Source organism: Balaenoptera musculus, chromosome 13 (assembly GCF_009873245.2).
Source record: "Balaenoptera musculus isolate JJ_BM4_2016_0621 chromosome 13, mBalMus1.pri.v3, whole genome shotgun sequence".
Classification (NCBI taxonomy): domain Eukaryota; kingdom Metazoa; phylum Chordata; class Mammalia; order Artiodactyla; family Balaenopteridae; genus Balaenoptera; species Balaenoptera musculus.
Window position 1 is genome coordinate 59,630,160 of NC_045797.1, and position 144,179 is coordinate 59,774,338.

Sequence of the window (144,179 nt, forward strand, 5' to 3'; positions counted from 1 at the left end):
AACCAATGCTTATTTACTCAGTTGCTCAAAAACTAACTTCCTTACGGAACTGAGTACCCCATCATGAAGTGTAAAATCATTTCCAGAGAACCTCTCAAAAGCTACTGAATGGAGAATTTTACAAAAGTCATTTTCTTATCAGATAAGATATTTTAATGTTGGTTTCAACCTTTCAATAAGTCAGACTCTTAAGATGTCCCTTTATTTTTCTTTAACATTTAACCAGTTATTCCAAAGTCAGCTATGAAGCACAGGCCGTAGGCCTCCCTTATTCAAAACCAATTTACCTGCAGAAGGTTAGCATACTATTTCTTTAGGGTCCTCAGAATCCTCAATTCTGTAAAACAAAACAAAACAAAAACCCCCAAAAACTATTTAAAAAAAATCTGCCCAGCTGATTTTTTTTTTTTAAGGCGGGTAGGAAAGAAGGCATTTGTGCCTTTTATCTGAGGATTTCCTTCCGCGTAAACTTGTATGATCGATCTGGAGTGCGACTTCGTGGGTTCAAATTCTGGCTCCACTTCTCACCAGTTAGCAGGAGGGAGCGTGGGAGGGTAGAAAACCGCCCCACTTTGCCCATGCAAGCATTTCAATCATTTACTTGGAAAGAGAAATCATTTAAGATTATATCGTTTGATTGTAAATGTATTACTATAGTGCGTGTGATCTTGGGTAAGTCATATAATCTCTCTGAACCCGTTTCCTCAGCTGTAAACCGGGAAACAATAGAGATTCGCAGCGCCGGTAAAGCTCAAAAAGCACAGGGCTGTCACGTGGTAAACGCCCAACTTCTTTACTTACACTTGATAACCCCGGAGGATCGGAAGTACACTTCCTACTTGGGTAACTACTATACATCCCACCCTTTCTCCGGGCTCGTCCTTTCCCCAACCTTGGGGAAAAGACCATTTCTCTCCAGGGTCTTTAAAATACTTTGTACTAGCCGACTGAAAAGGGCGCCGCGGCCGGGGAAGCTACCGCGGCCCAAGCGCCTTGGGCTTCCCCTTTGACAAGAGAGTCCCTACTCCGAGAGCAACGCGAGCCCAGATCTGGCCTTCGGGTGGCGGCCCGGGCGGGCGCGGCTGTGCGTGCGCCGCGGAGGGTGGTGGCGGTCCGCGCCCCGCCCTCGGCCACCGCCCCCGCCGCTGCCTAGGCGTGTGAGGTGCCGTGAGAAGCGCCGAGGGATATGAGTGGAACCGACTTTCCAGAAGCGGCGCACGCAAGGCACAGCTCCGCACGCAAGGGGGAGGCGACAGCAGAAGAGATTTTTCAACCCAATAAAGTTCGCAGGCGCGCGGAGATTGGCCTCCTCTTCTACCACCACCCCCCTCGCCTCCTCCCTCCAGGAATCTTCAGAGCGCCCTCCCTCCCCTCCTCTCTCCAGTGTTCGTCCCAGCTTGGCTCCCGGGCCGGGCGCCAGGGCCTCCGACGCGGCCAGCGTTGCCCCGCGCTCTCCAGTGGGCGGCGCCACCTGGAGGAGTTTCTACGCGGGAAACCTCGGGGCCAGCTGCGGTGCGCCAGCTCTGGCTGGCCTTTGTGTGCCAAGGACACTCTGGGCCCCGGGGCGGGGGAGCGGCGTCCTTCAGGGATTCTCGATCTCGCCGCGCAAGGTGGAAGGAGAACTTTGCTCGCCAAAGGGCCTGACATGACCGGCCGATTTGCTTGCGAGAACGTTAAAATAAAAATAAAACAATTCGGGATGCAGTAAGGCAAACCGCTACCACAACCGAACTTTCTCTTCCAAAGTGACAGGTTTCCTTTCCCGGTTCTGGCGCCCAAGGATCTCGAGCGGTTTTCTCTCGGGGAAGGACGCTCAAGCCACCGAGAGGGAAGGGAGGTCGTACGCTCGGGGCGTGGAGGCGCTCCCACTGAGAGCGCAGGGAGGTACTCAGGTTGTGTCCCGGGGAAACTGTGCGGCCTCGATCGGGGGTGACTGCGAGGAAGAGTGGTTTTTGGGCAAACGAAAAGTTCACACCGCTGCTTCCAGGAAAACCGCCAGCTACTGCGCCAAGGCCGTCGGGGCGCTCCGGGGCCGCCTCGCGTGACCACCCGCGCTCGGCGACCCAAGCTGGAGTCCGACAGGCTTGGACTGTCCCGGCGCGCCCCGCCCCCGCAAGCCCCGCCCCCGTCAGGTCCCGCTGCCTCCTCCCCCACACAGACCTTAAAAAAGAGAAGCGGGATGGCGCGTTTTGACTCTCCCGAGTGACTGTGCAAACGGGCCACGCCTGTGCGACGCCAGCTGTCAGAGCCGTGCGGGGGGCGTGGGGGCTGGGAATTGACTCTATTCATCGACCCGCAGTCGCAATCCCCACGCACTGAGAAAACCCTGACTTTGCCGAGGCCCAGGTGCAGCGAGGCTCTGCAAAGAAGGCACCTTTCTCCGCCCCCATCCCAATCCAAGCGCCTCTGGCTCTGACGACGCCTAGAGACTCCAGAGTGGGCGCTAAAGTTCCCAGACCTGGCAACAGGTGTCCAGGGCGGGCCTCCGACTTCCTGGAGACACTTAGGTTGCGGTCTTGAATCCCACAAAGGCCCCAATCCGTCCTCGGAGCCGGCCGTCTGGCGCTGCTGGAAACCGCGCCGCCTTGCAGGTCAGTCTGTCGGCGGAGCCGCCTTCCTGCGGCCTCTTGTGATGGGTTCTCGCAGATCAGGGGTGACGGGGGGCGCAGGGGCCGGGGTGGTAAGCACTTAGAGGGAACTGAGCGCCACAGCCTTGATGCCCGCCGTGTTGCCCTTGAATTGCAGGAACCGTCACGCGGCTGGGGCGGGGTCGGGGGGAGTCTGGGTCACAGAGAGGTAGAAACACGACCCTTCCCTTCGCTTTTGGGGAATGGGTTTGGGATGGCAAGAGGCGTCTTCAGCGGCTTCTCCAGTGAGCTAGCCCTGACCTGACCTACGCACGACCGCCTCCCTACCCAACAGTGCACGGTAGCCCGAGGCCGGGGGTAGGAGCGTAGGGCGCCCGCTCCTTTCTCTGCCTACCTGAGTGTCACGCCTTCGCCCTTCTCTCCCCAGCATGGCCACCAGCCTCAGCCCGGACGAGCATCTGCCGCCTATCCCTCTGTCGGCCCAGCAGACCACGCTCCTGTTGCTGCTCTCGGTGCTGGCCGCGGTGCACGTGGGCCAGTGGCTGTTGAGGCAGCGGCGGCGGCAGCCGGGGTCCGCGCCCCCGGGTCCCTTCGCTTGGCCGCTGATCGGAAATGCGGCGTCGATGGGCCCGGCGCCTCACGTCTCGTTCGCACGCCTGGCGCGGCGCTACGGCGACGTCTTCCAGATCCGCCTGGGCAACTGCCGGGTGGTGGTGCTGAACGGCGAGCGCGCCATCCGCCAGGCCCTGGTGCAGCAGGGCGCCGCGTTCGCCGACCGGCCGCCCTTCGCCTCTTTCCGCGTGGTGTCTGGTGGCCGCAGCCTGGCTTTCGGCCAGTATTCGGAGAGCTGGAAGGCGCAGCGGCGCGCGGCGCACAGCACGATGCGAACCTTCTCCACGCGCCAGCCGCGCGGCCGCCGGGTGCTCGAGGGCCACGTGCTGGGCGAGGCGCGGGAGTTGGTGGAGCTGCTGGTGCGCGGCAGCGCGGGCGGCGCCTTTCTCGACCCGCGGCCGCTGACCGTGGTGGCCGTGGCCAACGTCATGAGCGCCGTCTGCTTCGGCTGCCGCTACAGCCACGACGACGCCGAGTTCCGAGAGCTGCTCAGCCACAACGAGGAGTTCGGGCGCACGGTGGGCGCGGGCAGCCTGGTGGACGTGCTGCCCTGGCTGCAGCGCTTCCCCAACCCCGTGCGCACTGCCTTCCGTGAATTTGAGACGCTCAATCGCAACTTCAGCAACTTCGTCCTAGACAAGTTCCTGAGGCACCGTGAAAGCCTTCGGCCCGGGGCCGCCCCCCGCGACATGATGGACGCCTTCATCCTCTCGGCGGCAAAGGAAGCTGCCCCGGGCTCTGGCGACGGCGGCGCGCGGCTGGACGAAGAGTACGTGCCGGCCACCGTCACAGACATCTTCGGCGCCAGCCAGGATACTCTTTCCACCGCGCTGCAGTGGCTGCTCGTCCTCTTCACCAGGTAAAGCCTCCAGGAGGCTTGGGATGGCCTTCCTCCCCTCCTCTGTAAAAGGCAGAGTGGAATTAGAATATGCTGAGGTCGCGCGACTAGCGCGCAGGGAGGGTTTGGGGTTTCGCTCAAGGTCCCAACCTCCCAAATCTGAGACCGCGTCCGGAAAGCGCGACTCAGGAAGGCACGGTGCTGGCCGAGATGGGCGCGCACGCACGCCCCACCCAGCGGCGCCCGGATGGCTCCGCATCCCTGATCTTGTCGCTGCCCGCTCCGAGTGGGGACAAATTTGTGTGAAACCCCTTGGAAAAGCAAGATTTTTTTTTAAGTGCCCGCTGATCATCCCCGATCTCCCGCGATGGCACAGGAGAAGCAAATTTGGAACGGTTCCGAAGGAAAGGGCAGCGCAGTAAAAAAAAAAAAATATGTTAAATAAACACAGCAGCCTAATCGGCTCGGCCAGTCTTCAGCGCGGATCGGAAGCCGCCCGGCCCTGGAGCCAAAAGCCAACCGCTCGTCAGGGCTTTGTACCCCGGCAAAGGTAGCGATTGGCGGTCGGGCCTCACGGACCGCTAATCCGAAATTTTAGGAAAGCGGCCAGAAACCAGCGGATTGTGCTAGGTTTCTAAAACCGCCGCGCTAGAAGTGTCAGTGTAAAGAATGGGAGAAGCAGTAACTTTACCGAACGCAGAGCGGCATCTAGAAAGGCAAACTGGGTATGCGGGAGGCACCTGCAGCCCTCTAGGATCCTTGGGCTCGGCTCGGTTACTTGGACCCCAGTCGCGGACCTCTGCTAAATTTGTACATGCACGAATTAAACAGGTCCCCGGTATCCCCAAGATTGAGCAAATAAAAAATAAATTTTACATAGAACATAGTTATATTAAAAGATTCGCTGTTGTTTATCTGAAATTCACGTCTAACTGGGCAGCCTGTATTTTATCTGGCAACCTTACCCCAGGGGCAAATGTCTCATTCAAGGCAACTCTTGATTGCCTTGAGAGACCAGAAATCCTGGTTGTGCAATTTCTTGGCGCACAGGTAGGCGATAGGAGAAGCTGAATTTGCTGGCCCCCTAGAAACGGGAAGGTTAAAAACAACTTCTTTTGTTGTTAGAATCCACTGCATTAGAATCCTATATTTCCTTATGGAATGTACAACTGCTTTTCACAAATCCTTTTTCTTTCTTTTTAATTTTTGTTATGTTTAAAATCACTCTTCAGTATTAATATCATGGAAACACATATGGGGGAGGGGCAGAAATCGAATAAAGAGAAGTCAATAATAACAGGTCAGGAAGAAGACAATTCCAGAATGGGATCAATAAGTCCTTTGCATCCCCAGAAAAACATGTTATCTTTTGAAACAGGCTTTCTTTTTTTCTTTTCTTGTTTTCACTAGAAACCGAATTGTAAATCGTTCTCCAGGTACTCCAATTGGGCAGCAAAAAGAAGTAAAACAATTTTGGGATCACTTTCAATTCGGTGTAGCTGATGAGTCCTTTTTTCTTCTTTTTAGTGAAAAAAATACGACAGGGGTTGACAAAGTACATTACCTGTTTTTGTATGTAAGTCTTATGGAAATACAGCTATGCCCATTCATTCATGTATGGTCTATGGCCACTTTCACACTACAGCACAAGGCAGAGTTGGATAATTGGGAGGCAGTGGGTTTGATCCACAAATCCTAAAATATATACTATCTGGCCCTTTATGAAAAAGTTTGCAGACCCCTGAAGTATGAAGCTAAAGAAGCAATTTTTAAAATCACCCATAATTTCACCACATGTGTGCTTAATTATTTTTTCAGATTCACAAGAATTATTTACAAATTTTTTGACTTCTGACATTTCTACTTACTGTAGTGGACATTTCCCTGTCTTTTAAACTTTATTTTAGTAATTTTTTATGGCTACATAACATTTTGCCATAGTAATGGGTTGTTATATACAATCATTTCTTGTGTTTTAATGTTGATTGCATTTTTAATATTTCAGCTATTGTAGTTATGTTTTTGTACCTGCTAAGTTATTTCCTGAAAATACATTTCTAGATCACTGGGTTTTAAAAGGGTGGGGAGGAGTTACCCTTATTGATCTTGCTTTGTTTTCCAAAAGGATTGTACTAGTTTTATCGGCAACAGTGAATAAGTATTACAATCTGTACGGTAATCTCATGAACATTGGGGATTTGCTTTTAAATTTAGAAGATGTGCAGCTTTATCTCTCAGGATACCAATTATCTTTGTATAAAATGAGAACAGTGTGTCTGCTGGAACTGTCTAGGGAGATGAGGAGAAAAGAAGAACTCACTTTGAGGGTTACATTTTAATTTTTGTGGCCCCCGGTGCTTTTGCCTTTGTAGACATCTTACTCAATAAAAATTTTTTAAGTTAAATTTTATGACTACATTGGTATAAAGCTTAATATATTAAAATTATATATTGAAACATTTTCATTGACCTAAAAGTTTATTTTCTTCTGATTTTAAAAGAAATGAATTTTCATGAGTCCCTCAAAAGTACTGTGGGTCCTAGGCACTGTCCCTGCTGTGCCCAATGGAGAAGTCGACCTTATCCATTGTTGTGCTTTTTCAGGCTGAGAAAACTTAGACCTTTTTTTGACTTATGATGGGAAAAAGAGCTTGAGCCATAGGAGACTTATTACAGGAAATATAACTGTTAAACTCCATCTTGTAATGCAGTGATAAATTAGGAAACCATTTTAGATTTTTTTTTTTTTTTTTTTGCTGGAAATCTTAATTCAGTTTCTGATTCAGATAGCCAGTTTAAAGAACAGTGGTATTAAAATAAATTGTAATGGGCTTTCTAGATGAAAGAAGAATTAGTGTTCCTGACTTATTTTCTCTCTCTGCATTAAAAACCAAACAGGTATCCGGAAGTGCAGGCACGGGTACAGGCAGAACTGGATCAAGTGGTGGGTAGGGACCGGCTGCCCTGCCTGGACGACCAACCCCACCTGCCCTACGTCATGGCCTTTCTTTATGAAGCCATGCGCTTCTCCAGCTTTGTGCCCGTCACCATTCCTCACGCCACCACGGCCAACGCTTCTGTCTTGGGCTACCACATCCCCAAGGACACGGTGGTTTTTGTTAACCAGTGGTCCGTGAATCATGACCCAGTGAAATGGTCTAACCCAGAAGACTTTGATCCAGCCCGATTCTTGGACAAGGATGGCTTCATCAACAAGGACCTAGCCAGCAGTGTGATGATTTTTTCAGTGGGCAAACGGCGGTGCATCGGGGAAGAGATTTCCAAGATGCAGCTGTTTCTCTTCATCTCCATCCTGGCTCATGAGTGCAATTTCAGGGCCAATCCAGACGAGCCTTCGAAAATGGATTTTAATTACGGCCTGACCATTAAACCCAAGTCATTTAAAATCAATGTCACTCTCAGAGAGTCCATGGAGCTCCTTGATAGTGCTGTCCAAAAGTTACAAGCTGAGGAAGACTGCCAGTGAGAAGCCAGAGGCAAGCAGAAATTTTATAAGTACACAAGTCTTGGGGGATGGAGAGTAAAATTAAGGTTTTGTTTTTTTTTCCTAGCTCCTCCATGCCACTTTCTCAATTAGCCTCTAAAGTGAGCATAAACCAACTGACCCGCAGATGATGTGCTTTGCACACATGTCCTCAGAGCAGTGGGCTGTGTAGGCGCTCCAGTAGATATTTTGAGTCAAAGAATTAAAGGACCCAAAGAATTTTTATACATATATTGAATGTTGGTAATAATAATTTCTTGAGGGAGCATTCTTTGGAGTTAAAACACACATGTGCATATATACAGAACTACCTAATAAAGAAGCATTTTAGTAACCATGCCTTGTCGGGTGGGATCCAAGATTGATGTTCTGTGTGCTGAAGTCTGCTCCATAGAAAACCGTATTAAGCAAAGTTTCAGGAAATATTGTTGAATATGCAAAGGCAAATTCAGTGTAAGACATGTGATTTGGGGTGATAAGGGAAAAAGTAAAGACCAGAAATTCCCTTCTCACCTTTTCAATAAAATAGCTTAGTTAGGCTCTAATATCTGTGGATGGATTTATCTTTTTGCCAACTGATGTGCTTCCTGTTACTTTTCTGGATGAGTCATAAAGTTATTTGCTTGGAAAGAAATTAATAGCAGTTGATTTAGTGGGTTTCAGTGATTTCATGAATTTTAAAGTGTAAATTGTTAAATTGTAAAAAATTCCAAGCTGAAGTCATACCGCTCTTGGTTGCTGAAGTACGGAATTTCAATCATGAGAAAAAAAAATTTACCAGCTTAGCTAAGCTTTAAGTTGTGTGATTGTAATGTACTGACTTCAGTAAATCTCATAGGTTAAAAAGTCACCAAGTAGTGTTCAATATGGGTACATATATTACATAATTATTCAGAAGCAATATGTATTAGTTATTTTATTATTAAACAGTTAGTATTAATTATTTTGGTCAAGAAAGGGTTGAAAAGTGTCTTTTATAACGTCATAGCAAATAGAAAAGTACAACTAATTTAACCAATTTTGGTTCAAATACATGGTATGACCTTGATTAAATCAACTGTTTTTGACATCATGGAAACCAAGTTGAAGCAAAGTCTCTTCTCTCATCCAAAATTTGAATGAAAAATCTCAAAATTAGATCTGCAAGATGTGTTCCTCATCACTTTACAACATGCTTATTAAAATTATATTCACAATACAGAATCTTTTTTTGAAATTGATCTAGTTAATATGTTTTAATTCCAAACTCTTGACATGCTTAAATTTTAATTTAATTTTATTTTTTTTTTATTTTTTATTTTTTATTCACACACACACACACTGTATTTTATTTTTACAAGACATAAATAGACTGACACCAAGCATTGTACATGGATGACCACAACAAAAGCAACAATGATTGCAATTACCAAACATGATTAATTTTATTTTAAAGCCATTCTGATTACTGAGTTCTAGGAAGTTAGTGGAAATCTGACCATTAGCCTGTGGAAGGCAGAGAGATCGAAGCTGTGTCTGCCTGGGGAATAATGAAAAAATGCAATGAATTATCTGGATGTTCTTTATTAAATAACAAGGGGGAAAATTCCCATTATAGTGGACCTAGTTTCTCTTTTAAATGATTTTTTTCAAAAAATAGCATTGGTGTTTGTGTTTTGGAAAGTCAGAATCAGTCTTGGGAAGTTGTTTGGAGGATTGCATTGCATTTCAGTGGAGCCAGTCAGATCAGTTGTGCTATTTAAGATGGCCAACCCAGCGAGCAGTCACTTTGGTAACTGTGAAAACATAAAGCTTGAACAAAATATATATGTTCAGTTTATGTAAATAACCTGAAAACGTTTTTAAAAAGTGATGGAAGATTGACAATGTACAAAGTGAAGTTTGGAGTTTTAAGTTTTTTGCTCACAGACGTCCAAAAGAAGTTGTGCAGTGTCCTAAAAGCTTACTGCTTGTTACATTTCATTAAGCTTTTAGGAAACTTTTTATCAAAATTATAAAGGGAGGAGTGTATGATGGTTGTGGGGTCTGGTAAGAGAAAGGAGTGGAAAAAAAAAGAAAAGGAAGAAAGATGGTTAGACATTCTCCTACTCCTTCAAAATTAATTAGTTTGAAGTATGAATATTTAGAAGAAAGATGTTCCATGTGCCAGTGTTGAATCCCAAATAGATTTTTAAAAATCTACAACATAGCAACTCTATTTTATAATTTGGAATTTTTATTAATAAAAATTTTATATAATTTTAATTAATAAAATCTCACAGCTGTACCTCTTGAATATGAAAACACTGTGCCAGTATTTTTAAAGGCACTAAAGTCAACTGTAGAAATCAGGCTTACCCAATGCATTTCAATTTGGGGGGGTACTGGCCATTCCAAAACATTGTTACCCACCCTTCCCTGCACCCCACCCCCTGCAGGGCTGAGACAGTAATTTGGGGCTGCCCTAGCCTGCTTACTCTGAGAGATGTGTGGCAGCAAAAGCGATCATGTACCAATCTGGATGCCTGCTTAAGTCAACCGGGTCCAGATGTGCTGTAGCCGGTTTTTATGTCCGTAGGCTCGGTTCATCTGGCACTTTCGACAGTGGGCTGAGGTAGAAGAAAGTAAGGTGGGAGATTTCCTGGTTTATTTAATATGTTTGTAACCCAGTTAAAGGAAGGAAAGCAAAACCAAAAACAAACAAATAAAAATAACCAAATTTGGGGGCTACCGTAATCAGGTTACTAGCTTGATCAGAAAATCTAATTTTATTTCTGCCAGAGAAAGAATGTATTTGCTGGTCACCATTTTAGTCAGAACATCTACTCCAGGTTATTACAATAGTTAAAGTATATTGTTTATTAAATGCTTCATTTATATGTTAAAGCCTTGACTTTGTAAGGAAACTGCTTTTTTTCCAAAACAAGAGGAAGATGTCTCAGGTTTGTTTTGTGGATTATCTAAAAGCTTTCATGTCTCAGAACTTAGCCTTTACCTGTGAAATGCTATTATGGCCTTAATATTTTCATATCACATCTATATTAGATCAAATAGTTGCACAACATTATGTATTAATTTGTATGGTTTTTAGCTATGACACAACTGTGTAATACAAAGGTATACTTTAGTAGATGTTTATAATTCAAGGATAACTTCTTATTTAACCTTTTCTTGTTTTTGTATTTTATCATGTATGCTTTCCATCTGTACATAGCAACTGTAATACATAGTTGTAACCGAAATAGATTTGGGGGACACAGCATTAATATGTGGCTTTTACTGTTTGATATACCAAATTTAAAAAATTCTATACTTGTAATTACCTGTAATAGGACACCATTACCAAAATAATAAAAATCACTTTCATAATCTTGTTAGGAAGTTTTACTTTATGTTATAGCAAATACAGTCTAATGTACTTATTTATTTCAACTACTATTTATAAGTGCTTGACTTAAAATGTTGCATTGTAAATATTTTCTTTGGCCATTCTACATTTTAGGCAGCTTGCCTTTTTCTTTTAAATAGGCTTTCAACATCCAGTCTCCTACCAAATTCTTGATCTCTCCTTATTTTTTTAAATTGAAATACAGTTGACTTACAATATTAAATTAGTTTTAGGTGTACAGCATAGTACATAGATTCAATATTTTTATAGATTATGCTCCATTTAAAGTTACTACAAAATAATAGCTATATTCCCTGTGTTGTACAATATATCCTGTACCTTATTTATTTTATACATAGTAGTTTGTATCTCTTAATCCCCAACCCCTATGTTGCCCTTCACCCCCTTCCTTCTCCCCACTGGTAACCACTAGTTTGTTCTCTATGTCTGTGAGTCTGTTTCTGTTTTGTTATATACATTCACTTGTTTTATTTTTTAGATTCCACATATAAGTGGTAACATTTTTGAATTTATAAGAACCAACTCAGAAGTTAAATTTCAATGGCAAACACCTGGCAAAGTGGCAATTAATTTCTAATTTTGAGACATTGAATAGATTGAGATGTTAAGATTCTGACCTTATATTTCTGCTTCATCTAAAAAATGCAGGACATATTTTTCCCCCTCAGCAGCACACCAGTCCTTTTCCTTGAGTATTTCATTCATTCGTTTATTTTTTCTTTTGACAGGAAAGCTTTTGTTTTTAATTTGGTTGGTAAACATTCATTCATTCATTTTGTAAGGGACATGTGCCTTAATTAATAAGTGCCATTAATGTCCAATAAAATAGAATGGATGAGAGTATTCTTTAATATACTGTGTGGAAATATTTTTCTGCTGACTTTTTTAACCTGGTAAAAGACTTGACTTCCCAGAGCCCCTGCTGGCACTCCCAAGCTTTCACTGCCCCACGCTCACAGATGGCAGGGCCGTGCAGTAATTTGGGGCTGCCCCTTATTTCTTCCAGAGTTTAGCTCCCATTATTGTGAAATCAGGAAAAGTAATTGTAAAGTATAATTGCACACAATGTCATTGATCCTTTGACTTGAGAACATCATTTTGGAAGCCGAAAGGTAAAGTTAGGAATTGGTTTAAGAGAATACTCACTTGTTTTCCAGATGTACTAACTTAGGATCTTGGAAATGGTCATAAAGGTTCAGAATGAGTGAAATAAATATTTTCGTAGGAAAAATATTTTTTAACAAAATTGTAATTGGGGTCAGGTGTTTGCAAAAATGTCAAGCAGAGTTGAATTCCACCCAATCAATCTGGTAGAATATAAGACTAGAATGCAGCGGGGGGAATGAAAGCAGCTTTGGACATAAAACAGGCGTGAGTGTTGCAAACTCAGAGAGATTGTTTCTATAACCTCAAAATCAGTCAGTTTTCCTGCACAAGTGCTACAGAGGTTTTGGCTGTTAACTTGCCCTTATTTTGGTTTAGTGACACATACTGTCTGCTCTCGTTTTGATCTATTAGTTATAATTCTCGGAGAAGGGAGGAGAAAGAAAAGAAATTAATATATTCAAATATATTTGGAAGCAATTATTTTTAATGGGAAAGATTGGAGGAAAATAATCTAGTTTAAAAAGGTAGGAGCGGGGCTTCCCTGGTGGTGCAGTGGTTGAGAATCTGCCTGCCAATGCAGGGGACACGGGTTCGAGCCCTGGTCTGGGAAGATCCCACATGCCGCGGAGCAACTAGGCCCGTGAGCCACAACTACTGAGCCTGCGCGTCTGGAGCCTGTGCTCCGCAACAAGAGAGGCCGCAATAGTGAGAGGCCCGCGCACCGCGATGAAGAGTGGCCCCCGCTCGCCGCAACTAGAGAAAGCCCTCGCACAGAAACGAAGACCCAACACAGCCAAAAATAAATAAATTAATTTAAAAAAAAAAAAAAAAAGGTAGGAGCAAGCTATGGGTAAACAACAGATTTGTTTGTAACTCCTTTATTCACTCACACACAGGCTATGTGGTCTTCAGTAACACTTTTCAACAGGGGCCAAGTATGAGGGGAAGAAATGAAACTCAGATATGTTTTAAACTAATACTATGTTTCATCACCCTGCTAAGCACGTGAATGCATCATCACACAACAGTCCTGTGAGGGAGGCAGTAATGTCACGGGCCAAAATTCTACGTTGAAAAGTGTCAGTGTCTGGATGTCCCCTGGAGATGAACTGACTGCAAAGCCTGCTGTCTTTGGACTAGAGAGCTTGTCACTTACCAACCTGCCCATGTTTGGGTATACAGGCTAGTCCATCTGTTTTTCAGTCCCTGTGATCCCTGGAGTTTCCCCAGCAGTGCCCCTGCTTTGTCTCGGCCACATGCCACAATGACAGTGTGAAGTGCCAGGAAGACTCACAATACCCCTTCCTTCTGAGAGAAGCATCCTCAAGCAAGAAAAAAAGAAGGGGGTGTGTGTCATGCTTTGTTTTATAATATTAAAACTTCTCTCCCATAATCTGTGCACCAGGAATTTTTGCCTGAAGGCCATCCATAGCTTGGACCAGATGCCGGATTGGAGAACTCTCTCTGTTGGGAGTGGAGGAGTGCACCACACTGGATATTGGCTCATGTGACTAATCAGAGCCTTTCCTGCTCTCAGAGACCTTGAATAGGATTAAATAGGATACTCTCTGGCCAGAGAGAGAGAGTGCGCAAAACCAAGGCGTGAATGAGACAGGTGTGTTGACGGGAAGCCTACCTTTGAAAACAGTGTGACTGGAGCTGCTGGAACTGGTTTCGGACCGCTTGAGATCCCTTTAGGTGATAGAAAGGCTACATAAGCTAACTAACTAAATATATTGTGTTAGATAAACAACACACTATTACACAAATTATGCAACATTCCAGCACACACCTAACAGCCCCTGAGAGCCCTGCAGGTCAGAGGATCGGAGTCGCTCCACCAGCCTGAAAAATCTTCCAGCTTCTTTAAAAGATTTTTAATTCTGCTTTTATTACTATTTGCCTACTTTTGTTTCTTTCCCTCTCCATCTCAATACTGCCTAATGTGTACTTTTATCTGTATGCGTTCCAACGAAATGTGTATGATTGTTTTGTATACACTTTTTTAAAATTTTATTTATTTTTGGCTGCGTTGGGTCTTTGCTGCTGCGCACGGTGCTTTCTCTCGTTGTGGCGAGCGGGCGCTACCCTTTGTTGTGGTCTCCCCGCCCCCCGTTCACATTTCACTGCTGCTCGCCTTCAGTAGGCACCTTGGGTCTTCCACTGCCCTTCCCAGCAATCACCCTTTCAATTTAAGCCTCTGCAGTTCCCACAGCCCCCAAGCAGATCCAGTTGGCACTTCGCTTTCCTAGCACTTGGCATGGACATTGAGGGAGAAAGCGGGGAAACACAGGCTGGAAAAAGAGGTGAGAGAATAAGGCTGAATTTTCACTGTCGTGTTTTCCAATATGGTTTCCAGAAACTTATTGCAGTAAAAAGCAGGGTGAGCCTGTCTGCCACTTAGTTTTAATTCCTAACTTCAAGAGATGGTTCTGGAAACTGCTATGGAAGCTTGGTTAATATAAACCAACAACAAAAAAAACCGTTCTCCTTCCTCATTGCCCCACCAGGCTCATTTTCTTTGTGACAGCGTGTCAGGCAGTTCAGTTCATGATATAGACTTGCCGTTTGGCTCTGCAGAGTTTAGTACCTTTTTCACTTTCTTTGCCCAAACTTCCATCCACCTCCCTGTAGTCAGAGCTCAGGTTTCATCTTAATAAAGACTGTCTGGAACTCTCTGTTTAATACTCAGCCTGGCCCCTTCCCCAGGCACTCTCAACTCCCTTACGTTGCTCTACTTCTTCTGTTTTTCTTTTTCATAGGACTTATCTCCTGTTAATATAACATAAAATTAATCTTTTAATTTCATTCATGGTTCATGGTTTATTGTCTCTCTTCACGAGATCCCACTTCCCAGGGTGTCAAGTGGCAGGGGTGGGCATCTTTATGTTGCTTGGCAAGTGGAATATCCAATCATCCTGCTGCATTTCCTACCCAATAGCCCCAACAAATGATTTGCACTATATTTTAAATTCAGATGGTGTGATCACTGCCTAAATAATCCACTCAGAAAAAGAAATTACTTATTGTCCTATAGACCTGTGCTACCCAATAAGGTAGCCATTAGTCACGTGTGGCAATTTAAATTTAAATTAAATAAGATTAAATAAAATTGAAAGTTCAGTTCCTCACTTACACCAGCCGTATTTCTGGAGCTCAGTAGCCACATGTGGCTAGTGGCTACTGTTGTGGACAGTGCAGATGAAAAACACTTTCATCAGAGCAGAAAGTTCTATTGGACAGCACTGCTATAGGTGAATCAATTTGTCAACTTAATGGATCTTTTACTTTTACTCAATATTTAGTATCTATGCTGAGTAAGGCACCGTGATAGCTGTGCAGGGAAGATTCAGAAACCTTGCTTCCTTCAGCAAGTGTGTCTGAAGATAAATATAATATGAAGATACATATCAAGAGCCTTGAGAAGAGATGGATAAAGTGCTGCAGAAATTCAAAGGAGGGAGAGATTTGTATTTTCCAGTTCAAGGGAGAAAATCAAGGAAAGCTTCTTGGAGGAGGTGAGTCTGAAACAGGAAAGTGCCTATAACCTCAGTCTGAAGCACAACACACTCAACACCTCAAGATGGCTATAGGAGAGAACCTGTACCAAGTAATATTCTGGTGGAAAAGTTAACTCCAGACAAGGAGATTAACGGCTATGGTTCCATGGCTTTGGAGTTCTGCTTTTACTTCTCACTCACCTTCACTTTGGGACAACTAGTCCCCACATCTGCAGAAATACAGACTTCTGGTCCTGACATCCTCTGCTTGTGCAGAGCTGAGAAAAGCTGGTGGGGCTACCAAAATTTGGATGGTTGCTTCTCTAATCCTTCCCTTCTGTCTGGAAATTCCAATCCAAAGAGAATCTTCTCCTAAAGCTGCTTATCCTTGTAGGACAAAGCTTGACATCTTCACCTAAAGAGTTATACTAAGGGATGATGAATGATTGAATGTGAATTTCAGACACCTGAGATTCTCCACCTGGGCTCATGTATCCCTTCCCCTGAGCCCACAGGGGCCGACTCATATTAACCTGACCTTCACCCATAGCTGGAGAACCCAGTACTCTCAGTGCAAAATAAACTCAGGTCGAAGAAACAACGCACGTGAGGAGCACAGTTATTTTCATAGAAAGACATTAAATTGCTGAGAGCTAGTGTGGCTTTCCAATGCCACCATTACAAGTTCAGTATCTCTTAAGTGTTTGTTCTGATGCTGTTCAGATAGTCTCAGTGGGCTCTGTTGGCCACTGGTCATCTTGGTAGATGACTCTTCCATGGTTCACAGCAGAGATCAGCGAACTATGGCCCATGGGCCAATCTGCCCACTGCCTGTTTTTGCGCAGCTATGTGAGCTATGAATGGTTTCTACATTTTTTTAATGGTTGGCAAAAATCAGAAGACTGATATTTTGTGATACGTGAACATTTTATGATATTCAGATTTCAGTATCCAAGAAATAAAGTTATGTAGGAGCACAACCACATTTATTTATTTACTTAATGTCTATGGGGCTTCTGTTACAATGGCAGAGCTGAGCAGTTGTGACAGAGACCACATGGCCTTGCAAAAATGGAAAATATGTACTCTCTGGCCCTTTACAAGAAAGGTTTGCTAACCCTGGTCCTATACCCTCAGCTTCTCAAGGCACTGACTAATAATGACAATAACCTTCTCATGCTTCTCAAGCACTCGTGGTTGACAAAGCCCTTCCCCATGTCCCTTCCACCTCTGCCTTGAGTCCTCCTGGGCTGTGCCAGGGCCCTGGCAGGGCTGACGCTGCCTCACAGAGGGACGCGAACCCACAAAACCAAAACCCTAAGTGAGGTCATTAGGAAGCAGAAACAGGTCAGAGGCATTTTCACAAAGGCATTATTCCGATTGTTTGAAAAATGGAGTCGTTTTCTCATAGACTGGAGAACACAGCAGTTAAATTCAGGCAAAATTCAGACCCAACACAGTGTAATAACATCACTAAAACAAAATTGAAAAACAGATTGTGGCTTCAGAAGCTGAGTCTTTGCTGAATTATTTTCTCCTTCCTGAACCATTGGGTCTCTGTAATTTTATATTGTTGAGGGTTGTGCCATACTTTCACAATTCTTATACATAGCCTAAGAAAATGCAACAATCAAATAAACAAATTCATCCTCTTATATAGTCACAGGAATATTCTGAATGTGTTTTTGAAGAGTTCTTATATGTTCTTAAATGCAGAGCACAGTAAATCAAGTATAATTTCATCACGTACATTCAGGTCAGCCAAAATCATTTATTCAGCAACTGATTTTGTTTCTTAACATTGTTAAGCACCGTTAGACTGTTAAAAATAAAACTGTTATAAAAACAAACACATTTCCTGATTCAGAGGCATTCATTTTCTCTTTGAGGAGAAACACTCAACTCTCCTAACACAGCATGTTGGATGCTGTAACAGACATACGTGTCAAGCACCATGGGAGTAAAGATTAGGACATACCTGATTCTTCTAGAGAACGTGGGGAGATGAGGATCACGAAAGGCTCCACAGAAGAGCTGCCATGTGACCTGGGCCTAGGCGGGTGCTTAGGGGTTGACCAGAGAGACACAGAACTGGGGAGAAGGGATGAGAAGATCCTCGACAAGGCACTGAGGTACAGAAGGGCGTGGCCATCTGCCTTGTTCCTGCTGGAACCCCGTGCACAGTCCAGCGCTGGCATCTCATAGCTGCTCAGTAGCTATCAGTTGAATGAATGAATATGATGTGCTTGGGGGTGGCGATAATCCAGGAAAAGCAGGGGAATATGTGTATGGACACTCAATACATGCTACTGGGGTACCATTTTAGGGACTAGACGAGATTGACTTTTAGTTTAATATTTCCAGTGTCTGTGGGTATATAAACGGCATTTCTTGGAGTCCTTGGAAATAGCTTGTACTCTTTCTTTAGCAGCATTGCTGAAGCTCTCTCCCGCTCTGATAGACAACGTGCACGTTTGACATTCCGTGAAACCTCCAAACTTCCCAGGACATTTAAGCTAACTGTACTGAAATACCCACGGTTTAATGATACGTCATAGTGGCCACTTGTCGTTGAATGTTTGGTCTTAGGTAAGACAGGCTGTGGGTCTTTGGCAATTGTATTTGGAAGGCACGATTTTTCTCTCACTAAAAAAAGCATATCTCAATTCATTGGATAACCTTAAATCAATCACTCTCCTTATTTTTAAGGGGCATTATTTGTAATTGGTGGCTCTTTATTTTTGGTAACAAAGACTTGCAGTCTCACAATTAATTAAGATCCAAGAACTGGGATTAAGAAGCACTGCTTTGAGCTACAACGGTGCCTTGACATTTGCAGATTTGGCAAGCATGGAGTTAGTGACTTGGGATCCATCCGATTTTACTGAGGCACAAATTCGAATCCCGTGGATAACAAAGCCAGAGTATGGGCATGAATTCAAAGTAGCATTAATGTTTTCTACTTGACTTCAGAGACCCTGTAATTCTTAAGGACTGATTTTTTTTTTTTTAAAGTCTGTAGAAAATGGATCCAGAAAAACCAGCAACTTTTGGCTATGGCAGTAAAAAGAGAAAGAAGTAGTTTGACAAAGACGGATCTTTAGGCAGGTTTGTAATGCCTATGGAGAATCATTAAGAATACGAAGCTCACTGAAAATTTTCATATCCACTTGACTGCCTTGTAAGGAGGGAATTCAAAGTCCCACCACCATTCACAAACGCCCCCGGACATATCCCTGTTGTATATGAAGGGTTGACTATATCTTGAGCACTCCCCCTGCAAATTTGATTTTGCATGAAAGGACTGGCAAATCAAAGATAAACATCAAACCAGACTCAGTCTAATGGCATAAATTCCGGGTTAATGAAGCCTGAGCTAATGAGGTTTCATGCCCTCAAGTAAGTCTTAATCCTTGTCACCGGTGTTGGTGATGTCTTTCCTGAAGAGGCTGGTTCCCGGGGCCAAGCCAGCCTCACAAGGTCACGTTACAATGTGTTCTCCCCTCTCCACAACTCCGATTCTGGCATTTAGAAATCATGTGCCGTTCACAATACTTTCCAGGTAATTTTTCCAGGTGGAAGGTTCTCAAAAGCAAAGGATTACCCAAGAGCCTTCTTTGTATGCTGCTTCGCTCTCTCATTTCCTTCTGATTCTCAGGCATCAACCACAGGGGGTGGCACAACTTGAGTTCCAAAGTTCAGTGAATCTCTCTTGTAGCCAGGAAGCTAGGCGCAGGTTAAGAATTACTATTCGGGCTTCCCTGGTTGCGCAGTGGTTGAGAATCTGCCTGCCAATGCAGGGGACACGGGTTCGAGCCCTGGTCTGGGAAGATCCCACATGCCGTGGAGCAACTGGGCCCGTGAGCCACAATTACTGAGCCTGCGCGTCTGGAGCCTGTGCTCCGCAACAGGAGAGGCTGCGATAGTGAGAGGCCCGCGCACCGTGATGAAGAGTGGCCCCCGCTTGCCGCAACTGGAGAAAGCCCACGCACAGAAACGAAGACCCAACACAGCAAAAATAAATAAATTTATAAAAAAAAAAAAAAAAGAGTTACTATTCAATTTTGAATTGTGATGTTTCTGTTAGAGCACATCAGGAGGAAACCATAAGTAAAAACCATAGGAAAAATCACCCCACATTATGTAAGAACTCATTTCAATTTCTTAAGCTCATGTCTTGTAAGTAATACCTTGCCTTCACAGAGTGCTCTCAACTTTTTAAGGTCTTTTTATTTTTATTGCCTGATTTTCGATTTATATAGATCCTACAGATAATAACATAAATCATCATAATTCAATAAAATGGAATGTAATTACGCCAATTCAGTCGATGAGGAGGTTAAAGTAATCCGTCAGAGCCATACTCTGAAATGGTCCTTTGTTCTTACATTAAGAAATATATGTGGAGTTCATGCAAAATCATGTTTTCTCTCAATTCCAAGTTCTTAATGACATGACCAGGAGCGCTGTTAGAAATTGAGCCATGATAGGATATCCAGGCCAGCTCTTCTGCCCAACTAAAGACTAGATTGCATCCCAGGCAGGCAGGGCATAAGTACAATGGACTTTTTAAGGCTCCACAAAAACATCTGAGATCTGAAAATAATGTGCTGGGCTGGTTATGTTGCTGGCTTTTTCAGGAATATTCGAGGAGAATCAGAAAGGTTGAGGTTATATGAGGGGTTGCATGTTAGGAGGTATATGGTAGAGGGAGGTATTTTTTCAAAGTAGGCGATACTTAGGCATGTGTGTTTGCTGGACATGATGGTCCAACAGGGAGCGAGGAAAGGGTGAGGCGGGGCAGAAAGGAGCTGACCGTCGGGGTCACTCCCTGACAAGGCACCGGGGGTGGGATGCACGGCCATGTATTAAAATCAATTGTTGTCTTTTGATTTTTGCCAACCATTGAGCGACCTCAGGCTGCCAACTCATAGCTTTGTACTTCCCCCTGAATCTTAAGTTGCAATGGGTTTGGTGCTAATAAAGCCCCCTTTCCCTATCACCTATGTGGGTTGGCCAGGGCGTAGTCTAGATGTTTCTACTACTTGCTTTGTATGAAGATCAGCCCCAGAGGTAGCAACTTTTACTTGGAAGGATTTATAGCTACCCAGCCGTTCTATCATTTGTTAGAGATTTTTCCCATATGTGTAGACTCCAAACTTGAGTCATCAGTTTTGTTTTCACAGCTGGAGCTCAGTTTCAGGCTTTTATAAATCAGTTCTGAGCCTTCTCAGTACTTCATTCCTTCTTAGTGCTGAATAGTATTCCATTGTATGGATATACCACATTTTGTTTATTCATTCACCAGTTGATGGACATCTGGATTGTTTCCACTGTTAACCTCTTATAGATACTGCTGCTATGAACATTCCCATAGAAGTTGATGTTTGGACACCTTTATATAAACCTATTTTTAAATAGGCATTTGCTTTTCTAGAGCACTTTATTTATTCATGTGGACTTAAGTTACCATCTGATGTCATTTCCTTTCAGTCTGAAGGACTTCTTTTAATATTTCTTGCAAGAAAGATCAGATAGCAATAAATTCTCTCTGTCTTTGTTTAACTGGGAATGTATTTCACCTTCATTTCTGAAGAATAGTTTTCTGGATATAGAATTGTTGGTTAACAGTTTTTCCATCTAGGACTTTGTCTATGTCATCCCACTTCCTTCTGGCCTGTATTCTTTCATATGAGGAATCTGATATTCATCGTTGTTACCCTGTATGTAATGAGTCTTTTTCTTCATGCTGCTTTCAAGATTTTTCTCTTTGTTTTTGGTTTTTAATGGTTCGACCAGGATGTGCTTAGGTGTGGATTTCTTTGTGTTTACCTTGAGCTTTTTAAAAAAATATTTATTTATTTATTTATTTTTGGCTGCTTTGGGTCTTCGTTGCTGCATGCAGGCTTTCTCTAGTTGTGGCGAGCAGGGGCTACTCTTTGTTGCCGTGTGCAGGCTTCTCATTGCCATGGCTTCTCTTGTTGCAGAGCATGGGCTCTAGGCATGCGGGCTTCAGTAGTTGTGGCTCGCAGGTTCTAGAGCACAGGCTCAGTAGTTGTGGCGCACGGGCTTAGTTGCTCCACAGCATGTGGGATCTTCCCAGACCAGGGCTTGAACCCGTGTCCCCTGCATTGGCTTGTGGATTCTTAACCACTGCGCCACCAGGGAAGTCCCTATCTTGAGCTTTTTAGATGTGTAGATTAATGTTTTTCATCAAATTGTGAACATTTCTGGCCATTATTTCTTCAAATAATTTCCCCTTTTTTCTGTTGCTGATATTTCTGCTTAATTAAAAAAATATATTATTCTTATTCTTATTTTTATGCTTAAGCTTGGCTTCCTTGGGGTTTTCCCTGTGACAACATAACGTAGTGGTAAGACAATGATGCGTTAGATGTTGTGCTCAAATACTTTGGGTCAGACTATCTTATATTCTTTGCTGGTAGGAATGCAAAATGGTGCAGCCACTTGAGAAGACAGTTCATCAGTTTCTTATCAAACTGTCTTCTTAATCACGTGATCAGCAACCACACGCCTAGCTGTTTATCCAAATGAGTTGAAAACTTTTTATTAATAAATTTATTTATTTATATTTTATTTTTGGCTGCATTGGGTCTTCGTTGCTGTGCGAGGGCTTTCTCTAGTTGTGGTGAGCAGGGGCTACTCTTCGTTGCAGTGCTTGGGCTTCTCATTGTTGTGGCTTCTCGTTGTGGCTCGCGGGCTCTAGGTGCTTGGGCTTCAGTAGTTGTGGCGCACGGGCTTAGTTGCTCTGCGGCATGTGGCATATTTCTGGACCATGGCTTGAACCTGTGTCTCCTGCATTGGCAGGCGGATTCTTAACCACTGAGCTACCAGGGAAGTCCAAAAACTTATGTCTACATAAAAACGTGCACTCGAGTATTGATAGCAGCTTTACTCATAATTGCCAAAGTGAGAAAATGCATGCGGCTTACTGCCATTTGGCTTACTGCCATTTGGCTTACTGCAAGGCCAACTACACAAGGCATATAAATAATGGACGCTATTATTATTCTATTGTTATTATTCTCTGGTATTATAATCTGTTCCATTTTCCACCTTAAGTCTTCTGCTCATTTGATATGACATCTTGGACAAATTACTTAATATCTCTAAACCTCTATATTTTTTAACAAGTAAAATGGGACTATTAACATTTTCTTGCATTTTTGTGAAAATTAAGTAATGTAGTAATGTAGGAAGAAATTAAGTAATGTACATAAAAGATGCTCATTATGAAGCTTGGGACATAGTATGTAATCATAGTGGTCACACTAGCTGTGTGACTTCAACCAGTCTGTTCATTAGCACAGAATAATAATACCTCTCTCACTACAGTAAAGCATAAGATCATACAGACCTAGTGAGTTTAATGACTGGTTCAAGGTCACATGGATGGTTATTAATGGGCCAGAACTCAAGCCTAGACCTAGATTATAGGTGTTCAAAAATGATGACTATTAATTATAGCTATTATTTCTCTCCCTCTCTTTTCCCACCCACCCCCACCTGAATCTCTCACACACACACAAACACACACACACAGTCATCCATATGCAGTGAAAAAACTAGATCCTGAATCTTCCTACCAGGTTGCCTTCCCATCCCTGGGCTTTAGGCCTGGCATTCTCCGTCTTCCCAGCCCACATAGCCTTTCCCCCAAATTGAAACTGTTTCTTGGGAATTCGCTGGTGGTCCAGTGGTTAGGACTTGGCACTTTCACTGCGGTGGCCTGGGTTCAATCCCTGGTTGGGGAACTAAAATCCTGCAAGCTGCACGGCGTGGCCAAAAAAAAAAAAAAAAAAGAAAGAAAAAAATAAAAAGAGAGAAACAGGAAAAAGAAAGAAAAAAAGCCTGCTTCTTTCTGTTTGTCCACTGTGTGCCAGAGCCCAGGGGTCTTCCTCCTGCTTGGAACATTATTCTGCATTGAAGAGAGGGGAGCCTGCCCTGGAGGATGGTAGGATGGTCCAGCAGAGAGACAGAGATGCTAGAAGTGGGAGGAGGGGGCAAGTAGGGATTGCAGTGTGTGCGATCAGACACTGTGCTGGGCACCCTCGTGTCCCTTGTTCCATTTAGTCCTCACCGCGAGGCCTGATCTTTAGCATCCTGGGGCAGATGGTGACACTGGAGATGTTAAGCCCATGGGAAGGCAGGACCAGCCCAGCATCCTTTCTTGCTGTTCTTCCTGAACCCTCAGGGAACCCATGGTTGAGATGCAGACACAGGATGATTTTCTGGTAAGGAAGGAAGAAGAATCTTCCCTCATCTGGCCTCAAACCTAATTCCTCCCTGAGTGGAGGCCGGACCTTCTAGTTAACGATAGGAGTGAAAGGGAGGGTGAATGTTTCCATCAAAATGGAAATAATATATCAGAGGAGCAGGGTGTGTAGATAGGAGGGACTGTGCCTCTTAGTAAAGGAAGTCGGGGCTTCCAACAAAGAAGTAAGAAAATGCAGTGCCCCCAGGGGTGCTCAGGAAAAACTTGAAAGACGCATGTCAGCCTCCATCCATGGCCAATCAATGGACTTTGAAAGCAGACAGGCCTGAGTTAAAATCAAAGTTCTGTGATTCTCTAGCTGTGTGAGCTTAGGCCAGTTAATTAGCCTCTCTGGGCAATAGTTTTCCCATTTGTAAAATAAGAACAATCCCAATGACTAAAATCCTAAAACGCAGCTCTAAAGTGAAGATTGTCCTTTGCAAGATTAAAATGATATATATGAAGTATTGAATAGCATCTGGCTTTTAACAGTTGCTTAAAAAGTATAATTATTTTCATCATCACGAAACTCAAGTCAAAGCTGAGCACAAAGGAACTCCACGCCCTGTTTGGCATCCAGGGGGCTTACCTTAATGGGAAACATGGGCCTGGCGCTCCTAGTGCTGAGGAGGGGCAGAACCTCTCAGGGCAGGGCTGGTATGAGAGATGCCAAGAAATGTCCTTGGGTGTGGACTCCAGATCAGGGGACACCAAGGTGTCTCTCCTCCTACCTGTCCATGATGTACCCGTTGGTCCCAACCCCATGAGCTTCTGAGAAGCACCCAGTGTAATCAACTCACCTTCCATACTGATTCCAGAAGACTTTTACTGGGTGCCTGCTATGTGGCAGGTTTTATTCTATCGATAGATGCTGTGCATACAAAGATGTGTGGCTTCTTCTTGGCTGTACCACAGCTCAGGAAGATGAAGGAAGGACACATACCCTGCCCCCAAACGCTGAGGCTCTTACACTAAAGGCTCAGATGGCCCCGCGGCCCAGACAGTGGTAACCAGCCCTGCACCATGCAGGAGACGGTCCCGAATTTCCCAGAAAACAGTGTATACAACACGGGTTTCAGTTTTCTCCTTGGCTCTTTCCCCCATGTACCAAGACCACTGAACTGGTAACATGGAACTCAGCTTATTTGATTGTTGGGAGAAACAGAAAACACCCCAAGGGAGAGGAGGGCAGAGAGCCTTGTGCAAAGAAAGACTAGAATTAGCAGCCTTGCCTCACCCGATGCTCCTGGCGCTGCGGACGGGTGCCCGCCACTAACACGAGACCCTCCAGCTGGAAGTCCCCAAGGTCCTCCCCTGGGCTTGGGAGGGTCCAACTGGGGGAAGAAATGGAAGAAGGAGAAGAAGGGGTCGAGCGAGAGTAGAGATGGGAAGAGGGAAGGGAGGCAGGGAGAGTCCTGGACCGTCAGGCTTGCAAGAAAGTCAACTGCCAGGTTCCAGAGGCTTCTGAAGCTTACAAACACCTGAAAGTATTGCATTTTTATATTTTCTTAAAATTCTCATTCTCTCACCATCTCCTGAAAGTGCTGGACATGACCCTCAGCTGGGGCGGTCACTAGCCCTGTCACACTGTGTGAGATATTTAACCTCAGGGCACTTGTGTCTCATCACCTGTAAAATGGGCATAATGACCCTGCGGGAGGATTAAAAGAGCCAAGGGGTGCAAAGAATTTCACACAGTATCTTCTGTGAGCAGTTTGTGGGATTTCCTCCTTGAGTTTCTGCCAAGCTCTCCAGACCCAATGGGAAACAGAAAATACCACCAGATAAAAAAATGTGAATTCAGGACAGTCTCACCCGGGTTGGGAACTATGTCGTAAGACCCAGTGAAGCCAAGAAAACTGGCACGTGTTCACCATTCAGTGTGTGTGCAGCACAACATCGGGGCAATAAAACATGTGCAGGAATGAAAGCTCCTCTCCCAGGACTTACGAGAAGTTCCTTGGATGCTGCCACGCACTTCTGGGATTCTGGGCAGGGAGCTCATGGTGGGGCCTGCTCTGGAGACAGTCACTAAACAACCAGAATCGTCAGCCAGCACTTATCAAATTCTTATATGTGAGCAGTATCAGTGGCGTTGCAGGGATGTGGGGAGAGAAAGCAATGTGGAAACGTCTAGGCAAGCTATAAAGAGCCAGAAGATTCTCTGTCCCTCCAGGAGGGAAGCTGAGAAATATTCTCCATTTCTACAGGCTCGTTATTTTAAGCACATTTATTTAATCTTCATAACAAAATCCTGCAGAGTAGGAATTTTTATCACCATTTTACAACAAAGAAACTAGGGCTCGGAGGGCTTAAGTCACTTGCCCAAGTTCAGGCACGTAGTAAGGTCTGGATTTGAATCTGAGTCTGAATCCAGGATTTTTTTCTCTCTCCTGCCACCTTTCCCAAAAGCCTACATTTCTGGGAAATAAATGAACTCTAGTGATAAAGCAGTGCCTTTTCCATGTGCTGTGTGCTTGACCCCTTCCTACTCTTTCTTTAGAAATAGATAATAAAGCCACCAGGATCCCTGAGGCAGCCCTGGTTATCCTTGCACTGCGGTCAGCACAGTGGATATTTGGCCTAGTTGCTTTCCCTTCAGACTTTTGCAGAAAGAGCACCGCATGTGTCAGCTCAGTACAGCACATCTTTCTGGCTCTGTTTTCTCCCCACAGGAACCTGAGAGTCTGTCTGTGTGTGTGTGTTATCAGACCGCTAAAGAGTTACATATGTCAGCACAGAAGAGCGCTTTGATGTGCGCTCCGCATCCAGGAAAGCCCTCGCTCCTGCCCTGTTCTGGCTTGAGCTCCGTGTCTTTCATTAAGTTCCATGGGACGCCTTGCTGCCTGCCAAGATCAAGGCAAATGAAGCAGGGGGCTCTCAGGGTAAACACTCCTTCCCAGGACCTGCATTTGGACAGCAGCAAGATGATGCTGATTATTCCATGGCTCTTAACCTTCACTTCCTTTGGGGGAGGGTATCTGGATTCTTGCTGGGTCCACATAGTCTGTGGCTCCTTTGGAAATAAGAGGTGACAGCAGCGAGGTGAGTGCACGTTACAAGTAAGACTCAACTCAAAGTGAACAATTACCTCTGATCAAAGTTTGCAAAGTATACCCACATTTGTCATTTTACGTCCTTCTTATATGAACCCTATGAGCTGGGCACAGCAGGGAGACTTGTCTTGATCAAGATCACACACAGGAGCCACACCGGGCTCCTGGCGTGGATGTCTTGCAGGTGATGGATGGTCCAGGGTGACACATCAGATCTCTCCGTGATGAGATCTCCATGGTTGTCTAGCATAGGCACCTCTTTATCGTCAAGTTGGTTCCATCGACAAGGGTCCCCTGGGTGTGTGCCCAGCTAGGCTATTCTCTCCCTCCCTTTTCCTCTCTTTTTCTACCTATCCTTTTAAATTCTGAGCCTGGGTTTCCTTCCTGGTTGGTATACCTTTCCCTGCTGTGGTATTCAGAGTGTATGGACCTTTCATGAGGAGTTACTGTGTGTAGCTCCAGACACAGCTGTGCACACTTGGACCGTAACCCTCCATGTAACAGGGTTGGTGCCCTGAAGTGGGTCTGAGCACCATGGTGCCGTGTGAGGACAGATCTCAAGATGCTGCTGCCCCCTGCTGGTTAAACTAGATCTAAAACAGCCGCTCAATTTTACAGTCTAGCTTCCCACCCTTCTTTTTCTTCCAGGGGCTCATTGTTTTTTTTTAATTGAGGTAACATTGATTTATAACATAATATTTCTATTGATACCCCTATCATGTGCTCACCACCAAAAATTTATTTCCCATCCATCACCATACAGTTGATCCTTTTCACCCATTTTGCCCTTCCCTCCCGCTGTCTCTTCTCCTCTGGTAACCACTACTCTGTTCTCTGTATCTACATGTTTGTTTTTTGTTTGGTTTTATTTTGTTTTTGTTTGTTTATAAGTTTTTTAATATTCAACATATGAGTGAAATAATATGGTATTTGTCTTTCTCTGTCTGACTTACTTCACTTAGCATAATACCCTCAAGGTCCATCCATGCTGCCACAGATGGCAAGATTTCATCTTCTTTTTTTTTTTTATGGCTGAGTAGTATTGTGTTATATATATCTCATGTCTTCTTTATCCATTCATCTGTTGATGGCCAGGGGCTCATGTTTGAATGATCCATTTTACACACCACTTGTATCACATATTAAATTTGCATGTGTATTTGGATGTATTTATGATATTTATATTCTGTTTCACTGATTTGTTCATCTATTTATTCACAATACCACTTTAATTATTATAGATTTAGAGTACATTTTTTTCATATCTGGGTGGTACAGTTGCCCTTCCTCACTTGACTTTTTCAGAATTTCCACAAGGATGCATGCTGTTTTTCCATTTGGATCTTAGAACACAATAAAGAATCTTTTTAGTACTTTAATTGGAATTACACTAACTTTATAGATTAACTGAGGAACTTTTGCTAACTTTTAGTATGCTGTCTTCTTAGTCAAAATACACTATGTCTTTCTATTTGTTCAAACCCTCGGAATTCTTAGATTTCTGCTTATCTATCAGGCATGAAACTTAGGTTTACTGCTAGATTTTTTATTTTGTTTTGTGATTATGGTAAAGGAGGTATTACTTTCTATTACATATTCTAACTGGCTGTTATTTGTGTTTGTAATGGTTATTGATTTCTACACATTAATTTTTTACTGCACTATCTCAGTAAATTCTCTTATTGTTGAAAATAGTTTTGAAGTTAATTCTCTCAGGTTTTTTCATGCATGCAAGTTTATATACCTACATAAATAATGATATTTATTAGCCCTGTTAATATATTAGTTTCAAATGTTCCATTGTAGTTGAAGTGTCTTTTCTAATTAGAGCTAGTACTTCCAAAACAATATTAAGTAATAATAGTGAAGTCATCCTTATTTGGTCGTGACTTCAGTGCAAATCATTCTAAATTCTGTGTTAAAAGCATAATGTGCTCAGATAAATATATTTTATCCTTTTAAGAAAGTACCCCTTTGGGCTTCCCTGGTGGCGCAGTGGTTGAGAATCTGCCTGCCAATGCAGGGGACACGGGTTCGAGCCCTGGTCTGGGAAGATCCCACATGCCGCGGAGCAACTAAGCCCGTGTGCCACAACTACTGAGCCTGCGCGTCTGGAGCCTGTGCTCCACAACAAGAAAGGCCGCGATAGTTGAGAGGCCCGCGCACCGCGATGAAGAGTGGCCCCCATTTGCCGCAGCTAGAGAAAGCCCTCGCACAGAAACGAAGACCCAACACAGCCAAAAATAAATAAATAAATAAATAAGTAAATAAAGGAGTTCCTTTAACAAAAAAAAGTACCCCTTTATTTATACTTTGCTAAGAATTTCTTTTTTAATCAAGAAAGGAGGTAATCTCACCCTTTAAAATGTTCTACATGTTGTGTGCTTTATCATGAACATTTTAGTAGAATATATATGTGTGTGTATATATATATGTGTGTGTATATATATGTGTGTGTGTATATATATATATAATTTATACATAAATAAATGTAAATATATTGGGAGATGCCAATTTTTAAAAGCTAATTCAAGCATGCAAAGAGTTTGGAGACCAATGGGTTTAGAAGATTATAATAAAATAATTTATATTAAAATATTAACATTTACCACATATGATGAACTCTTTCCTTTTTAATGCAGAAGGCACTTCTGGATCTTGAAGGCTTTAAGGATCATCATTATGAATACTGATTATCTTATCGGTTGATAGAAGACTGGTTAACTGAGGCTCAGTCATTAGAAGGCTTTAGTTCTCCTCCGAAAAAGTTTGATCTTTGTGGCCCTCTGAATGTCCTCCACTGTGTAAGACAGTTGTAGTGAAGCAGCTATATGCTGGGTTCCCCCAGGCCCCCAACTCCCCATCATGTAGGCACCACAGTATGACAGAGGCAGGAATGGAGCGTGAGTCAGTGTGGCCTGGGTCCAGCCTCTCCAGATCACACCTGGCACAGGTAGAGTGGTCCGACTGAAAGATCCTCTTTCTGGCAGAGGCAGGGTGGGAGTTGACACACCTATGGGCAGACCAGTCAAAGGGCGGGAAGGAACCAGTCCTCATAAAGACCCACTGCTTCAGCGCAGTGGGACTTCCTGTCAGGGCCGCTGCCAGAAGTCTTCCTGAGTAGATAATTCTGAAAAGTAAAGAAACACCAGTGTTCTCTGTAGTCATAAAAAGGGAAAAGATAGCTGGAGGGATAAACATCCCAAGCAACAAATTCTTTTTATGGGATGTCTGGCTTTCTGCAAATTTTTACTGAACCAAGACATGTGTTCTTTTAAAATTAATACATGCAGGGCAAAAACTCAAAACAATATGCTGATTTATTTCGTAAAGATAATTCCCAGGCTAACTGTGGTTTGTTTTACATTGTCAACAAGAGTAGGGAGTGGGTGGGGAGGAATCTTGTAAAGTCTTAGAGATGAAAAGTTTGGGTTCACATGAAATGACTACTCTGAAATCGACTAAATTCAATCTCTGTCTCTGTCTCTCCCCCTCTTGCAAATTTAATTTACCTTTAAAAGGATTTATTGAGCACCATGGAAACACAGACGCAAGATAAGATGAGGTGTCTTTTAATGTATTTAGAGAATGAATACATGTGCATATGGAGTAGTTAAAAATTCAAAGAAATATCAAAATGAATGACAATATAAGTAGCATAGACTGTGTTGTGAGAGGTCAGAGAACTCAGGACTGGTCATTGGGATTGTATCAAGAGGGGCTCCTATAAGTGGAGAATAGCAAGGGAGGAAGAGGGAAGGACACGTGGTTTACAGCTCCCTTTTCCCAGCAATGTTCCAATGCCATAGGCTCAAATCTACCTGCTCAACTTTGAATGCTGGGGATGTCTGAAGATCTGTTTGGATGATCTCACCATGGGACAGGGGGGAAATCAGAGCTTCTGTCAGATTTTTTTTAATGTACTGCCCATGTTAAGGCAAGAAAGAAAAAGTAACAACTTGCCAGCAACTGACAAGGACGCTTTTGGCTGTGGGATTATTGAATTTAGTGTCATGGAACTAGTTAGAGCAATTGAATCACGGAAGGAAGACACCCAATGAGCACATGAAATGATGCTCAAATCATTAGTCATAATTAAAACCACAATGAGATGCCACTACACATCCATCAGAATGGCTAAAATTAAAGACTGAGACGGACCATGACAAGTGTTGGTGAGGATGTGGAGAAGTGGATCTCTCAGACATTTCTGATGGGAATGCAAAATGGTGCAACTGTCCTAAAAACAGCACGGCACTTCCCTGTAAAGCTAACATACACTTACCAAGTGACACAACAATTCCTCTTCTAGGTTTTTACCCCACCCTCCAAATAAAAACATGTCCTTAGAAGGACTTGTACCTGAATAGCCATATCAGCTTCATTCATAATAACCCCAAACTGCAAACAACCCCAAACAGGTGAATTGATAAACAATTTGTTGCACATTCCAGCTATGCAATATTACAGCAACAAAGTGGAATGAACCATTGATATACCCAATAAAAATAGATGAATCTCCAAACTGTGCTCAGTGAAAGAATGAGCTCATTTATTCATTAAGTGTTAAAAACAAGTAACCTATAGTGACAGAAAGCAGATCTGTGGTTGCCTGACCCTGGGGTGCAGGTGGGAGATTGAGTGGGAAGGGACACGAGGGAACTTTCTGGAGTGATGCACACATTTTATACCTTGATTGTGGTAGGGGTGACACTGGCATAAACCTTGGTCTAAACTCATCGAACTGTACACTTGAAATGGTTGCATTTGGTTGTGTGTAATTTATACCTCAATAAAGGACTGAGGCTGACGCATAGGCTGGCAGATGTGGTGCACAGTCTGCTTGCTTGGATGATTCTTTTGAGACCTGACTCAATTCACTGGCTCCTCTCTTGATCAAGAACTTCAGTTGGGGTCTAGCTAACTGTGTTCAGGAGAGCATTCCTCCCGGGGCCCATGTGTCCCAAGGAGGGTCCCTGCTCTGAGAGCATGTCCAGCCCGAGACGGGGGAGACAGCTCAGGAGGGGATGTGCAGCTCTCGCTTCCACAGCCCCAGCAAGCTGTCTCCTTTGTAAAGAAGCCCAGTGTTGACCGTACCTAGCTGAGTAAGGGAAAATCCAAATAAACTTTCCCCTCACACTGCAATTTTTTGGCCAACTCGGTGAGCCAAATAAAGCAGTCCATGTTTTGGGGGGATTTGCAACTGTGAGATAGATCATAATCTCCATTAAGTATGTTATGAAACAAATTATAGTTATGGAACAGTGGAAATTCACATAATTAAAACAAAATTAAAAGGGAAACAAAGTATGACTATGAGCAACATCTTTTGGAGAAATTACCACAACCAGATGTAAGTAAATTGTACCCTAAAGGCACCTTTCCAGGACATTCCCATGAATTTGTCTTGTACAGATCCTAAACTCCCTATCCAAAGCCCATCTTATTTATTTATTTATTTATTTATTTATTTATTTATTTATTTATTTATTGGGTCTTCGTTGCTGCGCGCGGGCTTTCTCTAGTTGCGGTGAGTGGGCTTCTCATTGCGGTGGATTCTCTGGTTGCGGAGCACAGTCTCTAGGTGCACAGGCTTCAGTAGTTGTGGCACATGGGCTTCAGTAGTTGTGGTTCACGGGCTCTGGAGCGCAGGCTCAGTAGTTGTGGCACACGGGCTTAGTTGCTCCGCGGCATGTGGGATCTTCCTGGACCAGGGCTCGAACCTGTGTCCCCTGCATTGGCAGGCGGATTCTTAACCACTGCGCCACCAGGGAAGCCCTCCAAAGCCCATCTTAAACACTGTTTTCCCATCCAATGAACCATTTCCCCCACTGTGGGAGACACATGTATAATGTTGGCTAAGTTAACGATTATACAAATTTCAAGAAGTCTATCTTTGCTGGTAGAAGTCTAGCTTTTTAGCTGCCTTAAGCACTTTTTAGGTAAATGAAAACGAAAGAAAAGGAAACAAAGAGTTAGTTCCTGAAGGACATTAAATCTACTGGTTTAAGATTGATGTATGGCTCCGAATATGATTTCTTTCTTCATTGCACAGGTCGCGGGCTGGGAGTCAGGACACGGGGGTCTGGTCCCTGCTCTCTCATGAGCTAGGTATGTGACCTCCAGCAAATCTACCTTTGTTCCAGTCCCCTCGATGGTCAGAGAAGGATGGCAGGCACTTTCTCAACCCGTCTCAGCAAGTAAAAAGCGTTCATTTGAAATATTAGGCATGGTAACACTTAGAAAAATTAAAAGTTAATATGAATATAAAGCGGGCTTATTTGGCATTTAAAAGAAAACTTTTAAAATGTTATAAACATGATATATGTGCTGTCACTATACGTATACGTTGTAGGACCAGGTCTCTAAAGCAATAAGAATCCTCGGTTATCTTTTATTTTCCATCTGTTAACAATGAGCGCAAGGGCTAAGTATCCCCCAAAAGCAATACTCACCACTACCAGGTTGTCAGGGATGGGCCTTTAAATCATTTTAAGCTTCCCACTAGAGTATTGCAGGAGTTACTTTATTGCTAAAACAATAGACTGAAAACTAAAGTCTAGAAATGGAATCAAATTAAAATTTCAAAATAAAAAAAGTAATTGAGTCATAGAAATGTCACAATGACTAACCCTAGTATGTGGTCTGTATTTCATTGAAGGAAGGCTTTGTCAACAAGATAATTAAAATTAAAAAAAGACGTCTGTATTGCTTTTAGGCGAGTAAGAGAGCATCTTGAATTGGCAGTGGAAGGGCTGGTCTTCGCATTGCCTCAGGCTTGCTGTCTGTGGTCTGGCCCCTGACCTGCCGGGCTTCTCCAGCTCCTGCTCTGCCTCTCCCTTCCCTTTGCTCACTTCTCCTCTCTCTCCTTCTCTGCTCTCTCCCTGTCACATCACATCTGAGGATAGAAATGACTCTCCGTTTTCTCTTTTGGGAACCTTGGGAATATGAGAAGTGTTTTTCTCTTTCTTGAGGTGTTTGATTTAGCTGAACACTTGTTACGCGAGTCCCTACAGCTAGACAGGCAACGCGAAGGTGAGTGATGGACGGTCCTTGCCTCGCCTGGCTGAAGATCTGATGGTTGGGCTAAGAAAGAACCCCCAAAGTGCCCTGCTATTTTGAGGAGGGAGAGAGCACATCTAGTCATGTGGCTCAGGAAGGTTTGGTGGCAGAACTTCCATCACTTGAGCCAGGCCTGGAGTGGCGGGGGGAGATTTCCACAAGTGGCCACGGGGGAGGGAAGGTGGCCCTAGAGGATGGAAAATCCCAAGCCAGAGGGCAGAAGAGCACCAGGCAGGTCTGAGCAACAATCAGTCCAGTCTGGCTGGAACACAGTGCATGTATGCGGTGAGGGGTGAGGGAGGCCTGCTGGAAAGACAGACTAGGTGGGAGCAGGGGGGCAACAGGGCCTTCTTGAAGGCCTGGCTGAAGACTCTGGCTTTTATGCTGTAGGCAGTTGGAAGAACATGGCGAGATACTGGCATTAGTCTGCTCTTACGCAGGGCACTCACTTGCCTGGCTTTATGCCCACCCCCTCCTGCTCCTTGTCCTTCCCAGCCCGCTAAGAGCAGCCCAGCCCCTGCGCAGGGAGGCGTGAAGAGCCGCTCAGCCTGTAGTGGATGTGGTGGGCAGGATGGTCAGTGGCAGCTTCCAGCCTCCACATCAGTGGCCCCAGTGACAGCTCGCTCCTGGGGCCTGCACTGAGCTTTAGACCCTGACTTGGACTCCGAAGAGAAGGACGTGAACAAGGTGCTGCTTGGTCCCCTGCTCAGGGCCCACCACGACCCGGGCCTCCAGGCTTTCTGGGACCTCCTCACGGCTGGGGTGTGACGTGGCTGGGAACTGGAGGCGACGAGGCGGGGCAGAGCTGGACCAGCCGCTGCAGCAGGGCTGCCCGGCCTGGCTCACCGTGCTCCGGGGGCTGGGGTTCTCCCAAGGCTCACTCGCCCTGGGGAAGCGGCGCAGCCGAGGAAGCCACCGCCCACCATCAGGAACAGCAAACGAGGCTGAGAGGAGCTTTTCTAAACCATTCGAAATGAAAACTAATGTCAGTCCATCATGCTAGGGGAAAGACCAATGTATCTATCCTATATCCTCTCTATAGAAAATGACGTTAAAAAAATTAACGTCTTAAGATGAAGTAAACAAAGAGTATGTGAGAAAACATAGGAAAAAAGTATCCTAGAGGTGTGCCTCAGAGTTAATAAGTAATAATGATATGTTATTTTTCTCGATTTTGTAATATTTGTGGCATTTGTCAGCTTTTAAAACTTTATAATTGGTTGTGATGTCTCTCATTCTAAATAAAGTTACTTTCATACCTAATTTTGTATTCTTTTTCTTAACCAATACTCCAAATTGTATAAGCTTGAGGCTCACAAACTTGGATCCGTCCTTGGATGACTCCATATTAGCTCAATATACATGTGATTAATTATGACTGCTGGGTACCCTGAGCTCCTAGGACTGAAGAACATTAAGGAAATAAAATGCATTTCAAGCAAAGAGACAAAATAAATAACTGAATTGGTAGCTTGGCTGGAAAATCACTATCTTCATGACTGGAACCTTTTAAAAATTAGGACAGACAGTGTTAGGCGCCAGACGATTTCCACACTACACCACAGTCTGCCAGATTGGAAGGGGCTGTGCAATGAGGGCTCTGCCAGAGGCACAGTATGTAATGCCATTTCTACCTGTAAGTTTCAGCAGACTATTTTCCCAATCAGGTTTCCCAATTTAAATTAGTTAGGATATGGCAATACAAAGTATTTAAGAAGGAGGAGAGATATACTTTAATTCTCCATATGCAAACTTTATTGGCCAAAATTTAAGAATGCTATATAAAAACAAACAAAAAAATTATCTCAGAGTTCTAACCAAAGTCCAGTTAAGTAGTTAATTTCATAGTGCAACTGCTCAACTTGCTTTATTTTATAGAATGGATATATTTGAATATTACAGAAACTTGTTTAAAAAACTAAACTCAATATGTTAGAGTTTGCTACATGCAAAATCATGGTTTATGGGACTGGAAAGTGCCGCAGTTACAACTCTCCAAATTACAATTTCTGTCTTTCAAAATCCAAACCATGGACAGTGTATACGAATCAATTGTTTTCAAGATATTGGTCAGCAGGAAAGAAAGGACAGTGATCCCTGAGAGACAGGTAATGAACAAAGTTAAGCCCTACAATTGCCCCAGGTCACTGTCTGGAGAGAGCTTCCAGGCAACGGTGCACAGCAGGGAAGCCATAAAGGAGTCCCACCATCTCCTTGAGTTGAGGAGACAAATTAATCAACACAATGTCAATCAAAATCCCATCTAGATTTTTTATGTTAGAAATTTAAAAACTGATTCTAAAATTCATATGCAAATGCAAAGAACTTAGAATAGCCAAGAGGAGTTAGCAAAGGAACACGCCTGGAGGAATATCTGATTTCAAGACAGTAGGAAACTAAAGTAACCAACAGAGTGTGGTATTGGCATTATTACTGATAATAGATCAATGGAAGAAAATAGAAAGTACATAAATAGACCCACATATATATGGAAAACTGATTTGACAAAGGTGCAAAGGCAAGTCAGTGGAGAAACGATACCCTTTTCAGCAGATGGTGCTGGGACAACTGTATATCCATACACACAACAAATGAACTTCAATCCATAACTCAGACCATATACAAAAATTAACCTAGAATGGGCCACAGATTTAAATGTAAAACCAAAAATTATAACACTTTTAGAAGAAAATATAGGAGAAAATCTTTATGACCTTGGATTAGGCAAAATATTTAGATACAGCACCAAGAACAAGATACGTGAACGTATGATTTGTTTTATCAAAATGAAAAACATTTGTCCTGTGGAAGACACTGTTAGGGAAGACAAGCCACATGGAAAGAAAACATTGGCAAATTACACATCTGATAAAAGACTTCTATCCAGAATATATAAAGAACTCTCAAAATTCAACAAAAAAGAAAACAAGTATCTCAATTAAAATAACGGGCAAAAAAATTGAATAGAGACTTCACCAAAGAAGATATATGAATGTCAAATAAGCACATGAAAAAATGCTCAACGTAATTTGTCATTAGGGAAATGCAAATTAAAATCCCAAGTAGATATCACTACACACATAGACTAGCAGCTAAAATGAAAAAGACTGACTTTATTGTATAACAGAGAACTACATTCAATATCTTGTAATAACCTATAAGGAAAAATATGTAACTGAATCACTTTGCTGTACATCTGAAACTAATACAATGTTGTAAATCAACTATACTTAAATTAAAAAAAAAAAAAGACTGACCGTAACAAGTGTTGTTAAGAAGGTGGAGAAAGGGGAACTCTCATACACCGCTGATGAGAATGTAAAATCATACTTTGGAAAAACAGGTTTTGACAGTTTTTAAAAATACTAGACATAAATCAACTATATAATTCAGCCATTCTACTCCTAAGTATCTATCCAAGAGAAATGAAAGCGGTATGTCAATTTGAATAATTTATATGAATACTCATATATTTATTTGTAATGATCAAATACTGAAACCGCCCAAATGTTCATTAACAGGTGAATGGAGAAAAAAAAACTGTGGCGTATGTAATAAAACACCCCTCAGCAATAAAAAGGAATGAACTATTATTACACACTATGACATGAATGAATCTCAAAATAATTATGTTGAGTGAAAGAAATCAGACAAAAAAGAGAGTGCATAATGTACAATCCAATTATATAAAAGTCTAGAAAATGCAATTGCTAGTAACAGAAAACAGACCTGTGGTTGGAGATGGGAGGTGCAGGGAGAGTCAGGAAGAAGGGGTTGCAAAGGGGCAAATTTTGCTGTTTATTTGTGGTGATAGTTTCATGGAGATATATACATATATCTCAAAACATATCAAATTGTACACTTTAACTGTACATTTTTTGTATGTCAATTATACCTCAATAAAGCTATTTTTAAAACGTATGATTTGACTTTAGGCATCTAGAGCAAAATATAGGTTTGGGAGCTGCAAAAATCATAGAACATCAAGATATTAACTATATTTGGTTCTAAATGTTGACCTTGTCTTTTACTTGTGCAGTGAAATATTCTTGTTAATTGCCCAATCAGGTAGGTCATATAGTCCATAATGAGGCTCTCCCTACACACACAGATCAAGTGGAACAAGTCATTTACAACAGGTTTCACCATCCCCCCTTTTTTCTCTTTCCTTATCTTGGGGGGAGAAGGTGGAAATATAAAAGCAGATTTAATACAAGGCAAGATACACAACAGGCTGTTGGGAATTTATGATGTGAAACCAGAAAATGGGTATCAATATCCAAAAACACAAGGAAAGATTTTTCTTTGCTCTCTACTTTTCTTTTCCTTCTTTCCTTACTATCCCTCTCTACGCCCCCCCCCCCCATTTTTATACAATTTCTGCCTTTACCTTCTTCTTTTTTTTCCCTGTTCTCCTTCCACCTTCTGTCTTTTACTCCCCACATCCCCCCCATCTGTTGGCAGGATTGCATGGTGGTTCAGACCACAGCTCGGACTCTGGAGCCGACTGCCCAAGTTCAGATCTCATGCTGTGTTAGGCATGGTATTTAATATCCCGTGCTTTAGCTCCCCTATCTGTAAATGGGATAATAACAGAAGTTCCCTCCTCACAGGGTTGCTGTGAGGATTAAATGGGCTAACATAGGCAAAACACTTAGAACAGGTAGAACCATGCAAGTGTTACCATTCTCAGACTTCTTTCCCTCCCTCCCATCCCCCTCCATCTATGCCAAACACATTGGACTCCACTCAGTTAAATGGAAAGTGCCCTGGGTTCAAAGATGGGTTCCAAAGGCATGAGATTCCAAGACCTGGTACCTCGTCCTGGCTCAGCCACTCACCAGTTCTCTTAGATATCAGAGATTAAACTGTTTACCGGTAAAACAAGAAGGCTGGTCTAGACGATTGTCTCTACGGTCTCATCCACCTGTTTATACGGCTTTTTATAATTCAGAAGTATGCAAAAATTATCAGATGAAAAGCTTTTTGACAACTTTTAGGCACAACAGAGATTTTCATGTTACAATGAAGGATATTCAGTACTTAGAAAGATAACTAACATTGCAAATTACATGACATGACAATTGGTTAAAATTTTAGTGGAACACTGCCTCACTTCTTTAATGTTTTATGAGAAATTTTAACATGCACCTTATTATCTTCTGAAATCAAACACATTCAAGAAGTTCTGGATCGGAACTCCCCCTTCCCAAAGCCGTGCGTGAACTCTCTTGAAAGTTTAGGAGTTTGTGTACTTTGTCTGTGGTGCAGGCTGTACCACTGGCTTGGCCTTGGTGACCCACCAGGAGAAATCGTTTCAGAAACACTCGGCAGCTATTCTGTCTTCTCCCAGGTCAGCAGAATGAGTGGTGAGTGAAGCAACTACGGAAGGAGTTCCCAGTGGTTCACTTTGTGTGAAATTCACTGAAGTGAAATAATTTACATATAATGCTGCCATCCGAAAACACTACTCAGCTTTTAAAAGGGCGGGAGGTGGATTTAATGTGGAAACCGCCTTTAGCTGGCTTCATCACACACAGATGCTTTGATTTTATGACTTGATGAAGACCAGCTATGACCAGGCGTGACCCTGGAACGGAGCACAGAACGGCGCTTTGATGTTAATTTGAAGGGGATATGGTATTACCAAGGTGAGGAGGGAGATTTCCTCCATTAACCTCCTACTGAAAAATCTGTCCAATGTGTCAGAAATTAACAAGATTTTAAAGATTCAAGTTAACTTTTAGAAATGTTACATTCTTATTGGGTCAAGTCCTTATTCAGAAACTGATCACTCAATCAAGGGGCATCAGCTTGTCCACTGAAGACACATTGACTACAGGGACCAAATGGGAATTCTGTTAAAACAAGATTGATTAGGTCTTGTTATGTTTCAATTATGATCCCAAGTCCCACCATCACCAAAGAGCGTTCCCGCTGTTTCTCATAATTCTTAGCAGAAGTCTTTGTACCACTCTCTGCTGGAATGAGCTGCTCCTACAAAGCCTACAACGTGGTTGATTCTACATTATTTTCTGCTGCTAGAATCACCTGTCTCGACTTGCACATTCACCTAGCTGTTTAGAGATAGCCAGAGGTAGCCAAGGCCTTGTGGATACTGTGTATCAATGAGGGTACCTGTAAAACTCCTGTCCCTTCCAGCTAGTAGTTTCAGTGTTAGACCAATTGTCAGAGTTTGGGGCAAGAATCAGTTGGATTGATTTAGGTATCTCGATGGGCCATTATAAAAGACAAGAGGGAGAAACTAGCTCAGTTTGATTAACTGGTATCACTAAGTCAAGGCTTGAAATTGAGTGCGTAAGTGTGTGTGTGTGTCCATGCATTTGGGATAGCAAACAGTAAATTAAGCTTTGACCTGATTTCCAGGATAAGGCTGGTTAAAGGGTAGTGGGGGATCTATAAATCCCTGCTAGGTAAGTTCAATTTAAAAATCCTTTTAATTATTAAAAATTGGGAAATATTAGAAATCAAACACAACTCCACAGAAATATGAACAACTACCAGTTTAGTGTATTTCTAATAGATGATTTTCTACGCACATTTTCATATAGTTGAGATCATGTGCGTATAGTAATTTGTGTTCTACTTGAACTTAAGATTGTCTGTGCATTTCCCTATGTCATTTTTGAAATAATTTTTAACGTCAAAATAATATTCTATTACAGTTTTATTCAAATATGGTTAACTGCTTTCTTACTGCTGGACACAGTGTTTTGTTGTAAAAAATAATGTTGTTATGAACATTTATGCATAAGTGTACTTTCTCTCTTTAAGATTATTTCTATAAAATGAAATTACAAGATTAAAGTTTATATATTTTTAAGGTTCTAGATACATTTTTTTTTTAAATTAATTAATTAATTAATTTATGGCTGTGTTGGGGTCTTCGTTTCTGTGCGAGGGCTTTCTCTAGTTGTGGCAAGTGGGGGCCACTCTTCATCGCGTTGCGCAGGCCTCTCATTATCGCGGCCTCATCTTGTTGCGGAGCACAGGCTCCAGACGCGCAGGCTCAGTAATTGTGGCTCACGGGCCTAGTTGCTCCGCGGCATGTGGGATCTTCCCAGACCAGGGCTCGAACCCGTGTCCCCTGCATTGGCAGGCAGATTCTCAACCACTGCGCCACCAGGGAAGGCCCTCTAGATACATTTTACCAAATGTTTGCGTCAAAATGCCCTCCCAGCAGCAGTGTATGAGAATGGTCCACCTCATGGCATCATTGCCAGCATTGAACGTTTCTTTAAAGAAAAAAAGAAATCCTTGCTAATTTGATGGTAAACAGTATCTTATTGTAATTTTCTTCACATTTTTAAAATTACTAGTTATATTTCCCCTTTTGTTTTTCCTCTCCTATCAACAACTTGCTCATGTCCTTTGCCTTTTTTTCCATTTTCATTCACATTAATGAATTATTCTGTTTTGTAAAGTCACCATTGAAGCAGCACTAAAACACTCACTTGAGTTCATTTTTATTGAATTGACTTAAATATTTTATTTAAAGAAATATTCTGAAGACTATAGTTTAATAGGAAAAATATAAACCGTACATGTTTAAAGATCATTTTGTAGTGACATTATAGGAATAGATTCCTCCAAATAACATGATTAGTTTTGTAGTGCTACTAGTGGAATGCATTCTGTAGAAACGTGGTTTTGCCTTGATATATGAGCACATTACCCTTACGTCAAAAAAGAAAGAAGGATAATAAAAAAACACAACTTTGATTAGTTTAAATTTTAGTAGGCCACATCTGATTTGTTGAAGAGCAAGTTCTTTTATTTACCTCTTCAAGGAAGTGTTTATTTTTTTCACTTCTTTCTGTGCATCTTTATCCTATAAAGAAAATACAAATACACAAAAAGATTTCACACATTCAACCTCATACTCTAGGTACTTTGAAGTAGACTTTTGTTGAATGAGGGAATACTTTTTTGAAGACCATTACAAAGAAACTGTGCATTTCTTAGGACCAGGCATGATTCAGATCTCTGAAAACGTAAGTGATGTGGAGAGTGATTTCCAGGCTCTTCCTCCAGCTGGTCTGGAGTGGTGGATACAGGAAGGGGAGCCCCTTCTATAGAAGCTGACACACTGGATCCACCAGCATGTTAATGATAACACTGTTTTCTTCTTCAACTATAACATGGGGAAGAGGTCCTGGCCCTAGCAGCAGAATTTGAAGAAATCTGAGATTCCTCTGTAAGATCCAGACAAGATTCCACTGCAAGATCCAAACTACCTACCTTATCAGGTAGTTTATATTTAAGATTAAAAATCATGTAATATGTTTTATAGGACTCCACATGTGTTATTTCCTTAAAACAAGTGTGGAAGTTAGGAAGAGTGGAAACAAATTCAGATGGTAAGGTACTCCTATGCGCTTTTGTGTTTAACAGACACTTACTGAGCACCTAACAGAAAGGATTTAAGGAATGTAACACATTTAAAATAAACAGATGAGGAAAACTGGACAAGGTAGATTTTGGAAGTAGTTGTTGGCCAGATTTTTTTAAAACTGTAAGTTCTTCAATAGTTTTAATCATAAACATTAACACACTGATTCTACTGTAGTGTCTGATCAACTAGAAGTATACCTTCTATCAAATCAATATTTTTGAAGGTTGTAAGAAAATATGGTTAATGAATCTATGATAGCGATGCATTATTTAAAAGAACTTATAAAAAGCCATAATTCATGTTTATCTTTGTAATCCTAGGGCCAGCTCAGTGCCTGGCACCTAGAAGACTCTAAATAAATGCCTGTTAAACAAGTGGTTAGACACCGGAGCTCAGTAACAATTTCCCAAATCTAGGAACCAATTTCTTATAGACGATGTAGATGTTAGATGAGAGACTTATTTCAACTAGATGCCTAAAGAAATGAATATGCTCAAACTACAATAAAAGATTTAAAATTAAGATCATGGCTTAGCAATATTTGCCCTCAGGCACCACACAGAATTCCTTCAACTCCCACCCAATCCAACTGCCAACACACACACACACACCCCTCCCATTTTACCTCCTTCCCAGGGCTTCCACCTAAGTCTTTAATTAATTTACTTTTTTAATGGATAGAGGACACTGGCAGTGCCTTTTAGCTTAAAAAAAAACCCCGCCAACTAAAACCAGCACCTCCAGTCATGCTTTCCTCCGCCACTGCCCAAAATGTACCCCCTTCAGACCATGAATCCTCTTCGGTGCTCACCCCAAAACCACTCTTCTCTAGTCTCTCTTCCCTGACTCAACCTCACACTCCTCCCCTTTTTCCAGAGAGAGCTCCCTGGAACCCCTGTTAGAAGACTTGTTTTGAAGTCATTTCTGCATAACCAGCAATGTATTTGCTAAAAGAATATTTCTGAGGGCCTCAGGAAGAGGATGAGGGAGTGGTTAGAGCCAATGGTAGAGGATAATTGCTCTCGACCATTTCTTATAGCTGTTAACAAACTCTTGGTCACTCTCCTTTTACTTTTATTTTTTATGACTTTGGTGCCTTGGTCTCCACACCGAGTTCTGCCACCACTGTTGGAGACTTCACTGTTCCCATGGCCCGTGTATCCCAGCCTTTTAGAAGGGTGTCTCCTCATCTTCCCCACCACCCCCGTGAGTGCACCCTGGGCTGTGTCAGACCTAAAACTGCTCCACCTCTGAAATAGGCATCCTGTTCTCTGAACACTGCCTATCTTTTGGGGTCATTTATCCAATTACGCTCAATACATCAATTTTTCAACCTTCAATAGGTTCATGGAGCAATTTTTTCCTTCTTGTTCTCTTTCAGCTTTCTCCTGCTTTGACTTATTTTCTACTCACCTTAGGTTCCACATCTGCCTACTCTCACTCAAAGACTAAAACCCTTTCTCCCCTGGGGCACTTACCCTGGTTCACTACAAATCTACAAACCCACAAACCCATCGATTCCTCTATCTAGCCTGTGACAAAAGGACAGGACCTTAATGTGCTTTGGATCCCACCGTCTCCGGCTTCCTGGTGACCTAATTCTATCAGTTATCTTCCCCCTCTCTAGTCTTTCTTGAACCCTTCCTTCTTTGCTGGCTCTTTCTCATTACTATTTAAATATGCTCCTAGATTTTCCATCCAAAACAAAACTATTTCTCAATTCAAGCACTGCTTTAACTTCTACCTTATATCTCTCCTCTCTTTCCCATCAAATTATTGGAGCAGTGTCTGCACGTACTGACTGGATTTTCTCACCTCTAGTGCTCTGCACTCTGTTGCCTCCTATACTGTTCCACTGAAACAGTCTGGGTTAAGATCAACAATGACATAGGCATCATTAACTTCATCTGCTCATTACAGTCTTGACTTCCCTAGAGTGTCTGACAGAGTTGACCACTTCCACCGTCCCTTGGATTCTGGAGTCCTGTCATCTTTGGCCACTTCTTTCAATCTCATTTGTAGGTTTCTTTTCCTCCCATTACACTGGAGTTTCTCAGGGTTGATCCTTTACCCTCTGCTTTTCACACACTACATAACCTCTCAGGATGATCTCTGCCATACTTGTGGTTTCAGACATTTATATGCCAAATATTCAATCACTTAATGGATCTGAAAATCTCACAAACACAAACTCCAAATGTCCAAAACTGAACTCTCCTTGTCTACCAAATCTGGCTCTACTATACTCCCTGTGTCCGTAAAGGGTACTGCCACCTGCCCTGGTCAGGTTCCCATGCCAGAAACCGAGATGTCATTCTTGAGTCCTCCATCTCCGATATCCAAGTCCTGTAGACAATACTACCTACAAATCTGTTGAATCAGTCCTCATCTCTTCACTCCTCGCTGCCATCATCTTGGTCCAGGTCATCACCTCATGTTTGTGTCATTGCAGAAGTTACCTAAATGGTATTCCAACTTCCAATTTTGCTCCCTTCCCATCCAAGTCAATCTCCACATGGTAGCTATTGTGTCCTTCTAAGAATCTCATTGTGTTACTTGCTGCTTAAGACCCTCTAATGGTTTTTTCTTGCTTTTAAGAAAAAGGTATACCAGGCTCTCATCTCTTCTCTCTCTCAAGAACTCAACATTTCAGCAATACTGTACCCTTGATACAGTGCTTTTTCACATATTTCTCAACTCCAAGCCTTTCTATTTATCTTTCTATTTCTATTTAATAAAATATGGTGTGTATACCACCCGCATCAGTATCACCTGGGATATTTGAATCACTTATAAACTGTGCTTATTTGTCCATGTTTCCATTCACCCTTGCCATGTGGGTACATATTTAAACACAAATAGAATAATTAGAACACATGTTTTGTATTCTACGTTTTTCCCGTTACATTAAAAGGTATTTTCTGATTAAATAAAGTCCTTTTAAATACGTTTAGAGCTGCGTACAAAATTGAAACTGATCAGCTGATCAACAGCGATGCAGTAAAGGAAAATGCCTCAATTACTCACCATAATGTTTCATGATTTTTTTAAAGACAAATACTCATGTATTAGATTTTTCATCAACAACTCTTATTAATCTACTGAGGGGTTATCACATTGTTTATTACATCTCACCAAAATCTGCATTCAACTTTTCTAAGAATGCATCACAGTTCTACATCTTTACATGGCATTATTTTCAGTAATATGTCATTTGGCAGAAGTCTAATTATATGTTGAATTGTGTACTAAAGGGTTCTTCTTGATAGTATTTTTTTCCCCAGAGTACGAATTTTCTTATATAAAATCCAGATGAAGGCATTTCTACATTGACTTGAGGCCTAAGGAACTCCCAAGTGTGAGAACTTTAAGGCTGACTAAGGTGAGATCATTTCATTCATGACACTGAGAGTGTCTGATACAGTAAAAGTCCTCACATGCCCTGGAGTGCTGCTCTATGAGTAATGGGTTTCCCATGTTTATTTCATTGAATTGCTTCTCCAGCATGAATTGTCTGGTATTTCCCAAATGGCTTCCTCCTCCTGGTAAAGACTTGCTGTGTCCCTTCCTGTTTGACTCTGAGTTTTCTGTGCAGACCAAGGCTTGAGAGATGGCTGAAGGCTGCAGCGTCTCTCCCCTGCGTGAACTCTCTGGTGTCTATAAAGGTTAGAGCTGGGACTGAAGTTTCCTCCAAATTCATTATGTCTCTAGGGTTCCTCTCCAGTGTATGCTGTTTCATGGCTAAGGTTAGAGCATCAACTAAAGGCTTTACCACATAGATGATATTCTTATGGCTTCTCTGCAGTGTGATTCACTTGTGTCATTTGAAGGATGAATTATTACTGGAGGCATTTCCGTAATGATCACAAAGGGTTTGTCTCTGGTGTGAACAAAAGGTAGCTCTCTGGCTGAAGTGTTTCCCACATTTGTTACATTTACGGGGTTCCTCTCCAGTGTGAGTTAACACTTGTTGAGTCAATGTGGAGCTGTGAGTGAATATTTCCCCATTCTCATTATATTCAGAGAACTCCTCTCCAGTGAGAAATCTCTGCTACTGAGGAGATGAGAGGTTGTTAAAGGTTTGTCCACATCCATTCATCTATTCATTCTTCTACATATGAATTTTATGCTCATTCATTCAGTGATAACCTCTAGTTAAAGTCTTTGCCACACTGGTTACTTTCACAGTGTGTGTGGCTCTCCTGCAGGTACAGAAGTTTTCTCCTTTGCAGCATGTCCACTGTATAGTTATCTGAGTAATTTTGAGGCCTTCATTATGTTTCAAGCACTTGATGTTTGACCATATTTATGCAAACGTCCTCTTATAAGAACCCAGACTATGGTTGTGAGCTCAGGTTACTCCTTTCTTCCCCAAATTCAAACTATCCAAACCTTTCTGCTGAGACAGCATACTTTCACCTCAAACTGAAGTCATGAGATTGTTCTGCATTCCTCACTTACCCCACTCGCGGATCAGTTCTAATGTAGAGAAACAGACCTCACCCTCACGAACTTATCGTGACGTTAGATGGCTCCTTCCAGCAGATATACTGCAGGGAAGTTATCTCCTAGTTTTTAAGACTTTCCAGCCTAGACTCTGGCCTTGGGGAAATCTTCTCCCTCCCCCACCTCAGCTCTTCCCCTTGAACCAACTGGGAAGTCACATCTGATTTTCAGAGCTCATACCCAAGGGAGACCCAATGACTGATGTTTTCTAGCATCATGTCTCTGTATGGCTTCCCCCGAGATGCATCCAGCAGGCCCATTCTTTCTGAGTAAAGTCCACAGCCATGTCCTCAAAGGTCATCATTTCCTGTGGTTGCAATGCCAAGAACCCAGCTACCACCTGCCTTCCTCTGTTTTCTTACCCAGGGACAGTCTGAGCACTAAGCTGGCAGAGCAGAACTCAACGGACAGAAATCTGAGTGAGTCACATTGATAGTGAGGTTGCTGTCATCACACTCTGCAGCTCAGAGCTTCTTTCTCTCTAGAAAAAGGACAGGAATCCATATTTTTAACAAGCCCCCCATACCCAAGAAGGTCTTAAAGATTTAAACCATTGGGTTTAAATTCTAATTTCCTTAGAATCTCAGGTTACCTATCAAAACCTCAGGAAGGCCTTTCTTAGCCCCCGGTCCAGGTTGCAGTTCCAGTTTTATTTTCTCATAAATCTCTGTGCTTTTATTCCCATTACACTCCTCACACTTTACTGCTATTACTTGTTCAGTGCCTGCCTTCTCCACTAGACTACAGAACTCATGGTGGCAAGGACAGGATCTGTTTTTTTTCTCACTGTATCCCAAGCCTCTGGCAGAGCATCACCATATTTGCAAGATAAACGAATAAAGGTAATTTTTTTCACTCACTCAAACACACATTCAAAAGCATAGATTTATTTGATCTGAAAGAGTCAGAAAATATTATATTTTGATTAAATACATCAATGCTCTCTGCTAGAGAGATAAATAAGAGAGAGACTCATTTATATTAAATCATTATGCTCTGAGCATTTGGCTAATGATTTATCAAACATCAACTTTACTAGACTGCATACTGGTTAAAAATAACTGATCCCAAACTGATGCTACATCATCAGTTATTTTAAGAAAATTAATTACAAGGAAGGCTAAGAAATTTCTTTAAGGTATTTTTAAGATCAACTTAAAGAATACAGCTAAGGCCATTATATACTGAGAAAGCTTAAGAAATAATATATTTCAAATGCAGATGAATAGAAGGTAGGAGACAAAAGAGTAGAAATAGGAGGGTGTAAACAGAGTAACATTGCCTGCCTATAATTCACGAAATGTTTGTTCAGACAGTGGGAAAGTCCACCCTGTCCACTCTGAAATGGCTTTATTAATTTTTTTTAATGTATAGGAAGAATTAATTCTCCGGGCATGGATAGCACAGATGAGTTAATGCATAAGATATATATTTGAACCAGAAAGAAACAGGCAAATATGAATTTCTAACACATGAGACCCTGGACAACATTGCTGGATTTTGGGAAGTGATCCAGCCACCCCTCTGAGTTGTGGCATCCCTAGAACAGGAAGACAGGTGAAGAGTTGTGGACTAACTATACTTTCTAAACTTACCTGAAAAACCGATGTCTTCATTAAGATAAGCAAATATGAGGTCTTAATTAAGATAGAACATTTAAAGTAGAATTAGGATTTTAGGGAATTCCCTGGTGGTCTAGTGGTCAGGACTTGGCATTCTCACTGCCGGGGCCCTGGGTTCGATCCCTGGTTGGGGAACTAAGAACCCACAAGCTGCGTGGTGAAGCCAAAAAAAAAAAAAAAAAAAAATTAGGATTTTATTATTAAGAGTGGTTACTGCTCTGAGTCAATAACTTGCACTCTTCCTCCAGGCAAACAATTTTCAGGCTGCCAGGGTTGTCGTTATTTCACTCAGTGATCATTCTCACACTGCCTTAGACACAGGAATCCCTTTTATTTTAAAAGAAGGAATGTTTCTCAGGAGCTGACATTACCTATCTAGGGTCAAGAAAAGTCCACATGAATAATAAAATACTGTAATTTCAGATTCTGGAACTGTAAAGCGACTTATGTGCATGAATCTGGGCTCTAGAGGCCCAAGGGCTGACATTCCCGATATTAAGTGCAGTATGATGAGCTCCAAGCTCCTTGAAAAGGACAGAAGTCACGTTCACAAATGACTGCGATGCCAGGAAGAGGGTACGAGTGCCACAGAAAGCAGCACAAATGTTATGCAAGTTCACAGGAGGGAGAGAAAACCGATGGCTGGGCTGCCTTCGCTGTGATGACTGCCAATGCTAGATATTTTGGAAATAAATAAGTGGGTCAGCAAAATCACTAATGGGATATACTTCAACCTGGAAAACCTTTACAGAGAGAGTGGGTACTATAGATAACTTGCCTCATTCTATTTTCTAACTGAAAAAGAAATTGAGATATTCCTGACAGTACATTAACCACTTGAAAAAAAACTGCTAGGAATACAAATCACTGGAAAAAATAAGTAATGTGGGAAATATCTGCTAAAGCTGTTTTGCTTATTACATAAATAGTTCCACACTGCTCAGCTTTCTTAGTTACATTTATTACCAGTTCTATTTATTATTACTATTAGCACTATTATTGAGTCTTCCTACCAGTACTTACTGAGTCCTTGTTATATGCCAGGCAATACATTTGGCACTAGGAAGAGAGTGGTGAATGAAACACACCTGGTTGCTACTTTCATGGACCAACCACACAAATAACTATATAATCACAACTGTGCTAAATGACATGAAGGAAAAGTATGAGGTACTTTCTTGCCTGGGAGTGTCAAGGAAATCTTTCCTGAAGAAATGACACTTATGCTGAGGCTTGAAGGATGAGTAGGAATAAAGCTGGTGAAGGGAATGGAGGGTTTGTAGGGGAATGTTTCCAAAAGAGGGAACACTGTGCCCCAAGGGCACAAGGCGGGAAAGAACACAGTGTAGAGGAGGGGAGAGAGGGGAACATATGAAGCTTTAGAGATTGGTAGCAGCTACATCAGAGCCCTGAAAGGCATGCTAAAAATTTTGAACTTCATCCTAAAAGCAAAGGGTTTTCAAGCACGGAAGTGACATGTGAAGTTTATGTTTAATCTGTGGCTTTGGCTGATAATGGGAGCCAAGAATGACTGGGCAAGGGGCAAGAAGCTGTGAGACCCGTTGGGAGGCTCTCATGGTGAAAGAGGGTGGTGCCCTGCTGGAGTGGTGGGTGGAGAGAGAGAGAGAGAGAGCATTTGGATGACTCAAGGCATGTCTTAGAAGAACTCCGAGAACTTGGTGACTGGGTAGACATCTGGGTTTGGGGGCTGAGGGATAAGGATGTGTCAAGGATCATTCCCAGCTTTTCTAATTGGGTGGGTGGAGGTGCTATTTACTAAGAGGGGCAGATGAAGGAAGAGCAGGTGCAAAGGCCTGATGACTAGTTGAGTGTGAGATGTCTATGAGTCATCCAAGCAGAGATGTCAAGCAGGACGTTGGATAATCAGGTCCAGACTCAGAGGAGAGGTCTAGAGACGCAAATTTGAGGACCCCTGGCAGGTACGTAGTATTTGAAGCCATGGAGGATAGGTTTGGCAGGTAGGGAGGAGGAAAGGGGAGAGAAGACTTAGGGACCAAGGATCAAACCCTGAAGCTGGTCAATATTAGCCCTCCTGTGAGAGCGCTGAATGTCATGCATAAACATTTGCATATCAAACCAGGTACCTCACTATCATATTGTACTTTCATCTCATATTCTAATAAGAATGCATAGACACTCAGCTTAAAATGACTGCATGTAACCCAAAGTGGCATCGTTCAGGAGAGATGTAAAAGACAGTAGGGTCCCAACCACTAACACGGAGCAAGCAACGAGAGGGACAAAATCTGTTTCCTGCTGAAAAAGTTACACAAACTGTCTTTTAGATAAAGAGTGCTGTTTTATATTTCCTATTCACCAATGGAGCCAACTAGGGATTAGAGTTAGAAGGATAATGAACCCCGTAGGAAATCCCAAACATAGAAGCAGGCCGAGCCCTTGCGCAGGTGGCTGCTGGTGAGCCCTGTATAGAGACACAGGCATCCCTGAACCGGGAAGGTCCTGGGCAGGTCTTGTTTCACTTCCCCTTTGCAGACTTATTTCCCATGACTGCCCTGAATACTCCTTCCACTCCAGGCAAACAAACCTTTGCTTTTCCACCTCTGTACTTTTGTTCACGACCCGTGACGTGCTTCGCCCACACCTCCACGTTATATACGTCTTTCCAGGTCCACCTCTGATGCTATCTGATCTCTTCCAGGTGAAAATAATTTCCCCCTTTTCAATATGTCCATAACCAATTATTTGTACCTCTCTGAGCACTTCATGCTTTCTACCCTGAGCTCCCTTTATTTGGATATATACCTTATGTTCCCTTCTAGGCTACAAGCTCCTAGAGGGCAGTGGGCATGTCTTACGTGTTTATGTTCCAGATCGCAACAAACGCTGAAGCCTGTATTGCTCCAACAGAGAAGAGGAGGAGTACTTATTTCTGAGGCATTTCTATTCAGTTGTGATTCACAGGCTGATAATGTTTATGTGCTATGAGAAGGGAGCAGGAAAACATTTATTTATTTCCTTTTGTTCCCGCAATTCCAGTATACAGGAACACAGGCTGAATTGCTAATGCTGTGAAACTCCTAAAACTTAGAGCACATCCAGAATTCCGAATTAGCAGGAAAAAGGCAAGAAGCAATGCGACAGCTTCTTTTTCATTAATGGTGTTCAAAGACCAAGAAAATGTTAGTACATATTTTTAGTCCTCTTCACGGCCTTGGACAGCCACAGCCTGCTGTGCGCTGGGGACTGACAGTGGCAACTGCCCAGAGCCTCCTCCTGTTGTAAGGCGGCAGCCTGTCTAGCTTGTTTGCTGCCTACCCCAGTTTAATCACCAGCTCCCCAGAATTATGCTGTCCTCCATCCTTCCTCGGGGGGCTCATCCCACTCCCTGCTGTGTAACACCTAACATGCATCACAATGTTTTAACTGCTAGCCCACGATTTGTGTGCTCCTTAAAGATACAAGGGGTCTCCTGGGGAAGGGTTACCTATAGCAATTTTTAAAACGTCATAGTACATGTTAAATCCAAGTCAAAATGTTTTAGGACAGCAAAAAACTCCAGATGTAGCTAAGCCAGTTGTTCATATTTGAGGCTAGAATCATACTAATAAAATAAGAGTGCTCCTTGTCACCGTGTGGACTTACCTCTTTGGTAACACAAGGAAGCAACACTGCCATATTACAGAACTTCACAGCAGTATCTGTTTGTTCAAGATCAATATAACACTAGAAATGAAAAAATAATCAATATGAAGCATAATCACATTTTTGTGTAATGAAGTCAAAGTGATCTTAAAACTGTGGTCTTCATTACCTTGGCCAAGAACATGTAATTGGACTTAGAAAACCCAGGGTGTAGTTCTTCGACCTGATTTTCAGAGAAAACAGAAAAGAGAATAACAGGGAAATACTAAAACAATAAGTAAAGAAGATATATTTCAATAAATCAGACATTAACCAAATTGCCCTAAGAATTTAGGATGGTTGTGTCACATCTGAATCATTTTATTAGCTCAAGTATCCTTTGGGTGGAAATATAGCTTTTGAGCTTATCCATTAAAATAGAATTATTATTGTGGTCATAAAGCTTACAAAGCAATGAGGTACTTTAAGATTTTGGGATTCCTTTGTATAACCATCTTCCTCACTTCCCCTTCTCTATCTTTTGCTTTTTTTCTTTCAGGGACAAAACAACTGGTGATACACTCTCCCCAGGACAAGTCCCTACAATCTCTTTGGGAAGCAAGAGTAGAGCGTGACAGGTATCCCATGGCAAGCATCTTCCACTACATTAATATTTGATTTCTTATGATTTCAACACACTCCATATGAGCTGAATAATAACTGAGGTCCATCACATCAAGTTCTTTTAAAGAAAACGCAGATGCTTAAAATAACTAGTCGAAGTAGCAGACCTCCTTGCAGATTTTAATAAGTGGGCATTATAAAGGTACTTTACCCCTCATCTACTAATGTCTTACATACCAGTTCCTTTTCTCTATCTCTGGTAAATAAGAATTCCGCCAGGTATGTGGTGTTGCTACTAGAGAGCTCTTCTTAGAACCTAAGTCAATCTTTGCATTGGAGCCAGGTTTTGCTGTTGTAAAGGTCTGTGCAAGGAAGCTCCCAACCCGACCCGGCCCCCAACACAGAAGGACACAGAACCCAAAAGAAGGATACTTTAAAAAATTCATAAAAATATGCTTGTTTTACAACACACTAACAATCCAGACATTTCCAAAATTAAAAAGTAAAAGTTTCTCTGTTCGAATTTTATTCTCAATTACGATCTCAGCCCCCAGGGGTAACCACTACCAACAGTTTGACAAATGCATCCTACAGACCTTTTACCAAGCAGAGGAATCCGCCCCCTCCAAAGGGAACTGATTTTTGAAAAAAAACTTTTTAATGGGACCATTTCCTACATATTGGTCCAAAACTTTTTCCCCACAACATACCACAGATACATTTTTGTGTTCACATACAAGATTTCCCTCATTGTTTCTAAGAGCTGCATTTCATACTACACATATACCATAATTAAATTAAGCATTCTCCCTTAGACATTTAGACTTATTTTTCACTATTACTAATAATGATCAGCGAACATACTTGCTCCTATATGCTTGTGTGCATGTGATTACATGTGTAGGAGAGATTCCCAGAAGTTGAATTGCTGAGTCAAAGGATACATACATTTTAAGGATGGATACTAATGGAGGGGAAAGCAAGACCTAGGGTGCTGAGGAGCGTTCCAACACCTTACAGGAGCACATCCCTTGTAAAGGCCATTTACTCTCTACAGAACCCCGAAGAGAAGGGTCCTGGGAGGAAGAGGAGGACAAAATCTCTTGGGTTGGGAAGCCAGACTGGGTGTACCTTTTTCAGACCTAGCAGATGAACAGCGTGTGGATCTGGCCTAGAGCCTGCTAGTGAAACAGCAAGGCTGCGGACAGACTGAAGGAAGTCCAGTCCTGGCCAGAGTCCTGAAAGTCCTATAGAGCCATCCATGGTGCTGATGGGTTCTGGTTCTCCCACTTCCTCTCTTCTTGTCCGGTTATTTCCATTGTAACTCTTTGAGTTTACTAAGTGCATTTCTTGAGTCACGCTAATACAATTTTTGCATATTTACAAAATAAATAAGTCACAGGTATGAAATGTATGGTGTGGGGAATATAGTTAATAATTATGTTATATCTTTGTGACAGATGGTAACTAGACTTAACGTGGTGATCATTTTGAAATGTATAGAAATATCGAACCACTATGTTGTGCACCAGGAACTAACATAGTGTAGCAAGTCAATTATACTTCAAAAACAAACAAACTCATAGAAAAAGAGATCAGATTTGTGGCTACCAGAGGTGGGGGTGAGGGTGTTGGGAGGGGAGAGGAATTGGATGAAGGCAGCCAAAAGGTATAACTTCCAGTTATAAGATAGATAGTACTAGGGATGTAATGTACAACAGGATCAATATAATTAACACTGCTTATGTTATATATGAAAGCTAAGACAGTAAATCTTGAGTTCTCATCACAAGGAAAATATTTTTTTTCTATTTCTTTAATTTTGTGTCTACGTGAGATGATTGATGTTCACTAAACTTACTGTGATAATCATTTCGTGATGTATGTAAGTCACATCATTACGCTGTGCGCCTTAAACTTATATAGTGCTGCATGCCAATTATACTTCAATATAAGTGGAAGAAAAAAAAAGGACCTAGAGTAAACTTTATTCGATTGTACCTTCTATGTCCAGTAGTTGCCCCAGTTCTGAACAAATCCTATCTAAATAACTTGCCCCAACATATGCACATAGCAGCTTCTTATTTCTTTAATGTTGGCATTTTAATTCTGCATATACACCTTAACACTTATGTCTAATTAACCAGAATGATCATAAATCAGAACATCTCTTTTTGTACTCATGGTTAAAAAAAAAAAAAAGTCCAAAGGAACATAGGCAGGCTAGTACCAACACCTAAGTCCTAAAACGGAGCAGATCCTGACCTTTGCCAAAGGCCTTAGCTGAATAACAAGGAAGGTAGTGTTACTCAACAGAATGTTCTGATTAAGGGGCAGTTTCTAGCTATGCTCTTATAACACTATCATAACACCTGGCAGAGAATACTGTACCTGTTTACTTCATCTTGGTTGTCCAAGTTCCCTGGAGGCAGGAGCTGTGTTGGTCATTTCTGCGTTCCCTTCATTTGGACTAGGTATGTGCTTAATAAACATTGCTGAATAAATTAGCTTTGTTTTTAAAACATCTCATAACCTCGTGCGGCAGCCCTCTGTCATGTCAAGGCACAGAAGACAGCTCTGCAGCTGGTGGAACCACTAAGGAAGATTCAGGGATCATGTGACTGCAAACAGTGAGTGACATCAGGGTGGCCAACATTGCCACACCTGTCATTTACTACACACACCAATCCAGTGGTTCTTAACCATGCCATGGGCTGCACATGAAGGACCTTGAGAACTTTAAAAACACTGATCAAGCTTTAAAAACACTTACCATATGACCCCACAATTCCACTCCTAGGTATTTATCCAAGAAAATTTACAACATGTCTACACAAAAGCTTGCAAATGAATGTTCATAGACGTTTTATTCATAATAGCCCCAAGCTGGGAACAACTAAAACATCCACCAGTAGGTAAATGCATAAGCAAATGGTGGTATATCCATATGATAGAATATTACTAGGCAAACAAAAAGAACTACAGATCCACTCAATAAAATGACTGCATCTCAAAACATTATGCTGAGCAAAAGAAGCCAGACACACACAAAGTACAAACTCTAAGATTCCATTAATACGAAATTTCAGAATAGGCAAAACTAAGTTATAGTGACAGAAAGCAGATCAGTGGTTGCCTGGGGCACAAGGCAGGGGTAACTGACAGCAAAGGGGCAAAGATAGCTCTTTAGGGTGATGGAAATGTTCTATATCTTGAAATGGAGATGGTTATGTGAGTATACAAATTTGTCAAATTTCACTGAACTGCACACATAAAATGGGTATATTTGATTGTATATAAACTATACCTTAATATATTCAGAGATTCTGAAATAATTAGTCTGGGTTGTGGCCTGGGCTGGCATCTTTTAAAGCTCTCCAGAAGATTCTAAGGTATAGACAAGGTTAAAAACCACTGACCGAGGGAATCATGCCATAATTTTGGATGAGGTGGGAAGCATGCTATAGTTTGAAAAAAGTCCAGCAGGGAATTCACAGATGACTCCTGGTCTAAAACCACCTCCCTAGATGCTTTGAAAGTGTGGAGGACCAGATTTCACCTGTTACACGAGCAAAATAATAGCAACATTTATTTTTAGTTAGAGCATTTAATGTGCTAGACCCTGGGCCAAGAAAATTACATGCATTATTTTATGTAATTTTCACAAAAACCAGATGAAGTAGCTATTATTATGCCTACTTTACAGATGAAAAATTTATGATTGGGAGCAATAAACATGCCCATGTCATACATATAGGAAAAGGTTCGGGTCTCAAACTGTCTGATTCCAAAGTCAGTGCTCTTGGCCTCTACAGGACTGAACTGGATGGCTCTGGGGACTCATTCCTGTGAACCCTCTTTGGAGGCATGGAGTCGGTGCAGAAGTTCTACAGTCTGGGTTCCAATGACACGACTCCCTGTTGGGACCAGGGGGTTGCAGACTCTCCTGGGGTGTGGGATCCAAGGTGTGCGCTGTTTCCTTTTCCTCTCCTCCCCGTCCCAGACTTCTTAGTTCCTCCACAGCCTTAGCCTCCTCAGTACCCTCAGGTGTTGCAGTAAATACGGGGAGAAGCATTCCTGATGCCTTCTCACCCTCTTGACAAACACCATGGAATGCATTTCAGACAATCTAAGTCATAACTAAATGGTGAGGTCACAAAGATGGTCTGCCAAGGTGTTTACATTTTAATGAAGTTAAAACTCTGTGAGCTTTTATTGAGCACTTACGAGTTGCTGGGCACTCTCTAAGCAGTTTGCTTGTATTAACTCATTTAATCTTCACAACAACACTATGAGTCAGGTACTATTACCTCCATGTTATTGATTAAATTGAGAGAGAGAGAGAGAGAGAGAGAGATTAAGTAACTTGCTCAGTGTTAATCAGCCAGTAAGAAGTAGAACTGGGATTTAACCAGGTGCTCTGGTTCTAGAGTTTGCAATCCTTACCCTACATTATTGTGCCTCTTACTACTTTTATCTGTGTAATACTTCAGGTGCATAAGCACCTTAAGAACTTTCGTGCAGTGTCCTGAAAATCTGACTCTCCAGTTAGAACTTTGATACTATGAAAAAATGGGTTTCAAATTCAAATAAATTTTTTGCTAATGAACATAGCACCTTTAATAAATCATTTATCTTAAATGCACCATGATCTCTATTCTTGTAAAATTTAACATGGGAGAACTAATTCTCAATGGTAGAAAAAAGGTGAAGTGATGATAATGCATTCCTACCTTTGACCTGCCATTGTGTGACACTGGAAAAAATTACATTCCCGAGGTCTTGTTTTGTTATAAAACAAAAAAGATCACACTAAATAAAAAATAAGAAACATACAGCCCTTGTACTTGTATTCCCATACTTTTTTCCATTGGGCTCACGCTTGATCTTAGAATACTTATTTTTTCACGCTTCAGAGAAGAGAAGTGCAATGCAACATATTTGCCATCTTAGATTATATGATCTCTAAACTCCCTCTCAATTCTACAAAATCAATCCCTAAAATATAACAAAAAATATTAGCCTGTACAATATGTTGGACAATTACCAAAATCAGAGCCAGATTTTGTCTATATTGTTACAAACCTGAAGTAGGCAGGTGGTGAAAGAAAACAAAACTTAGTATCTATAAGATTCCATAATTGGTTCCAGAGAAAGATGAAGAGATTAGCCCAACAGGAAGTTGGTTAAATGGGTGGATGTATTACACATTTTCATGTGTGCATACACACAAATTACTATTTAGAGTTTTATCAGCATAGCAATTGTACATTTTAAGACAGGAATGAAAATACTGGTTTGGTCTGATGCCCCACGAATGTTCCATAGAACTGTCTGCAATTCATAGAGTGACTTTTTAAATAACTCCTCTTCTTGGCAACTTTTAATTCTTTAAGATTAAACTGGTTCTATATTAGGATAATGAGGAGTATTTAGGACCAAGTCTAATAATCAGGGCATGAATGCTTTTGCACATATTCACACGACCTGGAAAGCTACACTGGATTTGGCAGTAAGGGATGCCACACCCAGGACCTAGGGCATGACTATGACCTAAGAAGTAGTTTGGACATGCCAAAATGAGGACTCAATCTGGGGTTTCAGTTAGAAAGCAACAAATGGAGAAGAGAAAGATTTCCTTGACAGCGAGAGTAGGAGAGCCTGGTGCAGAGAGGAGCCAGTTTGACACTGAAATAATGGATAGACAAAATATACCTTAAGGAAATTTTGCAAAGCTTCTTGTACAGTTGCGGATGGTATTTTTCCAAACAGAGTAGCAGCCATTTTTTTCTCAATCCAGCTCAGTTTTGAGACCTGCAAATATAGAGCAAATCACTCTTAGAAAGTTGTTCACCTTTTGAATGAATAATCTCTCCCCAGTTAGATGAGTGTGAGATATCACCTTTATGGTGTTAATATTTTGCCTTCCTTTTTTCATAATTCTAACAAACTGTGAGCTCTAAAAGCATTGGTTACCAAACCAATTTGAAATACTCATAAGGTTTGTGTCCAATGAGGGAAAAAGGGGGTGGAGGTGGGGATTAATGCTGATCCTCTTTGTTCATGTGCTTCTTGATCCTGAGATGACGCATGGTATTTCTTTGCACAGGGTGTAGTAGCTACAAGACCCTACCTTTGCTCTCTTGCCACCTTTTCCATGCTGCCAACCTGACCCAGAATGCAGCATCTCAGAAATGTAAACAGAACGAGGATCCTCAACCCACGAGGAGTGTACAGTGAGGGTCTGGTATAAATATTTATAATTCAGGAGAATTTTTTTTAAACCCGATCAACACCAAAATTAAACCTCATATTACCATTTGTTTTTTGCTTTCTTTTTAAATTTTTTCACTTTTCCCAAATATGAATAATAGATATATAACATAAAAGATTAAAAGGATTCAGGGGACTTCCCTGGTGGCACAGTGGTTAAGACTCCACACTTCCAATGCAGGGGGTCCGGGTTCGATTCCTGGTCAGGGAACTAGATCCCACGTGCATGCCGCAACTAAGAGTTCTCATGCCACAACTAAGGAGTCGGCAAACGGCAACTGAGGAGCCCACCTGCCACAGCTAAGGAGTCCAGGTGCTGCAACTAAGGAGCCAGCGACCCGCGACTAAGGAGCACACGTGCTGCAACTAAGAAGCTGGTGAGCCACAACTGAGGAGCCTGAGAGCTGCAACTAAGGAGGCTGCTGGCCACAACTAAGACCCGGTGCAACCAAATAAATAAATAAATAAATAAAATAAATATTTTAAAAAAAGATTCAGAAATGAATTCTTAAAAGGGTACTATGCTTTCCCAATCCTATCAAGTATCTTCCTTCCCAGTCCCATCTTCTAGGGTTCTAGGTAGCCATTAACCTCTATTTAAAAAAAAAAAAATTCCATCAATATTTTATAATAACTATAAATGGAGTGCAACCTTTAAAAATTGTGAATTACTATCTTATACACCTGAAACTGACATAATATTGTACATCAACTTTAGCTCAATAAAAAAAAAAAGAGGTACAAACTACTATATATAACATAAATAAGCTACACGGATACACTATACAGCACAGGGAATATAGCCAATATTTTATAACTTTCAATGGAGTATAACCTATAAAAACTATGTTCACTATGTTCTACACCTGAAACTAAGATAATATTGTAAGTCAACTATACTTCAAAGAAAATATGATCCCCCAAAATTATTCCCTGGCTTTTCTATATAATGTTAATTTATTGCTATGCTTATTTTTGGTTTTTTTGAACTTGAAAAAAAAGATATGTTGTTTATTTCCTTCTTTGACTTATTGCTTTCACTTAGCATTATAGTTTTAAGATTTTATCCAGATTGATAAGAGTAATTGAAGTTCAGTCACTTAAACAACTCTGAGATATTCCATCATTTAAACAGACATCAATGATTTTTCATCCACTTTTTTTTAAATTGTTTACAGTGACAGATAATTTATTATTCAACAAAAACTGAGGCAAAAGGACTCAAGTAAAGAAATTAACAGAAAATATTTTACAAGCGACTTTGAAGACAGAGCCCAACTAAAACAAAATTAATGCTTTACCATATACAATAGGGATTGAAAAAACAAATTTTTCCATTCCACATGCATAAATACATTGGAAAAAAAATTTTTTTTTTATACAGCAGGTTCTTATTAGTCATCAATTTTATACACATCAGTGTATACATGTCAATCCCAATCGCCCAATTCATCACACCACCCCCCCCCACCCCCCCCACCGCTTTCCCCCCTTGGTGTCCATACATTTGTTCTCTACATCTGTGTCTCAATTTCTGCCCTGCAAACCGGTTCATCTGTACCATTTTTGTAGGTTCCACATATATGCGTTAATATATGATATTTGTTTTTCTCTTTCTGACCCACTTCACTCTGTATGACAGTCTTTACATCCATCCATGTCTCAACAAATGACCCAATTTCGTTCCTTTTTATGGCTGAGTAATATTCCATTGTATATATGTACCACATCTTCTTTAACCATTCATCTGTTGATGGGCATTTAGGTTGTTTCCATGACCTGGCTATTGTAAATAATGCTGCAATGAACATTGGGGTGCATGTGTCTTTTTGAATTATGGTTTTCTCTGGGTATATGCCCAGTAGTGGGATTGCTGGATCATATGGGAATTCTGTTTTTAGGTTTTTAAGGAACCTCCATACTGTTCTCCATTGTGGCTGTATCAATTTACATTCCCACCAACAGTGCAAGAGGGTTCCCTTTTCTCCACACCCTCTCCAGAATTTGTTTGTAGATTTTCTGATGATGCCCATTCTGACTGGTGTGACTCATTGTAGTTCTGATTTGCATTTCTCTAATAATTAGTGATGTTGAGCAGCTTTTCATGTGCTTCTTGGTCATCTGTACATCTTCTTTGGAGAAATGTCTATTTAGGTCTTCTGCCCATTTTTTGGATTGGGTTGTTTGTTTTTTTAATATTGAGCTGCATGATCTGTGTATATATTTTGGAGATTAATCCTTTGTCCGTTGATTCGTTTGCAAATATTTTCTCCCATTCTGAGGGTTGTCTTTTCGTCTTGTTTATGGTTTCCTTTGCTGTGCAAAAGCTTTGAAGTTTCATTAGGTCCCATTTGTTTATTTTTGTTTTTATTTCCATTACTCTAGGAGGTGGATCAAAAAAGATCTTGCTGTGATTTATGTCAAACAGTGTTCTTCCTATGTTTTCCTCTAAGAGTTTTATAGTGTCCGGTCTTACATTTAGGTCTCTAATCCATTTTGAGTTTATTTTTGTGTATGGTGTTAGGGAGTGTTCTAATTTCATTCTTTTACATTTAGCTGTCCAGTTTTCCCAGCACCACTTATTGAAGAGACTGTCTTTTTTCCATTGTATATCCTTGCCTCCTTTGTCATTGATTAGTTGACCATAGGTGCGTGGGTTTATCTCTGGGCTTTCTATCTTGTTCCATTGATCTAATTTTCTGTTTTTGTGCCAGTACCATATTGGCTTGATTACTGTAGCTTTGTAGTATAACCTGAAGTCAGGGAGTCTGATTCCTCCAGCTCCGTTTTTTCCCCTCAAGACTGCTTTGGCTATTCGGGGTCTTTTCTGTCTCCATACAAATTTTAAGATTTTTGTTCTAGTTCCATAAAAAATGCCATTGGTAATTTGATAGGGATTGCATTGACTCTGTAGATTGCTTTGGGTAGTATAGTCATTTTCACAATATTGATCCTTCCAATCCAAGAACATGGTATATCTCTCCATCTGTTGGTATCATCTTTAATTTCTTTCATCAGTGTCTTCTAGTTTTCTGCATACAGGTCTTTTGTCTCCCTAGGTAGGTTTATTCCTAGGTATTTTATTCTTTTTGTTGCAGTGGTAAATGGGAGTGTTTCCTTAATTTCTCTTTCAGATTTTTCATCATTAGTGTATAGGAATGCAAGAGATCTCTGTGCATTAATTTTGTACCCTGCAACTTTACCAAATTCATTGATTAGCTCTAGCAGTTTTCTGGTGGCATCTTTAGGATTCTCTATGTATAGTATCATGTCATCTGCAAACAGTGACAGTTTTACTTCTTTTCCAATTTGTGTTCTTTTATTTCTTTTTCTTCTCTGATTGCCGTGGCTAGGACTTCCAAAACTATGTTGAATAATAGTGGTGAGAGTAGACATCCTTGTCTTGTTCCTGATCTTAGAGGAAATGCTTTCAGTTTTTCACCATTGAGAATGATGTTTGCTGTGGGTTTGTCATATATGGCCTTTATTATGTTGAGGTAGGTTCCCTCTATGCCCACTTTCTGGAGAGTTTTTATCATAAATGGGTGTTGAATTTTGTCAAAAGCTTTTTCTGCATCTATTGAGATGATCATATGGTTTTTATTCTTCAATTTGTTAATATGGTGTATCACATTGATTGATTTGCGTATATTGAAGAATCCTTGCATCCCTAGGATAAATCCCACTTGATCATGGTGTATGATCCTTTTAATGTGTTGTTGGATTCTGTTTCCTAGTATTTCATTGAGGATTTTTGCATCTATATTCATCAGTGATATTGGTCTGTAATTTTCTTTTTTTGTAGTATCTTTGTCTGGTTTTGGTATCAGGGTGATGGTGGCCTCATAGAATGAGTTTGGGAGTGTTCCTTCCTTGGCAAGTTTTTGGAAGAGTTTGAGAAGGATGGGTGTTAGCTCTTCTCTAAATGTTTGACAGAATTCACCTGTGAGGCCATCTGGTCCTGGACTTTTGTTTGTTGGAAGATTTTTAATCACAGTTTCAATTTCATTACTTGTGATTGGTCAGTTCATATTTTCTATTTCTTCCTGGTTCAGTCTTGGAAGGTTATACCTTTCTAAGAATTTGTCCATTTCTTCCAGGTGGTCCATTTTATTGGCATAGAGTTGCTTGTAGTAGTCTCTTAGGATGCTTTGTATTTCTGTGGTGTCTGTTGTAACTTCTCCTTTTTCATTTCTAATTTTATTGATTTGAGTCCTCTCCCTCTTTTTCTTGATGAGTCTGGCTAATGGTTTATCAATTTTGTTTATCTTCTCAAAGAACCAGCTTTTAGTTTTATTTATCTTTGCTATTGTTTTCTTTGTTTCTATTTCATTTATTTCTGCTCTGATCTTTATGATTTCTTTCCTTCTGTGAAGTTTGGGTTTTGTTTGTTCTTCTTTCTCTAGTTCCTTTAGGTGTAAGGTTAGATTGTTTATTTGAGATTTTTCTTGTTTCTTGAGGTAGGCTTGTATAGCTCTAAACTTCCCTCTTAGAACTGCTTTGGCTGTATCCCATAGGTTTTTTTTTTTTTTTTTTCTTTTTAATCCCATAGGTTTTGGATCGTCGTGTTTTCAGTCATTTGTCTCTAGGTATTTTTTGATTTCCTCTTTGATTTCTTCAGTGATCGCTTGGTTATTTAGTACCGTGTTGTTTAGCCTCCATGTGTTTGTGTTTTTAACGTTTTTTCCCCTGTAATTCATTTCTAATCTCATAGCGTTGTGATCAGAAAAGATGCTTGATATGATTTCAATTTTCTTAAATTTACTGAGGCTTGATTTGTGACCCAAGATGTGATCTATCCTGGAGAATGTTCCATGCGCACTTGAGAAGAAAGTGTAATCTGCTGTTTTTGGATGGAATGTCCTATAAATATCAATTAAATCTATCTGGTCTATTGTGTCATTTAAAGCTTCTGTTTCCTTATTTATTTTCATTTTGGATGATCTGCCCATTGGTGTAAGTGAGGTGTTAAAATCCCCCACTATTATTGTGTTACTGTCAATTTCCTATTTTATAGCTGTTAGCAGTTGCCTTATGTATTGAGGTGCTCCTATGTTGGGTGCATATATATTTATAATTATTATATCTTCTTCTTGGATTGATCCCTTGATCATTATGTAGTGTCCTTCCTTGTCTCTTGTAACATTCTGTATTTTAAAGTCTATTTTATCTGATATGAGTATTGCTACTCCAGCTTTCTTTGATTTCCATTTGCATGGAATATCTTTTTTTCATCCCCTCACTTTCAGTCTGTATGTGTGCCTAGGTCTGAAGTGGGTCTCTTGTAGACAGCATATAGATGGGTCTTGTTTTTGTATCCATTCAGCAAGCCTGTGTCTTTTGGAGCATTTAATCCATTCACGTTTAAGGTAATTATCTATATGTATGTTCCTATGACCATTTTCTCAATTGTTTTGGGTTTGTTTTTGTAGATCCTTTCCTTCTCTTGTGTTTCCCACTTAGAGAAGTTCCTTTAGCATTTGTTGTAGAGCTGGTTTGGTGGTGCTGAATCCTCTTAGCTTTTGCTTGTCTGTAAAGCTTTTTATTTCTCCTTCGAATCTGAATGAGATCCTTGCTGGGTAGAGTAATCTTGGTTGTAGGTTCTTCCCTTTCATCACTTTAAGTATATCATGCCACTCCCTTCTGGCTTGTAGAGTTTCTGCTGAGAAATCAGCTGTTAACCTTATGGGAGTTCCCTTGTATGTTATTTGTCGTTTTTCCCTTGCTGCTTTCAATAATTTTTCTTTGTCTTTAATTTTTGCCAATTTGATTACCATGTGTCTCGGCATGTTTCTCCTTGGGTTTATCCTGTATGGGACTCTCTCCGCTTCCTGGACTTGGGTGGCTATTTCCTTTCCCATATTAGGGAAGTTTTCAACTATAATCTCTTCAAATATTTTCTCTGGTCCTTTCTCTCTCTCTTCTCCTTCTTGGACCCCTATAATGCGAATGTTGTTGTGTTTAATGTTGTCCCAGAGGTCTCTTAGGCTGTCTTCATTTCTTTTCATTCTTTTTTCTTTAGTCTGTTCCGCAGCAGTGAATTCCACCATCCTCTCTTCCAGGTCACTTATCCGTTCTTCTGCCTCAGTTATTCTGCTATTGATTCCTTCTAGGGTAGTTTTCATTTCAGTTATTGTATTGTTCATCTCTGTTTGTTTGTTCTTTAATTCTTCTAGGTCTTTGTTAAACATTTCTTGCATCTTCTCAATCTTTGCCTCCATTCTTTTTCTGAGGTCCTGGATCATCTTCACTGTCATTATTCTGAATTCTTTTTCTGGAAGGTTGCCTATCTCCACTTCATTTAGTTGTTTTTCTGGGGTTTTATCTTGTTCCTTCATCTGGTACATAGCCCTCTGCCTTTTCATCTTGTCTATCTTTCTGTGAGTGTGGTTTTTGTTCCACAGGCTGCAGGATTGTAGTTCTTCTTGCTTCTGCTGTCTGCCCTCTGGAGGATGAGGCTATCTAAGAGGCTTGTGCAAGTTTCCTGATGGGAGGGACTGGTGGTGGGTAGAGCTGACTGTTTCTCTGGTGGGCAGAGCTCAGTAAAACTTTAATCTCCTTGACTGCTGCTGGGTGGGGCTGGGTTCCCTCTCTGTTGGTTGTTTGGCCTGAGGCAACCCAACACTGGAGCCTACCTGGGCTCTTTGGTGGGGCTAATGGCAGACTCTGGGAGGGCTCTCACCAAGGAGTACTTCCCAGAACTTCTGCTGCCAGTGTCCTTGTCTCCACGGTGAGCCACAGCCACCCCGCCCCGCCTCTGCAGGAGACCCTCCAACACTAGCAGGTAGGTCTGGTTCAGTCTCCTATGGGGTCACTGCTCCTTCCCCCTGGGTCCTGATACACACACTACTTTGTGTGTGCCCTCCAAGAGTGGAGTCTCTGTTTCCCCCAGTCCTGTCGAAGTCCTGCAATCAAATCCCACTAGCCTTCAAAGTCTGATTCTCTAGGAATTCTTCCTCCCATTGCTGGACCCCCAGGTTGGGAAGCCTGACGTGGGGCTCAGAACCTTCATTCCAGTGGGTGGACTTCTGTGGTATAAGTGTTCGCCAGTCTCTGAGTCACCCACCCAGCAGTTATGGGATTTGATTTTACTGTGATTTCGCCCCTCCTACCATCTCATTTTGGCTTCTCCTTTGTCTTTGGATGTGGGGTATCTTTTTTGGTGAGTTCCAGTGTCTTCCTGTCGATGACTGTCCAGCAGCTTGTTGTGATTCTGGTGTTCTCACAAGAGGGAATGAGAGCACGTCCTTCTACTCCGCCATCTTGGTTCAGCCATCCACTCTTTTTTCAGTGGACATTTGGGACTTTTCCATTTTTTGCTCTTAGAAACAAGACTGCTACAGGCATTCCTGTACATGCCTTCTAAAGCACATTTGCAAGAGTTTCTCTAGGGTAGGCACCATTGTCATACGGTAGACAATCAAATTTAAGAGATAATACCCAACTGTTTCCAAGGTGGTTGTGCTGATTTGTGCTCCCACAACAATGTAAGAATTCCTGTTGCTCCATATTTTTACATCTCATGCTGATAATTTAAAATTTTATAAAATGAGTAGGTATAAAATGGCATCTTGTTTTATTGTCACGTCCTATTATTTCTAATTCAAGATTTATGGCTTTTAAGCTGTTTTGTTTCTGAATTTCTATTACAATTGCATTATGATCAGAAAACCTATAGGATATCAATTCTTTGAAATTTATTAAGACTTGCTTCATGACCTCATATATGGTCAGTTTTGTAAACATTCAACATATGCTTGAAAATGTGTATCCTCTAATGGCTAGATACATATTTTCATCTATGTTTATTAGATCAAGATTATTAAATGTAAGGCTCCAATCAATGATTTACATACTTACTAATGCTTTTTTTTGGTCTTTTGTTCTATTAATTACCAAAAGAAGGAGATAAAAATTCACCACTACGTGGTATCCTTACTTCCCTTCCATGTCTTTTTATCTCTCCTTCATATTTTCTATCTCTTTGTTCCTCTGTGCTGCTTCCAGGCAACATTTTCAGATTTGTCTTAAAGTTTGTTAATTCTCTCTTTAGCGGGGCCTATCTACTACCAAATCTTTCCATTGAGTTTTCTTTTAATGACAAATAATATACTTTTTATATCAAAAATTGTTCCATGTTTTGAAATCGACCTGGTCATTTTTCAATTTAAACTTTTTTTTTTTAAACGCATTGTTTACTTTGTTTATTTATTTATTTATTTTTGGCTGTGTTGAGTCTTCGTTTCTGTGCGAGGGCTTTCTCTAGTTGTGGCAAGCAGGGGCCACTCTTCATCGCGGTGCGCGGGCCTCTCACTATCGCGGCCTCTCTTGTTGCGGAGCACAGGCTCCAGACGCGCAGGTTCTGTAATTGTGGCTCACGGGCCTAGCTGCTCTGTGGCATGTGGGATCTTCCCAGACCAGGGCTCGAACCTGTGTCCTCTGCATTGGCAGGCAGATTCTCAACCACTGCGCCACCAGGGAAGCCCGACCTGGTCATTTTTATAGTCTCATGCTCTTCATCCATTTTTCCCCTAATTTATTTTAATTTTAAAAACACATTATGTAGGTAGCTGTTTAATATTCTGTATTCCATGTTTCCAAAATCTGAAGTCCTTTCAGACTTACTTCTGTTCTCTTGTTTTGTTTCTTTTGACTGTCATTTATGATGGCTTGTTTCTTTGTATATATTCTATTATTTTTCACTGTGAGCTCAACTCTGCAAAAATGTTCTAAGGCTTGTGTGTGAAGGTACAATCCTCCAGGAAGGATTAGCATTACCTTCTGCCATTTGTCTATGGCATGAAGATCAGGTTCCATTTGGAATTAAAATTTCCTTCTTGGGCTTTTTAAGCCTAACTGTATAGTGTACATTCAAGTTCCAGACTCATGAGGTTGGGTCAATGGTTTTTAAATCTTAGGGGAGTCCCCTACCTTCATGAAGACTCAGATTCTTAATATTTAAAACTGGCATAATAAAAACTGCTTAGAGGGTTGTTAAAAGGATGAAATGTGATAAGAAATATAAAGTATAAAATGCACATCTGACATATATAGCAGGTGTTCAGTAAAAGCAAACCTCCTGCTTCATCCCTAATCTTCTACAAGCCACAGTTAAAAAGCTTCCTCTTTTGCCTATCCCAATTTTCTCATTCAGAAAGAGCAGTTCTCTTCAGGGTAACTTTTTTATGCAGCTGTTAAGATATATTTTCACATTCTGTTAACTTTCCGTAAACAGGTGTCACTTAACACATTGGGTCTTAGACTCACCAGCTGCCTTTATTTATTTCTATATGTCTTATGTCCCCTTCTAAATTAAGTTTCTTGAAGAAAAGGACAGCGAGCACATAATTTATGCTTAATAAACTCTGATAAAGGAAAAAAGTTCTCCCACAAAACAGAGCGGTGCACCAATACAGGGTGCATGGGTACTGGCGGCTGATCACCATCTGAGAAAAAGCACATTTAAAGGGAGACAGTGTGACTGCCGCAAGGGGAAGTGGAAAGGCAGTAAAGAAAAAAATACATGCATTTATAAAATCATATATTGTATGTAATTCAATATATAATTATAAAATATATAAATTTATAAACTCAAAATAGGTACTGATTTCATCATTTTCTCTATAGCAGGCACTAGGTAAAACAATAAAAAAGTTAAGTCACTAAAAGTATATCATATAATCAGAGTATATTCAAATAAGCTTTACAGATAAAAGCTTTCAACTTACAGTGTAACAGTATCTTCCCTTGAGGTAATACAAAAAGGGTTCTTCAGGTAGAAATTCGATTGCTTTATCTAGATGTTCCTGAAAGAAAATCCAAAAGAAATATCATCTCCCAAGTTTCAGGTAGTGTTGAGTGGAACTCTGCCTAGTTAATTCAAAGGGACTTTATAATGTTTTTTTGTCCCCCTCCTCAATCTTAATCATTGATACAATTAAGCTTCTCAAAAACTCAATCATCAAAATGCTCACAACTAGAACCAGAACTGTGATTATGATTTAATAAGGCTACAGAAAACGTCACCTTAAAAATAGAAAACATCCAAGTCACATTTTTGTCTGCCCATGACTTGTCTTGCTAATACTTATTGATTGAGAGGCAAACTTACAAATGTCATATGATGTGGGTATAATGGAGAAAAGAATAGCAGAACTAGGTGATAGAAGAATCTACTCCCTTGACACTGTCAAATGGTTATAGGGAGCTGGAAAACAAAGAACTCTCTGCCCATTCCTAAAATTATTGACCCTGAGGGGTTATTTACTGAACGATTACAACTACAGGCACATGATAAATAATGAGTATGCGCATTACTTATTTTATTCATCTATCATGGCAAATTTAAGCCCTAGATTGAATTCTACTCCTCCCAGCAAATCAATATGTATTAAATGTTAACTAATTAGTGCCAGCCATGTTTATGATGTTGGTGAGCTCATGACTAAAAGGCTAAGCCTCTACCTTTAAAAAAATAATACTCATCTACTATGTGACTTTCAGGATCTATAATAATAATAATAATCCTTAATCACCCAAAGAGTTTGTTTCTTTTTTGGCACAGTACTATTTAAAGACTGTCATTTCATTTAAGTAAAAAAGATCAATTCCTAGAGATAAATCTGTTGAATAATTTGATTTATACCTGTGAATGGAGCATACAGCTACAGTAAAACATTTTTAATATCAAGAAATACCTTGAAGCGATATCCATAGTTAATTTTGTTTTGTAAGCCCTCAAACTCAGATACATAGCCACACAAAACCGCATACCTGAAAAGGATAAAAACAGTGGAAATTGTGTAAACTTTTAATCAAATACCATGAAATTTAACATTTAAAAAAAATCTCTAAACCATTCATTAATATTTAACAAAAGTATTCATATAGATGAATAAATAACCAATGTTTGACATTAACATGAGGCCAGTTTCCTCAGCTATACCTGGGGATACTAACACCATCTATCTCATACGTGTGCTATGAGGGTAAAATATCTAAAACGTAATCGCTTACAATAGTGTCTGGCTTGGAGTGAGTTCCAAGAAAGATTAGCTGCTGCCATCACCTTCATCAACATCAGAGTCACAAAGAGACCCTCAGAAAAGTCTATTCACATAAGTATTAAACTGAAAAATACATTGTGTCAACAGATTCCTGCTTCTCTTTCGTAAAAATAAAAAGTTCAAGGCCCCCTTAATGTCATTTGAAAAATAAAATAAATATCATGACTGAAAACAAATACTAAAATCAAAGGTAATTTTAGAATATGTTTTTTCAAAAATTCCCCATGTCCTTCAATCCTTCCTTGGAAACACTGCATTCATCACTAGAAGAGTGCATCCCATGGATTCTTTACTTTTTTCCCTTGGGAATATAAAATTTACATAAATAATTATATGACTATAAATTGGGTACAATATTTGTTCAGCAACTTGCTTCCTCTAAAAATTGGGCACAATATTTGTTCAGCAACTTGCTTCCTCTAAAAATTGGGCACATATTACTTTTTACATTCAGACTGTTTCTGTCCCTGCAAAAGTATTCAGAGTGTTTCTGTCTGAGGCAAAATATTCATTTACCTAAATAATTCAAAAGTAGGTCTTAATTTTCACTTGCATTGTCATAACTGAAATGAAAAATGTAATTTTAGGTGTTATTTATCTTGATTGTTTCTGTGGATACACATAACTTTCAAAAATTGAAGTGAACAATTTTCTTAATTTGGAACAGTCAGACCATTCCTGAACACAAAAGATCACATAATTCACACAACTTATGCACAACCAATAAAATGGCCACTTTTCAGTTATAAGTTTTTTGACCTCTTAATTTTCATTAGAAAATCAATAATCTCCTAACAGTAGAAGCAAGATTTATGACAAAAGCAACCTATTATGATTTGAGAACTTACCTAGATTAGGAGATACTACTTAAATTACTATCTTAAATACTATCTTAAATTACTATAATACATTTATCACAACTGTACAAATATTGATATACAATATTGAAAATTTTCAAAATGAACCAATATTAATATATTATTGTTAACTAGACTCCATGCTTCATTCTAATTTCCATCTGTTTTTCCCTCACATCCTTAAATTTTGACATTTTCCTCTCCATCCCTCCTTCCATATTTATCCCTCTTAATTCACCTTGTTCAGTATCTCTTTCAACACGTGAAAATCTTTTAATTACTACTGTCATCCACCATACACCCTGTTCCTCCTAATTTTGTGTCACTTGCAGCATTTATAATCATACCTTCCACATCTTCACCCAATGAAAAAAATTACTGAACACACTAGTGTCTAAGATCTAGACCTGGAACTCTAGAATCATGATATTGTCAGCAGTTATTCTTTTGAATGATTGAGGCTCAAACCCTTCTGCTAGCACGGGTAACAAAGAACCTTGCCCATATTTTAACATCTTGTCCCCAAGAATATTATGAGTGAACTTGCCTTAAAGCCTTCCTTAAATCCAGGTATATTAGCTCAATTTCCCTACTCTATCTACTAGCAAAGAAAAAACAGATCATGTCACATTTTTAGAAAAATCTGTTGAGTCTGCTTGAACTTCATCACTCACAGAAAACCCAACTAACTATTTGTGCTGTAATCAAAGGAAAAGATTCTATGTTCACTGATCTATAGTGGTGGAATCAATCTTCTATTTTTTGAAAATCAGAACAACTTATGCACATCTCTAGCTTTTACAGAGCTCTCTCAGCATGTTCTTTCCAAGTTACTCTGAGTGAAGAAAAAGAAAAAAGAAAAAAACGTGACTTAAGAAAACCATTATATGAAATATGTACATCTTCCCTTATAAATAATCTGTCACCAGAGTCTTATGTTTTTCATAATCTTTTTTGAAGTCTGCTTCTTTCAAGTCTAAAGTATTATTTATCTTCCTACATATCATAAATTCAAAGTTTACCTGAACCGCTTTTCCTCAAAGGATCATCATTTCTTTTCTGGCAATCAATCCCACCTATATCTGCATGTATGTGTTGTTGTTTTTCACACTGTTTATCTTGGAAAATGTAATTTAAAATTTTATTTTGTAAACTCTCAGGTTGATGGGAACTATGAAGAAAGTTAACGCACAATATGGTCTATTACCTCCATCTAGAGGTTGTTCTAACTATGCGTTGACAAAAATTCTGTATTTTCTTTGCATCTATAGTGAATATTTTAATAACTGACAAGCATCCCTGTCTCAACAACTGGTAAACAACTACTAAAACAACTCCATTAATTTCCCAGTAGCATTTTTGATTTAGCACCAATGCTATTTATACTGTGAAAAAGCAGAGGAAGAGTAAATAATAGATAAAATACTGAGTACATACAAATATAAGATCTGGTTTTTGTTTTTCCACTTATTGTATGACCCTTGGTTACTAATCACGACACCACACCAGACACACATATACTACACCACACACACAGACGGCCTTGCTTTCTATAAAATGGAAACAGGTTGTTCTGTGAATCACATGCTAGAAGGCATGGGGATATAATTTGTGAACAGTAGAGCACAACAAATATGTAAGACATTATTTATAATTAAGGTCAGGCCTATTTGGCTAACAAACTGCAAATCCATTGGTGATTCTGCTCTCTTGATTCTAGAAGTATTTTAGGCTGGTACAACAAAAACGACAGAATTATATAGAAAGCTTATGTAGCCTGAAAGTTACAGAGCAATTTCATTTTGGAAAAGATGAAGATGAAAAACAAGTCTTTAAAATAATATTTGTTTTGCAATTATTCCCTCCATATCAACCCTTTATGATAATTATTTCTAATGATTGCATCTTTTATTTCAAACTGAAGGCTTATAAACCATCACAGAACCCTGTAAACTATGGGTCAGCAAACTTTCGCTGCAGGGCCAGGTAGGAAACATTTAAGGTTGTGGGATCAGAGAGTCTCTGTTACAACTACTCAACTTCATTGCTATGTACAAATGCACAGGTGTGGCTGTGCTCCAATGAAACTTTATTTACAAAAGCAGGCAGCTGCATTTGGCCTAGAGGCCCTGTTTTGTCATTTATGCTGAATGAATGAGAAAAAGTCGTAACATATTGAAAAAAATTCCAGCAGGATTAGACATTTTCATGACATTTTATTACAATTAATTATAGAATCAGTTAACCTAAATTTCACACATTGCTTCTCAAGTCAAAGTCTTAATTTCTCTTTTTTCATCACCCTAAACCTCTACTACTGTATTTAGTTGAATGAGAATTCTTGTATTCAGTAGGTACATCATAATGTATTTTACGAATTAAGATAAAATCATGTTGCTGTACAACAGAAATCAACACAACGTTGTAAATCAACTATACCTCAATGAAATAAATTTTAAAAAATTGACATTTGAATTTATTAAATTTTAGCAACTGATCAGACGTTAATTGTTTTTTAATTAAAAACTGATACTGAATAAAAAATCATGTGAAACACAATTGGATCAGTACTCTGTGTGTGTCTGTGTGTATGTGAATAAGATTCACCCTCGGGGTTAAATCCCACAGTTATAAACAAGGCTATTAGTACATAACAAAAAATGAAACAAGATGAACAAAGGAGAAGTAGCCAGATTAGTGGAAGACAGGCTGGGAAACCCACTGAGTAAGAGTTAAGCATAATCTGTCCTCACAAGGTAAGTTTAAGGTGCTTATGAAGTCTTCAGAGAAGATTCAACATTGTTCCTTTATGGACATTTGGAAGTTCACACTGATAAGTGTCCTCAAATTGAGGGTTAACATCAAATGTACATTTTTAATGTGATTCTCCATGGATGCAGATGTTTGTATGGGAGAAGGAAGAGGACAGCAGAGGAAGAGGAGGGGGAGGCTCAGAGTTAAGAGTAGGGCTTCGGTGTTCTTTCTGCATCCAAATCGGGCTAACCAACACCCAAACATCTCCATTACCGAAAGAGATGAAGCAAGTGTAGCTTGATCAGTATAAATTCATTACAGTTATACTAAAAATGGAAGAACAGAAGTACTTTAACACATATTAATTTATTAATATCAGTATTATGCAAATTAGTTGAGGAAGGTAAAGCTGGCTATAGAAATAATAGCCAAGACCCTTACATACTGGAGAAATGACCTTAAAGATATCTACCAGGATGTTAACTGCAAAATTACCTTTCTCCTAGAGTTGTGGCACAGGCACTAGGGCACAGAACCATACTTTATCTATTAGGTATACTCCGGCTCCTAAAGCAAGACACTCTACTACCCATGCATGACGCATTAGTAAAATGATTCACAGGTTCTGCCAGGCTTAGCCCTTCACCCATCTCCAGGCTATATAAGAGAAGGCAAAGAGTTCGCTGAAGCAGAGAGAGACCTGGAGGGGGGATTTCTGCGAATAGAACTACTAGGGTACTTGGGTTCCACCTCCCACCTTCTCATGCGATACGGAAGGGGGTAGCCTTGTTTCTCATTTTAAGTGATGGCAGCTTCAAAAGACCTATTCTTATTTTGGCGTGTCCTTTAGAGTTTGGGGGACATAAAGAATGTTATCTGATTCCTGCCCAGGGAAGTTTTAGGATGAGAGTGTGTGAGTGGTGCTCCCCCTGCTGGTGGCAGTGTAAAGAAACAGGTCTGCTTTGGAAAAATCCTTTGCACTTTTGAGTTGGTGGGGCAAAAATGAATTTCCTGGAGGATAAATGTGGACCTGCAGAAAAGAAGTCATTTTAAGAGAGATTTGCCTAAGACTATCCCAGAAGAATAAAATAATCCCAAAGAGGGGTGGATTTCTGACAATCTAGGTCTGAGAGAAGGGTCAAAAATAAATTTATTACTATGTCTTCCTAGCACCTAAAGTACCAATATTACTGGGGAGAAAAAATAACTAAGAAACTAAGAAATGCTATAAAAACACAACTATGAGTAAAATGAAGTGTTAATTAAAAACAATATTTTTCTTCTTATTTGTGTTTTATAATTGTAAATATACAAAGGATCCAAAACCAAACATACTCAAGAATAAATGTTTTTGTCCCAAGGATATCCACCTATACCCATCCAACTAATTAGATTTCCTTTGTTTGAGCTTTCTTATATTAGAAATGGCTTTCCTTTGACTTGTGGAATTTGTATACCTTGATTCATCAAGGTACAATGGCTGATGTGCTTTTATTCTTTTATTCTTCTCTCTGCATTTCATTTAGAAATGTGGCATCACTTTAGTATTTGTTTTCAAACAAAATGTTATATGAAATTACATTTAATTAAATTTATCATGTGCACAGTTATTGGACTTGGTAGACTCAGTTATGAATTCTTCAATGAAAGTTTATCTTAAATATATTTAAAATATATATACTGAAAAATACACGAGAATAAACAGAATAAGAACAGTTACTGTGCTATATACTAAATATTCTTTTTAGTGAATGTGACACGTTAAGTGGGTCAATAATATTTTAAAAATCCATTGCAATTTATAAAGAGGCATATTAGAATTTTATAAAGACTGCATAAATTCTATGTACTTACCATAGATGACAATGTCCATTCATGGGTGCTCTAGTAATAGCTTTTTCACCTAATGTCTTTCCTGAAAGATAAATGCACTTACACTTACCACCTTCATCTGAGTTGGTGGGAGGTAAATTATTGAATTAAGCCAGTAGTTCCCAAAGTATGGTCCCAAGACCAGAAGCCATCACCTGGAATCTTGTTACAAAAGCAAATTTTGGACCACATGAGGGACCTGATCATAAACTCTGAGAGTCAGCAATCTGTGTTAACTAGCCTCTAGTGATTCTGATGTACGCTCAAGTTTGAGACTCACTGGGTTAAGTGATTTAACCAAGAGCAAGAGAAGTCATTCAATCAGTATTTAGAAGTGTTAATAGAAATTGTTTTGTAATTAACTCAACCAACATTTACTGAGTGCTTTCTAAGTATCATATTATGTGAGCCTCTGGGAATAAAAAGTCAAATAAGACACAGTTCTTGACTTCCAAGGATTCACATTTCAGTAGGCAGTAGGTATATAAACAAATGAATTATGTGCAAAAAATAAATACAAGGTAAAAAAGAGAGTATAACAGAGAACAGAGAGAGCAACTCTTATCTAAAGGGGTAAGGAAAGACGTCCCAGAGAAGCTCTTGTCTAATCTTTCACAATAATGAGCAGGCTCAGTAAATAAATAATTCCCCTAAATAATTTTACGTAGTTTTAGAATAACTTTTAATAACCTATTAATTTTTGGAGAGAGGTTTGTCTAAACCAGGGGTCCCCAACCCCCAGGCAGTGGACGGGTACTGGTCCGCAGCCTGTTAGGAAGCAGACCACACAGCAGGAGGTGAGCCGCGGGCGAGTGAGCAAAGCTCCATCTGCCGCTCCCCATCGCTCCCCATCGCTCTCATTACCGCCTGAACCATCGCACCACCACCCCCCACCGCCCCGGGGGAAAAATTGTCTTCCACGAAACCGGTCCCTGGTGCCAAAAAGGGTGGGGACCGCTGGTCTAAACCACATTCTGAAAATCTTTCTCAAAAAGTGGCTGTTTTATTTTATACCATCTCCTTTTCCCTGCTCTAATTTTTTTTTTTTTTTTTTTTTGCTTGAAGAGACTCTCCAATGATCTACAAAATGTCCTTCTAAATAAGTAGTTTAGATAATTTTTATAAATAAAGATATTTCATTCTAAAATCATTTTCCTATTTGCTAATTTGCTAAGGTGGTACTTTATAGCTCTGTCCATTAAGAGAACTACCCTGTATAGAAATCTACATAAACTGGAAAAAAACTAAAAGGAAGTATTTTAAAATAATAACTGATAGTACATTGTGGACATATATTAAAAGAGTTAGTAATTTGGTAATGAATGATCGAAAAACATAAATACTTTTAAATGTACAGACTTTAAAAACTAAATCAACATTTTCCCTACATTGCCAAATGAACAAAAATAGCTTTTAGGGCACTGCCACAAGCTTAAAATAGAGGTGATTCCATCGCTCTGAGAATGTAAAATGGAGCTGGGTAGTATACAGATTGGTTTCGCAGCCTCATTTATGCAGCTTCAGCCTGAAAGGAAAGCTATTTCCCTTACAAAATTGTATTTTGTGATCTATTTGTGGCATTTGTATCAGTCATTTAATTCTGAAAATTACAATAATGTTCTTTTAGATATAAGATTCATATTTTATTTGGAAGACAAGTATGATCAATCATAGTACGTCAACAGATGTACTGCATAATGGTATATACCCCAGTTGGAGGTTCAGGAAAGAATTCTGTACTCTTCAGTGATCCAACCTTCCCTCGGCACACAAGTTCAAATATACTGTTATGAGCAATAACAGCACTCTTCCTCCCTTGTACTGGGTGCCAATGCCCTTCAACTCCAGGCTCCAATGTCTCAGCTCCAGTGTTCTTTGCCATCACCTTTGCCAGGCACTTACTACCTGTGCATTGAATTACAATTGCCTGTCTCCATATTGATCTTGTAAGTTCCTTAGTGTAACACTGTCTTGATCATATTCATGTCCCTCCTTCTCTTCTTCCCTCACCCCTCATTTTAACTTTGTTCCTAGACACGGTGATTTCGAATAAATATTTTGAATAAATAAATAAAAATTTCTCATAAATATTTCTTGGATAAAAAAATAGGAATTCTGTTAAATTTATTTCTATAACTGAATGAACACATCTGAGGCGTCACTGTTTTTTCTTTGACACTATAAACTTTTCTCTTTTTTGAATATATCCTGTCTCAATCCATGCTCCTTTCTTGTACTTGGGTAGGAGAATTTGGATTTCCTCCAGCCTATTTCTTTCTCCATTTTCACCATCTCATACATTAACTCAGTTAACTCTCACTCCATTTAAAAATACAGATCCCAAGTGATTTTACTATGTGAGACTTACTTCCAGAAGAAAGAGTTCCCTGCATCAACGTTCACCCCCGCCATCATATCCTCCTTTCTGTTATACCCTCTCTTAATATGCCACATTCTTCTTTACTAACAACTTACTTCAGTGTGTTTCTTTATATGTATGATTATTTTAGTAATACTATCTTCCCCACAAAGCCATAAGCTCCTTCCAGTCTGAGAACATGTCTATTTTGCTATCATATTTCTACCTTCTAACATAGGAGGAGCCTTAATGCCCAGGGCAGGGCAGGTGCTTAAAAAATATATATATTTAAAAAAATTATTTAATATATATTTAATATTGATGGATGTTGGAACAGTTTACATAGATATACTCTGACTTTCTCAGTAGATATAAAAAAAAGTCAGTTTGTTCTCTTTGGCTAAATTTTTATTTACCTTCAAGTTAATAAATCTCTTCCCTAGAATTCCATTTTTTTATAGTCTGCAAGAAGGATTGCTACAGAAAAACTGCCCCACAAAGCTGATGATGACTATGTAAAGAGCAAGAAGGGGAATTCCTTTCATCCTCCTCCCACTAAGAATTAAAGTACAGAGGCCACTTCGCAAAGAAACCTACAAGCGGAAGAAATGTAATTTCAAGGAACTTGGAAATATTTCCTTCTTAGAAATAAAAGTGACAGGGAACTAGACTGGAAGGAGATTGGCAGTATCATTATCTTCTTGCTGTTTCTTCCTCATGCTATCTCAGAGAAGGAAAGCTTGGAAAAGAGAAGACTTTGGAATAAAAAAAAAAACAAAAAAAAAAAACTAAAGAAGTTTTGATGTCAAATTACTATCCTGAAACTTAGGGGGCTTTTTGCAAGAAAGAGTTTGATACTCAGTGAGAGCCAAGGTTTATATATATATCAAATTTGACATTCTAGCTGTTTTTCTTTTTTTGTTGTTACTTTGGAAAATAGAGGACAGTATAATGAACAACTATGGACTCATTGCTCAGCTTAAACAATTAGCTAAAACAAGGCTTAAACAAGATTAGCCTTAAAACAAGGCTAATCTTGTTTTATCAAGATAAATTCTGAAAAAAACTTTAAAGTATGAGTAGTTATTTCTTTGTGGTACCTGGAGTTCTACGTTACAGGGAGTAAGGAGGGTTATTTTAATTGTGGTGAAAGACTACTGCTATTATTGCTTCTCATATTATTACCACTTAATGTCTCGTCTTTCTGTGATTTTATAAACTTTAAAAGCTGGAATTTGAGTTTTTTCAGTTGCCTGTTCTAATATGCTCAAATATGTTTTAAGAACATGTATTTTTATTCTAAAAAATCCTTTCTGTCCTTAGACTATATAAGTAATAGGATATGTTGAAATAGATTAAACATACTTGTTTTAGCTAAGATAATTTAGCTTTAATTAAAATTCATTAGTGGTTTACTATAGATAATGATTACTACTTGAGGATAATTAATATTTACAAAATACTTACCAATATTAGCATAATGCTTCTTTTCTTGTGCATTTGTAGATAGCTCATACATGTCTCCATAAGCACGAGCAAACCGCCAAATAAACTCTATTTCATCTCTAAACTGAATAGACAGAGCTGCACATTAGTAAACTCAGAAACAGGACCAGACTGTGTTTTCCACTGCAACTTTTAAAAAATTAGGTAAACTGGTACTTAGAAATGACTGTATCTATTCATGTGCATATCGCACTTTAAGTTCAAATATTTGTGGCTACAAAATGTGATGCAATGTAGTGTTACATTTGGATCTTAAAATCAATGAATATTATGCAGACACCAGCTCCACACCTACAAAGACGAGAAACTTGGTAGGTGTCAGAATTTATAAATTCTCTCTGGGTTGTAGTATCCTCTCCTTGTTTTCCTTTCTAAGTTATCTATTATTAATATGATGCTTCAATGGGCATTTCAGGTAATATCTGTAAGTTATTAGAGATTACATACATTCAAAAGAGGAGTCACATTTTTTACCTAAATTACCTAAATACAATCCTGGAGATTTAAAAACTTTTAGGTAATGCGTTTAGAGTTGCTAAATCCTCAAAGGTTAGACTTAAATCTCTCATGGGAAAGAAAAAGATTTATTGATCTTTGTGATATTGCAAAACCCACCGTTTTTTTTTCCTTTGGTGGTGGTGGGAAGGATGAGCTTTCCCAATTCAGCCCAGCATTAAACACTGGAAAACGATTACTGGTAAGACACAGTGAAATACTAATGGCTGTTATATTAGTAACTGTAAGATAGCGAGCTTAAAATGTAGCTTTTCCTCCCTCCAGAGAAGCAGTATGTCTTATTCTTTATCTGTTACAAAATATTTATGAAATATATCAGATTGATAAAATCAATGTCAGTCTGTATAATCATATCTCTGGTTTTTATTTTTATCACCTTTGAGCCTAATAAACTCATATTTACTTTTAAAAAATTGTAGTGATATTATAAAAAAAATTACATCAATCATTTGGCTTGTGTAAACTGTGACACGATTGTTATGGTCATAACATGAATGGGATAGTAGATTAAATAAAAAACTAAAACTATACAAGCATTTTATTATCACATATTTCTTACCTTTTCTTTGTGGTCACAAAGTAGTTCAAAACTCTCCATTTTGCTGGACTCATTCATACGTAAATTATCAGCCGTCTGAATAAGGGCATCTAAATTTAATTCCTCTACATGAGTGTTAAATGCCTTAGGGAGTGGGAAACTCTGTTCTTCAGTATCAGTATTAGCTGTAATATACCTAAAATTGCAGAAATAATCATCAACTCTCTGTAAAGTTATACTATAATGGACAGAGTGATCCTTTTAAAATGTAAGTCAAATCATTTCACTCTTAGGCTTGAAACCCTGTAATGGTGCCCCTTTTCACTCAGAAAAATCTCAAGTCCTAATAACAGTCTACGAGGCTAGATGAGATTTGTCTCTCCCAGCTCAGTCACCTCTCTGACCTTGTTTCCCACCACGTTTCTCACTCAGTCAATTGCGTGCCGGCTGCCCAGCTGTTCCTTAAACAAGCCAGGGACACTCCTACCTCAAGACCTTTTCTTGCTGTTCCTGCTGATGGAATGGCTCTTCCTTCAGAAGGGGACATAACTCACACCCTCACCTCCTTCAAGTCTCAGTCAATGTCATCTTCTCAATGTGACCCATCCAGACCACTCTATGTAATGCTGTGACCACCACACTCCAACCTCCCTGTATATTTCCTTCACCTCCAATCAACCTTATCATGCTTGACGTTTTTTTCTGTAGTACATACCGTCTTCTAATATACTTTACTAACCTACTACATGTGCTATTTTTGTCAGTATCTCCCCCACTAGAATGCATGCTCCCTGACAATAGGATTCTTTGTTTTATTAATTGATGTCATCAAGTGCCTAGAACAGCACCTGACACATAGTGGATACGCACTGAATATTGCTGAATGAATGATACAGAGTTGTAGGAACTCAGCAGGCACTCAGGTATATATATTAAATATATATATAATATACATCTATACACACATATGTATGTATTTATATATATACGGATGCACACACACACATATGTTAATTTGTAGTTCAAGACGATGTTCTAACTCTTAGCTTAGTCTTTAAAAATTCATGCTACCTCCCACATTACCTTTTTGGTGGCATACAATGCAAACTATTTGTTTTCATTTATTTACACACTGTTCTGTTCTAAAAAGATTATAAGGAGGTATATAAGGATATATAACATATAAGAGAACAAATCAGAAGAGGTAGGAAAAGATAAAAACAAGGCCAAATGTGAATGAGGTCAATAAAAAAGTACATATACTTTAGATATCTATACCCTTGCTACAAGGCACACAAATGTGGTTCTACATCTTCCAGCAGCTAAAGCAGTCACAGTTCCCAACAGATACTAACAAAGATAGAAATGAAGCAAGTTCTTGAGAGAAATGCACTTTTTTCCAATAATAAGACTCAAATTCCCTTCAAAGTCCTTACAAAGAAGACACTGTGAAATGATGCTCAACTTCTTCAACAACATTATCAGTGGCAACTTCATTCTTCTAATTGCTCAAACCAAAAAACTTAGAATCATCCTTGACTTCTTTGTCTCTCCTAAGCAACATTCAGAAATTCCTGTTAGTTCTATCTTCAAAATATATCCAGAACCCAGCCACCTCTCACCACCTTTACCCGCTACTCCCCTGGTCTAGACCACCATCACGTTATCTGGATTATTGCAATGGCCTCCTATCATGTCTCCCTGCTTTAGTCCTTGACCATTGTAGTTTATTCTCAACATAGGAGCCAGAATGGTCCTTTAAAAAGCTGAATCAGATCATGTCACCCTTTGCTCAAAACCTTCCAGTGGATGACCAAATCAGAGTAAAAACCTAAGTCCTTAGAGTTGTCTACATAATCTAGTCCAATACCTCTGACTTCATCTCCTACCACTCTCCTGCTTGCTCAGCACTCCAGGAACTCTGGCTTCCTTGATATTCCTTGAACACATCAGTCATGTTCCTGCTTTAACATCTGTATTTGCTGTCCTTCTGCCTGTTATGTTCTCCACTGGATAGCCACATAATTTACTTCCTCACCTGTTTCACACACTTGTTCAAACGTAACCTTCATATTATTGCAGATGATACGATTATTTACATAGAACATATTAAAAAAAACCTACAAATTATGAGACTAATAGAGTTTAGCAGGTTGGCTGCATATAAGATTAAAATATGAAAGTGAGTTTCATTTTTAATATATTAGCAGCCAAAAGCCTAAAAAACAAAATTATATAAAATACTTTACTTACAATGATCTCAGAGAATATCAGACACCCAGGAATAAATCTAATAAAACATATGTAAAAATTCTATGGAGAATATCATAAAAGATATATTAAAAGCTGTTTATAAAAGAACCTAAATTCATGGAAAAATATATCATGTTCATGGCTGGAAACAACTGATATTATAAATAAGTAAATTCTCTCCAGATTAATTCAATGTAATTCCAATTTTATAAACCTCACCAGAAATTTCATAGAATTTAATAAGATGATTCTAAAAGTTACATGAAAAGGTAAAGAGCCGAGAATAGTCAAAGCACTGTTAAGAAAGAGAGCAGGGAGAGAAGACTTACCTCACCAGATATTAGGACCTATCATGCAGCTATAATAATTAAAGACAGCGTGCTATTGGTACAAGGATAGATGAGTGACTGAGAGAACAGAACAGAGCCAAGAAACAGCCTCATACACAAATGAAAGTGTGATATATGATAGATGTGGCATGTCAGATTAGTGAGAAGTTAACAGACTGAGCTGGAAAAAAATGGTTATCTCTAAGGAAAAAGTTGAAACTGAATCTCTGTCTTATAATACTAAAAAATAACTCTAAGGTATAAGGATGGTATAAGGAATTAAGTGTTAAAAATAAGTTTTTAAACTCTAAATGGAAAATATAGGTGAATAACTTTTAGTCCTTGGGGCAAGAAATTTTCTTAACCAAAATACAAAAGCATTAGCTATAAATGATTATTAATGATTATTCATTATGAATGATTAACCAATTTGACTATATTAAAATGAAAAACTGTTGCTAATCAAAAGATATTTTCAAAAATGCAAAAACACAAATTAAAAACCAGGAATATTTTGTAACACGCACAACTGGAGAACATTAATATCAAGAATACATAAATATTTTCTAAAATTCAATGAAAAAGATACAATAAATGCAACAGAAATAAGCTCAAAAGAGGTTTTCCCAAATGAAAAAATACATATAGCCAATAAACATAAGAAAAGATGTTCAACATTCACTAGCGATCAGAGAAATACAAATCAGGACCACAGAGAGATATTATTGACACCTGCTTCATTTACAAAATTAAAAAATCTGACAATACCAAATGTTGGAGAGGAAGTCAATCCACGGATCTGATGTGAATGTAAACTGGTGAAACCAGCTGGGAAAGTGCTTTGGCATCATCTATTAATATTGAACTTTCACATATCTGAGGACTCAGCAACCAAGTCTCTGGCACATGTACAAAAGGAGGTAGGTGTAAGAACATAGACAACAGTACTTTCACAATAGCAAACCCCAGGAAACAACTGAAATGCCCAGTCAAGAGAGTGGATGAATATTACCCAACAGTCAAAATGAAAGAAATCCAGTGATGTGCAAAATAGGGAAGACTCTTAACAAACTTATATTAAGTGGAAAAATAAGCTCTTAAAATTATATACAACATGATCCCCTTTCCATAAAACAATCAAAATTCAATGTTATTTTTAAGGAATACACACATATGCAATAAAATTATATAAAAAGGACAGCAAGGAATGAACAATATAGATTATAGACTCAGGATGATAGTTACCCTCAGGTGAGGGGAGGCAGGGAGCCAAATGGTTTCATAGATGCTTATTACACTATTTATAATAACAAACTAAATAAATGAGCAAAAGTGGCACATGCATGCACCAGTAATCAGTGTTTGCATGAGCTAAAGACAGTTTTTAGTCCAATTCTATGCACCTGAGGTATAGTAAGAAAATAATAACTAAAAGAAAGTAACTGGTTTAATATCAGACAATATTATTTAAACTAAAACCCACTACATTGTACAATTTAGAAGGGTGATTTTATGGTTTATGATTAATATCTCAATAAAGATGTTATTTTTATAAGAAAAAAACTGAATATTCCTATAGCCATTAAATAAATTAAATCAGAATTTATATATATATTCTAGTAGAGAGAGATAGATAGAGAGAAGGGGGGGACACAGATAGCTATATAGTGAGCTCTATCAATATATGCAAAGAATTACTCAAATTCTTCTAAGGAATTGAAAAAGAGGAAACATTTCTCACCTCATTTTATGAAGCTAGTAAAACTAATACCAAAACCAAACAAGTATAGTATAATAGGAAATGAAAATTATAGGCCAATTTCACATATAAACATAGATGCAAAAATCCTCCAAAATATCAACCAAAAAACTTCAACACACATGAGAGAATGCATTGTAACCAAATTGAGTTTCTCTCACTAATTACAAGCACAGTTAACATTAGAAAATTTCTCTAGCATAACAGATAAAAAGAGAAAAACTATATGATCATTTTAGTGGTTACCAAAAAAATTTTTTTCAGTAAATCAACACCATTTCAGCACAAAAGAAATACCAAATGCATAAACAAGGAATAGAACTTCTTATAATAGAATATAAACCAAAAACTATGATTACAGTTCATATGTAATGAAGCATTTTCCTTAAAATCAGAAATAGAAAAGGATGTCCAACATTGCTGCTTCTACTTAGCATGGTACTGCAGGTCCTGTTAGCACAATATTAAAAGAAAAACAAAAAAAAATTTATAAGAATTGGGAAAGAAGAAACAGAACTGTTATTATTTGAAGATTATTCAGTAGAAAGAAAACCTAGCTCCCCTTCCACCCAGCAAGGACACAGCAAGAAACTGTCTATGAACCAGAAAGTAGGATTTCACCAGATACCGAATCTGCTGTAACCTTGATCTTGGGCTTCCCAGCCTCCAGAACTGTGAAAAAGAAATTTCTGTTGTTTATAAGCCACCCAGTCTATGGTACTTGGTTATAGCAGCTCAAACAAAGACACTATTCAATATTAAAAAAAAAAAAAAAAAAAGAAAGAAAGAAAGAAGATCTAACAGAATTTACAGATAAGTAAATAAAACTATTATTTATGATCAATTATGTTCCTATATCTATAGAACAAGTTACAAAATGTAATTTTATAAAATATAGCATTTACATACTATAGGAATATATACAGGAAAAACACACAGTACCTAGGAAAAATTCCACAAGAGGTTTTTAAGACTTTTTTATAGAAAATTACAAAATATCATCTGAGAACATTAATGTGCCTAAATAAATGGAAAAAGATATCATATCCACTGACAGGAAAACTTAACATTAAAACAATTTTATATGGCACTAAACTAATCTACAGTTTTAATGCAATTCCAATCAAAACCACAATGGTGTTCTTCTGTGGAACTTACATGACTCTAAAATTAATATGGAAGGACAACTGTAGGAAGAACCAAGACACTACCCAAAGCAATATACAGATTCACTGCAATCCCTATCAAATTACCAATGGCATTTTTCACAGAACTGTAACAAAAAATTATAAAATTTGTATGGAAACACAAAAGACCCCGAATAGCCCAAATAATCTTGAGAATGAAGAACAGAGCTGGAGGAATCAGGTGCCCTGATTTCAGACTATACTACAAAGCTACAGTAATCAAAACAGTATGATACTGGCACAAAAACATACACAGAGATCAATGGAACAGAAGAAAGAGCCCAGAAATAAGCCCTCACGCTTATGGTCAATTAATCAATGACAAAGAAGGCAAGAATATACAATGGAGAAAAGACAGTCTCTTCAATAAGTGGTGCTGGGAAAACTGGACAGCTACCTGTAATAGAACATTCTCTAAAACCATATACAAAAATAAACTCAAAATGGATTAAAGACCTAAATGTAAGACCAGATACTATAAAACTCCTAGAGGAAAACATAGGCAGAACACTCATTGACATAAATTGCAGCAATATTTTTTTTGGATCCGTCTCCTAGAGTAATGGAAATAAAAACAAAAATAAACAAATGGGACCTAATTAAACTTAAAAGCTTTTGCACAGCAAAGGAAACCATAAACAAAATGAAAAGACAACCTATGGACTGGGAGAAAATATTTGCAAAAAATACTACTGACAAGGGATTAATTCCCAAAATATACAAACAGCTCATACAGCTTAATATCAAAAAAAAAAAAACCTAATCAGAAAATGGGCAGAAGACCCAAGTAAATATTTCTCCAAAGAAGACATATAGATGGCCAACAGGTACGTGAAAAAATGCTCAATATCGCTAATTATTAGAGAAATGCAAATCAAAACTACAGTGGGATATCACCTCACACCAGTCAGAATAGCCATCATTAAAGAGTCTACAAATAATAAATGCTGGAGACATGGAGAAAAAGGAACTCTCCTACACTGTTGGTGGGAATGTAAATTTGTGCAGCCACTATGCAGAACAGTATGGAGGTTCCTTAAAAAACTAAAAATTGAGTTACCATATGATCCTGCAATCCCAGTCCTGGGCACATATCTGGAGAAAACTCTAATTTGAAAAGACACATGCATCCCAATGTTCAGAGCAGTATTATTTACAGTAGCCAAGACATGGAAGCAACCTAAATGTCCATCAACAGATGAATGGATAAAGAAGATGTGGTATATATATATATACAATGCAATATTACTCAGCCATAAAAAAGAATGTAATAATGCCATTTGCAGCAACATGGATGGACCATGTTAAGTGAAGTAAGTCAGACAGAGGAATACAAATATCAAATGATATCACTTATTTGTGGAATCTAAAAAAAATGACTCAAATGAATTTATTTACAAAACAGAAAAAGACTCACAGACATGGAAAACAAAGTTACGGTTACAAAAGGGGATGGGGGTGGGGGAGTGAGGTAAATTAGGAAGTTTGGGATTAACATATACATACTACTATATGTAAAATAGGTAAGCAAAAAGGACCCAATATACAGCAGAGGGAACTATACTCAATATCTTGTAATAACATACAATGGAAAAGAATATATATGCATAACTGAATCACTTTGCTGTACACTTGAAACAACCACAACATTGTATACCTCAATATATACAATATATAGGTAAATATACCTCAAAAAAAATTTTTTTTTAAAAAGAGAGAGAAAAAAAAAAGAAGAGCCAAGACAATTTTAAAGAACAGATATCAGGACTATAGTATAAAAGATAAAACAATGGTAAGTGAATGTGGTATTGGCATAACAGCAGACAAACTGGCCAACAAAACGAAAGACAACAACTAGTTTAGTCTCTTCTCCACATTAAAAAAATCCAAGTGTGGAAAAATTGTTCTCCTATTTTGAACATGAATCTTCTACTTATAATTGGGCATTTATTAAAAATTATCAGAAAGTTTTAAAAGCAAACTTTAAAAGTAGGGCATACCTAAATATGCCTGGGAAAATTCACAACATATGTATTAACTTTGTGCTGAACTTAGATTTGTACTGGGGCCAAAAAAAAAAAAAAAAAAAGGCATTTCATAGGTTATCTGCTGTCAATCTTCCAACACTCTTTCAGCAGGCCAGGAAAAGTTCACCCTCAAATGTCAAATTTATCGATACTTACAAACATTCATCTCCTAGTAGACTATTCTGGGCTATCTTCTGCTCCAAATTTGACTAAGAACTGTGCCATTTTTCCATATCTCTTCATTGCTGCACAATCAATTACTTGCCTTAATAGCAAAAACAGCATATCTGCAGGCATAGTTGCATTATTTAAAGAGAAAATGACTTTATTTACTGTGAAAATAGTGTATTTATAGAAGTATATTGGTAGTGAGTTGCATCAGAATAGGCAAAAACATCCCTGGCTACAGTACTGTGGCCTCTCTCCATATCAGGCATCCTGATTTAGTTCCCTTTGCCTAGCCTCACCTAACACCTCATTCTTCCCACTTTTCTTTTTTCAAAAGATAGATACTAAGAGATAAGAGAGACTGATGTCAGCAAGATGATGGACTAGGAAACTCTATGCCCTCATTCCTCCATGGATACACTAAACAAACAACAACAGACAGATTGCAACAGTTTTGTGGGAGATCTAAAAGGTAGTCAAGGATGTGCAGCAACCAAGTAAACACCCAATCAAGAAAAATCCATATTCAAAATGGTAGAAAACTTCATGGTGTTTTTTCTCACCCTTACCTCATCCTTCCCTGGCATGGCACAGCATGGCTGGGAAGAAGTCATGCAATTCTCGGCTCCTCCCCTGGGACAAAAGGAAAAGAATGGATCTTGTTTGCAATGTTCTGGGATGTTGAGGGGCTTCCCAGGAAACTGGTGTCTGTTTAGCTTGACTTAGAGCTCAGACAGAAATGAAGGCATAGTATGGACATCAGATTGGAGGCCACTGAATGCTGTGGCAGTCACTATGGCATGTTAGAGCTACAGGGGGACTGTAGACTCATGGGTGCCTAGGTGCAAGAGATTATGGAGAGAGGAATACTATAGGACACCTAAGGCACCAAGAAGAACAGGAGTCAGATTCTTATTGAAAAAGATATTTAAAAACAGTTATGTATGGGGGAAATTGGGGGAAAAGCACATATACAGGCTGAGGGAAAACTAATGCCTAGAAAAGACCTGAGAAGCCCTTAAGCCTTCACACTGGGCTAATTAGTGGGTCTTCCCTGCATAGAGTCAGTCTACAAAGGCTAGGATAGATGGCTATTTTTTCAAATGTGCAATTTTCAACAAAATATCACAAAGTATACAAAGAAACAGGGAAAGATGACCCATTCAAATGAACAAAATAAACTTCCAGAACCTGACTCTAAAGAAATACAGGCTTTGGACTTACTGAGACAACAATTTTAAAACAACAGTCTTAAATATGCTCAAAGAGCTAAAGGAAAAAATGGAGAGAGAACAAAAGGAAATCAGGAAAACAAGTACATGAACAAAATGAGACTATCAACAAAGAGCTAGAAATTATTAAAAAAAAAAAAAAAGAACCAACAGAAATTTTGGAGCTTAAAAAGCAATAACTTGAGAAATTCACTAGAAGGATCAACAAAATACTTGAACAAACAGAAGAATCAGCAAATTTGAAGACAGAGCACTTAAAATTCTTAAGTCTGAAGAGTCAAAAGAAAAAAGAATGAAGAAAAGTGAATAGAGCCTAAGAGACTTTATGGAACATCATAAATAGGGCCAATATATATATTATGAGAGTCCCAGAAGGAGAAGAAAGAAAGGGGCAGACAGCTTATTTTGAAAAATAATGACCAAAAACTCCCCAAATTTGAGGAAAGACATGGATATACAAATACAAGAAGGTCAATTAATTCCAAATAGGATAAACTCAAAGAGATTCACACCAAGACACATACTCAGACTGAAGAAAGTTCAAAATAAATCTTAAAAATCTTGAAAGCAGCAAGAGAAAAGCAAATCATTATAAAAAGAGTGATCCTCAATAAAATTACCACAGGTTTTCTCAGGAGAAACCTTGTAGACCTAAAGGCAGTGGGATGATATATTTAAAGTGCTGAAAGAAAAACACTGTCAACCAAGAATTCTATATCCAGGAAAACTGTCTTTGAAAAAATGATACAGAAATTAAGACATTCCCAAATAAACAAAAAAATGAGGGCGCTCATTACCTCTAGACCTGCCTTACAAGAAATGCTAAAGGGAGTCCTTCAAGTTGAAACAAAAGGACATTTAGCAGTAGTAACTTGAAGACATATGAAAATATAGCTTTCTGATAAAGGTAAATATGTGGTTAAACATAAAAATCAGTATTATTGTAATTCTGGTTCATAACTCCACTTTTTATTCTTTTACAGTATTTAAAAGAGAAAAGCATAAAAATAATGAGAAATCTATGTTAACAGTTATAAAACATATAAAGATGTAATTTGTGACATCAATAACATAAATGGGGGAGTGGAGCTGTAAAGGAGAAAGTTTTTATATGCAGTTGAAGTTAAGTTGGTATCAGTTTAAAACAGATTGCTATAACTTTAGGATGTTATACATAATACCCATGCTAAACATAAACATCTATAGAATACACGTAAATGAGAAAGGAATAAAAAAAAGTGTCACTATAAAAATCAAGTAAACACAAAGGTAGGCAGTAAGGGAGGAAATGAAGGACCAAAAGGTATAAGACATATGGAAAACAAATAATAAAAAGGCAACAGTGAGTCCTTCCCTATAGTAATTACTTTAAATGTAAATGGAGTAAATTCTCCAATCAAAAGACACAGATTGGTAGAATGGATAAAAAAAAAAATCAGGATCAACTGTATGCTGTCTATAAAAGACTCACTTTAGAACTAAGGACACATATGGGTTGAAAGTAAAAAGATGAAAAAAGATATTCCATGTAAATAATAACCAAAAGAGAACAAGGGTGGCTATACTAATATCAGATAAAATTAACTGTAAGTCTAAAACTTATATGAGACAAAGAAGAACATTTTATAATTACAAAAGATTCAATTCAACAAGAATATATAACAATAATAAACATATATGCACTAAACATTAGAGCTACTAAATATATGAAGCAAACATTGACATAATTGAAGGGAGGAATAGACAGCAACATAATAATAGTTGGAGACTTCAATATCTCATTTTCAGTAATGGTTGGAACAATCAAACAGAAGATCAATAAAGAAACAGAGGACTTGAATATCATTATAGACCAACTTGACCTAACACACATATACTAAATACTCCACTCAACAATAGCAGAACACATTTTTTTCTCAAATGCACATAGAACATTCTCCAGGATAGATCATATGTTAGGCCACAAAACAAGTCTTAATAAATTTTAAAAGATGAAAATCATACCAAGTATCTTTTCTGATTGTAATGAGATGAAACTAAAAATCAACAGCAGAAGGAAAACTGGAAAATCCACAAATGTGTGGAAATTAAACAACACACTATTAAACAACCAATGGGTCAAAGAAGAAATCACTAGGGAAATTAGCAAATATCTTGTGTCAAAAGAAAATGAAAACACAACATATCAAAATGTATAAGGTGTAGTGAAAGCAGTGCTAAGGGGGAAACTTATAGCTGTGAAATGCTTACGTTAAAAAGAAAGGTCTCAGATCAACAACCTAAATTTACACCTTAAGGAACTAGAAAAAGAGCAAACTAAACCCAAAGCTAGCAGGAAAGAAATAATAAAGATTAGATCAGAAATAAACACAATAGAGGGTAAAAAACATAAAATCAATGAAACCAAGAGCTGGTTCTTCAAAGATTAACAAAATTGACAAACCTTAAGCTAGCTTGACTAAGAAAAGAGGCGAGGAGAATCAAATAATTAAAATCAGAAATGAAAGAGGGTATATCACTACCAATGTTACAAAAATAAAAAGGATTATAAGAGACTACAGTGAAGGATAGTATGCCAACAACTGGATAATCTAGATGAAATGGACAAATTCCTAGAAACACACAACATACCAATACTGGTTCTCCCAGTATGTTCTCCCAATCAGGGAGAAATAGAAAATCTGAACAGATCTATAACTAGCAAAGAAACTGAGTCAGTTATCAAAAACCTCCCAGCAAGGAAAAGCCTAGGGTCACATGGCTTCGCTGGTGAATTCCACCAAACATCTTGAAAAAACAAAGTTAGAGGTCTTACACTTCCTGATCTTAAAACTTATTACAAAGTTACAGTAATCAAAATGGTGTGTAATGGCATAAAGTCAGACATATACATGAAAGAAACAGAATAGAGAGTGCAGAAGTAAACCCTCACATACACGGTCAAATGACTTTTGACATCGGTGCCAAGAGCAATCAATGGGAAAGAACAGTCTCTTAAAGAAATGGTGCTGGGAAAACTGGATATTCACATGTAAAAGAATGATGTTGGATCCCTACCTTATACTATATACAAAAATTAACTCAAAATGGATCAAAGACCTAAGTGTACAATCTAAAACTATAAAACTCTTAGGAGAAGACATAGGGGAAAAGCTTCATGGAATTGTATTTGGCAATGATTTCTTGGATATGACACCAAAAGCACAGGCAACAAAATAAAAAATAAACTGAACATCAAAATTAAAAACTTCTGTGCATCAAAGGACACAATCAACAGTGAAAGGCAACCCACACAATGGGAGAAAATGCATATCAAAACCACAATGAGATACCACCTCACACTCATTAAGATGGTTATTATCAAAAAACCAAAAAACAAGGTGCTGGCAAGGATGTGAAGAAATTGGAATCCTTGTGCATTCTTAGAGGAATATAAAATGGTGCAGTTACTATGGAAAAAAGCATGGCAGTTCCTCAAAAAAATTAAAAATAGAATTAACATATAATTCTGGGTATATAACCGAAAGAATTGAAAGCAGGGTCTGGAAGAGATATTTATACACTCACGTTCATAGCAGCATTATTCACAATAGCCAAAAGGTAGCAGCAACCAAAGTGTCCATCAACAGATGAATGACTAAGCAAAATGTGGTATATACATACAATGGAATACTATTCGGCCTTAAAAAAGAAGGAAATTCTAACACATGCTACAACATGAATGAATCTTGAGAACACTATGCTAAGTGAAATAAGCCAGTCACAAAAAGACAAATACTATATAATTCCACTTATATATGGTACCTAGAGGAATCAAATTTACAGAGACTGAAAGTAGAATAGCAGTTGTCAGAGGCTAGGGGAAGAGAAGATTGGGGAGTTATTGCTTAATGGGTGTAGAATTTCACCATTACAACATGAAAAGAGTTCTAAAGATAGATGATCATGATGGTTGTACAACAGTATGAATATACTTAATGCCAGTGAACTTAAAAATGTTTAAGATGATAAATTTTGTTATATGTATTTCACCACAACTAAAAAATTAAAATAGAAAAAAAATCATGATACATGCTAAAAGGAGGAGAAAAACACAAAAGTAAAAATATCTTAGTACAATGATATAAATTTAGGGGGCATTTTATTATGACAAATAATTGAAAATAATACAAATTTCTTTCCTCTACAAAAACCAATTATATTCTAAGTATTTTTAATTGCTTATATGCATTTTCTATTTGTTATTGTGATAAATATATTTATAAACTTTGCTTAATATAATGGAAAAAATTTAAATTTTCACATCAAAAATAAAATTTTGGAGACACTTTTTAAAATAAAAATTCTATAAAAATTTCGGAAAAAAATCTGAAAATTTTCACTTTTAAAAATAAAAATACAAACTCTGATTTCAGAGTTTTCTGAATTCTCAGACATATACATAAACAAACGTGTATTAAAACTAATTAAAATATCTGGTTTCAATATATTCTGCCTATTTCCACTACAATATGTTTTTACTTATGATTTGATCCTCGTACTAGTAAAAACATTGTCTATCAGTGGGATGTCTGGCATGAGCTATAGCTAGCAGAGCTGATATAAATGGGAATTTGTGAACTGATGAATATAGCTCTATAGATTATAGAGGAATACTATTTTAATGATTAGAGTAGAATAAAAGAAGATGTTAAACTCTCAAAGACTGTAATACATTTAGAAGACCTAAAGCTTCATGTTATTTTCAGACCACAAAAGTATTACAGTAGTCACGCAGAAATTTGGGACTAGTCAATCTATAAGCAGTAAATCTGTTAAAAGCCTGAAACAGATGAATAATCTTTGATTTCCATACTCCAATAATGTTAATAAACTATCTTTCAAAACATACGGAAATTAAAGTTAAATTTAGACTGCAATGTAGAGCTCTTTTTCAGAATATGCAGTGAAGTTTCGTAAGGGAGGAGACCTCTATGAAAACTGAGCAGTGATTTCTACAGACTATACAGTATGCCTGGTGCGAAAGCTTCTGATCTGAGCTGCCCTTCTAAGAGAGGGTAAAGTCTGAGGTGACCTTATTTTAGGAATTTCATTAGGTGAAGATTTGTCTTCATCTTCAGACGAGATAGCATTGTTTTCATCTTCAAAGGGATCTGAGGTAACTCCATTTTGAGATGGGGTAAAGCTTCTAGCATTTTTATAAAACGAAGTAAATCCAACATTATGGAGAACAGGGAAAGTTACACTTTGAGAGGGATGATGTTGCACCATAGCTGGAGAATTATTTCTACTGCGACTTTGAAAAGCAGGATGAAAGGCATTGCTCCTTAACTGGTCTCTTTCTTGAATATCACTGGCAACTCCATGTTGTTGAGAGGAATAGGAAGTAATAGTTGGAAAAGTAAGCATGGTCGCTGTGCATTGATAGATGCTAGCAACAGTGTTCCGACAGGCTGAGGAATTAGCTTTTGTTTCAGAATTCATAAAATATTTAGTGTTATATTCAGGAGAATAAGAGTTTATATATTTTCCAGCATCAGTAATACTCAAGCTTTTAGAAATGATTTCAATTTCATTTGGATTAAATATGCATTGACTTCCTGATTGAGGATCAAAAAAAGTACTAGCACTCTCATAACAGGAAATTATATTTAGTTTGGGGGCAGAGAAAAGACTTCTGGATCTAAAGCGAAAATGTTCGGAGGGCGATTTTAAATCACCGAAGCTTCTTTTTTCTTCAGAATCAAAGTTAGCTCTACTTTGTCCAGAATGAAGGGAAGCACTGCTTTTCTGAAATTTAGCAAATAAAGAATGTCTTCTTCCAAAGAAAGATGAGTAAGAAGATGTATTTGCTGAAGAAGAAGAAATTTTACTTCCTCTAGGTGAACTGCCTCTATGCATGAAAGGAGGATAAGCTGCTTTAAAATCAAGAGATGCTGGTGGTTGCATAATAGAAGAGGCTCCAGGGTGCAGGGGCTCTGAAGAAACTTGATCTGCAGCACATTTTGGTTCGAAGCTCTGGTCTTCTTTGCAGCAGCTAGAGTGAGAAAAGTGTGAAATGAGGAAAAACAATAGGGAGTACAGGTGGAAACCTGCCAAGCCTCCTGAAGAATAATGGCCACCTTATCAATATGGAAACAACATAAGAAATTAAGACAGCTGAAGCTGGTAGCCACATAGATGTATCCAAAAGAATGCCTAAGTCTCAAAGATTATTTCTAACTACCTACACAGTACCTGCCCACTACATTAAACCTTGGGAAGATAAATTGAAAGACTCAGGGAAACAGGCACAAAGAAAAGTAAGGGAAAACATACGAGAGGGCACCAAAACAAAAGGATTCCCTGAAAGTAAAGGTAGAACTTCCCTGTCTTGAAAATAATTAAGTGATAATATCTGTTTGAGACTATTAAACTACTATATTTAAAGGGGTTAATAAGTACAATAAATTTATACCCTGCTGACTAACACGTTTTAAAATATTAACCATGGATAAAGCAGAACCTCTCTGGAGAGAATATTTCAGATAAATATCCAGATATTCCAGATATTCAGTTATTGTGGGAAACTAAAGGAAACATTAAAGCTTGGTTTATGAGTATTTCAATGTTCTTTAGCACATGAAACATATGGAGAAGTGTTTTTTTATTTTTAAAGGCTTACCTTAAGTATTGTCCCATACTGAATTTAATCCAAAGTAAATCTCTCCCTTCCTTTCTAAGCCATCATCTTTAAGCCATAAAATGCCCTGTGTAGATGGAACAGGTTAGAAGCTGAATGCTTAAGCTGCATGTAGAACTAACATGGCAATAACACAGAATATGATGATAGCAGATTCTAGAATCTAATGACATCAGTTTAGATTAAAATTGTTCTGTGGCTCATCTCTCGGAAAAGCTGCAATTCATGTGACTATGGAATGTGTATTCTAACTTCATTATGTTCAAGGAGACAGCCAACAAATCAAGGGACAAGGAAACAGCAGGATGGAAGCAGTAACATATATGATCTCTGTACAATCCTTTACTTGGAACTCTCTAACTAGCTGCCCTCCACACCCCTAGCCTACTAACTCATTCTTCTTTCACTTGAACACTTTTTACCCCAAGGTTTTACATCCTCCCGTGATATGGAAAAGTTACTGTTACAGACTTTGGTCTGAAGATATATTAAAAAAAAAAAAAAAAAAAAAAAAAGAAAAGAAAGCCTCAGTAGCAAATGTCACTGCCCCCCAAATGAAACAAGCTAAATTTACCTTGGCAGTAAAGTGTGCCATCTGATTACATGGGCCAGTTGCACAGATTATGGAGATCTGCTGTGCCACTGTTTATAACCCCTTGAAACAACTTAAACCCATTTTAAGACAAGATTAACAGAGCTACTAGAAAAGGAATATTGCCCTCTCCTTTTCCAAAACAACTTGGAGAACTGTCTATATAAGAGGTATATGTGTATAGCCACCTATGACATAAAACATACCCTCAAATATATATATTTTAACTTCTCAATATCCTGTACACCCTACTACAACCCCCTGTTTTTTGTTCCCTTTCTAACAACCTTCTTTGGGAAACCCTTGAACAAATCCCCCTTCAGAGGCTGAAAGCTCTCTAATTCTCACCATACAATCGTCAGTTTGTAATTTGATTTTACCCAACATACAAGCTAATGAATTAATCTGTTCCTGTTTCATGGTTGCCGGCAGAAGACACACGATTCTTGTGTAAGAGACCGAGGACTTTATTACTCACAGTAAATTAAGCAATGTGATCACCAGCTTATTTATGTTGGTTCTCCTTGACCTCAGGACCCACAAGGGCAATGCATAGGGCCCAGACACTCTTACATTCGCAGTGAGCTGCATTTCAAAGAAAGCAACACTGACCTTAGGGAATCCCCTGCTTTTATAGCAAGCAGTAACCAAATCTGCTGTTGGTCCAGAAGGGAAACATTACCTCATTCCTCAAGGCTTCTCGCCACAAACCAGAGAAATGGCCTGGATAAAGAGTGGTTACACAGACCTTACCCCCTTCACAAAAATTAACTCAAATTGGGTCACAGACCTAAATATAAAATGTAAAACTATGAAGCTCCTAGAAGACAACATAGGAGAAAACCTAGATAAATTTGGTTATGGCAATGACTTTTTAAATACAATACCAAAGGCATGATCCATGAAAGAAATAATTGATAAGCTTCTGCTCTGTGAAAGAATGTCAAGAAAATGAGAAGCTACAGACTGAAAGTATTTGCAAAATACACATCTGAAAAAGGACGGTTATCCAAAATATACAAAGAACTCTTAAAACTCAACCATAAGAAAATGAACAATCTCATTTAAAAATGGGCCAAAGACCTTAACAGATACCTCACCAAAGAAGATATGCAGATGGAAAATAAGCATATGAAAAGATCCTTCACATCATATGTCATTAGAGAAATGTAAACTAAAACAACGAGATACCACTACACACCTATTAGAATGGTCAAAATCCAGAATACCGACAACACCAAACACTGGGGAGGATGTGGAGCAACAGGAACTGTCATTCATTGCTTGTGGGAATGCAAAATGGTACAGCCACTTTGGAAGACAGTTTGGAGGCTTCTTACACAACTAAACATACTCTTAACCATACCATCCAGCAATCAAGTGCTCCGGTATTTCCCTAAATTAGATGAAAACTTATGTCCACTCAGAAACCTGTACATGGATGGTTACAGCAGCTGTCTTCATAATTGCCATAACTTGGAAGCAACCAAGATGTCCTTCAGTAGGTGAATGGATAAATAAATTGTGGTATATCCAGACAATGGAATATTATTCAGCACTAAAATGAAATGCGCTATTAAGCCATGAAGAGATACGGAGGAAACTTAAATGCACATTACTAAGTAAAAGAAGCCAATACAGGCTACATACTATATGATTCCAACTATATGACATTCTAGAAAAGGCAAAACAGTGGAGACAGTATAAAGATCAGAGGTTGCCAGGGGTTTGGGGGGAGAGAGGGATGAATAGGCAGAGCACAGAGGATTTTTAGGGCAGTGAAAATACTCTGTATTATACTGTAATAGTGGATACACGTCATTATACATTTGTCCAAACCCACAGAATGTACAACACCGAGAGTGAACCATAATGTAAACAATGGATTTTGGGTGATTATGATGTATGTATCAATGTATGTTCATCAGCTGTAACACATGTACCACTCTGGCTGGAGCTATTGAAAATGAGGGAGGCTATACACGTGTGAGGGTAGGGATTGTACGGGAAATCTATGTACCAACCTCTCAATTTTGCTGTGAACTTAAAACTGCTCTAAAAAAGTAAAGTCTCGTTTTTTTTTTAAATTAGGGGAAAAAAAGGGTGGTCAGGGCCTTACATTCTTGATTCTTGGCATACCTAGCAAGATGTGTAAGCGAATAGGAAGCCCAAGGAGGACTGTCTCTCACTATAGCAATCTATTATTTGCTTCCCTTTCTTGTGAGATTATTGTCTATTGTCCCTAAGTCACACTAAGATCTGTGAGTACCTTTTCCAAAAGGACATCTTTTGCAACTGAAACAATGGATTATATAATGCTTATAAAGTTTCTATTAAAAACTTCTCTTTCCAAAAGTAGATCAGTTTGTTGTTTAACATTTCCACTAAAGGCCTCTAAAAGAAGCACTTGCCCACTGAGCTACCCCAAAGGAAATGATGAAGTTACAACAAGATCTCAATGCTGACAAATACTTCTGCCCAAAGGAGGTAATGAACAAGGTCAGATCACTCCCCTCCTCACCCCACTGAATAAATCTACAATTGTCAATTTAAAAAAAGTATTTAGGTGTGCATGTCTGGGGGGGTGGGGAAGAAGGTCCAGATCTGCATAGACGATTGAAAGGAAAAGAAATTGCATACTAGCATGAGTAATATCTAAAGGTTGTGTAATATTTTTCTGGATAGAGTACTTACCTAAATCTCTAATCCTAAAATCACCCCCTCATTGCTTATTTTTAAGAGAACCTTAACTAGACACAGCCCAAAAGAAGTTAGTAAACTGTCATAACAGTAAGCATTTAAAACACGCTTCTCCTTCAATCCCTTCCCAATTCTCTTTATTCTATCAATTCCATGTTCCCAGGTACCTTCTGCATTCATCATGTCCTATGGTTACCTAAACCTCTTCCTTTTTTACCTCAGCCGCTCTATTCCCATCAAGACTAATACCTCATCATTATATTCCTCACTGTGCCTCAGGGACATCTTATTTATCTATAACTATAATTGCTGGTAATTAAAATTATAATCCTGTCATGATATCTCAGCTGAAAGTTAGAAAATCTTCTAGAAAAAAGCTTCTCAAACTTTAGGGTACATCAGAGTCACCAGGAGAGCATTTAAAAATACAGATTCCTGGGCACAATGCAGAATCCCAGAGATTCGGATTCACTAGGTCTGGGGCTGGTCTTGAGAGTGCAAATTTCCATCAAGCTCCCAGACTAGGTGGGATATGGGTGCTGCTGGCCCACAGACCACACTTTGAGTAGCTCTGATCTAGATCATCTTGGTAATCAACAAACCCTAAAGCGACGGTTAAAAGGAGCCTCACAGCAGCTTCCTACCTGAGCTGGAGTCCAATAAGGACAAGGACAGTGAATGGTATCAGGAGTGAATGTCCCTCCTTTCTTGGTGCCTAGATGCTAAGTCCCTTTAGGGACCTCGCTTACACCTGAGGAGAAGTAAGAGGGAGGAAGAAGGGGGAACCCTGAATGTGACTGAATCTTTAACACAAAATAACTAGCTCTAAACTAGAATTGACAGAGTTAACTTGAATTGGCACATTCAGATTTTCCCACATCAGCCAGATTTTCCCACATCAGCGATAGTGAGCTACTCTGAATTCAGTTATAAAGTACAGTTACATGTTTAGCTGATCTGAGTGTAGTGAATGTAAATTATTAAATCTATTACATGATATGAATGATAGTTACTTGTATATTTACCAAATATAGCTAATTATGCAAAATAACAATAATGTTCATCACTAAATTACCACCAGGTTAATTATTTTCTTTCATTACAATATTAAACTCTAACCACATAGGTTCACTGTTTGTAGTTTGTTACTCAGATAGCATGATTATCTATGTGATTTGAAAGGTAGAAAAAAATATGGCTTGAAGATCACCAAATAATTTCATAGGTTATTTCTATAATTTCCTTATCCACTATTAGTTTCTTTTGAAAGAAAGGTTAATAAAATTAACTCACTAGACAGTAGTTACTAAATACAGTCTAGTAAAGAAACAGTACATAGTCAAGGGTTTGAACTGATCTAATAACAAACAGGAAGTAGTTTTTAAAACAATAGAAGCAAAAAAAAAATACATATTTTAGGTCAAGAAGTAAACACAGATGTGTTCCAGCAACTTTAGAAGACTTATTTCCTTATCTATACTCTTGACATCCTTAGCCTTTTGCCTCTCTATCACACTCACCCTGCAAATCTCCTAATTTGAATCAATTAAGCCCTCTGACTCCTCCACTTCTATATATGAAATGCCAAGAACTAGTGAAAAGATGCACGCTACAGTGCAAACTGGTGCACAGTCTTGAACCTCAGTTGGAGCAACGGTCTGCAGGGTAATCCTTACCCATGTTCCTAGTTAACGTCCTCTTCCACTCCCCACAATGTCTCTTCAGTACTTTCTTTGGTCATGTGTCCATTCATTTATTAATATAAATATGTAACGATCATCTATAACGTGTCAGGCACTGTGCTAAGCACTGCGGACATCACAGTGAACACATCAGTGCAGGCTCTTAAGAAGGCCAAAGCCCTAAGACTTGGAAATTGACAGAGGATGGGAGAGGATGGTGGTATGGGGAAGAGGGGAGTCAAGAATCTCAATCTCCTTCCTCACATGCCTCAGTGTACTTTCACCTCCACTCTAGAAGATGACCTACGGTCCTTCCCTGAGAAAACTAGGGTGATGAGGCAGGAACTCTTTCAGCTTCTGGCCCTTACACCCACAAAGGTATCTACCCCATATTTCATAGAATCAAAACCACCATCAACTGCAAGAAAGGAAAAAATGTTGCCAATTAAACTATGACACAGTGATATGATCTATTAATTGGTGGTAAGATACATCTTGATTTAGGAGATGTTAAAATGTGAAAGATGGTTCATCTTATAATCAGTGACATACAATATGTCTGACCCCACACACTCCTCCTTAGGTTAGGTTAGGCTTCAAGGGCACTCAAATGGAACTGAGGTGACTGTTATGGTACTTCGGTAGCCAGGCACCTTGGGAGGTAAAGTCTGAGTTCCGCAGGCACTTCGCACACATATTGGCCTTACCCCCCCTCCCTTTATCTCCTAGGATAATGTTTTTAGAGCACTCTGACACCTTGCACTTTCTTAACTGGGGATGAGGAAGAAAAGAGGCAGTGTAGCACGGTGTATAGACTCTGCCCTTTACCAAGGAATTACCTAATCTTTCCCAGACTTATCTCTAGAATGAGGATAATAGTATCATCTTCCTTAGAGAGTTATTGTATGGATTAAAGGAGATAACGAATATAAAACATTTAGAACAGGATCTGGAACAAATTTTTGATGGAGTTGACTTTCATTTTCTTCTGTAATATCTGTGCACAGAACTGGGATCTTTTTCTTTCCCTTATATGACACATAGAATTACTGTAATATTTAATGCATTGTATCTATTGGTCCTGGGCATTGGAGAGGACACTTAAAGATCTAAGTTTTATCGTTGGTCCCAAGAATCAGGGGCACCCAGATTCACCTGTGGACTCACTAGTAGGAGGAATGAACATAGTGCGCTTCAAGTTGTGAACAAAGCACAAGAGGCAAGATCACTAGATGAGGCTTCTATAGACAAATGTCTCCAAATTGGAGGCAAAAGCCAAGAGAATGTAAGTTCGACAGGTGCAGGGACTTGTTTGTTGCCACTGCACCACCTATAAGAGTGTACCTCATAGTCAGTGGTCAATAAATATTTTAGAAATGAATGATTTTGCAAGCTTGTTCTACCTGTCTTTCTTAATAACCCACTGGTTATTATATATATAAATATTATGGTAATAGAAGCACTGACCAGGAATAGTGTAATGTAATGTAGACTATGGCTTAAGCTATGTAACATTTTTTCCTAAGCTAGAACTATCTTACTGGGAGTGGGAGTTTTAGAGATTTTATATTGTCAGTTACCATTTTTACCAAAATACTATCTTGAGGTTAATAAAATTTCCCTGGAGTCTACAAGTAATACTGTTTTCTTTCTTCAACATGTTAGCTCAATACCTAAGCTGTACTGCTGCTAACAGGGTCAGGCACACCTTGTTTCATGGGTTATTTCCTGTATTTCCCCTTTGTTTTCATTTCTGACTTAATTCCTCTCTGGTATTTTTACTCACTCTCTATATTGGCTTCCTCTCTGCAGCCTAAAACTATGCTCAAGGGACCCCACCAGCCCTCACCCCAGCTTGAAACAGGAGGGTTTAGCATCTGGCTCTAGGATGCAAGAGTACTCGGCACTTATTGTTTGTTCTTGGCCTTTGGGGCTCTGGTTGCAATAGACTGAGACCATCCCTCTTTAACATTGTGTCACATTTTGTTAAAACTCTGTTTTACTTGTGAGACTTTATCTTATGCCCTGCTGTATTTCGAGAGCCTATACAGTACCTACCACAGAGAAGACACTCTCATCGAATGAATAAAAGGGACTTCAACTGTTAGTGCTACCCTTCCTTTACTATTATTTTTTTTAAAGAAATTCATAGAAGAAAAGAGCTAAATGGCAAATAAACTATGAAAAGATGCCCAATCTTACTAATGCTCAGGGAAATGCAAACTGAAATAATGATTACTTACCGCATCATCACCATCAGGTTGGCTAAAACTAAAAAGTCTGACAATATAAGAATTTGTATGGAAAAATAAGAATTCTCATATACTGCTTATAGGATTGCAAATTGGTATACTCTGAAGGATAATTAAGTAATAGAAAATAACAGTGTATTTAGTCTATAACTCAGCAATTCCACTTCTAAGTATATACTTTCAAATTATTCCACATGTGCCTAAGGAATTATGAAGAAAGGTGTTCAATAAAGCATTGTTTATAAGAGCAAAAAAATGGTGACCTAAGCATCCATCAATAGGGAACTAAATTTTTTTTGAATTTTATTTTATTTTTTTATACAGCAGGTTCTTATTAGTTATCTATTTTATACACATTAGTGTATATACGTCAATCCCAATCTCCCAATTCATCCCACCACCACCACCACCCGCCCCCCCAAGAGGGAATTAAATTAAGGCATATTATTCATACAGTGGAATGCAACATAGCAACTGAAAAGAGTGAAGTAAGTTTACATATATCAATATGGAAAAATGTCCTTAAAAAGTTGATGCATAAGCAAATTACAAAGTGTTATGTACCCTACAATGCCATTTATGTAAAATTTTAAAACCAAAGACCATTTATTCATTGTTTATATAAACAAGTACATGTAGGAGTGCATTAAAACTTTCAAAGGAAGACTGCACACCAACTTCAAGATAATGGCTACCTCTGAAATTAGTACAAGAGGATCTCAATTGTATGTGTAGCGTTTCATTAAAAAAAAAAAAAAGATCAAACAAACAAAAAAAATTTTTTTGCAAATTTTTACTTTTACAACATGAAGGGATACAGAATCACCACATACTGAATATCTGAATTTGTCTTTCTCTCAAGGCCTTGAAAAATTGAAGTTCAACGCTAAACCTGACTTGGAGGAAGTAGATAGTGGTAAAAATAAAAATGTAAATGAACAAAAAGCAAAGTCTATATTTTGGCTCATGAAAATTAAAGTCTAAGAAGTTTTAAATAAAACCTCAAAAACCTGTATCTGCCTGTGGTCTTGCTTTCATGACCATCTTCTATTATTTATAAAGTAATATCATCTAAGGTACTAGGTATTATGGCTTGTATTGTGCTGGTGCTCTTTGTGGGTAGATTTCTGGGGTTTCTTTTTCTTTTCAAATAATCAGCAATGTGTCTGTTGATACTATCTGAAGGTATCATGTGAACTTAATACTAAAATGAAAATACCAAGTCAAGAAAAAAATCAAGAAGGCCCATAAGGTGCTATACAACCTTGCTCACCTAACAGAATTATCTAATTTTCAAACTCATGTATTCTCTTAAAGCCCACATGAAATGGAAGAACAATGAATTTTATTATGGGGTAATACTTTAACCTAAACTGGAATAAGATTTAACTTCTGAAAGGGAGGTTTCTGAAGCTTTATATACCATTGTGATATAAATACCACTTTTAAACCCGTGTTTTGATAGAGCAATATAGCTAAAAGGTTGACAGAAGAAAGAAAATTGGGCAGCTTAAAAAAGAAAATGAACTAAAAAGTTTTCAGAAATAGGGAAAAAATTAAATGTAAACTGAAAACATCAATGTGAACTAGTGACTTAAAAAATATTTAAAATGATTTTTCTTTACCCTGTCCCTAAAGGGGCCAAAACAGCCTCTGGTATCATCCTGCCTAAAAACAGTACTCCTCTACACCCCTGATTTTGGTATCTAGTACTATTTCTCACAGAAATGAACCAATGCTGCCAGGATGGTAGCTGATTCCAAGTCTTGGAGCAGGGGCCAAAACCAAAGTCAGTCGAAACAATATTACGAAGAAGCAAAGATGCCTTCCAAGATGTTCACGCTAGCTGTAAGAAGGGAAAAGAACCCTGGCAGGCCCACTGATGAGCCTGCCAGGGTCATGAGATTTTGAGCCTTTAGTGATTATCACCTCCACAACTAATTAAATGAAATTAGCTGAGACGAAATAAGGCATAAATCCATAAGTCCATGATGATACGAAGAGAGGCATGCAGAAGATTCTAATAATGTTTACAGAAAATGCATTCTACTGATCTACCCACTCAAGTTTTAATCAACAACGAAGAATATAATTAGATTTTTTTCTTTTCGTGTGTAAAACTAATAGTATCAGCCAATTGTGATTGACATCTATTTTACTAAAAGAAGTCAAGATCTCTCGGTGCCTCTTGAAAAGGATAAAATTTACATATGGAACATGTAATTGTCATTTGCTGTTTTAACTTTGCTATCAAGGACACTATGTATCAAGGCTACAACCCATCTTAAATGTGGTAATGGGATTATGACTGTATCTCACCATGACCAGTTGTTTCTGTCCCAAGCAGGTTATAAGAGGACATGCAATCTAAAATTTAAACAAATATATTTTATAAAACCTTACTTTCAAAAAAAAATTTTTACTTATTTAAAAAGTTTGTTTCTTTAGATCTTTCTGTATCTTATTCCTTTCAAAGCAGAAAAAGAAATAAATTGTTTTCGTTTCTTTGCTTTTGTTTATTTTTCTAAAGTAGAGCTAAGGAGGGAACAGTTTCTCTCCCTCTACTTTATTTTTTTTTAATTTTTATCTTATTTTGGATTATAGTTGATTAATAATGTTGTGTTAGTTTCAGGTGTACAGCAGAGTGATTCAGTTATACATATACATGTATCTATTCTTTTTCAAATTCTTTTCCCATTTAGGTTATTACAGAGTATTGAGCAGAGTTCCCTGTGCTATACAGTAGGCCCTTGTTGGTTACCTATTTTAAATATAGCAGTGTGTACATGTCAGTCCCAAACTCCCAATCCATCCCTCCCCCCACCCTTCCCCCCCCGGTAACCATAAATTCGTTCTCTAAGTCTGCAAGTCTGTTTCTGTTTTGTAAATAAGCTTGTTCATATCATTTTCTTTTAGATTCCACATGTAACCGATATCATATGATATTTGTCTTTCTCTTTCTGACTTACTTTGCTTAGTATGATAATCTCCAGGTCCATCCATGTTGCTGCAAATGGTATCATTCTTTTCAATGGCTGAGCAATATTCCATTGTATATATGTACCACATCTTCTTTTTCCATTCAACTCTCCCTCTGCTTTCAATGCCATTCATTGTCCATTATTGTCTAGTCCATTATTAGGGCTCTAGTACATCTACTCTCGTACTCTTGCTAACAAAGGCACCCAGGATCAAGCAAGAGAAGGGGATGTCTTACTTGACATCAATCTTAAAGTTTTGATATGTCTAGTTTTTATTAGTGGTATGTGACTACTATTCATAGATTTCACAAATCCCTCTTGAATCCACATAAAAAATTTATGCCTATACCATTACTTGAAATTAATTAAGTCCCATAATTATCTTCTTTTTATTTGTCCTAAACTTATCCTAATCTTATCAAAGGTTGCCTGTCTTTCTAGAATACTAGAATTTCTTGAGCAAGCCTGTGCTCAGCTTAACCAGGGTCTTTTAAGATTAAAGGCCATTGATCCTTTTGGCCTAAACTCCTTCATCAGGCCTGCCATCTCTTCCCTCAGTCTAGTGGATCTTCTCTGGCTAGTCTTTAGTTCCATTATGTCCCTTCTAAGATGTGATTGCCAAAACTGCACATGGGACTCCTGGTGAGGAAACACCACAGATCTACATAAGGTAAGATAACCATCGGTTTGTCTTCAGTAACTCTCAATGATGCGCAATGTTATGGTCATTTTTATCATTATCAGAGTCCTAAGCTGCTGTTCTCTATACCCATAATAATTAACAAGTGTCTTTTCTGAGTTACAGTTCTAAATTATTTAGAACTATTTTAGATTCCTTTTAAACATTTCCCTGCCCGGACTTCCCTGGTGGTGCAGTGGTTAAGAATCTGCCTGCCAATGCAGGGGACATGGGTTCGAGCCCTGGTCCAGGAAGATCCCACATGCCACGGAGCAACTAAGCCCATGCACCACGACTACTAAGCCTATGCTCTAGAGCCTGTGAGCCACAAATATTGAGCCCGTGTGCCACAACTACTGAAGCCCATGCACCTAGAGCCCATGCTCCACAACAAGAGAAGCCACCGCAATAAGAAGCCCATGCACCGCAACGAAGAGCAGCCCCCGCTCACCACAACTAGAGAAAGCCTGAGTCCAGAAACGAAGACCAAACGCAGCCAAAAATAAATAAATAAAAATTAAAACAAACAAACAAACAAAAACCATTTCATTGCCTATTTTAAAACCAGTCTACAACTTTTCCTGTTGTTCAGGAACACAAATTTTTAAGACCTTCTTGTTATCTAGATCTAGCATTTGTGGCTCTTCTCTCTCTGAAAGATTTTTCATAAGTTATTTCTCCAGTTCTATATAAAGATGCTAAGTAATTCCAGTCCTAGCATTGATCTCAAAGACCTCATCAACCATTTACACTTCTTTATCTATGAAATCACCCTTAAATCCCTACACTTTGTTTCCTCTTTCCAGATCCCTTCTCCTTCTTCCAATTCTATAGTTATTTAGCAGATCATTCATTAATTCAAGAAATAGTTACTGGCATCTACTCGGTGGTAGGCACAATGATAGGTGTTAGGAATACGATGATGAAAACATAGGGCTATGCTACATTCACTGGTGCATCTTTACTTACTTGCCTATTTTACTCCTTAGAAACACTAGTCAGGCACAATTCCTTTTTTCATAAATCATTTGTTTTTCCCCTAAAAGAACATTATTTATGTTCTTGATTGTAGAATTCAATGAATTACCCATGCAAGGATGAAACTGAGTCACTTGTACATTCTCAAACCTTTTTAGGTCTGCACTGCCCAATTCAGTAGCCATTAGCCCCATGTGGCTAATTTTAAATTAATTACAATGAAATGAGATTAAAAATTCAGTTCCTCAGTTTCACTAGCTACATTTCAAGTGCTTAATAGCCACATGTGGCTACTGGCTACCATATTGGGCAGCACAGATTTAGACCATTTCCATCATCACAGAAAGTTTTATTAGACAGTACTTTTTGGACAGTTCTTATGTAAGGGGTCACACAGTGGTCACATATAAAAACAGGTTACACATTTTGGCAAACAATCACTGTCTTCCTCAATACTCATGTGATGCCACCTAGCACTAGAATAAGTTACATTCTTTTTGTCATTGAGGTCTAAACTAAAATACTGACCTCTATGGAATACGGTTTTAATTGTAACATAAGTCAAAATAATCACTCCTTTTTATGCCTTCTTAGTAACAGAATACATGACTGGGAATGTATAATGAAAGTACCTAAGTAATAGCAATAATGTAATAAATAATCAATTCAACATGGGAAACGTCTTAAAGAATCTTACCCTCCTTCACTTTCCGCTTCCTCTGAACTATTACTTGTTGCTGAACTCTGAACTGTGACAAGCCTTCTTTTTCTAGCTCTGTGCTGAGGACTTATCTTGTGAACAGTTATCTTCCCTCCAAGTTCGCCTTGGATATATTCCTCCAGCTTTGGAATGGCTTCTTTAAGAACTCTGATTTCCTCTTTGAGTTCTTCCATATTTGTCAGTAATTCATTTAACTTCTCCAATATCTGAAGTTGCCTTCCTTGAAAGATTGCTGTTGTTCCTTGGCCATTAGGCATTTCATCTTGCAAAGGCATCAAATCAAGTGAATTACCCAGAGAAAGAAATTTAGGTAAATCCATTGCTGTCCTTGGTTTACGAACCTTGTGGTACCACAGAAGCAGCAAGCTGATTCCAGTAGTTCCCACCATGATGCCAAGTATCATTTCTTTGTTTGTGGAACGAGGCATTTCCTGGTTTTTGTTTCTAAAATTAAAAGTATAAATGTAAATGAACATTGTTTCTGTCTTTCCCAAGACAAAAATATTAGGGCTTTTTCAATCAACAAAAACCAAGTCCACCTCATCACAAAAAAATTTAATAACACTTGATAAATCACAAACTAAAATAAACTACGAGTAATTGCCTCTATAATGTATGTGGCTGAGTAGAAATACTACCTTTATGGATATTATTGACAACCAGTGTAACGTATCAACTTTAATTCAGAATTTGTATCCTACTTCTGATCTGAAATTTACTCTTTACCATGTATTTTTAAAGGGTATGGTAGAGGTAAAAGCATCATTATAAATTTCTGAGAAAAACTATTTAAGAATTCAAATTATGCTTAACTGTGTCTGAACCTTATATTTGTATAAAATTAACTAGTGTGCTAATGTCTGGGTTTTATCTAATCTTTAAGGAAAGCCCAAGAAAAAGCTCTTCCTTGGCATCTAGTTAACATTTTGTACTCCAATTTAGAGTGATAAACATTTTAAAATGGGCTTTGAGATATAAAATATACAAAGAGTTTTGGCAAGTTTGTAACCATCTCATCTCTTTTATTCAACAGGGAAAGCAGAGATGTGAATGTATGTGCAGGCTTTACCTTCCTTCTTCTTGTGACCTGGAATTCTTCTGCTTCTTACATTTCTATTTCTGTCTGAGGTCTTACTGTTTTTATTTTCTTTCAAATGTTCACTTATTTTTAAAGTAACAAAAAAGTAATTTCTTTGACTCCTTTCTCCTTCTGAACTTTCACCATTTTGCATCAAAGACCCAAGCTTTATGCTACATGGGCCTAAGCTTCCATATAAACTTATAAACTTCCATATAAACATAAACTTGTTGCATATAAACTTAGCTACTTTGACAAAATGCACCATAATCTTTCTTTACTTCATCCCCTCTTCACTAGTTTTATTGCTTATCGCTGTTCTTAAAGGCCACTAAAGGAAAACAATAATATAAATCCCCCTTTCTTTCTGAGACTTTAAAATGGCAATGAGTATATAAATACAATGATAAACTTTTGTAATGAGAGTAAAATACAATAAGGCTTTTACACAGACTTTGAAGTTTCCAAAATTGTTTTCCCATCAATTTTCCCTATTTTATAAACAGGTAAACACCTGTATTAAATTTTGTTTGCAACTTGGGAGAAATGATACAAATAATGGTAAACTGTCTGTTACAGGAAATTAAATTTGCAAATATTTTGGTTTGTTTTTCCTGACACTTTCTCAAGGAGCAAATTATTATAGCACTGCCACCCTTAATCCCTGATAAACGGGAAACAAAGAGGAAAGTACTATGATATCCCCAGGTTTCCAGTTGGACGCAATTTCTGGGCTATGGCACAGGGAAGGGAAAACCAAACAGAGCCTGGTAATCTCACTGAGTTGAACAGAGATCAGAGTTCAGAGAAACTGAAGCACCCAGAATTTGTGCCCACTTAGTACTGAAGATGAGGGACTCATGCAGCGAAAGAGTTCCAGAAATATGCACAGGGCGGCTTCCCTGGTGGCGCAGTGGTTGAGAGTCCGCCTGCCAATGCAGGAGACATGGGTTTGAGCCCTGGTCCGGGAGGATCCCACATGCCACAGAGCAACTAGGCCTGTGTGCCACAACTGCTGAGCCTGCGCTCTAGAGCCCGTGAGCCACAACTGCTGAGCCTGCGCTCTAGAGCCCGTGAGCCACAACTACTGAAGCCCAGGTGCCTAGAGCCCGTGCTCCACAAGAAGAGAAGCCACCGCAATGAGAAGCCCACGCACCGTGACAAAGAGTAGCCCCGGCTCGCCACAACTGGAGAAAGCCCGCGCGCAGCAAAGAAGACCCAACACAGCCAAAAATAAATAAATAAATTAATTAAAAAAAAATGCATAGGGCTATTCTTGAGTCTTTTTTTTTTTAATTTTTAAAAATTTTTATTTATTTATTTATTTCGGCTGCGCCAGGTCTTAGTTGCAGCACGCGGGATCTTGGTTGTGGCATGCAGGATCTTTAGTTGTGGCATGTGAGATCATTAGTTACGGCATGTGGTGTCCTTTTAGTTGCGGCCTATGGAATCTTTAGTTGCGACATGCAAACTCTTGGTTGTGGCATGCATGTGGGATCTAGTTCCCTGACCAAGGATTGAACCCGGGCCCCCTGCATTGGGAATGCAGAGTCTTAGCCACTGGACCACCAGGGAAGTCCCTCTCCTTGCATCTTTAATTGAATACCAATCTGTACATGCATAGAGTGAAACCCCACTGAGCCAGGCAAAAAACAATTTCAAGGGAAAGAACAATTACCAGGGATCTGTAAGCTGAACTATTCCTAAAGATTACACAGAACTGGTAAGTGTCCAAGTGTTTACCATCCAGAGTGTAGAGTGTGTATGAGTTACTTGCGACTTTCAGTAGAGGCTTCAGAAGGGTAATGGCTTGCTAATGCAGCTAAATTAACACTAGAGTTAAGGCTATTTAGACCTGCTCTAAAATAGATTAAAAATGAGCCTTCAAAGGATCAAACTGATTCACAAGTAATTTAACTGCCTTCAGTAGAAAGTCCAACACTCTTTATAGGAATAGAAAAAATCCAGAACTCAACAACATAAAATCACAATGTTGACCATCTAATCAAAAATTACTAGACATGTAAAAAAGCAGGAAAATGACAGAGGTGATATAATTAGCAGATAAGGGTTTTAAAACAACTATTACAGATATTTACGTTCATTATTTAATAAATATTAAAAATATGCTAAAGGAAAACATAAACATGATGAGGAAAGTTATAGAAGGCATTAAGCAGAACCAAATAGAACCTCTAAAGATAAAAAATAAAATAACTGAAATAAAATTTTACTAAATGAGATTAACAGCAGAGAAACACTACAGGAAAAAAAAAATATCAGGAAACCCAAAGACATAGCAATAGAAACCATCTGCTATAGACTAAATATCTGTGTCCCCCCAAATTCATATGTTGAAATCCTAATCCCCAAGGTGATAGTATTGGATGGAGTCCCTTTAGGAGGCAGAGCCCTCATAAATAGGATTAGGGCCCTTATAAAGAGACCCCAGAGAGATCCCTTGTTCCTTCCACCACATAAAGTTACAGCAAGAAGGTGCCAGCTATGAACCAGGAAGCAGGCCCCCACAAGACAGTGAATCTGCCAGTGCCTTGATCTTGGATTTCTTAGCCTCCAGAATGATGAGAAATAAATTTCTGTTGTATATAAGCCAAGAATCTACAAGATTTTGTTATAGCAGTCCAAATGGACTAAGACATCATCCAAAATGAAGCACACAGATTTTTTAAAAAGACTAAAAAACAAACAAACAAAAAACCAAGTGGAGCCTACAGGGTAATATCAAGCAGTCTAAAACACATATAGTTAAAGGGAAGAAAAGGAGGGGTAACAAAAAAAATTTGAAGGAAAAATGGCCAAAAAAATTCCAAGTTGGACAAAATCTATAAACCCAGAGATCCAAGAAGGTCAACATAATCCAAGAAGAATAAATTAAGAAAACCAAACCATGGCAAAACATTATTAAAATGCTGAAAACCAGTGATAAAGAAATCTGAAGAGCAGCCAGTGATGGGAAAAAAAGACATATTATGTACAGAAAAAAAAAGATAAGATTACAGCAGACACTGTCTCCAAGGTATCACCTCAGAAACTATTCAAGCAAGAAAACAACAGAGTGACATCTTTAAAGTGCTGAAAGAAACTGTCAACTTGCATTTCTACACCCAGTAAAATATTTTTCAAAAATGAGGGTAAAATAATGAATTTTTTAAACAAAGAAAAGTTGAGAGAATCCATTACCAGCAGCCATTCACTACAAGAAATGCTAACAGAGGTTCTCCAGGCAGAAGGAAAATAATAACCCATAGAAACTTGGATCTATACAAAGGATGAAGAGCACCAGTAGTGGCAAACATGTGGCAAAATATAAAAGTCATTTTTCTCATTTTAAGATTTATTCATAAAATATTTGCTTATTACAGCAAAAATGACAATAACATATCATGAGGTTTTTACCATATGTAGAAGTAAAAAAGTAGGACAACAATAGCCCAAAGGATGGGAAGGGAAAAAGAGAATATACTGTTGTAAGGGTCCTAAGTTATAAAGCAGTGTTATAATAAAGATCCACAGTTGTCACAGCAAAGGAAACCATAAAAAAGACGAAAAGACAACCTCCAGAATGGGAGAAAATATTTGCAAACGAAGCCACTGACAAAGGATTAAGCTCCAAAATATACAAACAGCTCATACAGCTCAATATTAAAAAAACAAACAACCCAATCCAAAAATGGGCAGAAGACCTAAGGAGACATTTCTCCAAAGAAGACATACTGATGGCTAACAGGCACATGAAAAGATCCTCAACATCAGTGATCATTAGAGAAATGCAAATCAAAACCACAATGAGGTATCACCTCACACCGGTCAGAATGGTCATCATCAAAAAATCTACAAACAATAAATGCTGGAGAGGGTGTGGAGGAAAGGGAACCCTCTTACACTGTTGGTGGGAATGTAAATTGATACAGCCGCTATGGAGAACAGTATGGAGGTTCCTTAAATAGCTAAAAATAGAACTACCATATTGAAATATGACTTCAGAACTGAGAAAATCAACTGGGAAAAAAACTAAAATCAATGGAGGAGGTATTTGTTTTAAATAATCACAATTAGAGAATAATAGCTCAAGCTATGTTTGAGTTTTATATCAGTATAAAATGAATGTGCTTCTAAGCCAATAATTCGTAAAATGCCACTCATTAAAAATAGTAGTAGAGAAGAGTAATACATCAGAACACCTGCTTGCCTGCAGTATAATTTCAAAGGTTATATTATATTACATCATTTACATAACTTTAATACATTTAATTATCACATTAGTAGTAGACACTTGCACTTTAGTATAAAAACACAGTAATTTAAAAATATATTGACTAGGGAATTCCCTAGTGGTCCAGTGGTTAGGACTCAGCGCTTTCACTGCTGGGGCCCTGGTCAATCCCTGGTCAGGGAAGTAAGATCCCATGGCAGAAAGAAAGAAAGAAAGAAGGAGAGAGAGAGGGAGGGAGAGAGAGAAGGAAGGAAGGAAGGAAGGAAGAAAGAAAGAAAGAAAGATTGATTCTTGGTTTAAAAAAAAAAAGTATATATATATAGACTAGATAATCAGATACGAAGTATTATTCCTGTCACATTTCAATTTGTAAGGTGCTAATAATAATGTAAAATAATAGACATTATTTTATTATAAATTATTGGCATCTAAAATTAATGGGTAATACATAATTAAAGGTTGTTTGCAGAGAAGAGAATTAAGAATTCTGCTGAAATAGTAAATCATCAAAATGTTGACTCTACTGAAATTTCTGCATTAAAATTCGTTTGTAGAACCTGTCATAAAACATTAACTTCAGAAAACATTTAATTTTCATGTTCTAGTTTTAATTAAAATTAATTTTTAGAAATGGAAATTATGCTTTACTAAGTTACTTACAATGCTTTCAGCAATATTTAGCATATATATTCACTTAATTCATCAGCTGATTAGTAGGGGGAAATACATAAAATATAGAACTCTGATAAACTCGGAAGATGGATGAAAAGTTTTGCAAGGGTAAAGGCACAGTATGGGCTATAAACGAACCTGAGTTTTAAGTTTCCCAAGGGAATTGCTCTGAGACCTTGAATTAGCGATTAGATTCTCCACAGCGACCTGGATAACTTGATACTTTCTAAGTGAATTCTAATACTCATATTTCTTTCGGTTTTCTTTTTTTTTCCTATTTTATAATTTCTTTTTCATTTAGGGCTCCCTGATGTTTGGCTTATTTGCAAATGTTTGTCCCACTGAAAATCTAGCCTTCATTTTGTGTAAAATAAGTGGAGAATCTGATCAAAACAAAGCAAAACAAAACAAAAACGTTTGCTTAAGTTTCAAAGGTAAGAAAGACCCAGGGAGCCCAGGTGAGAAGCGAGCAAGTGTCTCCGGCAAAAACTCATCGGGGTTCGCAGGGACCCGCCGGGCCGAGGCAGCACGCTGCCCGCTCCCCACGCACCCCACGCCGGGCGCCCGCGCGGAAATACTGGCGACCTCCGGGGTTGAAACTTCCCAGGCACCGGCTGGGCGAGGGTTGCGCCAGGGTAAACTTCTACAAGCCAGCTCTGCCGCCCGGAGGAGGACGCCCCCCACGCTTGCGGCCGCCTAAAGGACGCCCGCACGACCCGGAAGTGCGGTGGCCGCCGCCGGAAGTGCTGCCTCGATCCTCGGCCGCGTCCCACCCTGGACAGCCGAGATGCCCACTGCCCACCTGCGCAGCACCAGTTCTCGCCGCGCCGGTCTCTGTGCTGTCGGACACCGGGGACCTGCCGACGGGGCGGCTGGGAGCGAAGCGGCGGGCGGACAGTAGTCCCAGAGCTAGCGGGTCCAGAGGTCCGGCGCCGCGGCCGTCTCGTCCTGACCCAGATAGCTGAGGCGCCGGGGGAGGAGCCCGCGCCGCTCGCCCCGCGGTTCCCGCCTCTTCCCGCCGGGCGGTCAACTCACCGGGGCGGGCGACCTGAGCACCTTTTACAAACGGAGACAAGTGCGCTCCGCCGGGCGCCTCGGCCAGCACCGGACTTTGCCGCCCGGGTGCCGCCTCCCTCAGAGCTCGTCTCCCCGCCTCGACCACCGCGCCCTGGCTCAGGGCCAGCGCGCCCGGCCCGGCGGGAGGCTCGGCGCGCGCTTCCTGCCTCCAGCGCGCTTTCTCCCATCACTGCCGCTCCCGAAACCCACCCTCCCTTCGGTTCTTTCCCGCCCCAAACCCACCCCCCTGCCCTAGTTTCACCCTTCTTCTGTGCCCCTTTCTATACACAGCCTTGAACCCTACGTACGACAGAGTCAAACGCGGACGTCTTGCATCAATTACTAATCAAGTTATCCTAGGTTCACTTTAACTCACTTTCTCTTTTAATGAGCTAAATCCGCAGCCTCGCCGTCCACCCCTCAACCCCACCACCATTCAGAGTTGCCTTTAGGCGGAAACCACTATCTTCTCGATGCTTAACATTCGAGATTTTACCCAGCTTCGCTTTCTGTGGTTTGTAGAATGAAAATAAAATTCTGCCAAATGAACTCTTAAAAACTGCACATTCACTCCCTTCTGTATTGTCCTCACTTTGAGCTTTAAATTTAGGCTTGCAGGAAACAGCCTTGAGTACTAAATTCCCTACCAATGTGCTGAATGGAATTAAAAACGGATGCATTCCTATTTATCAAAAAACAAAACAAGCAAAAGAACTCCTCTAAAGAATCAGAAGGCTAATTTCACAATCCATACCAAACTATTTACTAATGGAGATTCTACAGGATCTTTAAGACTATAAAATGTTTTTTGAGCTTTAAGCAAGCTGCATTGAAGAATAAGTAAGCCTAGCCACGTCATTTTATTAAAACTAAGTTATATTTTGGAAGGCAGCAGACTAATACTTAGCCTCTAAGATTTGAAACTATAAAGCACTCCTAAGAACCACTTTCTTTCACACTTTGTTATGGTTTACAAAGATATTACAATATAATGCTAATGTTTGCTTTATTTAAACAATACAACATAATATAAACCTGTCTGGCAGGGTGATCTCTTTTAAGGAGATTTCTTTCCAAAAGAAACTTTACTGTCTCTTCAATAACACTTAAAAGACGCTTGAAGCACCTTGAGATTTAAGCTTGTCCAGAAGGAGTCCGCTGAGTTGTTCACGGCTGCATCCTCAGCACACAGCAGAGAAGAGGTCTGCAATAAAAATGTGGAGGGTGGGCTGAGAACAGGGCCTTACCAACCCTCTGCTCCAAAAGAAAGATGTCAGCTGGTACTGACTTGTTCTTCAAGTTCAGGGAGTGGGGTAAAATAGCTGGACTCTTTCTGTATGCCTATGTAACTAACACCTGTTCCCCTTGATTCTGTTTCTTGATCAGTAAAAATTATCTGCGAGGTAGAAACTCACAGAGCGGTGGTCATTGATCTTTGGTAAAGTTAAAACTAAAAAGTAGAGAGGAGCTATATTCTCCAGGCGCTGTTGTAGGGATGACATAAAAAAGAAGGAATGATTCTACCTATCTCTACTAGGAATGTGGTCTCAAAGGAATGTCTGAAGGGGAAAAACAAATCACTAGGAATCTCAAAGATGCTGTTTGTCATGGACTGAATGTTTGTGTTCCTCCAAAATTCATTATATTTAAGCCTTAATCTCCAGTGTGATGGTATTTGGAGGTGAGACCTTTGGGAAATAACTAGGTTATGAGGCTGGAGCCCTCTAGAATGGGATGAATGCCCTTATAAGAAGAGACCAGAGCTCTTTCTTTTTCTACCATGTGAGGATACAATGAGAAGCCAGCTGTCTGCAACCCAGAAGAGGACCCTCACCAGAACCCAACCCTTCTGGCACTATGATCTCTGATTTCCTGCCTCCAGAACCATGAGAAATAAATGTTTGCTATTTAAGCCAGCCATTCTATGATAATTTTCTATGGTAATTTTGGACACTTGTATTCATCACAACTAGCACAGCATTACAGTCAGCTGACACCTCTGATGTACAGGCACTTCACAATTTGTCCTCACCTACTTTTCCAGCTTTTCTCTACCATTTTCACTAGACATCAATCCTTCACTTCACCTATAGGCAAACTACCTTATTTTCTTTCCATAAATCACACGTTTCCCCAGTCTCTGTGTTTAGACTGCTCTCTGTGTCTGGAATACCCTACCCTTTGCCACTTGTCAAAAAACAATTCTTCCAGTTTAATCTGTTTCCCTTGAGCAGCTACTCCACACATTCTCCTCCTCCCCCAAAGAAGAATTCCTCCAGGCCCCGCCAAAACTCTGCAGAAGGATAAGGAGTTTCCATGAGTAGAAACCCCCTCCCTGCTGGTTTTCTGCACCCCGCTCTCATGTACACTATCATTACCGCTTGGTCAGTGACTGTGGTGCCCTTGAGCTGAACATCTTCAAGGCAAGGATGTACTTCTCTTTGTATCCCCAGCGCCTGGCACAGTGCACATACTCTATATATTAGATAAATAGTTGAAAAAAATTCTTTGAAAGTATATGTACACTCAAGAGGAAAGCATTAAGAAATCTGCCGTCCTTTATATGGTAGGAACATGAGAAGTGTGTGTCAAGTGTATGTTGGAGAGGGGGGTTTGTTTTATTTTTATTTCTTGGCTTTTATCTAAGTGGTTTATATCCAGGAAGAAATTGAATGACAAAGCTGGTGGAGGAAGGAGCCATCCAAGCATAACTGAAGCTCCAAATTGCCCAAATTAGGTCTGTAAACTGGAGGGAGAACCAACAGCCACAGCAAAAAGATCGATTAACTCTTATACTCAGTTCCTGCTTCATTCTTTATATGAATTGTCTTATTCCATCTTCCCAACAGTCTACTGAGGTAAATTACATTACAGGTGAGGGTTTGCTGCCTGTGATGGAACATTGGAAGGGGACTCTTCATAGCACCTTTTGTAAGTACATCATAGCACTTCTCAAGTGATCGTGTTCTGTCTGCATCTCCTACTTCAGTTACTTGGGGTTCAGCCTTCTCTGCTCCCTCTATGGGAACTGAACCTCCAGACAGAGCACTTATCGCATGGAGGGCTTCCTTGTAGGGGTCTGCCATTATCTCTAAACCACAGGGTATAAAATTATGGTGGGTCTATCATGTTCATTGTAGGCTAGGAATAGAGTTTGGGGAAAAATAATCCTGTGTCTAAAATTAACAGTTTTGGGCTTATTTTAATTTTAGGGGATCCTTAGAACACAAGAAGATTATTCCCAAAATTTCTGAAAAGATACCTATGACTAAATTGGACCTTCCAAGGGAAAAATGCCTTCTTTGAGAAAGGTATGAGGATAAGTTTATTAACTATTTCCACAAGACTAAGCAATTAGTATAATAAATTATTAATCACATGAATACAATAAAATAATTGACCCAATATTCCTGTACTGAACGAATCTTAAATGGTATTTTAAAAAGACATGTATAAAAGAGGTTAGAAACAGTATTTATGTAATATAATTTAGCAATTCAATGTTGAATCAATTTGTTAAAAATATAACTACCTCATTAAAGTGTACAGAATTCTTATAAGAAACTTTTTGTTTTGTTAGAAAAATTAAGTTTTTATTCAATGTCATGTTCAGAAAGGCATATACATTGCCTGATTGATACTAACCTTGGTCAATGATTATCAGCAGTTTTTCCATGACACATAAAGATAGGAATGAAGATTCTTCAGATATTCCAGGAGATTTTGTAAGTCACATTCTTACACTGAGTTTCTGAAGTCAACCTGTTAACAGCTTTGGATATTCTCTAAAATGGAACTCAACAAAGTCATAGCAGAAAGTCACTTTACCCCTCCCTTCTGCATTCTTTCTTCATCTTGAGAGAAAATGTTCAGGGATATCTTTGACAGTATGTGTGTCAGCTTTATAAGTCAAGGTCAGTTTCATTGTTTGTGGCAGATTGAAAAAAAAGGCAAATGTTGGTCAGTTAGACAAAATATTTTACAATATATGCATGTATAAGTTAGTTAAAATAACTGAATAGTTTTAATTATATATAAAAATTAGAAAAAAAGATTTCATTTAGGACTTGGATGGCAAGTCAATTTTGTGTAAGGTTCTCCTGGGAAAATAATTGGAGTTAGCAGTTTTCCAGACCCACTGTCCTCAGACTATCCAAAGAAAAGTTATTTTCCCCTAGGAACAATATCTTTCTAGAAATTGTTCAGTAGATAGAGGCAGCCTCTTGGTATGCAAATCAGTCTATAAAGATGGTCACTCTTCTGATGCAATAAAGGCACATTAATTAATCAACCGTTGTTAAAACTTTTTCCATTTCATAAAAGTTGTATTCCTATCTTTATAACTAAGACATATATTTGGACTCTCATTGAGAGAAGTGAATCTAGAAAGAGATGAAATTCACCACTATAATGATTTTAGAAGAAAGCTTGTCTCATAAAGCAAGTGACCAAGCCATTTGTAGTGTAATAGAAAATAATTGTGGTTTGTTCAGAACTGAGAACATATCTTATAAAGTCATGCTATATAAATCGTGGTTTGTTTCCTGAGTAACCCCATAAAATCCTTCGTAATCCATAGGATAATATGCTCTATGGTTTTCAGCTGAATTCTAACTCAGAACTGCTGATGTCAGGAAATCATCTATCTGTGCTATGGCCTTGGCTGCTTCCACTTAAAAAAAAAAAAAAAAGTAACCTTGACCTTGCCACCTGCAGCAGCTGATAACCGTCCAATGAAAAGAGAGACCCATCCTCCAGCTGCGACATCTGCTTACCAGCTAATGCAAAAAACTCCTACCACCAGCCACAGCCTCTGCCAGGCTTCTAGCAATAAAGGAACTACCCATTCAGCCATGGGGCTCTTTGACTTCTTCACATGAAGCAGAACAGCCCTTCCAATCCTCCTTAAAACAAAAAAAAGACAATTCTGACAGTAACGACATTTACTTTCTCTCTTGGTAACAGAAACCTCCCATTTCTCAAACAGAAGGATACTGAGAGGAACTTTTCCTCTGGACATAATGACATTGTACAGGAAACACAATTCAGGAGGTGTCTGTATTTCATAAATGAAAGACTGTTAACAAACTAATATGAATAATTTAGTTATTTACATACGGACATTTTACAGAGTGAAAATAGCTTCAAAAATTTTCATAAAGCATTTAATTGTGAGACTCCAACTTTAGACATAAAGGCACTTCCAGTATTTTCCTCTGCTAAGTATTTGCTATTATGGAGACATGACCATAATTAGGTATCATGATTTTCTCCTCTTTTTAAGAAGTAGAATCTGTAAAGATCTTTCATCAAAATAATTTATTGCTACTGTGGCTTAAGTTATGGCTTAAAAGGCATCAAACACCTAAGTAAAAAATGAAAATGAGAGAGAGAGAGAGAAGAGAGAGAGAAAGAGAGAGAGAGAGAGAGGGAGAAATAAGAAAATAGTTCCTTTTCTTTCAACCCGCTTCTCCAGTGTCTTCCGACAGGTGCACCCCTGGCCCTGGGGCCTGTTTGGCAGCTCTCAGCTCACGTGTCCTAGCAAGCCTTCAAGAGATGAGATGAGGCAATGATCACATGAGCAGCACCTGCTCTTTCTTTCTTGGCCAGCGGGTTTAGTGCTGTCACCCAGATTAATCATTCGTGTCACAGTCGTTCTCTGCTCGCCAAATTCCTTCGCTCCCACCAGTTAATTCTCAGGATGCGGATAACCAGTGAGCCCAATCAAAGATTTCATGCATGAGGTATGAGAATGCTTTCTGCCTCCTTTTATCAGACACATAACACTTTGCAATCATGGGGCACTTGGGAGCATTCAAAGTGCGTCCACGTGTTTGTGTTATTGTCACCCCAACCTCTGAGATGGACAGAGCATGGATTTTCATTTTCACCTCGCAGAAGAGGAAATAAGCTCTCAGCGATTAAGTCACACAGTAAATAGAAAGTCAGCGCTCTGGGCTTTCCTGGTGGCGCAGTGGTTAGGAATCCGCCTGCCAATGCAGGGCACACGGGTTCGAGCCCTGGTCTGGGAAGATCCCACATGCCGCGGAGCAACTAAGCCCGTGCGCCACAACTACTGAGCCTGCGCTCTAGAGCCCACGCACCACAACTACTGCAGCCCATGCACCCAGAGCCCGTGCTCCGCAACAAGAGAAGCCACTGCAATGAGAAGCCCATGCACCGCAACGAAGAGTAGCCCCCACTCTCCACAACTAGAGAAAGCCTGCGCGCAGCAACAAGCACCCAACACAGCCAATAAATAAATACATTAATTAATTAAATTAAAAAAAAAAGCTAAGTGCTCCTCACTTATGATGGAGGGCTCTTTCTTGCCTCTCCTGCTGAAGCCTAGTTGCTAGTGTGCATTTCTGCTGTGTGTTGGCTGGGCAGTGAGAGCTAGTGTAGGCTCAGACAATGAGTGTGCAGAAGGGTAAGGCAGTGTTAGTTTATGTTTAATGCACAAAATAATAATAAGTTCACTGAAGTTTCCCCCTTGTGCATTACTTATTTTACTTATAGGGAAAGAAAACTTTAAAATATTAAAGAATAAAAATGCTACCCCTTAAGCTGGGACGAAGTGAGAGAGTGGCATGGACATATATACACTACCAAATGTAAAATAGATAGCTAGTGGGAAGCAGCCGCATAGCACAGGGAGATCAGCTCGGTGCTTTGTGTCCACCTAGAGGGGTGGGATAGGGAGGGTGGGAGGGAGACGCAAGAGGGAGGAGATATGGGGATATATGTATATGTATAGCTGATTCACTTTGTTATACAGCAGAAACTAACACACCATTGTAAAGTAATTATACTCCAATAAAGATGTTAAAAAAGAAATGCTACCCTTTATTACTAAGTGACTAGCAAAATACTGGATGCTGTTTCATAGTTTTTTTTTATGAAATGTCTTCCAAGTCTTAACCTTAAAGATGATAAAGCATGTTCATTATCTTCATCTAGCACTGATTTCCAGTTTCCTTAAGATTATTTCCAGTCCAGTGCTTTTGTGGAAATCACAACTTGTTAGATCTTTGCTATAAGGTTCTGTAGTGTGTTTGTAAATTCATAGACTTAAAATTAGAAGGGATTTAGGGAGGTCACTTAGGTGACATCTAAAGGAGTATTTCTAGGGTTCTACATATAAAGTCAGAGGCCTTGTTGGGGGTGGGTATGCTTGTGACCTTTATTAGCACAGCTTGGGGGAAAATCGGTTGCACTTTACCCAGATAGAGCAAGCACTTACACTTTCAAATGAAAGCTTGGGATAACTGACAAGGATGATGTAAGTTTGCAGGTTCAAAACACTCGAGCAATTGGAAATTTACTTTTCAAAACATTGCCTCAATTTCTAACAACCGTTCTCACAAAAAGGAGGGCCTTTTGAAGTATATCTCAGGAATAAAAGAGTGATAAAATTTGGCAGCTTTTGAACTTTTGTGATAACCAGAAAAGATAAGGCAGGCTCACATTCACTACATGAATCGCTGAGAAACCATTCTCATGATTCCAACTCAGAGGGAATGTGCCTCTCAGTACTTTTTGATTATCCTGAACACTATGGTTTTATTAGACTTATTAGACTGGGTTTCTGTGATCATCAGTTAGATCATTGAAGAAAATCACACAGGGGATAAATTCATTAAGAGTTGTTGTAGGAAAAGGAAAATGTAAAGACTGAAAATCTAGGTGGAGATGGGATCACAAAAAAATAGTACAGAGGCCACATACTCTGTCCACACGTATTATATGTTTACAATATCTAAATATCCATGATAGTAAGGCTTTTATTTGATCTGTCATGGTACTATGCAAAAGCCACGTAAAAGCACTGCAAACAGAGAAACCCATATCAGGAGCGGAACTAGAATTGGAAGCAAGGCACTAAGAGGATGGTACTGAGAGGATAGAGCCTTCTCTTGTTGGACATAAATGACTCACGGAACATCTAACTCAGAATAAGACACTGCAACACAAAATGCCAAACACACGTCTCTCTTGCTAAATGAGTAACTGCTAATTCTTTACTAGTTACAGTTTTATCTTACCCCTAGTTTGCCCTCCTTGTATGTGAGATTTATTAAGATACCCTTCCTAGAATTGCTCCCTCTTTCTGACAATGCACACTCTAGAGCATTCCTTATACCCTCCCGAAAATTACCCAACCCAAACCCAAATCCTATATGTTCATTCTAATAACGTCTTTTGAGACACCTCACCATCAACTCCAGGTGTGCTCCTGGTGGTCTTTGGCTGGAGAGCATTGACAGTTAAATTATTAAATTCTTTAAATATCAATAGGTAGGTAAAATTTTTTTGTACTGGAATTCTTGGGTCAAAGGGATAAATGTTTGAAATTGTGATTAATATTGCCTAATTGTCCTCCAAATAATATTCAGTTTTAAATGCTTACCAGCAGTTTTTCTATCAGTTGTTAGCCTTTTCTTATGGTTGTGCAAGATTTTCTTTGTTACAATAACACTGGTTACAATAAACCAGACACTCTTCTAAATGTTTTCCATGTTATAAACAAACTCTTGTTAATCGTCATACCAAACCTGTGATGTAAGTTCTATTATTCCCATTTTACAGATGAGAAAACTGCTGTGATTAGAGGTTATGCAGTTTGTACAAGGTCACATGGCTGGGAAGTGCTCAAGCTGATATTTGAACCAAGCAGTGTGAGTACAGAGCCCCTGCTTATAGCCACGATGTCATGGTACTTTATTGCAGTAATGGTAAATGAACAGCGTCCACATGAAGAAAAGGTTAAAGCCCTAGTGAGAGACATAAAAATAGGCTGGAATAAATGAAAAGCCATGCTATATTCCTGGATATAAAGATTTACTATTTTACAGATGTTATGTTTCCTCACTTTAATCCACAAAATTTCAACTCAAAACAGGCCATTCTGGAGTATTTTCCAAAATTATTTTAATGTTCAACTGGAAGAACAAAATGTATGAACAATCAAAAAAAAAAAAAACTCTGAACAATAATAATGAAATTAGACCATCTCTACCAATTATTAACATTTACTATAAAATGGATACAACAGCAGAGAACCAGTGCAGGAATAACGTAATTAGCCCTGACCATGGGCTTTTCACCTCAACCTAGTGACAATTTTGACCCCCAGGCGAAATTTGGCCATTTCTGGAGACACTTTGGTTGTTATGACTGGGGAGAAGTTATTAACATGTAGGAGGCACGGGACAGGGAAGCTGCCAAACTTCTTTCAATGTTCAAGATGGCTCTCCGTAACAAAGAATTATCATTTCCGAGTGTCGCAGTGCTGAGGTTGAGGAATTCTGCCCTAGATGAATTTTAGGAGTAGGAGGCTGTGTCATAACCCCTGAAATCACATCATTTAGGCACCTATTTAAATTTGTCTTTACATCTAGAGTCACTTACTACTGGATCCTGTTGATGGAAACCATTTCCTGATTTCTTTCTGAAGACTTTATATAAACATATTCCATAGACGTCTTTGGGGGTCTTGAAAGGAAAAAGGCATGTTCATGTGACTTAAAAGATTTTGCTACAAGTCTATGAACTGAGGCTGTCTGTTTATAACCTATGCTACATCCAAGGGTCCTCTGTGCACCTACTATGTACCTGGCAAGGTTCTGGAGTCTGGCAAGACACACGGGGTGACTCAGGGCAATGACATTCTCACGGGGGAGACACGACAGACAAACCAGCAACTCTAAAATATGCTGGCAGAGCTAATGGCTATGGTAAGCTGAAATAGGGGAACATGACAGAGGGGCAAGTTTAGACTGGATGGTTAGAGAAAACCTTATGAGGAGGAAGGCTCCAAGCTGAGATCCAACCGAAGGACAATACAAACAGAGGGAACAGCTGGGCAAAGGCGTTTAGCTGGGGATGAGCTTGGCATGCTAGATGAACAAGTAGAAGGCTGGTGTAGCTGCACCACAGTGATGGAGAGACAGTGATACAGGATGGGACCAGAGGTGCAGGCGGGGACCACATGCTAGAGACCATATAAGACATTTGGCTTTCATTCTAAGTATAATGGGACGCAGGAGAGTGCAAGGATCTGGTTTTCATTTTTAAAGAATTGGCCTGGATACTCTGAGCATGGAGTAGAGGACAAATGTAGAAGCAGAGAGTCCAGCTGGGAGGGGTTTCAGTTCATCCAGTGGAGAGGCGATGGTGGTGTGGACAGGGGAAGTAACAGGTGACGTGGAGAGAAAGTGTGCTGGGATTTGGGCGTGGCTGGGAAGACTCATACCAGGTCTGGCAGAGTCCTAAAATTCAGATAATGATGTGTCTTCCCAACCTGTGGGACTTACTGCTTCTAAGTTCAGTGGTTAGAGTACTTTCTCTTCCACCTTTGAATTCTGCATACGTAGGAAATTTCACTGGTGAAAGTCACATGCTCACCATTAGCAGTTGTAAGTCTCTAGATAAAGGATGGTGATACTAGAAGGGAGGGGGTGCATAAGGGTGGTAGCAAAGAATGTATTTGATATTTTGTGGGTTTGTTTGGCCACATGCTCTAAATGTAATAAGCTCTGAGAATTTCTGCCTGAAGGAGAAAAGTGGAAAATACCTATCACTCAGGAATGCTTTCAACCACAGGTAACAACAATAAAATAATCCAACTAACAGTAGCTTTAAAAAAAAAAAAAAAAAAAAGCAAGTGGTTGCTGGCATTGATTCACCAGTCAATGATGCCTTCAAAGGCCAGACTCTATCTTTCTGCGCTATCATCCACAACATTGGCTCTTGGTCCTAATGCTTGATTTGCTCAAGATGGGAAGAAGGGAGAGAGAGGCATGGTGCCAGTTATCAGGAAAGAAAAGCTGTCTCAGAAATCCTCATGAAACTTATGATTGTAACTCATTGGCTGGAAATGGAACACATAGACATTTCTAGTTGAAAGAAAAGCCAGGAAAGGGGATTTTCTGACCTCCAGAGTGGAAGAATGGAAGAGTGAAGGAGATTGTGAGTGGTTTGGGGTTAATCAGCCAACGGGGTCTGCCACTCTGACCAAGTGGGAGGTGGAATGTGTAACCCAGATCCAGAAGCGGAACTCTGCAGTACACAGCAGGGGCTCTAAAGTCCTGCTGTACGTACTGGCTGTTTTCTCAGTCTCTCCCTTGTCTTGGTACAATACTATCTTAATGTTTCATGTCAAATGATAACATATTAATGCAATTATTGAGAGATCTCTTGCACTGAAGAGTTTTTAAGCAATATCATTGTCTCTTCAATCACGTATCCTAATTTTTAGGTGCAATTTAATGCTCGATTTTCATACACTATGGATCCTAAGAATATCTTCATATGAACTGATGATTGCTGGCAAACTCAGGCAAGATTTCCTTCTGAAATAAGAATTCTTATGTATTCTGTGGTTTATGTAAAAGCCTATGGTTTGAGATGCCTTCAGCAGGATGGAAGAATTGGACAAGAAGAAAAAGAACAGGAAAACATAGTAACTGGGTGGTGAGCACTTTTAAAGACGAGAGCTCTCAGGAATATTGTCTTGAGGGTGTTATAGAAGGTAGATGCAGTTAAGCTGTAAGGAAAGAAATTGGGCCTGGGGAGTATTGTTTTTGCAAAAGAGGGGAAATATAATCTTTAAAACTAGAAAGTTAAAACATTAGGAATCATTAAATGTAAACTAAAATTTATTTTTTATCTTTAAATGTTTAAAATAATTGTAATGAATATCTAATCATAGTGTCTGGATTCTCATCTGCCTGATTTTCCCTGTCCAATTTTTCTAGATCCAAAGAATCACAGCAGGAAAATTAGAATACAAACTAAAACATTTTTATTCCATCTTCAGAGCTTATAGGACTTAGTTCTGCCATGACTTTTAATGTATTGCTTGGACATCTCTGGCTGCAAGTAACAGAAAACCAACATGAAGTACCTTAAACACTCAAGATTTTTATTATCTCACATCTTAAGAAGTCTGGAGGTTAGACTGATTCAGCATCCTAACACTATCATTAGGAGCCCAGACACTTTCCATATTTCCGTGCTGCTACCCACAGCATATTGACTTTCATCCTAGGCTTGTATCCTCATGGTTGCAAGATGGCTGCCACATCTCTAGGACTCATGCCCTCTCACAACTGCCTCCAAAGGCAGGAGAGAAGATGGAGGCTCTCCTCATGCATCACTTTACTTCTGTGAGTGAAAAAGATTTCCCTAGATGTTCTTTATGTCTCAATGGCCTTAACTTATCATCCCTGTGCCATAGCTGAAAGGGAGATATTTTAGAAAAATTAGTAACTGTTATTTGCACCTCTGTTGTGGGAGGCAGGCTCTTTCAAATGGCAAGAACAGGGAGGGGAATGGCTATTGTTCAGGGAGCCTTGTGGGTAAGAAAACAAAATTACCTCATTAACGGATTTGGTATCTTCCCTCAGATGTGTCAATAAAAGTGAGTCCGATTTCTAAACCTGCCTTCAAATCAGAATAGTTCAGTCTCAGGTATTTCCTATCTTCTGAGAGTAATTCTAGCTCATTTACTGCCTTCAGAAAATAGAATGCTGATCCTGAGCCTGAGCTAGCTCTCCTGCTAATACTTTTTCACTTTAAGGAGTAATGAATGCCTGTATTAAAAAGGAGGATGTGTTCCAGCAACATATTACATTGCCAGAAACATCATTAACAGAGACCTAAATAATATAGAGGGTCAAGAATCCTTAATCACTTAATCCTGGCTAGCAATGCGATGGGAGAAATCAAAATTGCCTACTCAAGGTAACTCAGTTTAAGATTTTAAGATTTTAAGTCTGGGATTTTAAGTCTGGGATTCTTCCCATCCCCGTTCACTTTCTCTCTCTGGGTTCATGCTCTGGCTTCAGCTGCTGGTGTCTCTGGTTATTCCCATGGCCTTTAGTTTCAAGGTCCAGCATTTTGTTTCTTTTGTGGCCCGATCATAGATCATGAGATTTTTCTGGTCTCTGGCCCTCTCAGCACTCAGCTTCCCCCTCCTACTCCATCCCTAGGGGTTTCAGGAACTCTAGCCTGCTTTCCTACCTGGGTCGGGTAGCAGAACTTTCTGAGACAAACTGGCCTATTCATAAAAAATAATGGTGACACAATTAAGCATACCTATCTAAAAAGAGACTTCCTGACCACTGAGATTCTACAAAATCTCTAATTTCCTTTTGCAAATTTGCATGAAAGTTGCGATTATGATAGAGGAAAATAAGAAATAAACATTGCTTCACACATACAAGAACTGCTCTGGGAAAGCAGGAAGAATTCAGTCCTCTTTTCTTAGATAAGGGAACTAAGTCAGAGATAAGATGTTGCCTTGGGAAAAAAATGTTTGCTTTCAGTGTTTTTCCTCCTGGGAGCCTGACTAGTCTTCGGGGATTCAATACTCAGAGCTGAACCTGTGTGGGTTTCTGTGCCAATAAGCTTCACGTATAAAGCATTCAGCTTCTGAAATGAAGAGCTGTGAGATGCCAAGTACTGCCACGCTGAATCAGTGCTGCGGGCCCTGAGTGGCATGGGGGCTGTGGAATGAAACCGAATTTGTTGTTTAAAAAAAAAAATGGAAAGAAAAAGATGATTGATGTAGTTTCGCCACAATTTTTAAATGTTTCATGTGGTTTAAAGGAAGAGTTTTGAATGATGACAATCTACATGTTTCGATACACACCGTTTTGCAAGTTAAAATTTAAGTTAAAAAGAAGTTTCTCATGGATATCAATCTATCAAGAATTTTTCTGTGGGTGGCGGTGGCTGGGATGTTTTTAGCCTTGGGCTGCCTTGATGGAATAAACCTGGGAGGGAGACTTGGGCTGCTGTTCTGGCCTCTGAAATTGATTTACTTTGTGACCTCAAGTAAGTCACCTTAAAGGATTTTTGTCATAGTGAGTCAAGGACCTATCCTTGACGCTCACTGAGCAATAAAGCAGACAGACATGTTCGCTGAATGACTGGAACTTCTCAGAAGGGCGCGGCAGCAGAAAGACCTCACATGACTTTCTTGTACACTCGTGAACCTGGTGTTGACCCAGCAGAGCTGGAAGAGGCCCCTTAGACCATCCAGCCCAGCAGATGAGGAGCCCAGAGGGGGAAAATAATTCTTAGCAAGGTCACATAGCCAGTGAGTGCAGAGTTGGGCTCATAACTCAGGTTTTATGGTTACTGTGAGGTTTTCATTTTCTCCAATGTCCAAATGTGAATAAAGAGTTTGTTTTATGGTTAAATGCAAGGTGAGTGTGCCCACAGTGCTATCAATAACCCTCCAGGCTCTATGTCCTAGAGAACAGAGGGATGGCTTAAGGGAACGTCCCCAATGAGTCAGGCAACGGTTGCTCTGTCCGCCTGTGGTCCCTAGGAATGAACCATTGCGACAGCCCTGGGGCTGATGCCTTCAAGCAGGAGGTAACCCAAGGAGTGGTCCGCGCTCCTCACCACCGAGACTTGACTAGGGAGGGCAGCGCTGAGTAAGCAAGTCAGGGCTGAGGGTAGGAGCAGAGGCCTGGAAGGGGGCGGGGTGCAGAACACGTGCATAGAGGGCTTCACAGCAGAATGATATCAAGACCGTCACATGTTTCTTGTTTTTTGTTTGTTTGTTTTGTTTTGCTTTCCTGGGGCACTCTGAAGCGTTTCTTTCAGGGATTCAACCATTACATTTGAAGCTTGTGACTATGTGACACCTTATTAGAAAACAGTGGTCTCTGAACCAGGAAGCCTCAACTCCCAGACTTTGAGTGACAATAGATGGATGTGGATAAGACAATATCTCATGAAAGTGTGAGAGGAAGGGCAGGGAGGAGGGGGAGAAGGGCAGAAGGGGAGTAGACTAAGCAGGGGTCTTGGCTGACTTGACTGACAGGTGTGATCCCTGCTTGAAGATTCCAGCTGCTGGGCCAGAGTCATGATGGAATTTGGAGACGGTCAGAATGGAGTCAAGCTGGAGCATTCTCTAGAGAGTTCCTGGGGAGCCTAGAAAAGAGCCTTTGTGCAACAGTTGCTGCCCAGGGGTCTGAGTAACTCCACCCCAAAGATACAGCCCTTTGAGCTCTAAAAGGTCTAGACTTCATAATAAATAATAGCAAATACTAGTTATTAAGCACTTCTGTTGAATGTGATGCAGAAGTGATTTTTTTTTCATGCTCTGTCTCATTTCACAATCACAACAAACCTTGAGTTATATATTGTTAACCCCATTTTACAGATGAGGAAATTGAGGTTTAGAGACATTAAAAGAATGTACCAAGACCACCCAGCATATAAGCAAGCAAAGATTCCAAATCCAATTCTTATTCTAAATGCACATTTTTAATCATCATACTTCACTCCCTTCTGCTGGGCAGGTTATGACCTCCTGAAGAGGAAGCAGGGACTTAGTCACTCAAGAGAGGTCAGTGGCCGTGCGTAATAACAGGGTCTAAATTCAGGATTCTTACAGGGTCTGAGCTGGAGATAGAGGTGGGGCAAAATAAGTGGGAATTCCATGCACTTAAAATATGCCCCTGGGGTCTGGTCCAGGATCCTCCTTTGAGTTACACCAATTCCATGATATTTTTCTGCACCAACCTGCCCATTGCAAGCTCAATGTGAGGAATCAGAAACTCTGACCATTTGAGGAAGGAAGACAGAAAAAGGAGGAGGAGGGAAGTTGGAGGTGGGAGAAGCCGCAGGCACTGAGCATGTTCAATGAAGCCTCAGAGCCTTCATCTGCCTCAGGGCTGCGGTTCTCTGTGGCTTTGGGTCTTAGCTTCTTTACAGCCCCGGTCTTGTGGAAGTCACGGGCAGGAGAGGATCCTGCAGGAGAGCACAGGACCAGGGGTCTAGTTAGACCACAGATGCTTGTTCAGGCAGAAAAGGAGACCAGGTAACATAGGGCAGGGGTGTGAGAATGGTGGGTCCAGATGGAGAGGCAGGATCCAGAGTTAGAGCATCTCTGTGGGCAGGAGGGTCTGGAGCAGATAGGAGGGGGTCTGTGGGTCCCTGAGATCATCTCTGTCAGAAGGAGCACAGATAAGTTTCAGGAAAGTAAGCCGGAAGAGAGCACTTAGGACTTCAGCAGAAATACCAGACAAGCTAGTGGGTTCTAGGTGCCATGTTTTGGCATCTAGCCCAACCATGCAAAGTCCTCAGAGCCACCACCAACCCGGGACAGACCACTGATCCAGGACAGAATCTGCTCCCTTGCGCATTTTGGCTGGCTTACTCAGCTCAGTTTGGGTGGAAAAACTGGCCATGAGAGGGCAGTAGGGAGCCACAAACGCCCTGAGATTATTGCCGAGGACTGAGTGCTCTGGGGTGGCCCAACATACCTAGGTACAAAATTACCTGGTCAAAATGACACTGATGGTTAAGAATCCGCCTGCCAATGCAGGAGACTCGGGTTTGAGCCCTGGTCCGGGAAGATCCCACATGCCTTAAATCTGTGGTTTTTTTCGATATTGAGCTGCAAAAAAAAAAAAAAAAAAAAGACACTGATCCTCAGCCACACCCTGGACATTGTGATTCTGTAGCCTGGGTGGGGGCTGGCAGTCTATAGTTTCAATACAAGGCCTACGTGATTCTGATGCAACAGCTCCACAGCTGGCTTTTGGGAACTGCTCCCCTAAAATATGCAGAATCTTCTATTCAGCTCCCCTAAACCAAATGACAGATACTATTGTTAGGAGAGTAATATCTGTTAAAATATTTTATTGGGAAAAATGGATCACATAACAATGAGTATATAAAGCATATTCTCATTTCAAAGAAGATAATAAAGCAAAGAGCTATGCAAATATTTCTTGGAATAAAAAGAACTTTAGAGGCCCCAGCACTGTGTGCCCCTCTCATCTCATGTTCCCTCTCCTCCCCAGAGGTAACCTTAATCCTGAGGTTTGTGAGAATGGCCCCCTTCCTTTTCTTTAAAGCTTAACACCTCTGTTTTTATCCCCAAATAATGTATTTTTAAACTTGGGCTGATTTTGAATTTTAATAATTATTTTTTTTCCATTAACAGTATGTTTGTGAAATAAATACATGTGAATGTGTGTGTTTATAGTTCATTACCTTGTATGGATATGCCTACACGGATTTATCTCCTTTCTTGATGGACATTTAGGGAGCATCTAGGTTTGGGGGTTTTTTTCTTATTAAGAACAATGCTGCTATGAACATTTCTACACCTGGAGAATTTTGCATGAGTTTTTCTAGGACATATATCCAGGAGTAGAATTGCTGGGTTTTAACGTATACACAATAAGCACTCACCATAAAAAAAAAAAAAAAAGACTATTACAATTTGACCACATCAAAATTAGGAATTTTTTTAAAGATAGTGAAAAGACAAGCCACAAACTGGGACAAGGTTATTGCAATACATATAACTGATGAATGACAAATATCCAGAGTATATAAAGAACCATGAATCAATAAGAAAAGGCAGATAACCTAGTAGAAAAATATGCGAACGTCACATGCACTTTACAAGCAAGCAAATCCAGAAGGACACTATAAATATTAAAAGATGTCCAACCTCATTAGTTAACAGGGAAATGCAAATTACGTTCACAGGGTTATATCAGCACATAGCTTACAGATTGGTCAACATTTAGGAACCTGCTAATGACAAGTGTTGTGAAGTTTTGGGACAAGAGAAACTTCCACTCATTGCAAAGTAAATGGTATAATCACTTTGAGACACTCCAACATTGTCTAAGTAATCTTCTCGAGGCTCTGGCATTAGAGGACAGGTTGAAGAAGGCAGTGGAATCTGAGAAGCCAAGTGTCCAGCACTGAGGTGGGCTATGGAGGGGAACTCGAGGAGGGGTCTATAGTAAGCTCTTGCCTTGGTGTAGCTATAGCCTCTGTGGGCTCACAGCCAAGCATCTGATGGGAGGCCTGGGGCCGCTATGGACCGGCGGAGCCTGCAGTGTGGAAGAAGAGCCAGACATGGAACAGAGGAGAGCGAGGACCCTACAGGACACCTCATCTCATCACAAAGACCCGCAGAGAGGAATGGCTCCTGCTTCACTCATTCCTGCATCCCACATCTTGCCTAAGTTCATCTCTTGGTCAACTCTAACCAACACTTATAGTAAAGGGGATTCTGGGAAATGTAGTTTCTATCTGTACTAGTTTCCTATTACCACCCTAACAAATTGCCACAAACTCCGGGGCTTAAAACAATGCAAATTTATTAGCTTGCCATTTTGGAGGTCAGAAGTCCAAAATGGATTTCACTTGGCTAAAAGCAAGGTATCAGCAGTACTTGACTCCCTCTGGAGGCTCTCAGGGAGAATACATTTCTTTGCCTTTTCCAGAGTCTCGAGGCGGCCTGAATTCTTGGCTTATGGCCCCTTCCTCCCTCTTTAAAGCACACCGCTCCAACCTCTGCTTCTGTTGTCACATCTCCTTTCTGATTCTGATCCTCCTGCCTCCCTCCTATGAGGGGGGTGATTATCTTAGACCCACCTGGATAAGCCAGGATAATGTCCTCATTGACCCTTAATCACATCTGCTAAGACTCCTTGCCACGTAAGGAAGCATAGTCACAGGTTCCAGGGATTGGAACCTGGTATGTTTGGGGGGTTGTGATTCAGCCTAACACAACAGCACAGTCCAGCCACCTTCCCCCACCAAACCGGGAGTCTTTCTCACTGGAGGTTTTTCAATTTGCTCACCTAGGTTCTCACATAATGTATGACCCTCTCCTTTCAGGGATGCATTGTGCTGGGAATTTATGAATCCCCTCATCATAAGATCTTTCTGGACTTCCCTTTCTCTCTCAGGCCCTGCTGCTGTCTCATATTTTGACACACCCACCCATACTCTGAAGTTGTGGGAATTCCTTTTCACCTAGCTTTGCTGAAGATGTCCTCAGTGTTTTTCTTTTATCGTCCTAGACTACTTTTATGATTTGGGGAAATTAAATAAAACTATACTGCCACCAAATTCTTGCTCTCTGAATGATCTGCACTCTTGTCACGGTTTTGAACGAAAGGATAGAACAGCATTTTTAAAATATTGAAGTTAGAAAATAAGTACAATGATAAAAAATTAATGAAGGTTTTCAAAAGACCCTCTCTAAGAATGGATTTCCTAGTCAATCTCTTCCCAAACCATCCCCTAAAAATATGACTCAGCACTGAACTTCAAAGCTGAGTAGTTATTTACACTACTAGAAATAAAATTGAATGTGAGTGTGATGTGGCCAAGATACCCTCCATTATGGTCAGAAATGAAACTGCAAATGTTTAGGGTCAAGCTGTCTTCTCAGTTGAAATATCAGTTTTAAAAATTTTCAAACAAAGTGGCTTGATTTCTTACTGTCTTGAAAGTGTTTGGCTTAATTTCATCCCAAATGAGATTTTTAGACTGTAAACCACATGGAAGGAATCCCTTGGACCACCTATCTCAAAGCTTCTGCTTGCAACCACAGAACATACACACACACACACACACACACACACACACACACCACACCATTTGAAGTGTTTGCCTAGCATATGACCATCTCTGTGGTTATAATTTTCAGATATCTATTTCTGTACCCTTTTATGGAGAATTCAAATCTCTAGCAGAAAATACTCTTTAAAAAAAAAACCTACTCATTGCATTTGGGCAACCACAGACCACCTGGAGGGCTTTCAAAGTCCAGATTTTCAGAAACTGTAATTTAGAACATAAGAGGCATCATGGTGTCTTGAGTTGAGGAGGACCGAAAAGATACATGGTACAACCTCCCCCCGGAAATTTAAAAACTGATAAAGCAAGCAATTTGTATTGATTCAGATATAAAAAATGTCTTAAAGTCATTAACTCTGGAGCCCAGATGTCAGCTAAGACCTCCTTGCCCTTTGGGGATTTAGGAAACTTTCTAATGGAACTTGGCTAAGCTCCTGCATTCACGAACGTTTCTCTGTTTTGCCTTCCCTCAACCTGGACACTCAGGCCCTTGGAGTTTTCTGGAACTGGTCACTCTCCTCAATCATCTCTCGAAGTTAATGGCATCATGGGAGGGTCATAAGGGGTCATGTGACACCACTCCATATTCTGCCATCTCCTACACCTTCCCTCCCCTCCTTCCCTCTTCCACCTTCTAACTCCACCTCCATCCTTCTCTAGCGAGCAGACAATCCCACCCCCTGGCACTGTATGCCCTTCCCACGTGGCCTTGGTGCCATCCCCCACCCAACCCCTCCCTGAGGCTAACCTGCTCGGAGAGGCCCTACTGAGTATTTTCCCAACAGGGCTGGGACTCTTCTGAAGAGGAGTTCACCTGCCAGCTGCTGAAAGAATAAAAATATCTTCATCTCCTTATATACATGGCAGGTAAAATGATCATCAAACCACGAAACTACATGAAAAGTTATTTAGTCTCATTTTCCACAGAGAAAAATCCACATAGAGAAACCCAGACAGGTGAGGACATATGTGAGGGTGTATAAAGGCTTCTTCATAACTAATTCTTTCCCTTAGCGGGTTCAGCAAATGTGCCGTACTTGAATTTTATGCCTTTCCTAGAGCTGCAATCAGAGTAGGTGCCTCTCCCAATACTACAATCAGAATAGGTTACTCTTCTTCTGCATTCTTTTCCAATCCTGGGAAATCCTTCTTCTCATTAACTAAATCTGTCATGCTATTCTTTCTCCTTGCTTATAGGAACACCTCCAAAAAGGAAAATTTCTACTGCTAGGTTTTGTATTTATTTCACTTGCTATTGAAAAGGCAATGTTGCAATGAACTGTACTCATCTGATATTCCCTGTGTAGAGAAATCAGTAAGTTCTAATGACAAAAAATAAGATGGATTCTTATATTTTCCTTTAAGGGTTTCATGTATACGTGTGTTGTTTTACTGACAAGGCAGCGAGTTCCCGAGACCCTGTCTTATACTTCCTTTCAGCCTTCACCTAATCTAGCATGCTGCCCCTACTTGCTTTAGAAATGAACATAAATCGCTAAGCTTCACTGGGCTGCTTCCTACTGAGTCAGACAAAAGAGGGCACTGTCTTGATTCAAAGGACTTTAAGAAGCAACATGATGTAATAGGAAACATTGGGATTAAAGTCTGAGGGCCTGACTTCAAAAGGGCTGTGGGCGGGTTATCGAAACTCTCTGAGTTTCTTTGGTTTCCCTGTTTATAAAATGACTAATAATAATTACTGCCCAGCATAAGGCTGTTGTGAAAATCGAATACAATTGGGCATATTAAATTTCTTTGCAGACTGCAAAGCATTTTACAAGGTTGAGATATCAAGCCAGGGTTTAGCCATCAATGCACCACACAGGATGTGAAAGGAAGGAAACATGGATCCAGGCAATTCTCTGAGTCTTCAGGTGCATTTCTGTGGACTTGACCCTCAAATCCCTTCCTCCAGCTCTATTTTTCATACAAATCTTTCCTTTATCTCCAACAGTAACCTTGGGTTTGTGATGCATTGGCTGTGGCCTGGGTCAGCAGAGTAAATCTGAGCAAGCAGCTTAAACTCAGCCCTCATGAAGGGAGGTCCCACCGAGCTATGGATTGTCCAGGAGTGATCTGTTTGCCTTTCCAGGGCTGCAGGCTCCAAGCTGACCCCTGTAGGTTGTGTCTTTTCCTTCTTTCCAGTGCATAGAATGAGATGCAATCTGGACAGCCAGACTGGGTCGGTCATAGAGGCCCAAGCAAATCTTCATCTCTCTGACCCAACCAAACCCTCCAAGGAGGGTCTAACCAATGTTCCCTTTGTGGACTCCAGGGTGCTCGATCGCCAGATTTGTCAGGGGCCTGACTAGGGTGGGCGCAGAAGTATTTTACAAAGGCCACAGGGCTGGGTTGGGTCTGGAAGTCCCCTGCTGGGTCAGGCATTTGCCATTTAGTTGCTAGATCCAGGGGGAATGGAGAGGGACGGCGAGAGTCTGGACAGTGAAGGTAGGGAGGAGGGGGTTGGAGGGGAGCCCTTAGGGGAGATGGACCAGCAGCTATTTACCAACCTACGAAATAGTACGAAAGTTTTTAGATATACGTACACCTGGAATGCACTTATGGGGGTGCATAGGCTGAACACCAGCCCAGGGATTAAGATGTCTTCAAGTCTGTTCCTCTGGGTTCATAGATAAGGAAATTGAGTAACTGGGTCAAGGTCCCTCTTTACTTGGAATGGCTTCTTCCCTGCATTTTCTCTGGTCAATTGTCCTCAGTCATCTGGGCTTCAAAGCCTGAGGCCTGAAGAGCGGCCTGGTTTCTATGGCAACCATGAAACAGATATTACGCCGGGACAACCCTTTATTAAAGTCTTTTCACTGGCACCTTGAATTTGATTTCCTAACACGTTCTACTTTTCCTTCATCAGTAATTCACATCAAGAAAACTTTATTAAGCAGTTACTGTGTAGACGGGGCTAGATTCCACAGGAGCTATAGAGGACCAGAGAGCTTTGGAGTTTAAGGAGGCCATAGGCAGAAGTGGACACAGGTGTCACTGGCGGGGGGCCCCGGAATCCCTGAAACGCTGAGCTGAGAGTGGGGAGGAGCCTGCATAGCCTGGAGCACCTGGACTCCTGCGGAGGCCAACAGACGCAGCCTGGAAAGAAACGCTCATCCCAGAAAAGGTGGGCCTGGGGGGTTTCCAGGTTAAATGGGATGAAACCAGAGAATTCAGCATTGAGAGCAGATACAAATGGTGGCAGTCAGGTAAGGCAGTAGTTTTTTAACTTTTCTTAGAAGCAAATCTTAGGAGAAGCTGAATATAAAATGGTCTAACGCAGAACTGTGAAATGGGGGTAGGGTAGGACGGAGAACACCGTGAAGGTGCAGGGCTCTCGGAGCACAGTTTGGAAACCACTGGAAAAAATAAGGCCCTTGGGGGCTGGAGGATCTTGTTGAATAGCTCCTACACCTCATTCCAGGATCCCCACAAGGAAGGCCTCAGACTCCTCAGACCCTGGGAGATTAACTCAGGTGAGAGACTAACTGCAAGAGACTTAAGGAAACACCCAAACGCCAGCTACTCGGTTCTCCACAAGAAAAATGGGCTGGACCATTTACACATTTTCCCTGTAGTTAAGCTATGTGACAAACTAGATCATAATCAGAAACCGCTTTATGACTTTAGCATAAGAAAACATAGCCACAGGTTTGGAAATATTCAAAGTCCGTATCATCAACATTCTCTTTCCATAGAGACATACATATATGGCAGGACATAATCAGAAGGAATCAGTACAAGGGAGAATTAAAGAAATCAAATCTTTAATTCCATCAAGCTAAAATATCCTGGTATTTCTATCTTCTAATCCAGTGGACTTCAAACTTTATTGATTGTGTACCCCAATTAGCAAAAACTGTTGGAGCCTACATTCCTAGTATATGTATATTTATGAATTATGGAAACTTCTACTGATATTTTGCATATTAAACATTAAAAAAATTTAATTTAAAATGAAAGGAAAAATTCTAGTATTTTCCTCATTACAGTGGAATATCTAAGTGATCTTTTAATGAAGGAAATGGCTTTTATACCCATGCATTTGCCATGTGTGAATCTTCTTTCAATGGAAAAATTCAAAACATTCAAGGGTGCAGATGCATAAGGTGTTTGGTGATAACTTTTCTCCAGTGTGCTCTATTAAGATCATCACCTATCTCAGTGGTTAACTGTGTCATCACAGTATGTAGAAACTGTGCTTCTAAGCTTCTAACTTTTGTGTTTGCCCTTTGATCTTCTCTACCATTGAAGAACATGCTGCCTTCCTTGCGTGGAAGTATTATGATCATTAAAAATATTGAGGACCTCAAAAAAATAAGCAAGTCCGGCTGCCCAATTTACATCTACAAAAGCTGGAACTAAACTGGTTTCTTAATTCGCAGAAACGTGATGAGTTTACATCATAGGTCGAACGTTCTTGACTTGATAGAACTTTTCCCCTCAGTAACCATCACACATCATCGTTATTGTCATGGATCAGCATCTATATTCGCGCATAATAAAGACAATGATTTGAATCAAACATGTTGAACTTGATGTCATTCCATTTTTACAGTATCATTAAGCACAATGTGTTAGTTCAGCCAACTTTTAAAAGATTTTTAATAAAAAATTTTTTTAACATCTTTATTGGAGTATAATTGCTTTACAATGGAGTGTTAGTTTCTGCTTTATAACAAGGTGAATCAGTTATACATATACATATGTTCCCATATCTCTTCCCTCTTGCATCTCCCTCCCTCCCACCCTCCCTATCCCACCCCTCTAGGTTAATAAAATTTTCTTGATGAATAGAGCAGTGAGTTGATTCATATTCACTGGTGCAAACTTCTTGGTGCTTCTTTGCCCAAGGGAGTGTGAAGATGCTTGTTGTCTAACCTACTCAACCAGCTTCTTTCTCTGTTCTCTTCCCTAGTCTTCCCTGGGTCTAAAGAGAAAGACTTTCCTCTCCTCTTTTTTAGTTTCCTATATGGACTTTAACGGTCCTGCATGGACTTTCATATGTGAAAGAAGGAAAAAAAAAGAATTTGGAACACTTTCTCTTACTATGAATTAGGCCTAGTTTTCAAGCTTAGTGTTTTGCTGCAAAATCCTATTTTAAATAACTAAAGCTATTATTCGAATATCATTTTTTTCCACTTTGCATTACTGCTGTAACAATCTTAATCATAGAGACAGATGATGCCTCAGGCTGCCTAGGGAGAAGGGCATGTACCTGCAACATGTGAAAAGAAAACATGCTCACATTTTTCAGTCTCTTTCTTTACAGAGCTTGATCAGTTGGCTTCTACAGAAGGCTTTGCAGTGTAGTCTACAGACCGTGGTTTGCCTGCCTGATGTTTGACCAGCACTAGCTATGCAGCGCTGCAGCTTTCGGCTCTCTGAGGATCTGTCTGGCTTCTCTGTCATGATTAGTGTTTCCCCCATCATGCTGCATCTACAGTAGTTCTGGGCTCTGTTCTTTAATCTCTTCCTATTCGCTGCCACCAGGGACACTCTGACCCAACACAGGAAGTCCTTAATTCGTGAATGGTCTGTGTTTGGAACGTCTGTAAGTGTAGCATTTGAAACCCAGAACTCATTTTTCTGCAGAGAGAATGTTAGAAGTGTTTGTTGGGTCTCCAGGTCAACCCACAAAGCCCCATTCAACCCCTAGTACAGGTAATGAATTTTCCCTTCTCTCCTTTTGTACATCATAGCTGGACCGAATGTCAGAGCTGAAATGGAATTTAGAACATCGTGCTATACTCTGGTAACAGGGTTGCTTTCCACTGTATTCTATTACAAATACCCCACATTCCATCTACATTAGATGTTAGGTAGGGTCCTGTGGTCTAGCCTGGAAACCCTTTATAGCATGGTAAAATCGAATAGTTATAAAGCAGGAATAGCTTTGCCACAGAGAACTTCACCTTGGCTATTTTTCTTTATAACCTTTGGGGCATACTGCAAGGACTAGTGTTTGTCAGTGATGTTGTTATATCTACATACACAGATGTGGCCAATCCTTACGTACCTTAAATCAATATGATCATGGAAGCCATCACTGGGAAAACCAAAGGGCTCAGGTGTGGGAGCAGGGGTGGGAAGGAACACCTTGTGGTGTTTACGGAGCCAACCATGCTTCTATCTTAGGGCTCCTTCTCGTTCCTGTCCTCTTGTCTGGAACGCTTTCCCCCAGAAATCCTCAAAAGACTTCATCAGCTCCTTGCTCAAGTATCACTGCTCAGCGATGCGCTCAATGCCTGTTCTATCTAGACCAGCACTTCCTGGCACTCTGGTCTCGTGCTCCTGCTTTGCTTTTCTCCATAGCACTTCATTTGATTATTTGTCAAATTCCTTGCCTGCCATTCCACTCCCAACTTCCGTGTAAGCTTCATGAGTGTAGGATTTTGTCTTTTTTGTTTATTCTTGTACCAACACGGCATAGAACACTGTCTATCCAACACACGGTAGGAGCTCAGGAAATATATTTTTAAGTGAAAGCATGAAGTGAGTGAGAACGAAGTGAGTAGTAAGCGCTAGCTGCTCTATATATGTTATTTCACTTAAAACACTTCCGTGTGGTAGGCTGCTTCTTCTCCCCCCCTCCTCCCCTTCTCCCTTCCTCCTTATTCTCAGATGAGTGGCAAAACACCTTGAGTTTTAAATGCCACTTTGACGATGCAATTTTGTGATTTGTATTTGCATTTTATCAGTTTATAATTACTGATATTTTTGAATCTCAGTAAAATTTTCTCACATTCCCTACAGAAGAAATTCGAATTAAAAGATATTCTCTTTGGATTTAGTTATTAAAAAGAGGAAAGGATAGCAGCTCTAAAGTGATTTGTCTGTAAGGAAATACCTTGAGGACAATTTTTAGCCAACCGGATTCAGTTCAAGTCAATAAATCTCAAATGAGTAATTACTACGTGCTGGAGTGGGAGAGAATTTAAGGTCCCCATCCACCTCTTCATCCTGGTAGAAATGATATGTAATCATTTTTCATTCATCCATTCATTCATTAACAAGCATGAGTTCTGCCCTTGAGGAATTCTATTGCAGAGAGAAAGACACCTCTAAAAATCCATTAATAACACAGTGAGATGATAGTAACAGAGGTTTGTACAAGATGCTCTGAGGACTCGTGGAACTGTAGGTTCATCATCCTTTTCATCCGTTGCATATCAAACTCTCGAAGAGTCTTCCTGAAATTACTTTCAGGAAGTAATTTATACACACACACACACACACACACACACACACACACAGCATGGTTAGGCAGACTCGGCACATTTATACACTGCATCAGACCACAACGATGGGACCTGTATCAATACATCAAAAGCAGATTCTCACTGAGGGCCCCAACGCAAACCACCACAGATATATTGGTAGGGGATTCAGAGCCATGTTTTGTGAGTTAGTAGGAATGAGAATAACTTTGGAACCAGAAGCAACATTGGATTTAAACTTGGCTCTTACTTAGCTGTGTAATCTTGGTCATGGTACCTACTATCTTGGAATCTCCCATCTCACAGTACTGCTGTGAAGAAAGTTTCTAGCATAGTCTGATACTAAGCGTATGCTCAATAAATATATAACACTTGCTACCTTGTTCTACTAGCTTCGGAGTAAATTTTATATATATCAGTTAATCAGCAAAATAACCTTATAATTATTCATATTTTACAGATGAAAAGACTGAGGGTAAGAGAAGTCACATATCTACTAAGTGGTTTAGCTGAAACTCACCATATTTTATCCTCTTCCGAAGTTAGTCCTCTTAAGCATTACATAAATCATTATATTTTCATTTTACCTGGTTCTTTCTGTAAGTTGCTTAAGGATGTCATAATCTAAAATAAAAAATGTGTATTTACAAATCTTTACTGGTTAAATACCGGGGTTATAAAATTGTCTTTCCCTCATTAAGCCTTAATTTTCATTGACGAGTTGTAATGCTTCCTTATTTTATTGATTGACAGTAGATGGCGCTGCTGATCGTCCAAAGAGACAAAGATGCTCCCATACACCCCACCCCCTACTCCTTTCCTTAGCCCTAAAAAAAAAAAAAAAAAAAAAAAAAACCTGGTGAAAAGAAAGTAAAATTTTCATTCCAATGAAAGGTTGAAATTAAGAGAGTTTGGAACTGCCATGTAATTGAGTTGGATGTGTATATGATCCATCTGTGTTTTATTTGGGACTCTAGGGGAAATCTCCTCGGCTATTTGCAAAGTTTCATTAACAGGATTAAAACAAAATACAGTAAAATTTAATTAGCCAGACAAACAATAAATTTAGAGTTCTTTGTTAGACAGATTTCCTGCCCATAATTTTAGGAAGAGATGAATATTAAGACAACTATGAATTTAGCTTAAAATATGTATAACTTCCATTCCAGAATCCTAAAACTAGTACAGAGGAATATAGTGGTCAAGATGAAAAAACAAACAAATTAATGATCTGACCTTTGAGTAAGTTACTTAACATCTCAGGACGTAAATTTCCTCATCTGTAAAAGTGAAATATTTTTTGCCTAATTCACAGGACAGTTGCATGGATCAAATGAAGTAACGTAGTGTAAACACCTAGGGAACGATAATGTCCTATATCCAAATAAGTCTTTATTTATCTTTTCCATACATTCACTCCAACCTCCTGTAGGTACAATCATAACACAGTGAAAACTGAAATTCAGAGTAAAAGACTTAAGGATTAGATTTCCTCTTTTGTCCACAAACAATATAATAACTTTCAGTGTTTAGATTTATGTAAGAAAAGAGACTAAGGTATTTTCAACCATCAGAGGAAAGTTTAGCTTAATATGCAGTAACCAGAAAATAAATAAAAGAACACTTGAATCCAGAGCATATAAATGAGTTGCGGTAGCCTACCTGTTTTCACTGTCCTCTCTGTAGGAGTGTGTGTGCCATGCATGGAGGCGTCAGGGGTGCATGTCTGTGGGGTACATGTTTGTGGGGTACAGATCAAGCTGACCAGCTGAGTATACTTAAGCTGCAGAGATGGTTACAACCCTGAAGAAACCTATGTGGAACGTCTCCCT

The 144,179-nt window shown here is 39.5% G+C and overlaps 2 protein-coding genes across 6 annotated transcripts; one reads left to right on the forward strand and one right to left on the reverse strand.

Moving 5' to 3' along the window:
* The first annotated feature begins 2,189 nt into the window (after positions 1-2,189).
* LOC118906405 (cytochrome P450 1B1) lies at positions 2,190-8,813 on the forward strand. Its single transcript, XM_036873921.1, has 3 exons — positions 2,190-2,591; positions 3,016-4,059; positions 6,937-8,813. The coding sequence occupies exons 2-3, from the start codon at positions 3,017-3,019 to the stop codon at positions 7,523-7,525; spliced, it is 1,632 nt and encodes a 543-aa protein (XP_036729816.1). The 5' UTR covers positions 2,190-2,591; position 3,016; the 3' UTR covers positions 7,526-8,813.
* Positions 8,814-29,530: 20,717 nt separating this feature from the next.
* RMDN2 (regulator of microtubule dynamics 2) lies at positions 29,531-115,938 on the reverse strand. 5 transcript variants are annotated; one of them, XM_036873551.1, is made up of 12 exons: positions 96,063-96,079; positions 94,473-95,435; positions 80,465-80,639; positions 79,351-79,453; positions 75,507-75,567; positions 69,673-69,748; positions 68,704-68,781; positions 58,418-58,516; positions 52,269-52,322; positions 52,100-52,180; positions 41,734-41,783; positions 38,608-39,313 (listed from the first exon to the last, which is right to left on the reverse strand). In XM_036873551.1, the coding sequence occupies exons 1-12, from the start codon at positions 96,077-96,079 to the stop codon at positions 39,286-39,288; spliced, it is 1,785 nt and encodes a 594-aa protein (XP_036729446.1). In that variant the 3' UTR covers positions 38,608-39,285. The 5 variants fall into 5 exon arrangements, with proteins under 5 accessions (XP_036729448.1, XP_036729449.1, XP_036729446.1 ...); XM_036873553.1 differs by lacking the exons at positions 38,608-39,313; positions 41,734-41,783; positions 94,473-95,435; positions 96,063-96,079 and adding exons at positions 29,531-29,999; positions 108,642-109,109; positions 115,452-115,938; XM_036873554.1 differs by lacking the exons at positions 38,608-39,313; positions 41,734-41,783; positions 94,473-95,435; positions 96,063-96,079 and adding exons at positions 29,531-29,999; positions 108,642-109,109; positions 114,788-115,313.
* Positions 115,939-144,179: the final 28,241 nt, after the last annotated feature.

Bases quoted from the DNA above. Each gene is read 5' to 3' on its own strand.
- LOC118906405 (XM_036873921.1), top strand. From the start codon at position 3,017: ATGGCCACCAGCCTCAGCCCGGACGAGCATCTGCCGCCTATCCCTCTG. The intron at 4,060-6,936 runs GTAAAGCCTCCA...AAAACCAAACAG, and splicing joins CTGCTCGTCCTCTTCACCAG to GTATCCGGAAGTGCAGGCAC.
- RMDN2 (XM_036873551.1), bottom strand. The intron at 79,454-80,464 runs GTAAGAAATATG...CTGTCTATTCAG, and splicing joins TTTGTGACCACAAAGAAAAG to TTTAGAGATGAAATAGAGTT. The intron at 69,749-75,506 runs GTAAGTACATAG...TATCCTTTTCAG, and splicing joins AATGGACATTGTCATCTATG to GTATGCGGTTTTGTGTGGCT.